General features: G+C 47.4%; 3 protein-coding genes, 1 long non-coding RNA gene and 1 other non-coding gene across 6 annotated transcripts in view; 2 read left to right on the top strand and 3 right to left on the bottom strand.

Annotated features, from left to right (window-relative positions):
* Positions 1–7,480: 7,480 nt before the first annotated feature.
* LOC129383206 (phospholipid-transporting ATPase ABCA3-like) lies at positions 7,481–33,068 on the top strand. Of its 2 annotated transcripts, none has more exons than XM_072287301.1 (5): positions 7,481–7,812; positions 21,879–22,087; positions 22,596–22,769; positions 25,529–25,745; positions 30,549–33,068. In XM_072287301.1, the coding sequence occupies exons 1-5, from the start codon at positions 7,735–7,737 to the stop codon at positions 30,906–30,908; spliced, it is 1,038 nt and encodes a 345-aa protein (XP_072143402.1). In that variant the 5' UTR covers positions 7,481–7,734; the 3' UTR covers positions 30,909–33,068. The 2 variants fall into 2 exon arrangements, with proteins under 2 accessions (XP_072143402.1, XP_054923544.1); XM_055067569.2 differs by having other exon boundaries at positions 7,482–7,812; positions 21,879–22,066.
* A 366-nt stretch (positions 33,069–33,434) lies between these two features.
* Positions 33,435–69,613, bottom strand: LOC129383118 (uncharacterized). The gene is made up of 9 exons (XM_072286916.1): positions 69,492–69,613; positions 67,776–67,837; positions 67,096–67,159; positions 51,447–51,514; positions 48,661–48,770; positions 46,892–46,960; positions 40,537–40,656; positions 36,833–36,909; positions 33,435–33,608 (listed from the first exon to the last, which is right to left on the bottom strand). Exons 1-9 carry the CDS (start codon positions 69,611–69,613, stop codon positions 33,503–33,505), a joined length of 798 nt encoding a protein of 265 aa, XP_072143017.1. The 3' UTR covers positions 33,435–33,502.
* A 3,809-nt stretch (positions 69,614–73,422) lies between these two features.
* LOC140216428 (uncharacterized) lies at positions 73,423–100,855 on the bottom strand. The gene is made up of 3 exons (XR_011893094.1): positions 99,810–100,855; positions 80,418–80,510; positions 73,423–73,656 (listed from the first exon to the last, which is right to left on the bottom strand). It is a non-coding gene; the product is annotated as an uncharacterized lncRNA (long non-coding RNA).
* A 12,183-nt stretch (positions 100,856–113,038) lies between these two features.
* Positions 113,039–144,179, bottom strand: part of LOC129383117 (uncharacterized) — a 46,801-nt gene continuing 15,660 nt past the window's right edge. The window contains exons 2-6 of the mRNA XM_055067435.2: positions 140,972–141,135; positions 140,747–140,914; positions 130,453–130,509; positions 128,201–128,325; positions 113,039–113,324 (exon numbers count right to left, since the gene is read on the bottom strand). Of these exons, the coding sequence (XP_054923410.2) occupies positions 113,039–113,324; positions 128,201–128,325; positions 130,453–130,509; positions 140,747–140,914; positions 140,972–141,028 (693 nt within the window). The 5' untranslated portion in view covers positions 141,029–141,135. The remainder of the gene's footprint in view (positions 113,325–128,200; positions 128,326–130,452; positions 130,510–140,746; positions 140,915–140,971; positions 141,136–144,179) is intronic.
* On the top strand, positions 121,996–122,069 carry TRNAS-GGA (transfer RNA serine (anticodon GGA)). Its single transcript has one exon. It is a non-coding gene; the product is annotated as a tRNA-Ser (tRNA).

Raw genomic sequence — 144,179 nt, forward strand, 5'->3', positions numbered from 1 at the left:
AGAAGTCAACGCTGTGGACGCTAGAGTCTTTTTTTTTTTTCTTGAGTGGCTTCGTTCGCAGTGGGATAGTTCGATGATTTTTGACCGCACTTGTGCTCTTTATACAGGCTCAGTAATCGAATAAAACAAGTTCCAACCCTTAGAAACAATACTAATACGTTGTTATAGATCATTCTTTTTTAATTTTTATTGCTCTTTTCGGGTTTTTCGTTTTTTTATTTGCAAACCGTCGCGAGGAGCCCCCCCGTGCGTGCTCGCGCGAGCGAACGCTGTCGGGCGTGCAGCGAAGCGTGGACGGAACGCGCGGAGTGATAACTTGACCGAACTTCTTGCGTAGCTTCCACAGCGTTGACTGCTACGTATGGAACGGAGTGTGCGAAGGTTTGTCCTGGCGAATCCATGACGTAGTGAGGGAAGCCCTTGCCTCCAGTGGTAATCACCAAGCCGAAATAATAAAGATGGTGCGTCTGACGTGGCGCAAACCGAGGCACGTCAGAAGACGGCAACAGCTGCCGTTTCTCATACACGTGGTTTTTCTTCGCTTCTCAAATACTGTTTCAGTTTCCCAGCGGAAAAGCTAGGAGCTGTCTTGTGGTACAGAGCTTTGGAAAAGAACTTCCTGCGCGACTTGAAAGTCGTATAAGATCGCCTCCTCAGTAGCTACAAATGTTAAAGTGTCAGTAACCTGGTAACAGCGGTAATGAAGTATATTGTTACGTGTATTTAACAAATTAGCGAGAAAATTGCAACACTTTACCTGTTTTCTGATGTCCGCCGTTCCCGAGAATGCAGATTGTAAAAATCACATTCTTATCTTGAGTGCTCTCTATTTAGGAATTTTCGGCAGTCTTCGCAGAAACATGCCGTATACATGTTATCTACCAATAAAATCTTCAATTGAGAGTCTGCGCTCGTTCTGTGTTTCTGGTCTATACGCATGTGTCTTCGCGTGCTGCAACAAGTATCTATCTGCGAAGATTTCTGCCACAAATGTTACAAATGTAGCAAGATTTGCACTGTGTATTCTATACACCCTATTGTTCAAGCATCACGCGTGCTTAATCATAAATAAAGAACGGGTGAAGCACTGGCAGGGATAGCACTGTTGAGGGCTGAGCTTGAACTGCTCGGACGGTGTTCTAAATATATGCGAGTGCGACTGAATCAGGATACGTGGGTGCGCCAATGTTTGCGGCACCTCGGAAAGTTCGAACGCGACGCGTAAGGTTTGTAATGGCAGCTCACATGCCTCACTGCGGTGCCCGTCTAGAGCGGCGCCAGAGAAATTACATCGCTTTCGTATTGCGAGCGCTAACATTATTTTGCCCATTTTAACGGTCTCGGAAAGTTTAAGATAAAAGACATACGTCGTGATTGACATGATAATGACTTTTGTTAGCGCGCTGCAGTCCTCAAAAATTCTTAGAGATAATTCACTCAAGAAATATACGAGCCCTAGTTTGAGCAACTTTCAGGGCTGAACAGTGTAGCATTTTTCTTGCATATATGGAGTAGGTAAACACATCGCATACATATACCAACATCAACAATTCTCCTCGAGTGCGGATATAATTGCTATCACAATAATAGTTACTTAATGATTCATTATTGTTTCGGAGACAACAGGTTCGCTGTGCATGGAGGCGTGCCTGTTCTTGGCGACGACGGTCGGCAGCGAGGACGCGTGGCCGCTGTGCACCGCTCTGCCGCCGTGCGCGGTGCCCGTGGCGGTCCTCAAGGTGATCGTGCTCGAGTGGGTGCGCCTCACCTGCGAGCACATGGCCGCCACGCCGGTCGAGAACACCACGGCGCTGCGCGCGCTGTGCATAGACGCCCACGACTACCGCATCACGTACCGCGAGGAGTTCTTCGCCGGGCTCCTCAAGCTGCCCGTGGACATGTGCTGCGCCGGTACGGAGGAGCTATAGCTGTCGCGGCGTGCGTTTGCCGCTCGCGCGCGCGCGCCCTGCCCACGTTCTATGCGGCTCGCGTTTGCTGACACGCGGACAGTTTCACCGCGCGTAGCTCAGCTAAGCAGGGAGAAGTGCACACGTGACGAAATGATAGGTGCGCCTTTCAGCAGCATCAGTATTTTCACGTTGCTCGCTCGTCGAGCGCTACGATGGGATGTCCGTCGCTTCAGAGAGTAAGCAACGGTAAGTAACGGCTTACCGAGCCTTGCATCATGAGTGTGCGAAAGGCTACGCGTACGAAAATCGGGGCCCGCGACGTTTTGCTTCGTGCAAGATCGATGTGGTGTTGTATGAGATGCCTGTGGTTTGTCGTACGTTGGCTAAACAGGAATTTATATTATGGATCGCCAGCGTGAACCTACTAACTTGCCGACGTCGAGAACAGGCAGCCATTTGGAAGTTTATCGTATCAAATATGGATGTCAGCCCTTTCGTTGCGCGTATGCAAGATATCAAACGAGATCAGCAGGCACGGGAGATCAGAGACACATTGGAGATTACAGAGGGCCGTCATGGCGTGAGCACTTCCGCACTCGTACTTATTGAAAAACAAGTTCCGTATGCGATGTAGGAGTTGAGGAGGACTTCGGGATGAAACACTTGGGAGGTTTATTTTCATTATTTACAGTGAGAGTCAATTAACAGTCTTACAGTCATTACGGGCCGGCAGCAACTCGGGTGCTGCGGCACGTCGCAAGAAGTTCGAAAGAGACGAATCAAGGAATGCTCTGGAATGCTCTAGGAATGCGTCTTTTAAGCCCTTCGGTGTCAATAAGACACGTCACGTTCGGCCAATGGGAGAGCCCGCTCAGGTGACGCCATTTTCAGCCAATGGTAGGCGCCCGTGCGATGGTGTCATACCCGGCGAAGAGAGTCGCCGCTTGGTCCCCCTGCGGTCTTGCCTTGCTGACTTACAACTCGCCGGCACAATGGGCGTATGGGGGCTACGCTGCCAGGCCTTCCCGGTACATCACAGCCGTCTTGCTTCGGGACCCACTTTACTTGCAACAGTGTCGGGCTATCCCCTCGCTTTCTGGAAGAGTCAAGCATTGAATAGCTCCACCGGTGGCGTACGAAGTGGGGGCCTTAAACTTGTTTGCACGTGCGCGCCTCTGGAATGTGGCATCCGTGTTTCTGCGCTCCTTACTTAGCTGTGGTGCGATTCGATGTGGTCTGGGGAACTCGAAGTAGGCTCAGGAAACGGCCCCATATCTAACAGCGAACGATAGACAACAGATGCACGCGTTCATAGACAGTTACGTTCTCTGTGTGTGTTTCCGGTTGTTTTCTTGCTCCTTTTATCTAGTGTTGACAGGTGTATATATTGTGGTTGTTGAAATAAATCGCCAAGGAAGTGTTGAGCCAAGTGCCATTAAATGAACACTAAAGAAAAATAGTAAGCCGAGTTAGATTGACAGATTATTCGTATAGGATAGAAGTCTATCGTCGTTTTCTTTATGCCACTATATGACGTTGCTGCGTAAAAGAATTACAGCCGAAACTCCTGCGGCGATTCCCTCAATTCGAATCACCCTCGCCAAAAAAAAAAAAAAGTGAGTTGACGTAATGTCCCTGTGACCTCCCTCTCTGCCACTCTCGGTGAATCGGCTAGTGCTGAAGTAGCATGAGAGGTACCATGGCCGTAAACAGGTGGCCCCAATTTTTTTCCCCTTTCTCGATTACAAAACTTCTGCAGTAGTTACGAATGACGAATTTGTTATTACAGAAGCCAGTTCTCTCATTCTTTCTCGACTTAATATTTCCTTCTGGCGTCTATTTAAGCTGTTGCCCCGTCATCGCGGCATTTGTCCGCCATAACGCTATGGCGCTACAGAAGGGTGTATTATTTATTCAACACCCGCCGCGGTTGCTCAGTGGTTATGGTGTTGGGCTGCTGAGCACGAGGTCGCGGGATTGAATCCCGGCCACGGCGGCCTAATTTCGATGGGGGCAAGATGCGAACACGCCGGTGTGCTTAGGTTTAGGTGCACGTTAAAGAACCCCTGGTGGTCGAAATTTCCGGAGTCCTCCACTACGGCGTGCCTCATAATTAGAAAAGAGTTTTGGTACTTAAACGCCATAATTTTATTTATTGAACGGTTTTCCAAACCTGCGAACTGTGCGCTGCGCAATGCGCCTTGATTTTACTTGAGTAAGCGGAACCGAGACGCTAACGTTACAAATATTTTTCATTTTTTTTAGTGGCAAGCTAGGGCAAGATCTAAACTACGTACACAAAACTCCCCGAGAAGTGGACGAGGGGACAACCATCACTGTAGCTAGATCAGCAGAGCATCGCAAGCGTAATGGCGAATATATGGGATCGTCTTCCAAAGGCGGAAAGTTGTGTTTTTGTGTGATTTGTGATTCAGGTGCATTTCTGATTTATTAGTAGCTTCAAAACGCCTACACCCACCGCCCTTCTCAAGTCGACATGTCGAGAAATTGTAACGGCTACGCCTTGTCGACAGCGTTGCAAAAAGCCGTCTCCCTTTTCTGGTCGGTGCGCACACTTCGTTTATCGACGGCCAGTGTAGATACGCAAGCCTTCTAACTCTCCCGATTGATTCGGGAAACTCTCGAATTCCAATCATTGCTCCGAGTTTTACGGACAATATCATAAGTCGCCCCAACAAGTGCTTTCAGTCCACTGAGAAAAAAAAAATTATAAAAGAAGAAGTAGTTTGCGCCACGCTGTACAGCCGCATCGTAATTGTCATTATGCGCTAAGAAGCTAGCAGAAGTCAGATTGAAATCCAAGCCATTTGGGTATAGACAATGTAGGTCTAACGCATGTCGCTTCAGATCGATACATGCGTTCTTACTCAATAGTTGCACAATCGCGCGTTATTTCACGTTTATTGCGCCGTTATACCACTGTGTCATGTGATGAAGCGTATTGTTATGTGTGGAGGGACACAGACAAAAGAGACTACTGACGATGTACGGTATATACAGGTACAGCGCAGCCAGCGAGGAAGATGAAAACCAGCTCGCCTCCAAAGCGCAAATGTCCCACTTCGTCTTCCTTTCCGCAGGTATCTTGCTCGGCCGGTCTCTGAGAGTTCGTTGTATCGTAACAATATTAAGCGTTGAATGGGGCAACTGACACGGGACGTAGTACACTATGCGTTCGTTAATTTACATGTACGTAGCGCACTCTACTCGGTCACAGCTAGTGCTAGCACCGGGGAGTCTAAAAACTACTGGCAGTCATTTAAGGGGCTGTTGTTGAGGTTTCCGTGACCCCTACCTCCCCCACCCCACCCCCCAAAAAAAGAAAACAGCTATCTTGTTTTGTAATTCTTCCAAAAGGGCCAGTCCTTCCCACGACTATTGTCGATTTCGTTGGCGCCAACATACAGGGCGGAAACATCGCTACATAACACGTAAAAAAAAAAAAAAGACGCTGGATGTGTGGCACACGCTACGCGTCCAGAAGAACTGGAGTTTCTTCACAGAAGACGGGTGTTGCGAGAAAATCAAATCCTGGCGTTTCATCAAAAAAAAAAAATTTTTTTTAGACCCTGATTATGTAGTTCGACTTGTAGGATATCTTATCTTATATTGTTTCAATATAAAACCAACCAATCAAGGGCATGTTGTTCAGTTTAACCGGAATTTCCGTTTAAACGATTTTCGTTTACCGAGCTTCAACTTGCTTAAGTACAATAAAATCAGCAACCGTGCATGTACATCGCAAGAACAGTCGATCGATTCGTGACCTTGCCGTCCACGCCTTTGAAGCCAGGTGTACTTTTATAAAATGAATTGATTATCTATTTTATAGTATTTTCCTTAGTGTATACTACGAATACGAATGCATATATAAGTAATCTTGACAGTAAACTTTACTGCAGGGAAGCGCGATATAAAAACACCTGTAATTACGCGTTTGTAGCAGAATGCTAAAGCCCGAAGTTCCTCGAAAATCAAACTTGGTAGTCAAATAGAAAATTGTGCTCCCAGAGTAGTTTGGTCTGGGCCACCTGACCACCTCTAGAGCGGAGACGCTGCTGAACCATTTGAATTAATCGGGTGTCTAGCTGATGGCGCGACACCTGATTGAGTGGAAACTCGAAGTAGTGAAGTCGGCCACGGCGTATTAACCTAGAAAATCGTTCTCCTGCAAGCAAGTTGGCGACCAACTCTCGTTTCCACGAGAATCGTTTTAATCGCTATTGCGGCGCGCCTTCCCATCTCCGTACATCTCCCGCGCTGTACCGTCGCGACGAGCTCTCAACCGGCGTATATACAACCTGCGGTTCGGTGCTTCGCAGCGCTCACGGAGGGGGCTCCGTCCGTGTCGTGGAGCCCGCTCGAGCTGAACCCGGCCGCGGTGGGCACGGAGCTGTGCCTGCTGGCTGCATACGTGCTGCTGCTCTTCGCTTACATCAGCTGCCGCGACTCGGGACGACTCTTCTGCACCGAGTCGGCAGGGACGCCAGACCACCGAAAGCTGCCAAGGAAGGACGTCCCGGAAGTAGAAGCGCAGGTCGGAGGAAGTCAGTCACCACGTGTAGCGATGGCTGAAACGCGAGATTTATCCATTTCACTGATAACGACGCAGTATGTGGATTCAGCTTAGTATTTATTTATTTATTTATTTATTTATTTATATAGAAACATGTCTTATGTAAAGCTTTGTAGCGAGTGTTTCGGTATCCTTCTTGTTGTGTATTGTTGTTGTTTTTTCTTCTGCTGAGTAAGCGTGTTTTGTCCTGCCAGCGCCCACAGTGTCTTTTAAACAAGTTTTGATTTATTGCTTATTCACACTGTTTTCTTTGTCTGCTGCGCAGTATGTGCAATGAAATTTTCCACCATTTTGTGAGTTACGCTTAGCAATCTCTTATGCACGTTTCTTCCCATGTAGATAACAAACTTACTGTTACTTGATGCTTGCCTCGATTATTTAAAGGTATGGGCTCGTCATGCTTTTTTTCTCAACTTCATTTAAAGCTACTTATCTAAACTAAAAAGAATACACAGCGTTGTGCTGGCGATGGATTGCACATTACACGCTCAATGACATCGCAGTGCGTTTGAGTCTTCATTCACGTTACAGGCACTGAGCGCCTGCTGTACTTGAAGAACAAGTACTGACAGTACGTACACTACGTGCTGTGCAGTACAGTACGATGCGTAGAGTGTAGGTTACAGGTACGGCTCGCTGTTGAAGACTGCACCAGTTTAGTATTTTGTGACTGATTACAGCTCAATTCTAACACAAAGACGTCCGAAGCGTAATAATAATAATATTAATATTATTATTATTATTATTATTATTATTATTATTATTATTATTATTATTATTATTATTATTATTATTATTATTATTATTATTAGCGGTCTACCTAGCGCCTCACATTGAGCACTCTTTCTGTGAATTTGATGATTCGCCTAAGTTATTTTGGTATGAAGACTAATTATGGCATTCCCTTTAAGAGTGGGCCGTACTGTTCACTTTAGCCTGCAGCAACACACAGCTCCTACTTGTGGGAGCGTCGTTTAAAGCGCCAGTTATTGCTCTAAACGACGCCTGTTCCGCTCGCCGCAGCGTTTCCCCTCGGTCTGATCTCGCTCCTTGCAGGCGAAAGAGGCGATCGGTCAGGGTGCGTCGAAGCACGCACTGGTGGCCCGCGACCTGCACAAGTGGTACGACGACGGATACGTGGTGTGCGGCCTGTCGCTGGAGCTCAAGCAAGACGAGTGCCTGGGCCTGTTGGGCGTAAACGGTTGCGGCAAGAGCACCGTGGCGCGCATGCTTTGCGGCCTCACCAGCATGAGCATTGGCGAGTGCCGCATGCCAGGCGTCCAGCTGTCCGACTCGGTCAGAGAGGTGGGTCAGCACCAGCGAGCGCACTCCCACAGTCTTGCGGATACAATCACCTTCGCGAAATTTCGAGTGATCAGCATTGGACACGTGGGCGTGTACGGGTGACAGCGTTTCTGGCACTCTGTTAAGAGAGCGTGCTTCGTGCCGTGTCAGGAATTATGTCACCAATAGACGCCGACGCGTCCGATGTTGGTCACGCGAACACTCGCGAAAGCTATGGCCTCTCCGTAACTGAAGGATGGACGGCCTTGCAAGCTACGCTGAAACGACGGCAACGACGCTGAAAAACTTGGAGGACGTTTAAGCTTCGCCTTCAAGAGCGGAACGCGATAGCGTTACCGCACCCCGTTCGCACCGCCCACTCATTTGCTCAGCATGCTCTTGAGTCAGACAAAGAGGAAACGTGCGCCTGAGCAAGCGGAATGAACCAAAGAACTCGGTGTCTCGGAGGGAGAAACGATCTACGCGAGCCAACCGCCGTGATCGGCACGGACAGCCGGGCCGCGACGCGCCATGAAGGCGGACGCGATCATGGTGCTGACGCATCGACGGGATCGTCCTCTATCTCGCTTGGGAGCACCACGCAGCCGTTGTAGTGATTTTAAGATGAAAGGAAGAGAAAAGTGCAGTGCCGTAACTGTCTCTCAAGGGAGGGCACCTCAACAGCACTGCACGGGGTAAGGGGAGTGGAGAGAAAAAGATGAGAGAGAGAATGAAAGAGAGCGGAAAAAAAACAAGAAGGTTAAAGAAGAAGCAAAGCGGGGCTTACAGCCGCGCTCTCAGCTGAGTCTCGTCACAAAAGCCAAGGAGGGCAGCAAGCGCTCTCTTGGCGATGGAGGCGGGGGCTGCGGGAAATAGGAGATCACCCTCCGTGCTGCACGGTAGTCCGACTCGGCGATGTGAAGCACAGAGCGCGGTGCGCTCAACGTCGAAGGGTGGGCAACGCAGAAGAAGGTGTTCCAGAGTCTCATCCTCGCCGCATTCCGTACACGCGGGGCTGCCTGTTCCGTGCAGTCTGTGCAATCGGGCGGCCGTGCTGTAGCAGCCGACGCGCAGCCGCAGGAGAAAGGAGCGATCCCAGCGGGAGAGGCCGGCGCGGGGGACCACGCAGCCGCATGACTCCTCGCCAGCAGCACGGCACACATCGCAGGGGACGCTTTCCCAACAGACGCGCTACGGCGCAGCGATCACGTCAGAGGCGTCCCGCATCGGACGCTGCGCCTAGGAGTCGCGCTGTGAGCGGGAAAGAGGAGCCGCGTCGCCTAAACATGAGGGTTGGAGTGACGCACGATGGAAGTTGGGAGGGGAGAGAGCGAGAAAACTTATTAAACGCAACGGTATTGGGGCATCCTCGCACCGGTCCCCGCACGGCCCCAATGCGCTCAAACGAGACGAAGGGGAGACGCGGGCGAGTGGCGCGCCACTTGTCGGGGCAGCGCCGTACATTGCCAGGAGAGGGTCTTCTGTTTTTGCCGCAATATGGCTCTGCGTGTGCGGCAAGCGCAGAAGAAATGTAGCGGAAACGTACTTCGCTACGCGTTTAACTACGACTTCTGTAATTTACATGCTCATAATTACCGATATACACCGCAGTATAACTTCCTACGGCACGTTTCTAAGGCAACACTGCATTCACTAGAGGCACTTTTGTCCCACTTTGAACCATCGAAGTCATAGCTGAGGGAGTCTACTTCCGGCCACCGAGCGTGAAGAACGTACGATGAAGGGCTCCGTCGGAGCGGCTACAGCGGCCATGCCTGGTCGCGGAAACAGGGCTATTGCATCGGACAACGAATACCAGGTCATACTGCCTACTTTGCCTACAGGTTATTTTGACTTAAACTCCGTTTTCCTGCACGCCCATACCGGGTGGAAGATTTTCGTGATGCGCTCGCTCCACTTTCGCTCCTGCCGGAAGTTATTGCCTTAGGCGCGTATCGCATGAGTCATGTGTGGGCGTTTACGTTCAAGGATGCTGACGCCGCGAAGATTCTCAACATCGGCGAATTGAAAGTGAAAAGTGCGAGATGTCTTGTGATCGACCCTGCAAACTAGGATGTTCGAATGAGACTGCACTGGCTCCATCACACCGTACCAGATGAGGACGTGCGTCTTGCCTTCTCGCCATTTGGGAAGGTGACAGACGTCTCAAGAGAGCTGTGGCGCGCTCACGGCGTGCCTGATAAGGGGTCAACTACGAGGATGGTAACATTGAAGTTGAACGGTCGCGTGAAGCTCGATGACCTGCCGCACCAGGTGAACGTAGCTGGAGAGCTGGCGCTTGTTGTATCGGGCAGGCCACCCCTGTGCCTTCGCTGCCGTGGCACAGGTCATATTCGGCGTGACTGTCAAATTTCACGGTGTGGTTCGTGCCGTCACTATGGACACGACGAGGGCCAGTGCGCACGGACGTACGCCAGCGTCACCGGGCCAGTGAGCAGCGACGAGACGTCAATACTTATGGATGAGGCCGATACGGACGAGGCATCGAAAGAAGCTAGCGGACCAGCGGTGCAGGAGACCACGTCGGCTGCTCCCCGGGCGCATCAGTTGGACGCGCAACCCAAGACCCGCTCATCTCCTGGACAGACGCTTCTACCACCGGCACAGGACGCCGAGGCGGCGTCAAAGAACGCAGCGGAAACGCCTGACGCGACTTCGGAGAACGCCACCCAACCGCTGGCGGAGCCCATGAACTTTCCCCTGAAGGGTCCAGCCACATGGCCGGAAAACGGTCGCACGATGATGCTGTGAGCAAGGCGTCGCAACCGGATGAAATAGGCGGTGATGAGCTTCCTTCTAAAGCAGCAGGTATGAGGCGAGCGTCCTGGAAACTGCGGTCGAATATTCCGGCCGAATCACGGCAGGCGGGAAAACCGCCTCCGTGGTCTCGTGCTGTAGATACCGAAATGGGGTATGGGGGCTTGCGATGTTGTCGTGAGGGTAGACACCATAAGATAGGGTTTCTTTTCTCTCGATATGGCGATCCACCTTCCTGAAGCGTTACGTGTAGCGACACTGAATGTACGAGGTCTTGGAGCAAGAAGGCGACAGTGTCAACTTAGTCGCCTTCTCTTAGAAAACAATCTACACGTGGTGGCAATGCAAGAATCCAAAATTGATAGCCAGGAAGCGACTGATCGAATGGTGTCCACTTTCCGTCAGCATTACGATGTTTGTGTCTGTCATTCTGTCGGTGCCTCTGGTGGTTGTGCCCTTTTCATCCGCAATAGTGTCGGTATAACTGTACAATCGCTCTTTTCGTGCCAAAGTGGACGCCTCCTGGTTGTCAATTTTTTGCAATATCGTCTGAATTTCAGTGTCATTTGTGCTTATGCTCCAAATGTAGAGGCAGAGAGAAAACAGTTTTTTGAGCATTTTCAGACGTATCTTGATCGTAAAAGAGTACTAGTTTTGTTGGGTGACTTCAATTCTCTGTGTCGTTCGGTAGACCGTGTAAAAGGTTTGCCAGTGCGAGATAAGAGGGCGGAGGTCTTGAATGTTGTAGTTCACGACCACAATCTAGAAGATATCGGAAGTGTTGTCACAAATAGTACGCGTCCGCAATTAACACATTTTCAAGGCGATAGTCCTGCACGATTGGACAGGCTGTACGTGTCGCTTGAACTTGTGCCACTATGCACATCGTACGAGGTTAAGCCAGTGTCTTTCAGTGACCACTGTCTAGTTATTGCAACCTTTGGTAAAAAAGAAAGCAAGAAGTACTTCAAGTGGGAGCTTTGGAAACTTAATGCGAAATTGATAGAGTATCAGGGTTTCGTTAAGGATGTAGATGAGAAGCTAAAGAAGCTACTCGCAGTGCAATCTTTAAGTATCTGTGTAGAGTGGGAGGAGTTTAAGCGATTAGTAAAAATGAAAGCCATCGAAAGAAGTAGCACATTGCGTTATTAAGACAAACGAAACGAAACACTGCTTCGTGTGCAACTTGAATTTCTTACGGGTATAGAATGCTCCCAACCAGGTACCTACACCAACGAATTAAGGAACATAAAAATTCAGTTGGAGAGAATTGATGCAGAAAAGTACAGAGCGGCGGTTATTCGTGCACGGCCCGAGAGGCTGTGGGCCGGTGAAACGCCCACAAAACGTGCGTTAACGGACTAAAAACGATACGCTTGCAATAAGGAAATACGGCAAATAAGAAGCGGGAATGACGTTTCGGAGGACCGCAATGTAATCAAACGCGTCGTCGCTGATCGTTTCAAAGAATTGCTCGGTCAACCGCGCAACATTATAGGGGGCTTTAAAGCGGAATTTCTGTCGTTAGTGCCAAAGCTGGATGAAGAAGAAAGAACGCGTCTGGAACAGCCAATTTCCATGAAAGAAATAGAGAATGCAATGATGCACTACCTGTTGGCAAAGCACCCGGCGCTGACGGCCTAGGAGTAGCATTTTATAAAACATTCAAAACAATTATAGCCCAGATTCTAGTCAAAGTTATTGCTGAATCGTATCAGCAAAAACATATACCACTGTCCTTCACAACTTCGCACATCGTTCTCATCCCAAAAACAGGCACCTGAAAAACGTCAGTTGGTGGGGTCTTATCGCCCGATAAGCCTTACCAACGTCGACTGTAAGATATTTATGAAGGTGTTGGCCAAACGATTGCAGGGTGTGATAACAAAGCTGGTTGGCACGCATCAGACCTGTGGTATAAAGGGTAGAAGCATCGCCACGAACATACACGTAGCTCGAAGTGTGCTAGAATGTTGCGATGTATTTGGCGATCGAGTGGCTATGATGGAACTAGGCCTTGCTAAAGCCTAAGACCGTGTTTCCCACGGTGTTCTCTTCGCCATATTAGAGCACTCCAACGTAGGAAGCGTAATAACAGACGGTGTCAGGATGGCGTATGCTAACTGCTCAACTCGGGTCATTGTAGACGGGGACCTGACAGACAGCGTGCAAGTGCTCTCTTCTGTGAGGCAGGGATGTCCGCTGTCGCCCCTGTTATTCGCGGCTTACCTTGAGTCTTTGTGCAAGGCCATTCAAAACAATGAACGGATAACAGGCTTCAGGTTACAGTCAACACAGGTGAAAATATTGGCGTATGCCGATGACATCGCTATATTCTGTTCCAATAGAAATAGTACTTGTGAGGCCGTGGCGGTAGTTGAATCCTTCTGCAAGTGCATCGGGGCGCAAATAAACTGGGAGAAGAGTTATGGGTTTTGGCATGGTGAATGGGAAGAAACGCCAGACTACTTCGCTCGACTTCGGTGGTCAACCACTGCAATAACCTACCTAGGCATGCCTCTCGACTCTTATCGCGACCCTGAGTCGTACTGGAATGAACAAGTGGCGAGAATAAAGGGAAAGGCTAACGCGTGGCAGGGGCGACAGCTGTCAATGTTCTCGCGCGCCACAGTCTGTAACCTATTTCTTACGTCCAAGATATCGTATGTCATGAATGTGCTGTGTGCTTCGCGGATCAACATAAAAAAAAATCCACCGTATCTTCGCCGTTTTCATATGGACATCGACTTGGGAAAGGACCAGCCGCACAAACTTGTTCTGGCCAGTAAAGAAAGGGGACCTTGGGTTGGCACATTTATTTGTGCGACAAGTTGTGTCGCGCTTTTTGTACCTTCGCGATCAGAATGGTGTGTTCCTTCTCACAGTCAGGCAAGTGCTTTTATGTCGTCACCTTCCAGGATGTGTTGTATGCTCGTGTGAAGCAATGCATGGTGCTGTTAAGGGTTACCTGCGAAAAGTCGTGCTTGCGTACAGAATGTTGCATGTGCAGTTTTCAGTGCAGTATCTCGCCAATATTACTAGAGAAAAACTGTATAAGGACCTAATTGACACTATGCTCCCTGTACCGATCTACCGTATGTCAAACCGTGGAGGCCCAGGAGATGTCCTCATAAGGGTTAAAAGAATGCCAGTACACCCTTCGGTAAAAACTTTTTTCTTTAAACTGCACACTAACACATTATCAGTTAAAACATGGATGCATAACAAGGGTATTTTTGTCCCGTGGTCCATTAACTGCTTCTTATGCAAGAAACCTGAAACAATAGAGCATGCGTTTCTGGATTACTGGGATCCCATATTTTTCTGGGATGTGCTACAAAGGACTTTAAAGAAAGAGTTACCTTTAGATCCACATGGAATAAGATTCTTACCGATAGAAACGCAGTCTTTTCCGTATGACGCTTTAATGCTCCTGGGCCTCCACAATCTGTGGAAAGCTAGAACGCAGTTCAACAATGCTGATGTCAATTCGCGACCTACATGGGATCACTTCATCGAATCTGTAGTACGGTTCAGGGATGTCCATCGGGCACTCCCTGAACAGCCAACATGGATTTTCATGCTAAATAAACTTGCAGCATTGAAAAAATTTTAATATGTCGTGCCAGCAAAATCCTTGCTGACATGTGTTTATTTTTTGTGTATTTTTGTGTATGTCGGAGCCGGCAATAAAGAAAGAAAAGTCATAGCTGAGTGGTAGCATCTCCGTCTCACACTCCGGAGACCCTGGTTCGATTCCCACCCTGCCCATCTTGCAAGTTGTTTTTAGTTATGAATTGCCTTCCGTCATTTTTCGCTCACGGCCAACGTCGCGGACGCCGACGACACTGGCTTTTCTGCGACACGAGCTCCTTAACGCTGTCGCGTTAAAAGGAGGCCACCGCGGGTGTATTTCCGCACGTGCATTGCCTTACTCTTAGCCAGTGATCCCTTTCGTGGAGTTGTCACAGTTATCGAGCTATTTCTCACGCGCAACGCGTGCTTGCTGTCCTAGTATGTTTACAGATGTTGTCGTCGTTATATACGATAGCGAGATTACCCATCGCAATCTGACTGTATGGACGTCTCGCGGACACTGCAATACATTCCCGAACTAATAGAAGCACTGTCGGCTGCTCTCGAATGTTCGATGACAATAGCGGGCGTATTAATGGCGGCCAGAATGAACAAATGAGATCAACTCCCGTATTACGGTACTCCCACCTACTCAACGCTCCACCTCGACTCAACAAAAGGAGTAATCCTATATGCGCCCCAAGGGTAGCAGCATATTGCCACATCCAGTACGCGGCACGTAGAGGAAGACGAAGACTTCGCGCACTGCGGAAGAGAAGAGGAGGTCCCTGCGCGATCATTTTTCAGTTGGCCTGCAAGTAAAGTGTTCCTGCCATTTTTTTTATCTGTTCCTGGTGCTTGTGAATCGTGACACTGGTGGGGGCGCTGGGTAAATGTTTGGGACGCCTGCCACATCAAGCCTAGGACGCTTTCCGCGTGTCGAAACACCTGTTCATCGTGCCAGCCGTCGCCTACTAGGCCTAAGCCCAGAATTTGGTCCCCTACCAGGAAGTCTGCCTGTTATCACGAGCGCCCAAGCCACGGCAGAACACGGCCCTGCACAGGTGACTCTGACTCCTCGATCTTCCGTGGGCTTTCATGGCAATGCCTACGAAGATGCAGAAAACTGGCTCAAGGAACACGAGCGCGTAGCCAAGTATAATGAGTGGCATGCTGGACAGAAGCTATCCCATGTGTATTTCTCTCTTGAAGACGGCGCCCGCATGTGGTTCGTAAATCGCGAGGGAATCTGGCCAAGCCGGGATGAGTTCCGCCGCCAGTTCCTCCATACGTTCGGGAGCACCGAAATGCGAGACCACGCGCAGCGTCTTCTCGAATCCCGGATTCAAAAGCCGAATGAAACTGTTGCTATGTTCGCTGAAGACATGGCTCGTCTTTGTCGTCATCCAGACCCCGATATGCCCGAGGCAAAAAAAATCAACCACCTCATCTGCGGCGTAAAGAGCAGCTGTTTGCCAGTCTTGTGCGGAACCTGCCGATGAGCGTGGATGAATTTATTAAAGAATCGACGGCCATAGAACGCGCGTTACACCTACGCAGCCGCCAGTATGATCACCTGAACAGCACTGGACCGGCAAGCGCCGCTGCAGTAACGGTCACAGACGAGGGTTCCTTGCGCCAGCTGATACGCGACATTGTTCAGGAAGAGATTAAGAAGCTCACTGCCAAGCTCGGTGAATGTACAGCTGCGTCGGCGGCTGAAGTTGTGCGCCAAGAAATAAAGCAAGCGTTTGCGGCTCCCGAGCCAAATCCCTAGATGTGGCAGCCCATCTACGAAGATGTTGTCCGTCAGTCGCCACTTCCGATGCCGATACTGCAGTCACATTCCCAGACGTGGTAGCCCAGCTACGCAGATGTCTGTCAACCGGCACCTCCGATGCCGACGCCGTGGTATCACCAGCAGTCAGCACCGGCACACCTTGGTACCATAGGGAACAACCGACGTTACCACCGCTTCGTAGAACGGACTTTTGGCGCACAGCTGACTACAGGCCCTTGTGCTTTCACTGTGGTGAAGCGGGCCACATCTGTCGTCGTTGCCTTTATCGTGTCGAAGGGTATCAAGCGCTTCCATTCACTGCTTCTTGTCGTGCTTTTGACGGCAGCCGAGCGAACATCGACGCGAATTCGACGAGCTGGCAAGCCGATTCCCCCGGTTACCGGCCACGCTCCGCTTCTCCGGGACATAGTTTTCCAGCTGCAAAACGCAGTTCCACCGACGTGGCCCGAGGGCAATCTCCCAGCCCACGCCGGGAAAACTGAAGGCCGCGACCTCAGGGGGGAAGGTTGCCACACGTCGAAGTGCCGAAAATCCCCCATTGCCGTCGAACAAGAAGCCGACACAGCCGGATGATTTGACGACAAACGAGATTGTTAGCGCCGATGTTACTGTATCAATTGACGGCCACGACCTGACGGAGCTAATAGACACTGGCTCACAGTTTTCTATCGTAAGTGAAAAACTGGAGGACAGACGTCGCAAAGTGAAAATGGAATGGTCAGGGCCGCACATTAGAAGTACTGGAGGCCAGGTACTGACACCGACTGGCAAGTGTACTGCAAGGATCAGCATAGGGTATTCATCATTCGCCGCAAACTTTGTTATTCTCCCCGACTGCTGCAAAGATGTAATTAGGTATGGACTTCTTACGCGAGTTCGACGCAGTCATCAACAAACCATAAAGGTATATTAGCCTTTACTGGGGACGAAAGTGCAGAACTACAACGCAAGTCTTTGCGCATCATAGACGACGTGATCGTACCACCGTTATCTTGCCGTCTTGTTTCCGTCAGGTGCGACACAGAGTACCATGGTGAAGGTATTGCCGAGCAGATAATTACGATTTTGTTCACTCAAGATATTACCACGCCCAGAAGTCTTGTCAAAGTAATGCATGGGCAAACAGAACTACTGCTGACAAACTTCAGCAAGCAACGACGACACATAGCAAAAGGTGCAGCAGTTGCTTACCTCGACGAGATTGCGGAATTCGACGAATGTTTTGCATTACAACAAGGAGAGCAAGACGCTTCGGCATCTTACCTGTTCTTGATGTGAGCGCGAGCTTATCACCATCGGAAAGGCAGCGCTTTGTGAACCTACTTCACTAGTTTCGCGATTGCTTTTTGTCGACATCCAGAGTTGATCAGACGCCACTGACGAAGCACCGGATTATCACGGAGGAGACAGCGAGACCATTCCGACAAAACCCGTACCGTGTAACACCAAAAGAACGCGAAGCGATCCGAAAGCAAGTGAAGAAAATGACCAACGACGACGTTATCCAACCATCAAAAAGCATGTGGGCATCGCCGGTAGTGATGGTCAAAAAGAAAGACGGCAGTCTGCGTTTTTGTGTCGACTACCGTAAGCTGAACCGGGTGACAAAGAAAGACGTATACCCATTACGGCATACCGACGATTCTCTCGACAGGCTGTGGCATGCCCGCTACTTCTCGTCGATGGACCTCAAAAGTGGCTATTGGCAAATCGAGGTTGAAGAGAGAGACAGAGAAAAGACTGCTTTCGTAACGCCTGAAGTGCTTTATGAATTCAAGGTCCTGCCTTTCGGTTTAAGCACAGCTCCAGCAACATTTCAGCGACTCATGGATATGGTTCTTACAGGCCTGAAGTGGCAGACATGACTAGTATACCTCGACGACGTCATAGTTCTTTAGGAAACGTTCGAGGGCCACCTGAGACGGCTGCTGGCGGTTCTACAAATGATCCGGTCCGCCGGCTTAACACTGAAAGCAGAAAAGTGTCACTTTGGTTTCGATGAACTCCAGTTCTTAGGCCATTTTGTGAGTCATTAAGGCGTCCGCCCTGACCCCGACAAGATCACAGCCATCGCAATGTTTCCAACGCCAACGGATAAGAACGCAGTGAGGCGTTTCCTAGGTCTCTGCTCGTATTACCGAATATTTATAGCCAATTTTTCACACAGCTTCACCGTTAACGCGCCTTACAAGAGAAGACGTTGCCTTCGTATGGGGCGAAGAAGAACAAGCAGCGTTTAGTGATCTCCGACAGCTCCTGCAAACACCTCCTATACTGGCTCACTTTGACGAGGACGCTCCTACCATGATTCATACGGACGCTAGCAACGTAGGTCTAGCCGCTGTGCTCGTGCAGTGGCAAGAGTCAGCCGAGAGAGTCATTGCATACGCAAGCAGGACGCACTCACGTAATGAGTCTAATTACTCAACCACAGAAAAGGAATGCCTTGCGGTACGTGGTATGGGCAGTTATGAAGTTTCACCCGTATCTCTATGGCCGCTCCTTCAGTGTTGTCAGCGATCATCACTCACTTTGCTGGCTGACGAACTTGGAGGATCCGTCCGGTCGACTAGCGCGTTGGAGCTTAAGCCTTCAAGAATTTGACATGAAAGTGGTGTACAAGGCCGGACGAGAGCACTCCGCCACCGACTGTGTTTCAAGATCACCGAATGAGCAGGAAGTCAAAGAAGATGACGAAGACATGGCTTTTATAGGTGTTCTAGACACGGCCACGATTGCTCGTCAGCAGCGAGAAGACAGCGAACTGATTCCGCTTATTGAATTTTTAGAAGGCGGTATTACAAGCGCGCCCAAAACATTTGCAAGAAGCTTGCCACCATTCTGCTTCCGTAGTGATGTTCTTTACAAGAAGAACTTCTCTGCAAGCGGAAGCAGCCGCCTACTTGTCGTCCCAACGTGCCTCCGTCATGAGGTCTCGCAAGTCTGCCACGATGAACCGACATCTGGCCACCTCGGATACACGCGAACACTGGCCCGAGTCAAAGAGAAATATTACTTGCCAAGGATTGCCACCTTCGTGAAATATTAGGTGCGCACGTGCCTCGATTGTCAGCGACGCAAACCACTATCTATGAAACCAGCTGGAACCATATATGAAACCAGTCCAACTGCCCACGACGCCATTTGCCGAAATCGGGATGGACCTTCTGGGAGCATTCCCGACTTCCAGTACAGGCAATAAGTGGGTAATAGTTGCCACCGATTACCTGACACGCTATAAACAAACCAAGGCCCTTCCATGTGGCACCGCACTCGAAGCAGCGCGATTCTTTATTGAAAACGTGGTTCTGAGGCACGGTGCACCAGCGGTGATAATAACGGACAGAGGGACTGTCGCCCGGACTGTCCACTGCCTTTACGGCTACACTTCTAAAGACAGTGCTTAGCCTCAACGGCACGGCTCACCGAAAGACCACAGCCTATCACCCGCAAATGCACGGCCCAACAGAACGCTTGAACAAAACTATCGCCGACATGCTGAGTATGTACGTAGAGGTGGAGTACAAGAATTGGGATGACGTTCTACCGTACATCACATTCGCTTACAACACTGCTCAACAGGAAACAACGCGAAATACACCGTTTAGCCTTCTTCATGGCCGCGAAGTGACGACGATGCTCGAAGCGATGTTGTCACATGAATGCGGGGATACAGCCACGGACGCGGAAGCTTTCGCTCAACGTGCTGAAGAAGCGAGACAACTCGGCCGCGTCAGTATCGCCCAACAGCAGGACTACGACGCTCGACGCTACAATCTACGGCGCCGCTCCATCACATATCAGCCAGGCGACAAAGTGTGGGTTTGCAGTCCCATCCGTCAGCGAGGGCTTTCAGAAAAGCTACTCAGGCGGTACTTTGGTCCGTACAAGGCTTTACGGCGCCTCAGCGACCTGAACCATGAGGTTATCCCTGACAGTCCTGCTTCCTCCAGGGCGAGGCAACGTGCACCAGAAGTTGTGCACAATGTGTGAATGAAGCCCTATTGCTCGGAATAAAGTGCCCACACCTCGTCTGACACATCTTCCTGCGTCTAGGTGAGCATCGGGACGATGCTCTCTTTGGAGGGAGGCAAATGCCCTATCCAGTACGCGGCACGTAGAGGAAGACGAAGATCTCGCGCATTGCGGAAGAGAAGAGGAGGTCCCTGCGCAATCGTTTTTCAGTGGGCCTGCAATTAAAATGTTCCTGCCCTTTTTCTATCAGTTCCTGGTGCTTGTGAATCATTACAATATACAGGATTTATAAAAAAAAAGTACAGCGTCCCCGTATATGTTCCTTTTTGGGAGCATTAACCGGGACACTACAATAAAGTAGATGGCAGCGACCCTCCTCATGAGAGGTGGTCACTACGCATCAATGACGCTTCACAGAATTTCTTGGAGAGCGTAGCATCTTACCAGGTGCGGCGCTGTACTCAACTCGGTGAAGGGGACGAGGAGCTTCGGGTCGAGCATCGTTTAAGAATACGGGCATGTATATATTCTGCGATCTCCAACTGTGCTCTCCTCTATCGCTGCCACTGAAGAGCTGATTTCCTTCCTAGGTGCAAAGCGTGCCTAGTAAACACTTCTATCCGCTCTATCTTCCCCATTATTCGAATTTCGGCTAGTGCTTGTGTACTTCATGAGAGTACCATGTGACAGTAATATAGTTAGCTGAATTGGAGTGGCGGCCTGTCGTGGTTGGTTACTGCTGCCCGAATCTTCCAAGAACAATGTGTGGAAAAATAAAGACAATCGTAAAACAGTTTTTATGCCGACACTTCCATTTTTTATTACTCTTGCACTCCTATTTCATGAAAGAACTGGCAGTACAACAGCCCCCTTCATACACCCCTGTCCGCTGGATATCAGAACTGAAGACTTTTTGAACGTTTCAACCTTCCTCCTCCTTCTTCACTCACCTCCTTAATCTTCTCATACGTGGCACAGTAAGCTATATCGAATGTCCCACGTAACTAGACCTAAGCTTTAAAAATATTGACACGTGTACTTATTTATCCTTTCCTGGGGTGCTGCATTTCACCCAGTCACAACTTAAAATTATCGCTCAGCATGAGGCGCGCCTGCATGATTGGAACTTACTGGAATGTTATCGATGGTTCTTAGCATTGTCTTTTGTCACAGAAGCCTCTGTTATCTGATTGTACGCGCGACAGACACGAACTGTGTAGTACTCTCTGGAGGACACGTCGGCACCAGCGGTTACTATGGAAATTTCGATGACTCATGTGTAAAAGCCGACGCGCTTGACCGCTTCAGATTTTCGACGATGGCCGACTGCGTTCGCCGCTATCGTTGTGCTTTCAGCGTAACTTGCTTTTGTGGGCACAGGTCCGCCCAACAAAAAGTTAGCCAAGCTTTACACAGTTTTGCTACTGTGTTTCTTACCGTCAATACCACGTGACAATATGCAGATGCCACGTACCTGGGCAGAACCAAGGTAATGCTGTTTGCCTTCGCTTGGAAATACTCAGATCACTTCTTGCATTCCACTTAATTACATTGTAATTCTTAATTAACTTCTAAAATATTATAATTAGATGAAAAGCTTCAAGGAGAAAATTGTAGAGCAACATGAAAAACTCCCGATACAGCTTTCTGTTGCACGATACACCGTACGTAAAATTGTTTCTCCAAGCATGAGGGAACCCCACGAGTACACGTCAAGTGCTTCGAGCGGCTAGCCACGCGGAAAATTTCCGCGTATTCGCGGGCTCGGTCGTGCTTGTACAAACACTTTTATGTTGCACGTATTAATTGAGCAACAGAAACCCCCTTTATGCACGCTACAAAGAAAAGCAGTCTTTTGATCTGGCATAAATCTTGCCTGAACTCCAACCTGAGACGACCCTTGTTTGACCAACCTTGACCACTACTTCATCCTGCTACCTTTCTTGCGTTGCTCCAGTGGCAGTCCCACCTTGGTTACTGCCCTCAGGACGACGCCCTGATGGACGCCTTCACAGGCAACGAGATCCTCGGGTTCTTCGCCCGACTGCGCGGAGTGCCCGAAGACAAGGTCCGTGTCCTCGTCGACAGCGCCGCCTTCGTCGCCTACGTAGGCGACGACGGGCTCCAGCTGTGCGAGACGTACAGGTGCGGCGTGGCGGTGGTCATGTGAGCCGTCTTCGCTTGAAATATTGGCATCTGGGTCTCACTTTGGTACATCGTGAAACCTAGCATGATATAAAAGAGAAGTGAATTGAACTGGCGACCGTGAGCAGAAGCCCAAAGGTTTACTGGGTCAGTGGTTCGCTTTCAGAGTGGCCCAAGGTACTCATAGCCTCCTGCGGCTCACCTCTGCAATACTACCATGGCAACATAGGCCTCGAAAGCAGCAATCAAAACATTAATTAACATGTTCTAGGTAATTAGTAGTTAGACCACGACGGCTGCTCATCGATCTAGTGTTGGCCTCACCGAAAGGCCAAGTAGCGAGGAGCGCATCCTCGCCTGCGTTAAAATTAAGCGCATTTTGTTATATGTTTCCGTTAGAAGGGACTTCCTTGTTGCTTATTTTTCTGCCAGTTCCTTAGCCTCTCATGTCATTTTCACTATCGCTTTTGCCATATAAATCACACAAGTTTCCTTGGTACAGTTCGCTTATAGACATATTCCTTCTCAGCTCAGGCACCAGGCGCAAGCTATCGACTGCAGTGGCGGTCATCGGCTGTCCGCGGGTCGTCATCCTCGATGACGCTACCGGCGGCGTCGACCTGGTTGGCCGAGAAATGATTTACGAAACGCTCCAGGACATCACCCGCGTGGGCGCCAGCGGAGTCCTCTTCACCTCGCGCAGGTACGGAAATTTGTTTTTCTCCGCGCTGTGGTAACAGCGTGTGTATATGTGTGTCTGCGCGCGCGTGCGTGCGTGTGTGTGCGCGTGTGTGTGCGCGTGTGCGTGTGTGTGCGTGTGTGCTTGTGTGCGGGTGTGTACGTGTGTGTGCGTGTGTGCGTGTGTGCGCGTGTGTGTGGGTGTGTTTGTGTGTTTGTGTGTGTGTGTGTGCGCGTGTGTGTGTGTGTGACCACGGTAAACTTCCGGTAGCGTGTTTTCGGCAGCCAATTTTGTCCCACGAAAACGCAAGTCATTTTTCTCCGCTATAGTAGACCATAGTCCTGATGTGTTCGCCTATAAGAAACACGCCCAGTGCATCGAGCTTCTGCGTCTTGCGCGTTTCTGCCCCCGTGAATGAGTTAAATTCATTTATCAATCTACATTTTAACTGTGTACCAAAAGTGGCGCCTGATGTTATTTCCACTAAATTTAGTGGGCTGTTCCACAGGGCGACACCGAAAGGCTCTTGTAACGTCATGGTTTAAACACTAAATGGGATAACACAGGCACTCAGAGAGAGAAGAAATGGCCATTTTGATGAGAGCCCCCGCCACTTAAACTTAAATAGGGTGGGCAAATAATTTAATGTTAATTCATCCGAATGCACGAAATCACATTTTTTTTTTTGCGCTCACGTCGTCTTGGAGAATGCGAAAATCTTTTCCGTGAGAGACGCAGTGGATGGCATGTGCGGGTGAATGCCGCAAAATAATGGACCACTGTGCAGCAGCGTCTATTCGAATCATCAGCACGTTGTTTTACATTACTATTAATTTGGAGCCACCACGGTTTCCTCACGCGCACCGTTTTTCGCCAGCATTGTTCCCCACTTGAGTCACTTGCTCGCTCATACGGCTTTGATCAGGCGCTCTTTGTATCAATGAAAAAAAAAAGAAGCTGATTTGCTGTTATTGTTATCGGCTTCGACGTTCAGGCGTTGTCGCACAAACTGACAAGCTTGCCGACTTTGAACTTGGGCTGAAAACAGACATCGTTTGTTAAACCAATGCAGGAAAAAACATGCCGTCGGCCGCTAAAGCATAGTTTATGTAGTCAAGGGTTCGACAAAAATTCTTCTGGCTAGGTAGCATAAAGAATCAATGGGCGGTCACTGACCAAGTCAAGGTGAAGAAGCAGAGGCGTTTCAGAGCCCGCCCGCACTTTGCTTTAAGAGAGGCAACCGTATTGCAACAAATGCTGTGTGGTGCACGTCTCACCGACTATCGATATAATTAATCACAGATTCACCTAATCCACAGTCTAGCGTGTTGCTTCCTCAGAAAAAAAAATGCCCTATATCACGGAAATACTTTGGATTGGACGACTGGAGCCAAGAAAAGCTGTGTGTTCTGGCTGTTATGTTGGTATTTTGCTGCCGCACACCACTGATCTTTAACTGTTTGCGCACCTTCACCCAGTATACACGTTGCTTCAAATAAAACTTGCCGTTACTTGAGCTCTCTGTTGTCCATTCTTGTCCAGACGTATCGCGCTGTTCCCAACTATTCTCGTAATGTACCACCAAGTTTATTTTCAACCTTTGTGATCTATATACCGTACAGCAAGCAGGGCTGTAATACCATGTTTTGTGGTGAAGCTGTAGTCTTCTAAGTATAAACGTCACGACGTTCCATGTTCTAAAGATGTTAGACCCCAATAATTTTTTAAGGACTGGATGGCATATATAAGAAACTTCCGAATAGTTACTATACTCTCAATTTACGGTGACATACATTACTTCAGCGTTCCATAGCGATAGCTTCCATGTGTGAGCTTTCGTTAAAAAACACTCGGTGGTCGAAATATCGATTTCCAATTCCTCCAATTTCTTCCAATTTCCTCCAATTTCCTCCAATTCGGTATTTCTCATAGTTACATTGTTGCTTTGGTGCGCCATACCCAATCAATCAATCAATCAATCAATCAATCAATCAATCAATCAATCAATCAATCAATCAATCAATCAATCAATCAGCCAGCCCGCCAGCCGTCCGGCCCGTCGGTCGGTCGGTCGGTCGGTCGGTCGGTCGGTCGGTCGGTCGGTCGGTCGATCGGTCGGATTACAATCGGTTAAAGAAGCCCTGGATATGCAGTTTAGCGTGCAATTTTCTGACCCAAGTGCTTTGAAAGAGGCTAATCGAATTCGTAAGACTCGCACACCTACGTCACCAGCGCTCGCTGTACGCAGCAGCCAGCGGTTTTCGAGTGCGCAGCATCTCAGCCGGGATCACGGAAGGCAATTATTATACGTGCCGACTTCGCAACCATTTGGCGCTGCAGTACTCCCCTGACAAGCGACAGGTCTTACAGCAGCTCAGAAGTTGATATCATCCAACACGGCAGAGAGTCTCACTCATCTCGAAAAAGCCATTTAGAGTTGAAGATAACACCAGAAAGATAAGAAACATGAGCCTGGTAGCATGTTCCACCACGCCGCTTCAAGAACGTGATCATACCATAATAATCATCAATAACAACAACACGGGAACAACAGCAATTATGACGGCAACGACTACAAGGAAGACAACAGCAAAACTAGTAGCACTTTAGCCAGGAATTTTTTGAAAGTTCACGTCACCCGGAATTTCAGATCAACCATGATCATAACGAGATCCGGCTGTCACCGTATAATGGCGACTGTTCGCACTAAATCTTAATGCTAGTGTTTAAGTATTCTCGTTGCAGCAGCTCTGCAACTGTAGGGATGTGTGCTGTCATCGCAGCACGGAAGAGTGCAAGATGGCGTGCCATCGCGTGGGCATCATGGCGGGCGGCGAGCTGAAGGCACTCGGCACTATGGAGCAGCTGAAGGACACGTTCGCCAGGGGCTGCACCATCAGCTTCCGCATCTTCGAGAAGTTCACCGGCTACGTTGGCACCGCGGTCGACAAGGGCGTGCAACAACTCTTCCCGGGTGCCAGGCAAGCCGAATGCCGGGAGGTATATGTGCTCCTTTGTTCACGTGCATGGCTTGGCTGTGCGGATGTTGTGGCGCACAACTCCTCTACTCCCTTGTGACTCATTGAAGTGTTTGCTGTTGTAGGAACATCCCAGTTGCAAGTATATAGGACAGGCTTCTTGGCTAGCTTGGTGCAGTTCACACTTGATTCAACAGCGCGCAACAACAAGAGAAACAAGTAAAGACAAGATGGGAGAACGGTAGCATGTTAACTGAAAGATTTATTGCACAGAAGCAAGTACAGTGATGTAATCACACAGGGTCAACATGCCCTCGAAATGAGGAACTGTGTCGTCACTCTCATCATCTGTTTGCCACTGGCCGTGAGGAGACAGAGTCATGTGTGTACGGGGATTAAGCTCCCGACCTAAAGTTTGGCGGGCATTCATTTGTTCGCTGTTTTCTGTTGTGTTCTGTTTGCTTGAATGGTGCTCGTGGTATACCTTGCTACGATGCGGGCGCCCTAGCCCTAACAATTCTTCCTCCACTGAGAGATAATTAGCCTTCTTAATCTGCGTAGGGATTAACATTGCGGCGAGAACACAAATCTCCTCTTTTTCTTTTTTGCGAACTGCTCTTGAGGTACGCTTGTTTGGGTAGTGCTGGTCTTAGCGCTAGTTTAAGCGTTGTATTGGGGCTCACCGGCTTCAAGTTTAGTTTGCTTGCCTCTTTTGCGACCATCCACACATTATTCTCCAGCGGTATACCCGATCACAGCGAGCGCGCGCGTCCACACCGGCTGTGAGCCGGTATTCGAAGGGCACTCACAGAACTCGCATGGTTTCAGGACTCTGCAGAAGAGATGGTGCTCTTGTGCTCTGCGCATTGAATTTCGCCTCATACGACATTATGTAAGGGCCAAAAAAGGATTCTGCATGGTTACCCATAAGGAATGTTTACCCGAAGGGTTCGACCAGTGTCCAATGTCCTTCCTCAATATACCCGCAGTCCCGTTTGTGCCATTTACAACTTGGACAGCGATAGCTGATGCCCCTTTTTTACTGAAGATGAAGGCCTCCCAAATAGGGATGGGCGTTCATTGAAAAGCGTAGTAACCACGCTGTGCCGCGCGAAGGACTTGGCCTTCTGATTAATCGACGCATAGCGGCTGCTCGACGTATGCGTCTTTCATCATACGCGTTGAAGTGTAGCACGGACCCTAGAGCGTGCATGCTATGACTCTAAATGCATTTTGGTAAACACAGTTCAGGTAGTCAGAAATAAACCACGACTATCCAATATAGCTTTCCTTGTAACCTTTTGCTTTCAGACGTTGGCAGACACTAAATAGAAACACTAAATTAAGCTGTATTGGTAAATTACGCTTCTGAAACAAAAAAAGATCGCTGTTACTGTGAAACTGGGCTTTATAAACCAGAAAAAGACCCAGTAATGAAAGACGGTTGGCGACGCCACATGGAAGTTAAAGCACGAGCTCGTGAAGGCGTCATACATTTTGACAGCGTCGACTCGCATGTAACCATGGCAAAGGTATAATGTAACGCGAAATGTAAGGTGCCTTAAGCGAATTGAATAAAGCATTCCAGCAGAACCCACCTAACGATGAATGTCGACGTTAATGCGAATGCATTGAAGCAATGGAACGACCCGCCGCATTGCCAACGCGAACCGCGTTATGCGTGAGGCGTGTATATTGTCACGTGGTAGTGACGATAAAGAGCACAGTAGCAATACTGTGAAAGACGAAACTAACATTTATTGGGCGAACCTGTGCCCACAAAAACAGGCTACACTTAAAGCACGACAATAGCGGCGAACACAGTCGGCGATCGTCGAAAATCTCATCAGCGGGTCAAGCGCGTCGGCTTTTATACATCATTCGTCGAATGCTCCAGAGTGATCGCTGGGACCCACGTGTCTTCCACAACGTTCTACGCTACTCGCGTCGCGCATACATGCAATCAGATTACACAAGGTTCGGTGACAGACTGCGAATGGAACCATCGATGACATTTCAGAAACTTCCGATACATGCGGGCGCGTCCTGCACTCTGCAATAACATTTGTTATCGGGTGAGGTAGTCGGTCGCCACGATGATCCAATTATTTCCGGTTGTTGAAGTCGGAAAGGGTCCCGACAGGTCCATTCCGATCTGCTAAAAGGGTCGGCAAGGAGGCTCGATCAGCTGTAGTAATCACGCTGGTCTTGTCGGTGGCGTCTTGCGTCGCTGACAGTCTCGGCATCTCTTGGCATAACGGGCAACGTCGGCGATAATGCGCGGCCAGTAATACCTCTCCTGTATTCTCGATAGCGTCCGGGAGAATCCGAGGTGCCCAGTGGTCGGATCGTCATGCAGGGCGTACAGTACTTCTGGACGCAGCGCTGAGGCAACAACAAGAAGGTAGTTGGCGTGGACTGGTGAGAAGTTCTGTTTTCCTAGTAGGTTGTTTTGAAGCGAGAGCGAAGACAACCTCGCTCAAATGCCCTAGGGACAACGTCGGTGTTCCTTTCCCAATACTCAACGAGGCCTTTAAGCTGCAGGTCTGCTCGTTGCTCTTCAGCGAAGTCTTCCGCGCTTATTATTCCAAGGAAAGCGTCGTCATCCTCGTCATCTAGCGGCGGCGGGTCAATGGGAGCGGGTGACACGCAATCGGCATCAGAGTGTTTTCGTCCGGACTTGTAGATTACAGTGATATCATATTCTTTTAGTATGAAGCTCCACCGCGCCAGCCGTCCTGAAGGATCCTTTAAATTCGCTTGCCAACACAACGCGTGATGGTCGCTGACAACTTTGAATGGCCTGCCACACAGGTAAGGGCGAAATTTTGCTGTCGCCCAAACGATTGCGAGACATTCCTCGCACATCCCAACGGACACGCTATGCTGTCTAGCGGCGACGCCGGGCAGTCCACAGCTTGTGCGTGTGTGACCACAAATTCAGACAAGAATTCCTAAATTTATGAGATTCTTACGATCATCGAACGGCGCCGCATACTCAGCGGCGCAAACCCAGTGACCAAAGCCGGCGCGACACAGGTCCCCTGAAGGGCGGCACATACCTGGATACATACCTGCAGTGTCATGTACCCAGTGACCCAAATTGGTACGACTGTTAGATTTAAGCCCTGTTCACCGCCTGCTCATTCCTAATTGGTATGGCGGACAGTGACAATTGCAACACGTGTGGTGTAGGAGAAACAATCAAACACCTACTGTGTGTCGGCCCAACATACGAAGATCAGCGAATTCCCTTCGGACAGCTTGAGGGCACCAGGCCGTTCAGAGATCTTGGGACCGTGGCCCTGTGAACCTGCTAGTACAAAGCCACAAAAGCGCTGCAGCATTTCCTCAAGTGCACCAGCCAATAAGACCTGTTGTGATTGACTGAGCGATGACCTTTGATTGTGTGAGTACTAGTGCAAAGTGTGAACTTCTCATCTTTCAATCCCTTTTCCCCAGTGGCGGGTAGTCTACAGGGCTCAGTTTAGATAACCTCCCTGGCTTTCCCTTATTACTTCTTCCTCTCTCTCTCTCTCTCACCTAGTAGACCATAGACTACCCAGTGACCCAAGTTAGCAGGAAATCGGTTAGAGACAAAGATAGATGGATAGCCCACGGAAAGTCAAAGAAGAATCCTAAGAGTGTTACTCACATTATTAGACATTGAGGCACAACTCTGACGCCGTTCGACTGGTCCCCTTACAAGAAAACAAGTGTTGTCATCTTTAACGTATTACATACTCAAATTCGTAGTCTGAACATGTCGTCTCGAATTTAGACCTCCAGCTAACTGTGCCGTATTAACACGAAAGCGGAAAAAGAACAAAATGCCCTCCGCGGGAAAAGGCCTTTTATAGCTCTTGCTTACAGGCGCCAGCGAGAGCGCAGGACGTTTTTGCCACCGTACGAGAGACTGCATAAAGAGAAAATCAGTAGGCGACGTTCTGCATAATGGAACGCGAGCCTCGGAATCAGTCAAGCTGTAGCGTATTTTCGATAACCTGGTGGAGCCGTCATGACACAGGTTCCGACCTATACCACATTTGTGACAATAATTGAAAAGTTGGGCTTCTTGATGATTAATGGCCATATAGGCCCAGCGCGAGGACGAAAAGACGGACAGGAGTAGACACGGCAGTGACTTTCAACAAATTTTTTTTGCAAAACGGCGCCCAGCATATTGTCACGTAGTAGTGACTGTGAATATTACAGTGGCTAAGCTGTGAATGACGAATATAACTTCTTATTCGGCGAATTTGTACCCACAAAAGCAAGTTGCACTCAAAGCACAGCAATACTGGCGAACACGGTCGGCGATCAACGAAATCTGACCTGCCGGTCAAGCGCGCCGGCTTTTATACATGAGTCATCGAAGGTTCCAGAGTAATCGCTGGTTCCTGCATGTCTTCCGGACAGTTCTACACAGTTCGCGTCGCAGATTACGCAAGCTTCGGTGACAACAGACAGCAGATGGAACCATCGATAACATTCGAGAAACTTCCGATATGCGGGCGCCTCCCCCGCATAGCGATAACATTTGTTGGACGGAGAAAAGTGGTCTCACGAAAAACATAAACGAGTACACGTGTCAATATACACATAATCACACCAATTATAGGCATTTGGTTTGCCCTATATATCAGCGCCGCTCGCACTCGCCCCTATTCTCATTCGAGCATGAATCACAGAGAACTGATATTAGCAAAGTACTTTAATGTAGGGAGTCGGTTTTCGCAAAGCCAACGCATCGAATGGATCTGTTCACGGAGACACTGCTGGAGTAATCCACCAATTCTGCCCCTCGCTCTTGTCACTTTCTCAGGGCGTGTTTCTCTACTACATCGACTACCGCCTTCCCTGGAGTCGCGTCTTCTCGCGTATCAACAAACTGCGCCGCTGGTTCGTGGTCGAGTCTGTGCTCGTCTCGGAGAGCTCGCTCGACGAGGTCCTGCTGGGCATGGCGCGAGCCGAGCAGGCCGAGGACTCGGCCGAAGCCCAGCTGGCAGCCAAGGATGCATCGCGCGACCTCTACGCGGGTGACCCCTGGGGTCGCGAGGAGCAGCACAAGCATGAGCGCCGCCAAAGGCTGCGCGAGAAACGCCGCCGAAGAGACTCTCCGACGCAAGCCAGCGAGTATGAAACGCACAGTCGCCATGGCACCGGCACCGGAGTCGAAGTTTAGGCCTCGTGCTTCCCAATCTTGGGACACATTCGAGTCACGCGAAGCGAAGCGTCGTTGCGCATTTCCTAGATCAAGTATAATAATTATTGCCGTTTACTCGTTGCCAGACTGCGAACATGTCCCATATATGTTTTAGCTGGAAAACCGTTTCTTTCTTGTGTAAGCTCGTATGGGCGGTATGTTCCGTTTGTCGTTATCCATGGAATTGTTCAAAATGCTTGTATAAAGTTATATTCCCGATTGGCGCCGGCCTACTACTACATGTGATCAGTCGGTGCACTGGTCATGCGCAACACGGTAAGTGTGCTGCTTTAACACACGGTGCAAGAGATTGAACGAGAAGAAAGGGGGTTAATAACCGAGGGGCCCGATTTTTATTGGTCATATCGTAAGAAGCCAACAAACACTGACACCAAGGACAACATAGGGGAAATTACTTGTACCTAATAAATGAAAATAAAGAAACGATAAAGTAATGGAAATGAAAGTGGATGAATAAACAACTTGCCGCAGGTGGAGAACGATCCCACTACCTTCGCATTACGCGGTAGCTCAATTGGTAGACCGTCGCGCGCTCGTCATTCGCGCTCGAATGCGTCAACGAGATACGAACCCAGTTCCTCTCGCATACGATGTAGAAAGTACTGTGGTGATATAGTAGAGCATCCGCTTCGTATGCAGGAAGTACCTAGGTTCGAAACATGCCACGGAAGCCCATCGGTCCTTTTCTAGTGACTAGAGATGAACCACGGCCTTGCACTCGGTTGTTATGAGTTCTCATCCAGAAGGGAGGTCCTGTGCAGATTTGCGAGGGTATCTGGGCACCAGTTGTTCCCACCACAACTTTGGTAAGATAGTCGAGCTTCCGCTGCTGCTGAAGGAGGCAGACAAGTGCTGCCACCGGGTACTTACCGGCAAAATAGGTAAAAGCACGCCCCCGGTCAGATGCTTGGCAACTACGGATTTCAGACGCTTGGAAAGACACCCACCTATTGGGAAGTTGGTGGCATGGGACCGCAAGACTCCTTTTTTAAGTGGGGGTGCTTTTCGTTGGTTCTTAAACACCAAGCATAACGTCACGAGCAGTGCACCCCTGGAAAGCCGGACACCTGGCCGCAAGGGTTCTTGTACTCGTCTTATAAAACGGTGGATGTCCGGCGAAGTTGATCGAACAAAGCACCTTCCGAACTGGATGACGTACTCATTAGGCAAAGCTGCGGCAACGGGCACGCGTAACGGGTGCCCTCGACACGTTGTATTTTTTTCAGATCTTGTGTGCTTTCTGTTCAGCTTGGAAAAATTAGAACAGATGTTTCCATGGAAACGAATTTACATATTATTCAATATGGTATTCACCTTCCCCACCGAAGGTTCCACACATGACTGGGCATGGTCACGCTCACGATCAGAAGCACGAACATTCCCAAACTTGGAGGTCGTAGCGTAACGCCAGAGCGTGCGATGAAGCGTGGGTGCTTTTCTTGTCGTTTGGTGTGTAGTTTCATTTGACGGGGAGTTCGAGCTCAGTGTAAAATGTACGAAAATGGAACATTGCATTGCACCGGCTTTCATGGGATTTACGCTGTTTCCGGTAGACTGTATGGCTATGCATGCGTGTACGGGAATATACTATGTTGTACGGATCTATCGCGTGAATATATCGATGTTTAGGTGCATACATTTATAAGTCTGAAGTATGTGGGTATACTATATACATACATATTTCATACATATAGATGTATACACCTAAAAATATTATTAAACATATGTGACTTATATTTCCTCTATTATGTATGGATTGGGTCGTTGCATTGCGTTACGACCTCCAAAATTTGTAGCAAAGTGTGGGTGTTTTATGCTGCTGATAGGTCTTCCTTTTTGTTTTGCACTTTTTATTCAGGTTTTCCTGTAATCTTCTACAGGCTTTATGGTTCGTAAAATGCAATAGTTTCGCCATCTCATGGATTTATTCAGCATTTCTGTAGACCATTATTCTACATAAGGCATGATTCACTTTCTCGCTTGCTTCATTTTTTCTTCCTTCTTGGCACTTGACTTTATGTTCATTCTCTAAATTTCATCTTTGTTCCACTTTTGTCGGAGAATTATTGGTGTCGCGTGGTATGCCTTGCTTCTGATGACCCGCGGCAGAAAATGTACAATTACTTTCAATAAAATATTACTTTTATAGAACAGAGTACAGTTCTGCTTGCAACGAAGGCCACCAGCAAAACCCAAGCAGACTTCGGGTTCTTCGCACCACGGTTGGTGGCAGCTGCTGGGCCTGCGACCAGCCGTTCACTGTCTGCGATGTGCACTGAGGGAAACTGCGCTAAACGCTGTCATTTTGTTTCGGTGAAACACACACACAGACACATTCGAATGCGCTCATTTTCTTGAACCACGTGGTGACTAAACACAAGTGAATGCCACCAAGCTGGTATGGTACATGCACCTGACGAAAAGAACAGTGAGTCGTGTGGTTCCCTGCACCAGAATGTCAAACCGTACTATCGAAGCCATCTGGCAACCGAAACACAGTTTTATTGAAGATGTTCAAGGTGACACGACTTGTCTTCTGGTCCATCACTGGACTAGTAAGGGTAACACGGTTTGTGACCATCAGCCACGTACTTGTCGGTCCCTGTACAGTTGAAAACATCGCGGAACTTCAGCCAGGTAAGTATTAAGTACAGCAACCTGCATTCACCGGAAAATAATAGAGGCAGTGCCCATAATAAGAAAATGCAGAGTGAGAGAGAGAGGGAGAGAGAGAGATGCGCACACAGTACAGGCACACGATCACAGCCAGTCATGATCTCCACACGGGAAAGTATGCACTGCAACTCTCGGGAGAACGTGCCAGCTACGATGATTTTCTTTTTTTTTTTTTTTGCACAGTGATGTAGCTTGTGCGATAAGAAGTGCTCGAAAGCGTTATCCGCAAGTTTTACCGGTGTCCTGGGAGAACGAAATGTTGCAAGTTTCGATAGAATGAAACCGCACTTCAGGCATACCTACGTGTGAGTTAATAAGGGCTCTGGGAAATATTACCAAGTAGTCGTATCCTTTAAAGTCGTCATTGACGACGCGCGTAAACAGTTATTATGCTGTCCCGGAATAAATAACTATAGCAGCGAGTTTCAATTCGCAAGGAAAGGAGGGGCTTCTCTTGGGGGATACGCGGGCAAAGGTTATTATGTGTGTGTCAATTACGGTATGCAGAAAAAAAAACTTCTATACGGATGTTCTCCCAATATCCTGGGGAACAATAACAAATGTCGCACCGAATTGTAATGCTGGGCACGTTATTGGTAATGCACGAGCAAAGTTAAAGTGCGTGGATGAATTAGATTTACTGGCGTTCGAAGGAACTACTATCACAAACACTCGAAAACAACTATAGCTTTGCAAGAAAATTAGGATGAAGACTGCAAGTTCCCACAAGGGTGCCGCTTTCTTTTTCCCTCCAGACTTTGCGTTCCCCATACCTTTCAGCTTTAGTGTGTACGTGTTTAGATTTCCAGAGATAACTTGCACAACGCATTCATGATACACACTTGTTTGCGTTATTTACGTGACCTGACACCACCACAACCTCCAAATTGGCTTGGTCAGGGCAACATTACAGCGGTACATCTAGCACGCACGGCGAAAGCCACAGCTATCGTGCTGCTTTCCTTTGAAAATGAGTTCATTTGTGCGAAGTCATCATCATCAGAGGCCGCAGCGACAGCCCACGCGCAATGCAAGGCGAAGGTCTTCCCCGGTTTTGTTTTGCTAGCATTGCATCAGCTGGCACAATCCTCCAGCGTCCTAAGCTGCGTTTTTGTCCCTCAGCAAGCTACCGTAGCTGTCGGCATCAAGCATTATGTGGCGTGCTCAACTCCACTTTGACCAACTGCTTGCGTTTGCTCTCCAATCCACATTGCCTTGTCATCTTGCATCCGTAGCTGTCGGCATCAAGCATTATGTGGCGTGCTGAACTCCACTTTGACCAACTGCTTGCGTTTGCTCTCCAATCCACATTGCCTTGTCTTCTTGCATCTCCTAACGTTATATCTGTCCCTTAGGCTTAATCCTTCTCATGCCTTTTTTTTTTTCTTTTCTTCTGTGTTATTATCCTACTTTCAACACCTGTGGTTAGTACGGGTAGAGTGCACCGCCAATACAGAATGTCTGCTGACTTTACAATGTGACATCAATTTCTTCCTAACCGAGATTAGTTCAATGAACTATTTATTGGTTCCGTCGGATAACCGCTGTAAATATATTGGGCCATATTTCCTTACAACAGCGAGTCAGGAAATGCGCGCAGTTCATACCTTCTCGCTGTGTCGCTTTGCCAGCCGTTATGCCTCCCGCTCACCCTTTGAAAAGACTGAACGACGCTCTCGCGCGGCACGCCGGCCTTTTCCACTACCTTCCACGGATCGAATTCTCGTTTTTTGGAGCTCAACGCTTAGGCGCCCGTTCTTGCGGCGAGCGTCGGCGTAAGGTGAAGGCAAGCCCAGCGGAAGATGAAAGCGAAAGCGGATCGCAGTGGGGAAAGAAAGACGCAAGGAGAAAGGCGGAGGAGGAGGGTATGGCGAAAGGGTGAGAAGAAAAGCTTATAGTGCGGCGACGACGGCTACGAGATGGCGCCAGAGTGGCGCGCGTCGTCGGGAGGTCTGTTGGCGGTGGCTGCTGTGAATCACGCTCCCGCATCACCCACGCGCTGGCTCTTGCGATCTACAGATTATGCGAGGCACTCGCGCCGCACTTCCCTCCGTTTGCAACTTCGTCCGCGCCAGCCAATATATCACGAAATGAAAACACGTACAAAGCTGCGCTCAAGTTTCGCATTAGGGAGTATCGTAATCGTCGGTTAACCCCTTTTTTTTTTCAGGACTGCCACATCACTCGGCAACGTCGCCGAGTGCCGCAACGTCGGTTTCCGCAAATCTCAATCATGTCTTACAGTAGGATTGCATGCAACTGTCGAACATAATAGACCGGAGGTATACTTGGTTGGGCCATTATCGTTTTAAAGGCAGCGCAGAAAACACAAGCGCTCGTGTTTGCGTGGTTTAGTGGTTGTCTACGTCTCAACAAGTGCGCGCACTGCCTCTAAAATGACAACGGTCAAACAAGTAGCCCACCGATACCTTCTGAGCAAGTTCATTTCCGATTATTTGGGGCTCCCTCCCACCATCAGCGCTCGTCTTTGTGTGCTGTGTCTCAACAAGTGACGCTGCTCTTGAAACAATAATAAACAGCGTGGTTTAGGTACAAGGCTACAATACCACTGACAAAAATGGTCGTTGTAGTCCGCCGTCGTACTTGGTCCTATTGGCCGGCGCGTATTGCGGAGACAGCCCCAGGGCCTACATTATTTGCGATTTCGCTATTTTCTATAACCGAGAGGGATCCTTCACTGCAGTCCACACGCTCCATTATCTTCACAAAAGTAAACACAAAACAATGTTCACAAAGCTGTTAGTGTTACTCATTATGGACATATTTCGATGCGGGAGAGGTATTTAACAATGGGTTGCTTCATCTTTAAGCAAGCTGAAACATCATAACTAAACAAGGAGAAAATTGTGAACACGAACCACAGGACAAGTACTCTCCTATAGTGCGTCCTAGAACTGCTGTCGCCTAGTTGTTCTGTTTCAGCTTACACTGAAGGCAAGTATCTTTCATTCACAGAAAGCGGCAGTACCGTAGGTGCTGTAGGACGCTCGGCTCGAAACCAAATGACGTCGCTTTATTCTTAAGTATGAAATATTTGTGCCGATATGTGCCATGCCTATGAAAAGAGCCCAAGCACCTACGAATACGATTGCCCCATATCGTCTACCTCATAACTTCTGTGCATGGTAAAACAATTTAGCCACCACTGTCGATCACGTGACCCCTTGATCCGCGCATAGGCTCACCTTTGCTTATAGTTAATGTTTGGAGGCTTTGCCTGGTAGAATTTCTCTATGTCGCTGTCTTCTTTTCGGCAGAAGTTCTTGAAAACAACAGAGAAAGAAGAAGTTCTGGTTAAATGCCTATAAGACATCAAAGAATGCACTGTCTTCTAACGTTCAATTGAGCTATGAAAGTTGTGATAACTGGAGATTATCACGACTCTGAGGAAAAGGAAGGCTCAACCAATTGGAGCCACTTATGTAGCTGCAAACTCTGTCTTCCTAGCTTCGTAATGATGCCGGAATCGGGAACAGAAAATACAGTGTAAAAATGCACCGGTTAAGAAAGGGGTTCCGAAGAACTTTTCTACCGCGGATACCATAACTACCTCACTCAAGATGGACGTGTTAAGTGTGGAAAACCAGTGGTCGCCAGAAAGCGCCAAGACTCTTTCAGTTAACGTCAAGGGGAAAGGGCTGAGATAATCTCATGGATGGCGGAAATGAAAAGGAAATCTGCTGTGAGTAACTACTTAAGAGGAAAACACGAAATCAGGAAAGTACCAATTTATAATAACTCAGAAGGAAGCTCACAACTTTTCCAAGCGAGCTCAGGATTCAGCAAAATTTTAAACTGCCCAAAGAAGACAGCACATGAACAGAAACATAGACGCACACACAAAGCGCAGACTTCTAACTGGCTTTATTTCGTCAAGGCAGGTAATTTATACGGTTCTACAAAATAGAAAAACTAGGAACAATGGAACAATCATGATAAAATTGTGCATGAGGCAGTGCCTAAGTCAGGATGCCTTAGAACACGCACTTTTAAAACGAGATACAACAAGGAAGAAGAAGCATGTGCTTGCTGCGGTAAAGGTAGGGAAACGATGAGGCATGTTTTATTAGAATGCGAAGTTATCTGTCCAGCGGTCGATTTAGGCACTTCTGGCCTCCTTGAAGCGCTTGGGTTCAGCGAAAGTAAACATGTCCGCAGTAGAGGTTAGTAAGCGGTGATTGGGAGATCGGTGGAAGTAGGCAAACGACAAACAGCGGAGCCGTGCGAAAGCAAAGTTTCCAATAGGTGTTCGGAAAGTTTGGTGATCGGAATTTCTAGCGGGTTTTTTTTTTCTTCTCTTTACATTATTTATATACGTAGGACATTAAGCAATTTAATAAGAAGATTCTAGTGGCGCAACCCACCGGGGACGCTCGTAGCATCCGTCCATCCATCCGTGTGGCTCTACGACTCTATCAAAATTAGTTCTGAAGAAAGTCTCGGGAACATGGATCAAAATTAACGGATGGCCAAAGTGCACAAGTATCTGTAATTGAAAAGCGTGGACCCAGAATGGAGGCAAATTGGATAAAAAGAATGGAAAGAAAAAATACCATGGAGATTTACAAGAATGGGAAGAAGGAAATTAGAAGTGTGTTTGTGACTTTGTTTACAACCTCATTCAGGTGCAACTTGCATTTCACTTTTATATTGTTATGTTGATGAGTGTATAGGACTGTATGCTGTGGATTTCAGACCCTATGACGTGGTTCCTTCTCATTTTCTTACAAATATATATTTATATTGTTATTTGTGTTATGCGAAAGGGAGTAGACATCATCATTATAAGGCGACTACGTCTTTCTTTTATTCTGATTTCAACAAAGAAAAAAGAAGGAAACATCTGTACGATAACACAAAGCGCAGTGACTTGCTATTTTAGGCTCAAGCTGGTTACCTGAGGACGAAACATACCGCAGCAAATATTCACAACAAAATGAGGCATGTGTATGCTGCAACCAAAATCCGGGGACCACTCAGCACGTCCTAATGGAATGGGAAGGGAATCACCCCCTGAGACCCGCAGGTGACGTACACCTTCCCGGAGCGCTTGGATTTAAAGTGGACGGAAGCATCAACCGGCAGGAGACGTTTAGAGTATTAGTCAAAAAAAAAAAAAAACGCAGGAAGGAGGTTGATACAACCGGATCCGCTTAATCATAGGTGACGGTACAAAGTAAATAGAGAAGTTTTGAGGGGAAAAAAAGAAGGAGAGATATACAAAAATGCTAGAAAGAAAAGCATGTATAGCATACCTGGGAATAACCCAAGCAGGCTAGGTGACCATCTGTGACTAACCCGTTTAAAAGGGGACTCCAATATGGCATCATCGTTAATCATCATTATCATCATGTGCCACTAAATGCTGCTGATTTCATCCGCTCGGAATGCCTAAATATTGGCGCGATATTTTAAGAGATAATGGAAGCACACCGGCACAAAGCCCCGCGCGCACAGGCGGCGCGATTCTGAACACGTTCCAGCATTCGGCACTTGCTGTTAAATTGGCGATCCCAGACCGTACTGAAACGTACAGCACTTAATTTCCCTAGTGAGATGTGATGAGAAATATACGCCAAGGTACTTCAGTTCTGTCAAGGGGCACACTCTCTAAAAATATATCGAGTTAGGATAGGCGCAGGTTTGTGAGTAAATTACGTTTGCTGACATTTAGCAGTGTTTAGCAACATATTCAAATTTTTCAACAACCATTACTGTATACAATTCAAGTCTCTTTGAAGACACGACGCATCGCTTATGTTATTAATGCTACGATGCACTACAGTCTTCAGCATACGAACGTACGCTGGTCAATCATTCAACTATATTGTTACGCCTGCCGTTACTCATTTACAGTTACAAAAGCGCATTTATAAAAATGAGAGAAAGTAAGGGTCCAAGAACTGACCCTTGCGGAACACCAGAAGTGATGCCTGTGCCATCGGAACTACTCAAAACACGCTATCTCCATTCAGGAAGATAATTTTTAATCCAATCAAATATGGCGTCATCAGAACCAAGTAAAGATAGCTTGTGTAGCAATAGTGCATGCGACACCGCATCAAAGGCTTCCTTAAAGTCCAGGCACACACCATCCACTCGTTCGCCATCGATAAAAAAGTAGAGATGAGGTCATGGCTGAATTCTAGAAGCTGCGCTGTGCAAGACACATCAAATCGGAACCCGCGCTGACAAATTGTCAGATATTCATTATATTTGAGATTTTGACAGCGTCATAGATGATTGCTTTCATGAACTTGCAGCAAACGCTCGTCAGGCGTATAAGTCTCTTTTTCAGATGGGAATTCATGGGACCACTTTTCTTAATAGAGGTTACATTGGCTATAGTTCCAGCCTTGGAGCAGGGAACGCCACAGATAAGCGATTTAGCACCGCGGGGTGTCAAAGCTAAAGGTTTTCAGGTTTGGCTTGGGTTACGTTTCAGGCTTCTACATATTTTTCGGTTCGGCACAGGTTCAACTCCGCAGCAACACCATAACGGTTCAAACCGGTTATAGCCGGTTCATGAGGGTGCATAGAGGTTAGAAATTAAGGAGAACTAAAAGTCTTCGAAAACAACGCTTTCCAGCCTCAACCGCGAACATATCTGAGCGAGATTTAGTTCATTTCTACCCTTACGTGACGCGGACCGATGTCCCTTTGGTGTCTTTAATATTACGCAAGAAATTGAATGCAGTGTGATTCGAGGCGTGCAGGCGTAATGTGATTTGTTTTTTAAAACCCCAATAGTGCTCATTGCGCTGAAAACACATTTAATTCAATTTAGTGGCACACACACACGCGCGTGCGCGAATGTACACATGAATGCGGATGAGCGCCCTCGCATGCGCACATGTAAAGTGGCATGTCAGTCTGAGTCTCCACTTACACTTCCCAAACCGATGGCGAAAAGCTTGTCCAAGGTGATCTCCGGGTTGTCATGCAGGAATACTTTATCCGCGCCCGGCTTGCTTCTCTTTCTCCAACTATCAACCTTGGATATGAAGTGCTGCAGTGAATGAGAGCATTTTACAAGACTTTTACACGATTTTGAAGAAAGAGAAATCAAAAACACATTTCAAAAAATTCCTAAGCCCAACCCCTCCACCTTTAACGACGTTTTCTAGAAAAAAAAACTCCAATTTTTGTAACGCTATAAAAATATATTCCAGCATACCTACCGATATTTATTTAGTTCGCGGTGCAACGGGTACAGTGGTCAATTGCTCAGTTAGTTGTTTGCATGCACGCACACTATTCTTCGAGAACTCAAAGTTCTAAGAGGCGGCAAATGCGTCAGTGCATGAAATCTCAGAAGCTGTTTTTTTATAGGAAAAGCCGGTGACAAAGGTGCTGCTAGTGCACTATCGCTCGCATTGTCCAATAAAGAGATGTCGCCCCTGAATAAGCACATTTGAAAAAGTGTTGTGTACAATGCATGGCGATCTTTTTAATATGAAGAAAGTTTTTTTAGGCTGATTCTTAAAGTACAACGTATGTTGCTTGTCAGCACTCTTTCCTCCTTTTCTGAATACGTTTCTCGCACGGCTTCAGTTTACAAACTTCTACATTAATCAGTTGGCCTACATTAAGACGTCGCTATACCAAACATCTATCTGGCACAGTCCCTCCAACGACGAACAGCCGACTTGTATGCCCTTCGCACCAGCCAGCGGCGGCAGCAGTAAAGGTGCATGAAAACGTTCGCCGACGATTACGATACACTCCCCTAATGTGAAATTTGAGCGCAGCTCTATACCTGTTTTCCTTTTGCGATAGTCTGGCTGGAGCGGACAATCTGTCTGTTGCGGCACGTTGCAAGCGGCGCGAAGCGTGGCGCGAGTGCCTCGCTAATCGGGGGACGACGAGAAGCAGCGCGTGGATAACGCGTGGGCGCGATTCACAGCAGCCGCCGCAGACAGACCTCCGCTCATGCAGCGCTTTGTTTCCATACGGACGACGCGCGCTACTCTTGCGCCATCTTGTAGCCATCTTCGCCGCAAAGCCCGTCTTGCGCGGCACTTCGCTTTTCTTCTCGCCCTTTCGCCATACTCTCCTCCGCTGTCCGCCTCATGCTTTCACTGTAGCCTCTTTCCTCCTCCCGCTTTCCTCCTCGCGTTCTCTTCCCTATTGTCGGCTTTCATCTCCCACTGTGCTACGCGTTCGGTTCTTTCGCTGTGCTCGTTCGCTCGGCTATGAGGAACAATGCCGACGCCGACGCTCACCGCATGAATGGGCGCCTAACAGCTGTGCTCTAGAAGTAGTACATCGTCTTGTGAGATGGCACAAGAGTAATGTGTATTAAGGTTGCTCTATAAGCATATACATTAGCTCTGATGTACACAGTGGTTTCAATGCACGATTGCGCAATCTCAGATCGAGCCGCTGCGATAAGGAGTAGATAGGGTCGCTGAACGCACGCATGTGCAATGGTCATCGTCCCACCGTATATGCGTAGAAGACCGTGCCGGTGTCTGCTATCGAGCGCGCTGCAAAGACATACGCTCACACAGATGCGGACAAAAATTTTTTGTCCGCAACCGAAATTTTTTCGTGCTGTCCATGCACCGCCGACCAAAGCAACCCCCGACGCCGGAAATCATTCTGGATTTTGTCTAGAATGTCTTTTTCACGCTCGAAAAGACATTTCACTGCGAACATTGCGAACTCGGGCTGGATTTCGCGGTAACATCCATGCACCTGGAGTCGCCTAATACAAGGAGCCCCCTCCGAGCACAAAGGGCGTTTCGATGGCGAGCGGGCTCGTCGCGGCATATCGCGGAGGCCGCGGAATCTACGGAGCGCATGGATGTCAATTCTGAAACTTCATGGGTATAAAGTTCTCATAAACTTTTGATGCGAAAGGTGCATTGACATTTCCAAAGTTGGGCTTTAGATTTTCAATTGCGGAACTTCGTGGGTTTGATGTTATAAACATTTGGCACCAAAGGTTCATTGACTTTTCTAAAATGCTACATCGGAACATACAACGACACAAGCCAAATCAACACACTATCAGACAAGTTGACAAAGCACGCAGCGTAGTCCGATGAGACGAAACGTTGTGGTGGTTCATTTGTGCCGTCATGTCATTAAAAAAATCAACATTTTTTTTCACCTACGCCAAAGCATCCATGTCAAGATACTAAAGCCAGCCAAGGTAACTATGTCCTTATTTATTTTTTCTACTTTGACTTTTCTTTGCAAGGACACATTGAGCCTCTTCAATTTATTTATGTATCTTTTTTTTTTTGTTCTCGCTACCCTACCCGCGGGCTGCCAGAGCCAGCGAGAGCGCATGCCTTTTTCTGGTGTTGCCCCTACCACCGCGCGGCGCACTTCGGTGCGCGTTCGGTTTTCTTTGGCCGAGTGGATTTTCGCCTTCGAGAGTTTTGGACGCTTTCTAGCTAGTAGACTAGAAAAAGAAACAATGGTTGCTCGCCGCTCACCGCCATCACTGTGGGGACTCGACGGATTGCAACGCGTTCGCCTGAGCACAACCTCTCCGGAATATTTTGTCTCGGCGGTGTAGGATACAGAGCAGCATGCGTACGGTTCTTTGTGGGCCAAGCGTGTCACGTTTTCTTCGATATTCTTTCGGTAGCCACATTAGGTGCCCAAAGTAGGCATTCGATTGTGGCCAACATTCTTTCCTTTGCGTTTGTTCATTTCGGTGGCCCCGCCTCTCAAAAGAAAGAAAAAAATACATTGTTGCGACGCAGCCAATTTCTGCATGGTAAAAGTTCGATCTTATTACTTTTACGGTAAGTAATGGGCCACGGGACGCTTGAGTTGCCCGATACTCTTATGATATTATTGCGATAGCAATTATATGGACACTCCAAGCGCATTCCTGCCATCGCCGTCGCCCTTGTGTTTCGTATTAAGTCCAAGGGTGATAACACCGTGACCGCGCGCCGCATGGTGTATGTACGAGGGAAAGCGCGTGGTGTATGTGCGAGGAGAAAAGCGGGGAGCAAGCGCGCCGCCTTCCGGCGCGCGCTATACATCGGGGGAAGTGGAAGGACGGTGGCCGGGCCTTAGGATTCTGTAATCTGTGAATCTGTGATTGCGCAACGTGTTTATTTGCCTTCTTTGACACATTAAAACAGTGCCTTTTTCTTAGATGCATAGATTTATTGGACACCTATATGTATATTTAAATATCTTGTTGCGTGGTTTTGTGTATACGTGCAAGAGCTTTGTTTCCAGTGACACTTTGTTGCCCTTTATCAAGCTGTATCTTCGCATTTGTATATTCCATTATATCTTCACATTTATAATGTACGAGGGCGAGTCAAATGAGAGTGAGCCAACCCACCCCGCGCAATAATGGTTCGGTTCATTATCTGCGAGGCATGCGTGTAGCACACAAGCGTCTCCCATTTACAAAAATGGCATGCAGGTGTGAGGATAAATGTTCTTTAATACTCTCATACACTGGTTTGAACATGGTTGCGTGACGTAATGGACGCTCCAGAAGTTGAGCAGCGTGGTGTTGAGGTTTTTGACTGCTGAAGGTATTTCATAAAAAGAAATTAGTTGCCGTAGGGCTGCCGTGTACGTTGAACATCGGATTTCATTGGCCACTGTGAAGCGTTTGAGCGAACGGTTCAAAGAAGGAGGTGAAAGTTGCAAAGATGATCCTAGACCGGGCCAAAGTCACCATGCAGTCACCCCAAACACAATTGCAAAGGTTGATGAGCTGATTAGACAAGAACGGAGGATAAGCATTGATGAACTGGCAGAGCGTGCGAACATCAGCCACGCTTTTGTTCCCACCATAATTCATGAACATCTCGGTTATCGGTTCTTGGGTGCGCAATGGATGCACAAGATGTTGAACCCCCGCCAGAAGACGGAGAATTTCGGCACTACCTTGACTCATCTGATCTGGTGACAATGAGGATGACGACTTCTTGTCTGCAATATTGATCGGGGGCGAACCATGGTGCCACTACTACGAGCCTGAAACACGACAGCAAAGCTTACAGTGGAAACATTCGAATTCACCACCCCCATAGAAAGCAAAGGCCGTCATTTCCGCCGGAAAGGTGCTGTTGACTTTCTTAGATCGTCAGGGACCATTACTGATAGAATTTGTCAAATATTTAAAGAGTATCACTTGTTTCCGATATTGTGAAACGCCGGATCGGTTGCGTCTCGTAATCAAGAACAAACGACGTGGAAAATTTACCAACGGGGTCATCTTGTTCCGCGACATTTCCCGTCCCCGTGTCGCTGATGTGGTTAATACAAAACTGGCAAAGTTCAAGTGGGAAACGCTTCAACATCCGCCATACAGCTCAGACCTGTCGCCTTGCCGCTTCCAGATTTTGGGGTAATTGAAAAAAAAAAACAGCTCAAGGGAACCAGATTCGCGTCGGACGATGACGTGCAAGAGTCAATTGCAGACTTTTTGAAGCAGCAACCCAAGAAGTTTTATGACACGGGAATGACGCGACTCGTTAGTCAATAGGACAAATGTCTAATTGTTCATGCAGACTAATCTTAAATAAAGTACCCCGTCTGTCATATGTTCGCATTGGCTCACTTTCATTTGACTGGCCCCATATTTTGCAAAAGTTCTGGTTTTTATACGTGCTCTCTGTTGCGACTATAATTTCGTTTCAATTACTCACGATACACGACCGGTGACACCTGCTCCTGCGTAATATATTGGAGCAAAGGACAGCGTTATTGAGATATTTCATTGGCCGTTGCATATGTACAAGAATGTAAACAAGGTTCTTGAATGACAAAGTTTCATTATTAACATATTTGTCCTCAACTTGTTCATTTCATGGCCTTTACATTTTTCTAATCAGCGGCATGCACTGCTTTGCTGGTTTCGAACTGATATAGTTCTAAAGTTCGTGTGATATTTTCTTTACTTATTAAATGGACAAACAAATATCTCAAAAATATATCAGCATCTTTGGCAATGACAATGCAGTATGTATTTGATCCATAAATTCATGTATTTGATCCCTCGACAAATTGTTCAAGAGGAAGCTTTGGCTCGGGCCCAGTTCCGACGCGATCTATTCAAATACATGTAAAATGCAGAAACGCTTTTCTGAGATAACCCCTGGATCGCTTTTAATGACATTTGTTTCATTTGAGAGAGAAAGTTAAATTCTAGCGTCTGTTGGAAACGAAATTTCAATTTAGGGTCTGAATTTTGTTTAAAATATTTTGAAAATTTTCAAATTTCGAAAAAAGCTGAAGCACGACGTTTACAAATTAATTGCTCTGCATCAAGAACAGATATTGCGGTTCTGTAAACGGCATCTGGTAAAACACTCAAAGCGGACAAATTTGATACCTCAATTGGTATCTTACGTGAATTTGTTGCGTTGTGTACAAGGATTCTGGAAAAACCATATTTCCATCATATCAATTTTTTTTAGAATAATGTATAACAAAAGAATTTTGCCTGCTATAATTATACTATTAGATGCAGTTCACAGAATTTCGATATCATTTTTCGTTATTGAGTTACAGTTTTAAACTTCATAGCTTAGCTTTCTGAAAATTTACGATTCATGCCAATTTTTAATAAAGAAGTGACTGCCTAAATAAAGTATCCATAACAAAAACATCACTAGAATTTAAGTTTTTCTTATAATTGCAAGAAACCTCGTCAAATTTGGTGCAGTGGTTGCCGAGAAAAACGAATTCTCCTTCGACATGTATTTACATACGAACACCCGAGCTAAAGCTTCCTCTCAAGGAGGAGGCCGAGCTGCAAAGTGAGCCCCCCCCCCCCCCCCCCCAACGAAATTTCTGGCTACGCCACCGGGGTAGGATAGCGAGTCTAGACACCAGGTCTCAAAAAAAAAAAAGAACTGTCTGTAGCGTCAAAGCAAACAAGAAAGACCACAGTACATGCGCTAACTATCAACTGATAGTTGATGGCGCAAGTCCTGTCGTCTTTCTCGTGTCTGTGACCAGCGCTATGACTTCAGTTACTTAAATACCCCAGAGTGTCCTTGAGAAACTTCATTGCTCGCAATATAATTTCCGATCGAAGTGAGCAGCCGCCACTCATGCGGACAGCAGCAGAGGATTGAGGGACTGATAATCGCCCCGCGCAGCACGTGCATGGGTTACTCGTTCCTGCGCTACTGTCGGCGCTTTTCCTTCGCAACCGAGACGCGCAAATCACGGCACGTACGCCACACGCATCTACCCTCGTCGACATAGCCAACACACGAAGTTGGGGAGAAGGCAGCGCTCACCTCGTAGAGGAAATTGACGAGGTATGGCTCCCCCGGTAAGTAATCGTACTCCTCATCCATACCCCTGGCCTGCGTGAGAGAGACGACCAAACCGAGTCAAGCAGCGTGAACGACCTGTGAATGCATGGTAAATCAAACTGACTAGCCAGATAAATTATTCCGTCTATGCACACCCGCCAGACCCGCCCTTAGCTTCAATCTGTTGGTGCTCCGCCTCAAGTTCACCGCCGCGCTTTGCGAAACCATGGCGACCGACACAATAGACACGTACGAACGGAACACTGTGAGTTTATTTATTTTTTTCAATTCAGTACGTTCGCAATGCTCTAGCGGTGACAACCTTGCTCGAACCATTCGATGCATACCTGCTGATCCCCGAGGCAACAAATACGTGTAGATTTTCCCCACAGCCATTGCATTCGCGGAGGAAAGCAACCATGTATGGCGGCGGGCTCGGCGTTAAGCCAATAACGCACGCCTGCGTTGTAATCCCAAATTTATTTCAAACGTAATTATTAATTATTATTAAATAAAATGTTACATCGCGTATACGTCACTCGAATTTGCTTTCATGTAGTCAAGCCTTAAGCTCCTAAAAGTATTCACGTGGTAGTATGCCCCAACGTTTGTTGTTGTTGTTGTTGTTGTTTTCTTGCACGGTGTAGCGCGTTTTCGAAAGGAGGGGAAACCAGAAAGTTCAACGCCATGCTTTTCTCGCGATTGTTGTCGTATACCTTCTGGTGTGATGTTCTTTGTCCTCTGACAACCCGTACATAAAAAGAGCACATCGCATTGCCCGCACCGGTCACTAACACAGTATATCCCCCACAAGCCCATATACCGTTATTTTTCAGCAATCAGCTTTTTTCTGCGCACAGCACGAGACTGGAAGGGCCTGCCCACCGAAGTTGCCACAATCATCGACCCACTTGCATTCAAGCGGCTCACCGAAAACATCCCATGGTAACTTGTAGTAACTTCGTTTGCCATTAACCACCCACTCCCTCATGTAATGTCCCAGGAAGAGGCATTTGAGGGAATAAATAAATAAATAAATAAATAAATAAATAAATAAATAAATAAATAAATATGCCTTCTGGTGTGATGTTCTGCGTGCCCATATAAGTTATCGGCAAAAACACATTTGACTTGCGAACCAGCCATGTGTATTATGCAGCCTGACGGCAGAGCAGCGCGTCTATGCGACTCTGGTGGCGCTTTATATAAAGGAGTCAGCAGCATCGCTCAGCGCTTCTCATAATAAACCTCTCCTACAGGCGCTGCAATTGCTACCGATCGTGCCGACGAGAGCTGTGTGGACACGCCTAGCTGTGAGAAAGTTCCGAGTGCGCATTTTCACCTCATGAAAGGCCCCGTGCGTAACTTCCGAAACGAAGCATTGTCGCGCGCACGCTTCGGTGGCACGCATTTCTCGCCCCGTGCGGTGGTTGGCGACGAAAAATCATACGCTGCGCCACGACAGAAGAGGATCTGCCAGAGGCCACAATTACCTCGAAGACAGCGGGCATGCACTGTCGAGATTCCCAATAGGGAACTGCAAGCAGACATAGCTGCTGCAGATATATATACCCGTGCCAACAATGTGAGGATATGTTCTTCTTGTGCGGCATGAACTTCCTTTTGTAGCCGCTGGTTTAAAAGGTACCAGTGTAAACGGAGAAGGAGTGAGAAATACTGAAGGAGCTCGGGTGATAAGACACCGTAGTTAAGCGCATGCCAGGACCAGTGCAAAAAGCAAGCCTGTTTACCCCGATAGATCTGAGCATGGACTCTATGCAGGGACGACCGTTACTCCAAAGTTTGTCGGTGGCGAAGCCAAGGGTCTGTCGGTGATGACCGTTCTTTTCGTACAACACACCTGCGAAGAAAGCACATCGTGCATGTGAGTCGCGTGGTGTAGTCCGAACCAGGGCACCTTCTCAGCTCATATGGAGTCACAGGTGTAGCGAAAGCCGTAGTTCAATGACCCTTAATGCGAATAGCTTTCTTGGCATTGTCAGACCTGCTTCATATTTCCAACTATATAGCTATCCCACCGCGACTGCGGGCCGATGGCGATAAAACTATGGGCCGTTCACGTGGGCATGTGCCACTGGGTAAGTGCCGCTGTTCAATGAACCTCTTTGGCGCACACTTGTGTCACAGTGTATGTTCCACTGAGTATGCGTGGACTTGACGGCACCGCCACCAGAAGGCACAGCGTGCCCAGAGGGAAGCGCGAGAGGTGGGCCTCACGCCTCATACATAACGCGTTTCGGCTATTCACGTACTTGGACACTTATCGTAGGCGAGTTATCTTTTTCCGTAGGGCCTTGCTATGGGTACGCTGGGTGGTTGCCAAATAAATCTTCATCGTGCTGCTTTTTAGAACCGGCGAAACGTGCTTGCACACGCACGCGCATGAGGTGGCTCAGTGCACGGCGATGCCGTTGTGCGCTGCTTTGGTGGACTAATTTCGAAGGATTGGGTGGAACCAGGCGCCCAAAATTAATCCGGAGCCCTCCACAACGGCGCCACACATAAACCACCACTGTGCGATTTCGCGAAGTTAAAGGACTCCTCACCATGGTTTGGATATTGCCAACAGAGAAGCGCGGTGGTTGCTGTCGCGAGTTCATTTGATTTCGGTGTTTTCTTTTTTTTCATGACAACCTTGAAATTCTAGAAAAATAAAGAAAAAAAGTATACCAAATTGAAAATATTGAATACAGAAAGCGAACAAACTTTTGACATCAGAACGTGTTCGATAGGAACATTAATTTATAATTTATCTATTTATTTCTAATATATGTTTATTAAACACAACAGAAGATATACCGCACTTGTCAAGATGAGTGCAAACAGCACCGTTGGTCCCTTCCTACCTCGTATGTGTCTTTTTTTTTTCGTTTTTTTATAGATAGCTTGGCTCATGCATGCTGGGACTGCCTGCTTATAGCATACATGGGGCAAAACCTTCCGAGGCTTCAGCTACAAGGCCATGAACATTTACTTCAAACAAGCCCTGCAGCTGACCTAGTTAGCGGTTTGAGCTTTTGCTTCGGTGCTCTTCAGACGTCAGCTGAAGGTCGTTCTGAAGCACTTCGCTTACGAACGCTTTCACTTCTGCAGTGATGTATATTCGCTCACCACCACCATATTGTACTACGTGCCGCGATCGGTCAATAGGATGATCCTCCGCCATGGTCATAAGTGGCGTTGGCTAGCAATCCCGGGTGGTTCGATCTCGTACAAATAAATAACCAAGAATGAGGACGTGGGAACAGCCGCCGCCGAAGCAGAATTGGTAATGCAACGCGTACATTTAATGCGGATGTTGTGGTTCACTCCCACCGATGGCAAGTTTTTCTTTCGTCTACTTTCATTTCCGTTTAGCTTAGCATTCCTACACTTCAGTTCCCACTACGAATAACTTTCTCTATTCTTTCCTTGGCTTCATTATCTGTTGGCTTCATATGTTTGTGCCCACCGATAATCGGGCCCCTCGGTTCCCCGTCTCGTTCATGTCGTATTACAGAGGGCAAAAAATAAAAACGAATAAGAGGGATAACGAAGGTCGCGATTGTGAAGTGGTTAGCCCTGGGTGCAGAACAGTAGCACTGATAGGAACTGTTTGCTGAAATCTGTGATTTCAATAGAGCTGTAATCCTCCGCCGCGATTGCTCGTCGTATCACGTACCTGCACGAACGTGCAACTCAGCTGCAGCATTGTACGCTTGCTTTGCTGCACGCCGTCGTGAGCGCATCCGAACCGGGATGCGTCTGCCATAAATACGCGTCTCTCGCGGGGAGTCGCGTGTACTTTTTGCACCCTTTGGGGAGCATCTCCTCTCCGAACGATGACAGTCTGTCTCGCGCGTACTTTCATTAATGCTGATATCCCGGTACTTTCTGGTCTTGATTGGCATACGCATATCCACGTGACATATATCGTTCCTGACAGGGTAGTATCGACAGTTCCTGACAGGAATTTCCGATGGTTTTCTGTCCTGGATACAAAACCTTTTCTTTTTCAGAGTGCAGGCGACGGGAATATCTCTGCAATCGATATATATTGACGCACGTGCCTCGGCGGCACCATTTCTCACATCTCGCACATTTCCCACCTTAGAGGGTGCCGTCTCCTTAAATGGCGCTTAATGCTACCAGGATAAATATCTCATTCGAGCTTGCACCCTTGGTTAGTGTGCTGCGTAAAACCCGATGGTTGAGCATAATAAGATTTGTAGCCTGAGTCATTTGATGCAGGACAGGGACCACAATGAGATAAAAAAAAAATTCTGCTGCTTTGTTTCCCGGTGGACTTATTTAGGCTAAGTATGACCATAATCTTAATGACGATGGCAGCTTTGAAACCGAATCGTTGCGCAGCATTTATTGAATATTTATTGACAGTTCCCGTTGTTTACACAGGTGCACATGCATAGGGGTATACCGAAGCATGGTCGTCAATGCTGTAGCTTTCACACTGCCGACAAGCGAAAGCTCACATTGAATATTGCTCATGCAGAAGAACGTAAGTCCATATACTTACCCCGTCGCGACATCATTGACATAACTTGTCGGAGCACGCCAAACCAGAATATGGGCAAATCCAGCGGACTGCAGTGAAAAAAAGACTCCGTGAGCTATTTGATATCGTGGACGCGATAGGCATTGCTTCTGGAGATACGGCACATTGCATGTGCGGTAGGTTTTTATAAAAGAAGCTCCAAAAAGTTATAAAGGGCAACCAAAGCGGAATCCATACGTCGCCGCTCGGTCTTACCGTCCTTGATTTTAAAGTGAAGCTTTCTTTGCCTTTTTCGCCAACTTTTGCGCTGCTTCTGTTGCTGTTTCCTTGCTAGCCGCGTCGAGGGGGCGGTAGGATGGGGTCATGACGTTTATATAGGTGGCAGGTGCGTGGCAGAGTGGATAGGCGCCGAGAGAAACTCGTTTGGAGCTTTCCACCGCGTCGAATGTGCACAATGCCTTCTGTAGCTGCCTGGGCGTCGCCACAATACCCTCTTGACGGCTGTAATTATCCGTGACCCTTCGCAAAAGCATTGCAGAAACTGCAGTGCTTAACTTTATACTAACGCGCAACCGTCCATAGGGGCAGTATATAGAATGGTAGAGAGGAGGCAGATAATGGGTACAACCGACGCAGCCATAAAACTCTTGGCGCTCTTCGCTCGTAACTCGCATACATGGCGGAAGTGCGGGAGAGGGAAAAGGCAACGTCGGATGGTGAAGAAACGCTACTACTGCTACTGCTACTGCGTGCCTCGATGCGCGCGCCTCCGGGGCACCCTAGCTACTCGTACTGCTGGACAAGACAGCGGTCGCGTACAAACGGGATAAATTTAAGTTCAAGCGGTTCAAGGTACGGTACGGTACGTTTCTGCTATTTCAGAAAAACAAACACCATGCAAATTTGTCCAGCGGACAACTGACGCACGGCGTGCAGACTCAAAGCCGCATTAAAGGACCTCAGCGCCTCGGTGACATCGTAGCACCGTAGAGTCTAGGCGACGCACATGAATTCAACACTTATGTGCCCGCCGTCATAGCTATGCGGCTGTGGCTTTACTCGAGGTTGCGGGTTCGATCCCGACCGCGGCAGCCACATTTGGACGGGAGCGAAATAGAAAAATGCTCGTGTGCGTGGGTTTAGGTGTTCGTTAAAGAAACCCAAGGGGTTAAAATTAATCCGTGTCTGCCACTACGGCATAACCCAAAACCCGATCATGACTTTGGCACATACAGCCCCATAATTAATGTAAAGTCTAACACTTCTGCCCCATGTTATGTGTCGTGTAAGGCAATGACGATACTAAGCTTCCTGGAGGATATGAACAATGGCCCACAGCAACGCCTCAAGCGATCACGGCTCGCTACGCGTTCTGTGACAGTAACAGTACCAGTGCACGCAAGGTAACATTTACCATCTGCTCACCATTGTCGTATTGTACTAAACGCTGAAGAAACGATACATTTCCCATTAATGTCACCACTGATTATCGTCAATGAATCCCACAGTGCATGGGATCCGCACCATTTCTTTAACTTCATTCTATAGCTGAGTTCTGTCTTTTTATCATGGCAGTAGTGTGCGTGGCTCGAAATCACGCGGAGAAATAGCTTCTGCTGTTAAAGTAACACCGAAAACAATATTGTAGTTGACTTATCTGCTTCCGAAAATTTCATTGCATACTTGTTACCCAAGACGATTTTGCGGGTTCGACGGTGCAACGTCTTGTCGTGTAGTGTGCGTCAAAGCCATTATTTCGCAAAAAAAAGGGGGGGATACGTCCGTGCCATGCATGCTGCCATAGGCGAAGAGTTCTCATTTTTCCAAAGGGAGCTGGGGCCCGACCAGCTTTCCGAACAATATATTGTTGCAATCGGGTCGCAAGCCCCAAGGGTAGCGTTGGCCTGGCGGCCTGGGGCACAACTGGAAGCATCCGAAGGTCCTGGCAAAGCATGAGTCGACTGCTAACAGAACAACTTTTTTATTCTAGCATCGCAAAAGAGCGGCCGGTCAGGTCGACCGAAGTGGAGAGACGGGAGATCACGTTACTCAACGGAAGAAATCGGAGCCTCTCTGTTGGCGTCCGGGAGCAGCTGCTTTTATACTCTCGGAGTCGAGGGCAAGAAGGAACGTCTCTCGATGAGGCCACGTGACGGCGGCGCTTGCGCACGTTGAGACTAGAAGGTGACGCATCCGCCGGGCCGGCGCCGGTCAGACCTCCTCGCTTCACACTTGGGGAGCTCCTTGGGGTCACACTTGGGGTCTGCAGCCATTGGAGAGGGCAGTAATCCGTCTCAATGATAAACCTCGAGCCGGCTAGGTAGCATGACAATTTCTGAACCGCCCACACGAGACACGCACACTCTTTCTTGGTGGCGCTGTACGCCTGCTCACGACTTGTCAGCTTACGACTAGCATACAGGACGGGGTGTTCCACTTCTCCATTTTCCCGTTGGCACAGTACAACGCCCATGCCTCGCTCACTAGCATCGCACTGAACAACGAACCCTTTTGTATAGTCTGGCGATCGTAGCACAGGCTGGCTTGTTAGGGCGCTCTTTAGGGCGCTAAAAGCTCTTTCCTTTGTCTCGTCCGAGACGACTGTTTGGGGCTCTGTTTTTCCTAGAGCATCCGTCAGGGGAGCCGCGATATCAGAGTACCTGGGGATGTACCTCTGATAGTAGCCGGCGACACCTAAGAACGACCGAATATCGGTCTTCGTGCGCGGTTGCGGGAAGTCTCGCACAGCGGCCACCTTTATTTCAGAGGGGCGGCGACGACCCCGACCAATCACGTGAGCGAGGTAGACAACCTCGGCCTGTGCTAACTGGCACTTGGGAGCCTTGACTGTCAAGCCCGCTTCGCGCAGGCGGGTTAGCACTGCCCGCAAGTGTGCCATATGCTCAGACCAGGATGCGGAGAATATCGCTACGTCGTCTAAATACGGTAAAGCGAATTCTTGCTGTCCCCGCAACACTTTATCCATGAGGCTTGAAAAACAGTATGGCGCGTTCTTCAAACCAAAACTCAACACTTTAGGACGGAATGTTCCCATTGGTGAAATGAACGCCGCATACCTACTAGCGTCTTCTGTAAGTGGAACCTGCCAATAACCCCTCACAAGATCTAGGGTGGAAATAAACTGAGCGCTACTAACTTTCTCAAGGCGCTCCTCGATGTTAGGGATCGGATAAATTTGATACTTAGTGATGGAATTAAGCCTGCGGTAGTCGACGCAAGGACGAGGTTCCTTGCCCGGTACCTCAACTAAAATCAAAGGGGAGGTATAATCACTAACCCGCCTCAATAACACCGAGCTGTAGCATTTTCTTTACCTCAGCCTCCATAATATCGTGCTGGCGGGGTGACACCCGGTACGCCTTGGGTCGTACTGGCTCTGGGGAGGTAAGTTCTATGTCATGAGTAAGGACAGAAGTCCTACCAGGCCTCTCAGAGAATTGACCTTGAAACTCTTGTAAGAGCTGGTGTAGTTCGGTTTTCTGCTCAGGCGACAGCGGTGCTTTACCGATTAGGTCACTAATGACTTCATCGGTGTCTTCCCTGTTCGTCACTGAGCCTAGTCCCGGAAGCTCGACCAGAAGCTCTTCGGGAACGTTTACCATCATACACACCACTGCTTCCCGTTGCTTATAGGGTTTGAGCAGATTACAGTGGTAAACTTGCGGTGCTTTCCGTTTTCCTGGCAGACTCACCACGTAGTTGACGTCCGACAGTTTTTGAACGATCCGTGCTGGGCCCTCCCACTGCACGTCGAGTTTGTTTTTTAGCGATGTGCGCAATATCATTACCCCTGCCTTCCCACGATTCTCGCAGCATGCGAAGCGGAGACCAAAGCGAGCGACCGTACACCAGCTCAGCTGGCGAAAACCCCGTAGCAGCATGCGGCGCGGTCCTTAATGCAAACATCACCCCAGGCAGACACAGCTCCCAGTCAGTTTGTTGTTCAAAACACAATGCTCTCAACACGCGCTTCATGACGGAGTGGAGCTTCTCAACGGAATTCGACTGTGGGTGGTACACTGAGCTGTGTAACAGCTTTACCCCACACCTTTCGAGAAAAGTTGTCGTCAAAGCGCTAGTAAACACTGTGCCCTGATCAGATTGAATTTCCGCAGGAAAACCAACTCGCGCAAATATGGACAGTACTGCATTCACTATCTCAACTGAGCTGAGTTCTTTAAGCGGCACTGCTTCAGAGAACTTTGTTGCTGGGCAGATCACAGTCAAAATGTGTCTGTACCCCGTGGTTGTTACCGGCAGAGGTCCCACTGTATCAATAACGAGCCGTCTAAAAGGCTCCGTAATGATAGGTACCAACTTCAACGGCGCCCTCGATTTGTCCCTTGGTTTGCCCACCTGCTGACAGGTGTCACATGTCCTCACAAAGTGTTCTGCGTCCCGAAAACACCCTGGCCAATAGTACTATTGCAAGAGACGGTCCTTAGTTTTCTTAACTCCTAGGTGTCCGGACCACGAACCCCCATGCGACAAGCGCAACAGATCCTGACGGTAGCACTGAGGCACGATCAGCTGACCGAACTCCACTCCCCTGCGGTCTAGATACTTCCGGTACAGGACCCCACCTCTTTCCACAAAACGAGCATTTTTCTTGGCGATACCTTCCTTGACATTGCAGCGTATGTTTTCTAGGCTGCCATCCTTTTTTTGCTCGGCTATCAAAGCCGACCGGCTGACTTTTAGCAACCTATTAAGTCCGTCTGACGTAGGCGCGATGAGCAAATCTGCAGATAGCTCTTCTAACTTTCCCGTGTCGGGCATTTCCTCTCCAGTATCTGGTGCCTTCAACGCTACAGGCTCAATTTTATTCAGTTCGGACGTGCTCTGAATATCAGCTTGCTGCGCCTCTGACCCTTTCTCATTGTTCGACAACGTCGGCCCCGCAACTACCGCCTTTGCAGCGAGCTCCCGAACCTTCGATCTGGTTAACGCCTGAACGCTAGCCTCACCAAACAAAAGCCCCTTCTCGCGCAGGAGGTGATCGGACCTGTTCGAAAATAGGTACGGGTACTGGGGGGCAGCATAGATGACACTGCGGCCTCCGTCTCAAGCGCTCCGAAAGGTCCTTCAATAAGCACTTTTGCTACGGGCAGACAGACGCTATAAACTTCCACGGCTTGCTTGATCCATGCGCACTCGCCCGTGAACATATCGGTTTCCACGTAAGAGGGGTGAACTACATCCATTGTAGCTGCGGAATCGCGAAGCACTCGGCACTCTTTCCCGTTCACAAGGAGGTCTCGCATGTAAGGCTCGAGAAGCTTCATGTTCTCGTCAGTGCTGCATAATGACAAAAGCACGACTTTTGTTTTTGTTTCCGGAGACTGCGCCGAAAAGTGACCGGGCTTCTGGCACGTATAACACACGCGCGCTTGCCTCGTCTCGAACCGCTTTCTGCGTTCGGCATCGGCTGCCGCCGTCTCTTTACGTTCGGTCGGACTGCTTTCACTCACATCCGCACTACGTGTGTCCCCCCTTGCTCTCATGGGTGTGAACTTCGGCCTCTCAAACTTGGAGCCAAATTCACCCTTTTGACCGTCCTTAGCTCCGCGAGCCCGACGCGTCACAAACTCCTCGGCTAGCTCGGCGGCTTTCTGGCCTATCCAAGACCCAGTACCGCACGTTCTCAGGTAACCGACTATAAAACTGTTCCAGCCCGAAACACTGCAGAACTTTCTGGTGGTCACCAAACGCTTTCTCTTCTTTGAGCCACTCGTGCATGTTTGACATAAGCCTGTAGGCAAACTCTGTATATGACTCACTTTTGCCTTTCTCATTTTCCCGAAACTTCCGACGGAACGCCTCCGCTGACAGCCTGTACTTTTTTAGCAGACTCGATTTCACTTTGTCGAAATCCTCTGCCTCCTCTCTCTTCAAGCGAGCGCCTACGTCGACCGCCTCGCCGGGTAACAAAGTGAGCAAGCGCTGTGGCCACGTTTCCCGAGAGAACCCCTGCTTCTCGCACGTTCGCTCAAAGTTAACCAGGAACAAACCAATGTCCTCTCCAAGCTTAAACGGCCGCATCAGGTCAGTCATTTTGAACAATACTCGTTCTCCTGCACCGTGTGCCTGACTTCCATTACGAGCACGTTCCATCTCTATCTCGAGACGCTTCATTTCCAAAGCGTGTTGACGGTCGCGCTCTTTTTCTTGTTGCTCTCGCTCTTTCTGTTCTTTAAGTTCGCGCTCCTCTTTCTCTTTCTGTTCTTTAAGTTCGCGCTCCTGTTTCTCTTTTTGCTCTTTAACTTCGCGCTCCTAACTTTTTGCCCTCTCCTCAATGGTCTCAAGGCATTCCGACAGCTCGTCATCCTCAGCTTCTAACTCAAGAATAGCCCTTAGCAGTTCTGGTTTTCTGAGTTTCTCTGAGACATCCAGACCCAACTCTCTTGCAAGCTCCAGCAATTTCGGTTTGCTCAACGACTTCAAATCCATGGCTGCTCTGAATGCTGCTTTCTCTACTGCCTACTATCGTCTTGCCGCAAACTAACCCGGCAGCAACGACAACCACAATTACCAGCTCTGTTTCTGACGCTAACAAAAGCCTGGCAAAACTCAGACGAAGAAAGTCCCGCACTCACCAAACCTCGCAGCCAAGAATTCAGCGCAGTCGTTCCGCTGCAGGCAACCAGTCATCACACAGGGCTCGTTGCACTACTCCCGGATGGTCGTTGTGCTGCTCAGCATACAGTCAACCGCGTATCTTCGCTGCTGGCCTCCGTTATCGCGATCTCACCGCTGGCAGACAGTTGTTGCAATCGGGTCGCAAGCCCCAAGGGTAGCGTTGGCCTGGCGGCCTGGGGCACAACTGGAAGCATCCGAAGGTCCTGGCAAAGCATGAGTCGACTGCTAACAGAACAACTTGTTTATTCTAGCATCGCAAAAGAGCGGCCGGTCAGGTCGACCGAAGTGGAGAGACGGGAGAGCACGTTACTCAACGGAAGAAATCGGAGCCTCTCTGTTGGCGTCCGGGAGCAGCTGCTTTTATACTCTCGGAGTCGAGGGCAAGTAGGAACGTCTCTCGATGAGGCCACGTGACGGCGGCGCTTGGGCATGTTGAGACTAGAAGGTGACGCATCCGCCGGGCCGGCGCCGGTCAGACCTCCTCGCTTCACACTTGGGGAGCTCCTCTCCCCGGCTGCCGCACCTTGACAAGCGTGGGCACCAACATGCACACACACACACACGCACACACGAATACACGTGGCATTGAAATATGCCTGGACGCGCTTGGCGGGGAGGCGTTGCGGCAGCGCTGAACGGGCCAAAATGTCCGCCGCTTTCAAAGAAGCCCCAGCATCCGTTGCATCCGCGCCGGCTATACCGCGCGTCGTAGGCGAAACGTAACAATATATATATATATATATATATATATATATATATATATATATATATATATATATATATATATATATATTATGAACAACAATCTTATGGGCATCATTAAGGAATCTGCAATAGAAGTCGGTGGTCACTTCGTAAGACAGGATGCCAGTAATCTATCGCAGGAGACGAAAGATCTTATCAAGAAACGCCAATGTATGAAAGCCTTTAACCCTACAGCTAGAATGGAACTGGCCGAACTTTCAAGTTAATCAACAAGCGTAAGACAGCTGACATAAGGAAGTATAATATGGATAGAATTGAACATGCTTTGAGGAACGGAGGAAGCCTAACAGCAGTGAAGACGAAACTAGGAATAGGCAAGAATCAGATGTATGCGTTAAGAGCCAAAGCCGGCAATATCATTACTAATATGGATGAGATAGTTCAAGAGGCTGGGGAGTTCTATAGAGATCTATACAGTACCAGTGGCACCCACCACGATCATGGAAGAGGGAATAGTCTTGAGGAATTTGAAATCCCAGAAGTAATGCCGGAAGAAGTAAAGAAAGCCTTTGGAGCTATGCAAAGGGGGAAGGCAGCTGGGGAGGATCAGGTAACAGCAGATTTGTTGAAGGATGGTGGGAACACTGTCCTAGAAAGATTGGCCGCCCTATATACACAATGCCTCATGACCTCGAGTGTACCGAAATCTTGGAAGAACACCAACATAATCTTAATCCATAAGAAAAGGGACGCCAAAGACCTGAAAAATTATAGGCCGATCAGCTTACTGTCCGTTGCCTACAACGTATTTATTAAGGTAATCGCAAATAGAATCAGGAACACCTTAGACTTCTGTCAACCAAAGGACCAGGCAGGATTTCGTAAAGGCTACTCAACAATAGACCATATTCACACTATCAATCAGGTGATAGAGAAATGTGCGGAATATAACCAACCCGTATATACAGCTTTCATTGATTACCAGAAAGCGTTTGATTCAGTCAAGACCTCAGCAGTCATGCAGGCATTACGGAATCAGGGAGTAGACGAGCCGTATGTAAAAATACTGAAAGATATGTATAGCGGCTCCACAGCCACCGTAGTACTCCATAAAGAAAGCAATAAAATCCCAATAAAGAAGGGCGTCAGGCAGGGAGATACGATGTCTCCAGTGCTATTCACAGCGTGTTTACAGGAGATATTCAGAGACCTGGATTGGGAAGAATTGGGGATAAGAGTTAATGGGGTGTAACTTGCGATTCGCTGATGATATTTGCTTTGCTTAGTAACTCAGGGGACCAATTGCAATGCATGCTCACTAACCTGGACAGGCAAAGCAGAAGGGTGGGTCTAAAAATTAATCAGCAGAAAACTAAAGTAATGTTTTACAGTCTCAGAAGAGAACAGCAGTTTACGATAGGTACTGAGGCACTGGAAGTGGTAAGGGAATACATCTATACTTATGGAAGGTAGTGACCGCGGATCCGGATCATGAGACGGAAATAGTCAGAATAAGAATACGCTGGGGTGCCTTTGGCAGGAATTCTCAGATCATGAACAGCAGGCTGCTATTATCCCTCAAGAAAAAAGTGCATAACAGCTGTGTTTTACCAGTACTCACCTACGGGGCAGAAACCTGGAGGCTTACGAAAAGGGTTCTACTTAAGTTGAGGACGACGCAACGAGCTATGGAAAGAAGAATGATGGGTGTAACGTTAAGGGGGGGATAAGAGAGCAGATTGGGTGAAGGAACAAACGCGAGTTAATGACATCTTAGTTGAAATCAAGAAAAAGAAATTGGCATGGGCAGGGCATGTAATGAGGAGGGAAGATAGCCGATGGTCATTAACGGTTACGGACTGCATTCCAAGAGAAGGGAAGCGTAGCTGGGGTCGGCAGAAAGTTAGGTGGGCGGATGAGATTAAGAGGTTTGCAGGGACAATACGGACACAATTAGCACATTGCCGGGTTAGTTGGAGAAGTATGGGTCAGGCCTTTGCCCTGCAGTGGGCCTAGCGCTAATATATATATTGCACTTGAAGAAACTTCGTGTGATCTCAAAGAATTGAGCCCTGAAGTGACGCTGTTATATAAATATATACAAGACCTCATAGTAGGAGACAGTTCAATTTCATAGCCTGGGTCCTTTCGGTGCTGTAATCTTCCTTCGCGTAAATGCCGCATAGTTGGCTATCACTAATACTGCTCCGTCTTTCCGGCGAAGCTAGTCTCTCTCTCTCTCTCTAGGTCTCGCTTGCGAGCCCGAGTATAAGCGCTGCTTCGCATGACTGTTGTTGATTCTGATTTCAAGTGAATCCGGCTTGGCCTCATTTCCGTTACTGAGCGAATTATACAGTGTTCCCCAATTATCATGCACCAAGACTTTGAAAAAGAGCAGTTGCATTAATCGAAGGAAACCTAGTGGTTATTGTTTCCGGTACATTGGAGTAGCCGCAAGTAATTATTTCGGTACTGAGATTTAATTCAGAAATTGCAATTAATTGTCTAACTCGAGAAGTACTGTCCTAATTTTCGAAGTGTCAATGAGGCATTTCTAAGCAACCCAAAAAGACATCTAAATGCGGTGCTTTCAACGACGTACTAATTGCGTACAATTTTTTACGACTGGCAAAAAAACCTCACGAAGTATGAAAAATGCCCCGTGAGTGCGCTCCCACCCGCAGCAAACTGATTGAAAGCTGATGCATTGCTTGTCGCAAACCCGAAGGGTCAGCGCACCACCTTCGTAATGGTACTGAAGGAGCACCAACAGCAGGTCTTGCGGCTTCGCAGCTATTCCATCCTCTAGTTTCTACGTCACACTTATTGTCCGTTTCTCAAGGCCGACTGATCCCATTGATAACAAAAAACTTGATAACGCGGCCGAAGTGCTGCTTTGACACGCAAGAAATGCGAAAAGCAATGTAATAGGTATAGAATGTTTCAAAATCCCGGCAATGCTCGCACCGCATCGAAATAATGCGCCCGAAGCTATATTTTGTGCCGGAAACTTGCTTCGGACCAAAGCCAGATTAAAGTATTTTTCATGAAAGTGTATATGTGCTGCAAAAACAGGTTCGTGTGAAAAAATAAAAGCGAAATAAACAGGCCGGGAAGCGACCAACGTGTAGAGAAAAGGCACAACCGATGCGTTCAAGTGAAGATACCCCTTTTCAATTAGCCGGATTGACAATCAAGGTGTCTGCACAAAGAAAGAAAGAAGAGAAGAAACAAAACAAAAAAAACCATCAGCTTGCAGTGTGCCCTTATTATGTATAGATTCGTAAGCTCCGCTGAACACCAGCCTAGAGGACGTGTTCGAATAGGTCTCCTTCTGCAGCTACGCCAGTACTGTGTCCGCTTTATCACATCATCAGTGGCTTTCTCGATGACCGACGCCAGAATTCTATGGCAGCCATCCGGTGTCCTTGCCTCGAACTAATCTGATGTCCGTCTCGATCACGTAAGCACGATCTTTCACATAACCCCAAGGAAATAAATCGAGCGGAAAGAGTTCAGGTGACCTGGTAGGCCAATTTACAGGCCCGTGCCTTCCAATCTATAGCTTATGAAAAGTCGCATCCAGCCAGTTTCGTGCTCGGCTGCTGCTGTGTGTTGGCGCCCCATCTTGCTGATACCACAGAAATGGAAGACGTGACAGCGGGACTTCGCTGAGAAATTCATCCACCACTCCTTCAAGGATTTCGTTCACGTAACGCTGTCCAGTCAGTGTGTAATGGATGGAGATGGGACCGGTTACAGCACCGCCGTAAATTGAGCGACCACTGGTACTATTGTCGATTGCGCTTTACCCAGTGTAGATTGGAGTCCCTCCGATAGTGTGCATTATGGAAATTTACCTAGGCGTTTCTGCTAAAATTGGCTTCATCTGGGCACATGATGGTGCTGCAAAAATCCGGTGACTCATGGGCTTTTGTGAGGACCCAATTCGAGAGATCTAGACGATTCTATCTTCTAAGCATTGGTGCTGGTTAAGGTGAAACGGGTGAAAGGCTGAAACGGGTGAAAGGCTGTCATTTTGAATCCTCCCAATCAATGACTTGGAAATATTTACCGGGGCAGCCACGTCCCGCACGCTAGCATGAGGGTTTCAGGCCACAAATGCTAGAACATCCACGCGTAGGTTATGACTGAAAAATGGGTCCTGGGCCACTCTCTCTTGAAGCTGCCGGTTTGTCTCAGGTTTTCATAATTTCTGATGACAGTCGATGCGTTTGGTCTATAGCCACACTTCCATGACTGATATGTGTATTTGCGGCCTTCCTCTTGTTGAGATTTGCAGATCCCAAGGCAAGGATCATGTTTACTTCTGCTCGTTAGAGAAACACATGGCGACTGGGACGAAACAAAACGCACCTTTAAACCTTTGCACTGGCGCTGTCAATACTTTTTCTTGGTGATCGGTGTTGTGATCGGCGCTTCGGCATCGCCCAGGAGGGGTGGGGGGGAGGGCTCAGCCCCTCCCCGGAAAACTTCGGAGGGGGCTCGGGCCCCGGAGGCCCCCCCCCCTCCCCCCGTAGACGGTGCCTATGCATGCTCCCGAATGTGGCATTCAAGTTGAGAACTATAAGCGATGTGCCATATTTAATACAGTCGACAATACCAAAGTCGCGGTATGTTTACTACTTGGCTCGGACTTCATTACAACGGCAGAGAACAAATCTTTACGTCAGCTTTATTTGCTTGTAAATAGACGCGTTAATCGATAATTGCTATTGTTCACGCCTGGGCTCATGTATACGGGTATATAGATACATGATCGTCGAGGCTATAACTGTCACATCGACGACAGGATAAAGCTACAAAAAATTTGGCAGGGTCACTTAGGATTGATTACGTGTGGGAATGCGAAAGCATTATATCGTTTGTAGACCTCGGAACGTCATGAACGCGCTCATTATACGCTCATGACGTGGCGCCACCTCCTCCCCATTGGCTGCGCCGTCATATGCCCAATGACGCACGCGCTGGGCCACACCTTTAATCAGCCAGATCGCAACGACATGACGTGTGCAATGACGCAAGGAAGAGGCCCACCTGAACCATGCAGCCGCCGCGGAGTCGGGGAAGCGTGACCCCGGAGGTTCGGGTTTGATTCCCACACAGACCAAAACGCACCAAATCTGCTTTTCAAGTCCGTTAATTTACTTTGTTTACAGGGACCCCTCCAAGAAATTTGACGTCAATCCCGGCATTTTTTGACGGATTTTACTTTTTGCGCCGTCAGCCGTTTTCGGTACGATCTTTTCGTCACGCCAACGCCGACGGATTTTCACGTAAAATGTTTCGCATTAAAAGCTGCGTGACCGGTAGAGAGCCTTATGGGCGGGAACACATCCCGTAAATCTTCATTTCCACGTGTTGCGCTTCCATCGAGCATTTCCGGTCGGGCTCAGATGATGGAAAACGTTTCCGAAAGTTCACTTCTAAATCAGTTTATATAATACACTCGGGGGTAAAGGTTAAAGTATCGCTGAAAGTGGTTCTAGCAAATTTATGCACAGGCTCCGTAGGGTATCGTGAGCGTCAGCCTAATTTGCATGAACTGAAGCACGCAGAATTCTTGCGACGATCTTCAATTAAACCCTTTCTTGCGGCATCAGCTTACCCTATCATATTACTTGCATATCATATGACCCTATCGTATGCCTGCAAGTTTACTAATTTCACCACACACCCTAGTGTTGTGCTGTTATCGACTGCGCTTCCTTTCTGTTGGCGCCCATTCTGTAACTCTAATAGTGCACAGGTTATTTGCTCTATTGCATGGTCTGCACAACCACATTTCTTGATAAACTGAAAGCTTGGCCGAGTTGGTGATTCAATATCGACATGACTGCACAGCATAAAAGACGAGGACAGAAGAAAGGACACACCACAGCTCCTGTGTTGTGTCCTTCGTTCTGCATTCGTCTTTTGCGCTGTGCAGTCATGTCCATTTCTTGCTGTTAATCTCATCTTCAATGTCGGCTACTCCTGCTTGGTCCCTAATCAACGACGCTGTTTTCCTGTCTCTTAACATTACGACTAAGATTTTTCGTTCCAGCACTCATTGCGTGGTCCTTGGTTGCTTCTCAAACTTTTGGGACGGGAGACGTCTTTCAATTTGGTAACACAGGGTCGCGTGCTCAAACCGCATGTGAGGGAGAGAGAGAGAAAGAGAAGGGAAGAAGTAAAGGCAGGGAGGTTAACCAGACTGAGTCCAGTTTGCTACCCTACACATGGGGAGGGGAATGCGGAGTGAAAGAGAGAGAGAGAGAAAACTTGAGTCTATACCGCACTTTCACATGCACTAAGTTAGGTGTAGGATGTCAATAGTCGGGCATTCAAGTCTGTTGCCTTCAGGTAGTGAAGAAGCGCTCGAACTGCTTTCTGGGCATGCGAGGAAAACGTATCATGGCATTATACCTTATATCTTTGCAACCGTGCTAGCCACGCACCTTACTTTGATACCGTTGTGTGGAGGAAAGGAGCCATTAGTCGGTCATGCATGTGCCGCGTGCATAAATTGCGTCACTGTTGCGTCACGCACGATGCAATTAGAGCTAAAGTTAGCCTCTCGCTCGGCGTTCAGAGAGGCACAGCTCGCCAGTACGTTTATCGATTGAAGCGGAAGTGGTCGCGTTTGAGACAGCTCGCTCGGCAGGTTCTAGGTGTAATCCGTCAAACTCAAGCCAGCGCTCATCAAGAGCTATAAGGCCCACAAATGTGCAACTTGTGCAGAAATTTAACGCTTCCCCTGTTATGGCGACCCGCGTTCGACACGCATGCGCGCAGGGTCCAGAAATGGCATGAATTGAGACTCTGGCAGCAAGACAAAGGAATACCCAACAATTTTGACCGCGACAGAACGTGCCCGTTTAAACAGGGAGCGCTGCAAGCGCAGGAGCCCGGACCCAACCATCTAAACGAGTGCGGTGGGCTCGAGCGGCGCAGGCGCGTCTCGGGAGCCACACCATGGGGGTCATTTCCTTGCCCCAACATCCTGCGCAAACCGAACGGGCCCACTACAAATAAGGAGGGAGTGCGATTGAGAAATCACACCTTGAGACACCCACATAAGATAGACATGTAGGTACTCGTGCTTGAATAAATGTAGCTACTGTATCTGGTAACGTCTTTTCTCTGCCTTATAGTGTCCATGTAATGCATAGTCTGCAGCACGCACAAGAGTTTTCACGTACCCCACTGCGTCTGCGTCCCTGATACGGCCTATCTGGCTTTTTTTTAACCACCGATGTTCTGCACCGCACGCTGTTACGATCGGCCTGCAGGGGTACCGAATACAAAATTTTCCCAGCCCGCCGCAGATACGGGGTAGGCGATATTCGGCGAAGCGACCTTGGAACCCTCGCAGCCCACTGCGGCGACTCGCTTTGTATGGACGACAATGAGCCTCGTCAACAGCACGTTGGCGCCGGCATGTCTAGACGCGGTCGGCGCACCAAGTATTGTTAGTCATCGATTGTTAGTGGATTCGTCGTCGCCTTCACGGTTTGATTGGAGCGGGGGAATTCCTGGAAGGGGATTTTTTGCGGTGCGGTCTCACGGGCCCCAGAAGTCGTCGCAGTCAATGTACAGACGCGGCGGCCACTGATTGCGAGGTCAACTCTGGGATCAAGAGGCGCCTGCTCGGGGCAAGATTCCCGTCTGCGAGAGCCCTCTCACCTCGGTGTGTTCAGTGAAACCTGTGCGGAAATGAATGTGTAAACCCTCCCCCTCAAAGGCGGGTCAGCTACGATGCCTTTAGACGCTCCCATTCGTTGAAAGTTGAACGGCCGCTTTCTCTCACCTAGGGATCTAGGGAGGACAAACTGTTTTTAAGGAGCCGTTGCGCGGCTGCTCGGTGTGCATTCTCTTTCAGTAATGCTAGACTGATTAACTGTAACGTTCTCCACCCTTCTTGTAGATATTGTAAATAAATCCCATATTCCTCGTTCTCGATGAGAGCAAGTCCCTCCCTTCAACAACGTCCTCAGCGTGGATGAGTTGGACGACGACATGGGCCAGCTACCATCTATTTCATGTCCGACCCAAATCCTTACAACGCTATATATATAGCGTACGGTGCATACTTCTGAGGTTCTTCACCATACGCTATATATATATATATATATATATATATATATATATATATATATATATATAACGTATGGTGAAGAACCTGGGGTACATGGTGAAGAACCTGTAATGCCTGCCGCATGCGCTCCAACACATTTTTTTTACTATAGTGCTGCGCGTACGTTGCGTGAATGCGGACACGCGCGTGAAAGTGCAGCCTTACATGCCCTCATCTTCCTTGGAGTCTATCATGGTCGATATCCTCTGGTAGTAGAGCGGCGGTATATCTGCAGAAACAAGAATAAGCGCATTAACATGTATGCGCGTCAGCACCCGTTTGCCGCTGCGGTCATGGGCCTATGGCGAACACTAATTACACTATTGAAAGGAAATTTTTTCATCTACCTGGAAGTAGATCGAAGCTATACAAACTAACCCCGCATTATCAAAACTACATCAATGTCCCGCACTGCTCTCGCAGCCCTGGCTCGGGTTTGGGGGCGTACGATCCCGTGGCCACGTTGTAACGTGACTGCCAACGTAACTCAAACAAACGCCGCTAAGTGGTTATTGCGCACATAAGCTCCCGAAAACATAAGCGCAGCCGAGTAAGCGTTAGGAGCTGCCCCCTCAGAAGTTTCCTGTAGTACATTCTAGGACTTTCTCATTAACAGTTTTGCCCTAAATTTAAGACTTGCGAAGTTGACTGATTAGGCAAGTAGGGAAAATAAAAATAATCGTGCGACTTGCTCCCGAATGCGAGGAAGAAACTGTGTGGGGAGGGGGCAGGAGGGAGGCGCGCGTGCTCCTCTGGGGCACGGGTGCTCGTTTAAACCTCGACTAACGTTCGCTGGGACGCCCAGCGTAGCCTTTCCGTGCGCGTTAAAGTACTCCGAAACTCACACACTGATCCAGTGTGCCAAGCAAAGTAGGGCTCATATTCCAAGGGGCTGAAGTGAATCCATCTGAAAAACAAAAAGAATGAAGGGAGAACGAGCGCCCGGCTGTATTCAGTCCTTTTTCACCACTCGCTGGTGCAGTGAATCTGGAACATTTTACAGCTCCAAATTTTCATGTTTTAGACACAGAGTCTCGCCAGAAAGTTCACATCAATTACTTGATACCGAGGCCAGTCACCATTTCGAATCAGCGTCGTCATAAATGGGGAAAAGCATTTATTTCAATTAGGCGTGTTCTAGATCATCCACTTGCATCCTTAGTATTCTGCAGCAACCGAAGAAGTAGTAGTGATACCAAACGAGAATCCCAACTGTTAGATGCTGTTACAGCACAAGTTCCTACACCTACTTTACTCTCTCTCTCTCTCGGCGACTACCAAAACATGTAATATCATGACTGGTTGTGAAAACTATCGCATAAATGTCCGTGAGCCTAATATATTGAAGCGCACTGAAAAACATTGTTAAATTCATTTATACCGGCAAAATATTCTTCAAAAACGCAGTCTTAATTCACTTATCATAAAACAGGCGAATAATAGTAAATGAAAATACAGTTTCTTCGTTAAATTTGGTACCAAAATACGTCAAATACGTCAGGTGCGGCTTCAGCATATCGAAGGTATCACAGTGGATTTTAATTTTCATTTCTTTTGTTTCCATATTTCTTACGCTTCGGTCAAGGTAAATTTCTCTAAACTGACCAGGTTTAGTCTTCCATTTCTGCAGACTGCAATAAAATAGCGTTTTGTTTTCACTGGGGAAATATTTCACGAGACCCGACGAGATACTGCCATAGATCATGACGTCACGGGTAGCAAGTGCGGCAACTTAAATGTAGCGTCAGCTTACCCGTCTTCAGCTTTGGCGTATTTATTGGCTTACCACTAAGCTTCCACCCTAGATTATACAAGCCTTTTTGGTTTTCAGTAAGTGTAATTTATCAGTATTCCTCGGTAGTGTACACCTCCTCAGAGGCATGGACAACTCAGGGACATAACATTCAAGTATGTTCTTATTATCGGTAAATATGTTACGAATGCCAAAAAATACAACTACAACGGTTAAATGCCGAAAGCAGCAGCATAGAAAGTAACCAAAAGCATGCTTTTTGCTGCAAAACATTTTTTTTTTTTTTTGCATAAGCACAGCAACGAAGAGGTAACGTGGAAAACTGGGTCCACATGCTATAGTGCTAAGTTCCAAAGAACTGCGCAAGTGCTTCTCGTCATCTCTAATCACCTAGTGGTGTAGACCGAATTAGTATCACTTTTCTTGAAATCCAACGGAGCAATCTGGTAAAACCATTTCCATACACTTCCACGTGCATGTGACTTCATATCCGAGATGAACGTTTTTACCTGACGAACGCCGACTTTCTTGAAGGGGGTTGAAAGGGATGTGCAATACCTATATAACTTACAAGGGGACTCTGGATGCTGAACCTAAAGCGGCACCGCTCTTTGGCACGAATGACGGTTTAGATGCATGAGTGGAGCTGTAAATGTTCATGGCACATCGTTAAAGGACAAGTAAGCTCAAAACGCAGGTGTTTCAACCACGACAATCACGACCACACTGTTACTTGTACATGACGACCAAGATATACGCCTCGGATGGGCCAATGTTCGCTACCCTTCTCCATCCTCGATGCACTCACGAGAGGTTGTAGTTGTTGAAGTCGTCGCGCATGCCGACATCAAAGATGGCCTCCTTGACCAAGCGAAGGTGCTCCCAGAACGAAGCATTCGGTGGCACGTTCACCGGCTGCAAATCAGCCATCCACTCATTCAAACATTATTGATCACCAACTATAGTTCACCCACGCAAATAACCTCTATTAGTTTGTTCCGGGTGGATCCGCTTTGGAAACTCCACGGCTAGAATTTGTAAATTGCAATATGGGCCATAAAGTAATTACCTAAAACTTACTTAATATATATTTTTAATTAGTCGATCATGCCTTACATTTTTTTTTCTGCAAGTAATGTCCGCCTCTTCGAGTAGACCAGCTCATGAACTACAATTGTGCTATCTGCCACAGGCAACCTTTAAAAAGTTTTTTGAAAGTGTTAGCTGAAACACCCTGTATGCACATAGCCTGCAGATTCAAGTTCAAGTTAGTTTCTCACTTTCATTACTAGTTCATTGCTTTGGGAAGCAATTGCTTAAGGAGTTACTGGTTGCAAACTGCTTCAGGCGTTTCTAACCGAACAACGTACAGGAGCATCTGCGGTCCCGAGCACTTGATGCACATTGACCGCTACGGGAGTAATTCATATCTAGGATAATTCACATCAAATAAATATCTGTTCGCGGGTTGACCTGTTAATTCCTTTACTTTTATTTATAGCCTCAGAATCAACGCAGCCTCACCCCTCCCCCTCTCCCGGAGCATTTGGAAAGAAGCGTAAGAGCCAACAAATTCATTAAGTGACGATTTGAAATCGCGGTGGCCGCGACTACAAAATATGCTGCGTCCATTGCCTTCTCGGGCGTGTAAGGACAGTAAGCGATTCTGTGTGAGTTCGTTCTCCCGAAGGCGCACATTATACTGCACTTTCAAAGCGCAGCCGTTCCATTACAGAAATGAGAAAGCGGAATAGACTTACATTGGGCAGCTGCAAAAATTGGGAGTTTCGCACATTTTAAGTAAAAGCACTCTGCAGTTGAGGTACGCAAGCATATATGAGTAACAGCAAACAAAGAGCGTGCGATGGTAGAAGAGGCGCAGTCATGACAGCGCGCAGCGGTTGCCCAATCATGACACAGTGACCTGCTGCAGAACACAATGTCGCAGGCTCGTTTCCAATAGCGCATAAGGGCCCCGCGTCTTAGAACATTCGGCGTCGGACGTCGTTTCAGCAAATAGATTTTCAAACCACCCACACTCAGGCCCTCCATGTGGTGCAAGGAAGTTTGTGAACTAATTGATTTTCTCAAGCTAAAATACACAGAAAGATCGTAAAGTGCGACTTACACACAACCTACAGACACGATAGCGTCGTATTGTAATTTCACTATGCAAGAAAACATCATTCTGTTACGCGAAAACTCAAAGAAACCCCTTTTCCAGCATTTCTGCCATTCATAGGCTGGCCATGGCGCCCGCCATTTGCGCGCGCCGGCTCGCCAGTATCTTGGGGGCCACGGAGCGGCGTGCCCGGTGCCTTGCAATACCTCAAGCCACGGCGCTTGCCTCCACCGCATGGTAGCCCGCGCAAGAGGTCGCGTTTCTATCAGGCAGCCCGCCTACGTGCGTAGCGTTCGCGGCCAGCGTTTCCCGGTAAACATTGCGGTTACATCCGCTCCAGCTTCCGGGAAGCGTCAGAACCAGTGAGGAACCTTTGAATGCTATCGCGTTCCATTCCTAAAGGCGAAGCTTAAGTGTCCTCCAATTTTTTTTAACTGGGCGGCATAGTGCAGAATGCTTCGTGTTGTAGGACGGAGCTTTAGCTCGGCAGCTGCCGTATAAACACATGGTGCCGGAGGAATCGCTTTTCGCGGCAGCCTCTGCACCTGCTCAATGAGGTTTGTTGTATTTAAAACAAAAGGTTAAAGTGCAGTGAAGTAGGTAGCAATCTTTTTTATGAAGGCCATCATTCTGTTTTACAGAAATTCTTGCAAATTATAAAATATAAGAACTTCAGTATGAAGTTTAAGACTCTGGAACTCAACATGAAATAAAGACGGCGTAACAAAGTTGTAACTGCATCTGATAATACTTCTTAAGCGGACAGAACTGATGTAGTATACAGTGATGCGAAATATACTGCGAATCTGACAGTAGACATTTCGCAGAACTTTCGTCATCACAGTAACGACTTCAGTTAAGCTATAAGCTTGTATGGCAAATCTGCCCGCCCACTAGAGTAATTTTAACGACAAGCCCTATTCGACGCTCTATGGAGCTCAATGTCTTGCGTCGGTCCCGGGCTTCGTCGCAGAGTATGCCATGCGCCTAGATGCCGTAAGGTTTCTTGCAGCAGCACATACTATGGGATGAAGAGTGCAGGCGAATGTTGTAGCGGCTTCATTCACCAAGTGTCTCTTGAAATATTGTAAAGAAATGTTTTCATTTGCTGAACGTGTTTAGCCTTCTCTCTCGCGAGCGGTAAGGTTCGGTTTTTGCATCGAAGTGACTTCTTATCTTGGGATTCTGGAGGTCCCAGGTACTTCATTCTAGTATAGGCGTTTGACTGTATAATCGATTCATTATTCAATATCTTGATTTATCTGCTACTAAGTCCCTGCACCCGCAGAGCTGGTTAGTATATGTCCCTGCGCGTAATAAATTGTTATTATAAAATTTATTATAAGAAATATTATGGGAAAGAAATTTACGACTAACTATATTAATGCACGTTTCTCCCAAGATAATAATATTTTACTGCCTAGGGCTCCCACTAATTACAATTACAGACAAAATACCGTAAGCTTCGCTGCCATCAAAGTGTGGAATAGCCTGCTCTTGGAGGCTAAACCTCGTCCTCATTAATTATTGTCACACGTTCAGCTGGCCTGTTCATGAGCAGTTGATCTATATGACGATCACTGCTGTTAATTATTTCTCCTCTCCAGTGCATTTCGTGTATTCTCATTTATGTTCATGCCGTTATTTCATGTCATGTGCTTTATTAGTGTTCAAGATCTACTGATTGCATCTGTGACACTTCGTTATGCCTTCGCTTATTTACTCATTTATTTACATGTGTCCTTCAGTTTTGATTAGTTCTTCTATTCGTTACTTTCTATTCTTGCCAACTCCCTGTATTTGTATTTACTGTTTGCTTATATTCCACAATACATCCTGTTTGCTTGTATTGCATGCCTGCATTTCGCTATTGCTTCTGTTATTCTTTTAATATTTTCATGCGTATTTTAACAAGAGGTCCCATTGCAGTGTTCACACTAAGAGACCTCTTTCTGTATACTTGTCTGTATGTGTAACCCTCCCCCCCCCCATGTAACGTTCAATAAACTCAAACTGCGGCGATATCTTTGTTTCCCAGATGAGACAGCATCGATGCATTGTCCAGCTACATGATATCGAGTTCTTGCCGACACAAAATGTCAGCGCGATTAGGAGTGCTGCAGACCAGCATTCGATCAGTGTGGTCAAAGCGGTACATCATCAAGTGCAGTACAGCGATGTAAAGGAAGTCCCCAAAGGCGCCCGGTAGCGGCAGCAGTTGATTGCCAACAACTCTGTTGATTTAAAACTCACTTACAAGATCCTTTGAAAAATGAATGCAGTGATATGCTTCAATAGCAGAAAGAAAACGACACATTTCACAGAAGAGGCAGCATGAAAAGCAGCGGAAGAATGTTTTTTTAAAAAAAGCGGTATGTAAGCAAGCCGCATGCAATATGCCTGCTGTTTATCAGAATCATAGCCTCCTAGATAAGTTATCTAGGACGCTATGTCAGAAAATAGCGTTGCGAGACTCGAGCAATTACATCTCCTGTCGTTTCATTTTTCTATCTCTTTTTTTTTGTTTAATGTTCTGCGCCAAAAGCCGAAGAGTCACTTTTACACAAATAAGTATGCTGTGTTTATTTGCCTTGATTAAAGTCCACAGCTTTTTTCTGGAAACTACCGAGACTCCAGCAAGTAAATAAAGCGCGCCAGGGTGCGCAACTGCGGCTCGGCACCAGCTAAGCTGGCCGTTTTGCTTGTTCCACACAACTATGCACTGCAACGCGCCCTGTTTTGCTAGCCAGATGCTCACCGTGTACACCAGTCTGGTGAGGGGATACTGGCCGACCTCGTCATCGGTGTAGTCGCTGAACGGGTACATGAATAGCGGCACAATTGAGCCGACCTGCAAGGATGGATGTGTTGACAAGAGAACACGACGACGTCACGGCATCCCTACTTTATTTATTTATTAACAATTTGCTGCAGCGCCGAGAGGCATTAGTGCATGAAAGAAAGGTGTACATGTTCCAAGTGACTGCAAAAAAGAAACGGAAGGCAAACTAAAGCAAACAGAATAAAAATTTGTGAACAGCAGTGTTGTACTCGGAAAGCTATGCACGTAACACGCCCTCAAAATTGCAATCAGTAACCGTTTAATGTGGATTACTCCACGTAAAGAATAACGTGTTGGAAGAACGAGCATTTAAAACATTGGTGTTGCACTGTAAAACAGGACGACCTTCAAAGTAGACACGGTAAATTACCACATGTGCCCATACCCAAAGTGCAAGTTTGAAATGGTCACTCTCCTCAGAATGCCGCAATGGAACACATCAAGTACAAACTATTGAATCGTGCAGCCGTGAATGGGTGAGAGAGCGGAAGTGAAGTGTAAACAGTCGACGTCGCAATTTTTGTAGGCATTTACCATGGTGAGGAAAATGAGGTACAAGTAAATAAGTCGTATCAATACTTATCCAGCGAAGAGTAAAACGGGCCGGTTTAGAAGAAAGCAATGAGCTAGTACATCGGCAGCACACTAGCGCTGGGCCAAATGTGGCCCAGTTCTGAAGAAATCGGCACCAGCCATTGCCCAAAGCTGACACATTGGCAAAGCGCAACTCAGTTGAATGTTGGCCCAGAGTTAGAGCCAAGCCTGCGCGAACATCGGGCAAATGCAGCAGCAATTGCGTTGCTAGCGTAGGACCAGCGCTGGGCCATATTGTTGCCATTGCCGGTGCCAGATTTTGGCCAATGCCCTCTGCATGACGAATACTGTAAACATTCGTGGTATACAGTACGCAGTAAAAGGCGTATTTGTATATAAATCCCTCTTTTATTGAATGTTGAGTGAAGAAAGAAAGAAAGAAAGAAAGAAAGAAAGGAAGAAAGAAAGAAATGTACATTGTGAAACTGCAAAATTAACATCAAATAAAGATAAGACTGTAAATTTTAATGAAGCATGATAATAACTTAAAGGAGAAAAATAATCTTTGCGCAAGTCCTACATGTTTTCTGAGAAATTAAGCCCACCCGACTCACAACCCCTGTTTACACGCCCTGGTTCTTTACTATTGCCTCTCTCTCTCTCTCTCTGTACCATATATATATATATATATTGTAAGGAAGATAACGAAGGTGCGCACACAGTCAGCAGCATCAAGCGCTCAGCAGAGCCTCGAGCTCGGGAACTGCTCGGTGCATCCTAGAACCGGCGGTCCCTACGAATCCCAACAAATCTTCTTTAGAGGTGGTGGAGGTGCTGGGTAACGTTCCATTCTACCATCCTGGAACTCGGACGCTATCCGACGAGCTCGGACGCATCGGACGCTATCCTCCGCCATGCCAGACGCCGACCAGCAGACTCTTCCATCGCCACCCGTCCCTTGCGCTGGCACCGTTCGCTAGCGGGAGCCTCCTATCTTCAGCGGAACCGACGACAACGACGTTGAAGAGTGGCTGTCGTCCTACGAACGGGTGAGCGTTGTTACGTTTCGCGTCCGACGTGCGGTATAGCCGGCGCGGATGCAACGGACGCCGGGGCTTCGTTCAAAGCGGCGGACATTTTGGCCAGTTCAGCGCTGCCGCAACGCCTCCTGCCAAGCGCGTCCAGGCATGTTTCAATGCCACGTGTCTTCGTGTGTGCGTGTGTGTGTGTGTGTGTGTGCGTGCGTGCGTGCGTGTGTGTGTGTGTGTGTGTGTGTGTGTGTGTGTGTGTGTGTGTGTGTGTGTGTGTGTGTGTGTGTGTGTGTGTGTGTGTGTGTGTGTGTGTGTGTGTGTGTGTGTGTGTGTGTGTGTGTGTGTGTGTGTGTGTGTGTGTGTGTGTGTGTGTGTGTGTGTGTGTGTGTGTGTGTGTGTGTGTGTGTGTGTGTGCATGTTGGTGCCCACGCTTGTCAAAGCGCGGCAGCCGGGGAGAGGAGCTCCCCAATGGTGACGCGAGGAGGTCTGACCGGCGCCGGCTCGGCGGATACGTCACTTCTTGTCACCGTGTCCGTGCGCCGCCGTCACGTGCGCCTCATCCGAGCCGTTCCTACTTGCCCTCGACTCCGAGAGTATAAAAGCAGCTGCCCCCGGACGCCAAGAGAGAAGCTTCGATTTATTCAGTCGAGTAACGTGGTCTCCCGTTTCTCCACTTCGGTCGACCTGACCGGCCGCTCTTTTGCGATGCTAGAATAAACAACTTGTTCTGTTAGTAGTCGACTCATCCTTTGCCAGGACCTTCGGATGCTTCCAGCTGTGCCCCAGGCCGCCAGGCCAACGCTACCCTTGGGGCTTGCGACCCATTTGCAACAGCGTGCACAACAAATGGGATGACTCGGACAAAGTGGCTTACGTACGTATCATTCTACCTCGCCGGCGTGGCCAGTCTCGGGTTTAGAAATAACGGGAGGGATATCCGAACGTGGTCGGCGTTCAAGACTTCGATTACAGAATTATTTGACCGACCCGCCGTCAGGAAACACCGAGCCGAGCAGCGTTTGCGTATACGCGCACAGGACATTCACCAGCTATAAAGAAGACGTTCTAGACATGTGCAGCCGCGTGAACGCTGCCATGACGGAAGCGGAAAAGATCAAGCACGTCATGAAGGGAATCGATGATGAAGCGTTCCAGATGCTTCTGGCCAAGGAACGGCGCACTGTTCGCGACGTCATCAGCTTGTGCCAGAGCTATGATGAATTACGCAAGCAGCGAGCTCTGACAAGGCGACATCTAACACCAAATGCGGCGTCACTCTGCAGCCTGACCACCAGCCTAGAACTAGCCTCTCTGATAACCCAAATCAAGGATTTCGTGTGCGAAGAAGTCGCACGACAGCTATCTCTGGTGTCCGTCACTCAGGAGTCTGCCAGCACTTTGCCGTCTCATCTCCGTAACGTGGTCCATGAAGAGGTCGCGGAAGCGCTGCCGGCTGTTCACCAGCAGAATGTCGTGACTACACCAGTCACTTATGCTACGGTTGCTACAATGTCACTGGCGGTGTCAGCACGATGCCCATTTACAATCATCTTTCATCGCCGCTGTCACTGCTCCGCCGCGAATGCCTTGGTTACGTCGAGTCGGTCGATTCAACACGAATTGTCTCCGTCCTCGACGAAGTGCCTTCTACTGCTGTCCATGAACTGAGTGTCCTCTCCGTACCCGACTCAACATGGACTGGTGTGTTCAGCCCATTCATCGCCGAAGATCTGACGCATTCGCAGCGATCTCAACTTCTCGCAACCCTTCAGCACTTCCGCCGTTCTTTCGACGTTGCGCAAACATCTCTTGGCCGTGCATCGGCGGTTGGGCATTACATCGACACTGGCTCTCACTCACCGCTGCGACAAAGACCATATCGCGTGCCCGCTACGGAACGTCGCGTCATTGCAGACCAGGTCGATGACATCCTCCGTCGAGGCGTCATTCAACCTTCCCAAAGCCCAAGGGCCTCTCCCGTGGTCCTCGTCACAAAAAAAGACGGTTCCATCCGCTTCTGTGTTGATTTTCGACGGTTGAACAAGATCACGCTGAAGGACGTCTACCCATTACCATGAGTCGATGATGCTCTGGACTGTTTGCAGGGAGCCAAGTTCTTTTCGTCGCTGGATTTGCGGTCAGGCTACTGGCAGGTTTCGATGGCAGAGGCCGATCGCCCGAAAACTGCCTTTGTTACACCAGCCCACTTGTATGAATTCACCGTCATGCCTTTCGGACTTTGCAGCGCACCTGCTACGTTCGAAAGAATTTAGAAGAACTTATTGTTGGGCGAGTTGGTACATATTAGCGAACATTCTTTAACTGCGCGAACAAACGCACCACAGAGTCCTTGTCCCATGCTGTCTCTGTGGTCCGTTTGTTCGCGCAGTTAAACAATGTTCGCAAGTTCGAAAGAATGATGGATAATGTTCTGCGTGGCGTTAAATGGAAAATCTGTCTTTGCTATCTTGACGACATTGTGGTGTTCGCCCCTGATTTCGCAACGCAGCTGCTCCGCCTTCAGCACGTACTCACTTGCTTGACCAACGCCGGGTTGCAACTTAACCTGAGGAAGTGTCGATTTGCTGTTCGTCAGCTCCCAATATTAGGCCATGTCGTGTCAAAGGAGGGCATTCGCCCGGATCCCGAAAAGCTACATGCGGTTACTGCGTTCCCAAAACCTACCACTATGAAAGAGCTGCGCAGTTTTATCGGCCTCTGCTCTTACTTCCGGCGATTCGTTCGAAACTTTGCGTCAATTATATCGCCTCTCACGCAGCTCCTTGGTGACGCTAGAGATATCTCATCATGGTCTCCAGCGTGTGACGACGCCTTCACAACCTTGCGCCGTCTTCTCACGACGCCACCAATTCTTCGTCATTTCGACCCTCAAGCGACCCTCAAGCCCATACTCATTCAAGCGGTATGGGCCTTGGCGCTGTGTTGGCACAGCGTCAACCTGGCCACACAGAATACGTCGTCGCATATGCGAGTCGCACGTTAACCAAGGCGGAGACCAATTACAGCGTTACAGAAAAGGAGTGTTTAGCCATTGTGTGGGTGCTTGGCAAGTTTCGCCCATATTTATGCGGCCGATCGTTTGACGTAGTGACCGACCACCACGCGCTATGTTGGCTGTCGACGCACAAAAGACCATCGGGTCGCCTTGCCCGCTGGGCATTGCGAATCCAAGAATATGACATCCGCGTGGTTTACCGTTCCGGGCGAAAGCACTCCGACGCTGACGCGCTATCCCGATCGCCGCTTCCCCCGAAGGCCAGACATGACTCCTCCTGCGAGTGTACATTATCCTCTCTGTACGTTGACACTATCGCTGCTGCACAGCGTAATGATCCCTGGACTGCAGCTCTGCTCGGCCTTCTCTCGGAAACGTCGAAAGTTCCAGCGCCACGTACGCTTCGGCGCCAAGTTCCTCATTTTGCGATTCGAGACCAGCTACTATATCGACGCAACTGTGCCCCAGAGGGACGCACCTGGTTACTCGTCATTCCGAGAATCTTGCGGTCGGAGCTCTACTCCTCGTTCCACGTCGACCCTCAGTGTGACCACACGGGAGTCTTCAAGACCTACGAAAGACTTCGACACCGCTATCAATGGCGGGGAATGTACAATTTCGTTAGAAAGTTCGTCCGCTCTTGTCTCTTGTCATGAGTGCCAACGCCGCAAAGCGCCACCGCACAACTCCGCCGGTGAACTCCAGCCTTTACAATGCCCATCCCGACCCTTTGATCGCGTGGGCATAGATCTCTACGGGCCACTTCCGTTGACTCCTACCGGCAACAGGTGGATAATCGTTGCGGTAGACCACTTAACCCGTTATGCGGAGACTGCTGCTCTACCAAATGCTACAGCGCAGGAGGTCGCCAATTTCATACTTCGCCGTTTTCTTCTTCGTCATGGAGGTCCACATGAACTTTTAAGCGACAGTAGCCGCGCCTTCTTATCTGAAGTCATCGAACAACTGCTAGCTGAATGCGCTATTGTTAATCGTAAATGCACTGCTTATCACCCATAGACTAACGGTTCCACGGAACGCTTTAATCGAACTCTTGGTGACATGCTCGCCATGTATGTCTCGCCTGATCACTCTAACTGGAACCTAGTTCTTCCGTTTGTCACCTGCGCCTAAAAAACCGTAACTCAGGCCACTACCGGATTCTCACCCTTTTACCTTCTTTACGGCCGTCATCCTTCGCACACAATCGACACCATTCTGCCCTACCGGCCGGACCCATCCGAATGCCTGCCGATCTCGGAAGCCACCAGACACGCCGATTCACCTCGGACGACCAGAACCGTCAAAAAACCGTTCATGATGCCCAGAACTCGACTCCCACTTTTCTCCCGGGCGCTCTCGTCTGGTTGTTAGTGCCACACCGCACGTGTGGGCTCGCTTCAAAACTCCTACCGAAGTACGACGGGCCATACCGCATTCTCGAGAGAACATCACCCGTTAATGACCTGGTTGAGCCGCTAACGCCGCCGTCCGACATGCGACATCGTAACCGCGAAGTCGTTCACGTTCAGCGTCTCAAGCCGTATCACCATTCTACCATCCTTCCAGAAAACTAAGTCGCCAGGATGGCTCCTGTATTTCCGCGGGGCCATTGTAAGGAAGATAACGAACGTGCGCACACAGTCAGCAGCATCGGCAGCATCAAGTGCGCCGCAGAGGCTCGAGCTCGGGTACTGCTCGGTGCATCCTAGAACCGGCGGCCGCTACGAACCCCAATCTCCTTTATAATATATATATATATATATATATATATATATATATATATATACATGCCGCTCTTCTTCTACCTCTACTATTCTGATCCCTTGCTTTTAGCACCCACTCAAATCGCCCTCACTTGAGTCCATCAGTGTCACCACCCTCACCGCCACGCTGACACAAACAACCCATCAGGAAATTACGCATGGTTACCGCTTACAACGCTTCATTCGTGCTTCTGTTGTTCGCTCGCCTCCTTTACCCATTTGTTTGTTTGCCCACACACCCGCCCACGCGGCCAACAAACTAATTCTGTCCAGGCGATGGTCAGGGCACGTTCATAAATACTACGACGTGTTGCCTTTTTTCTTAACCAGTGACCACTACATCCGTGCCCTGTTTGGGCACAGATGCAATCATGCTGCTATACGACACCTACTATAACCGCGCTATAAACACGCTATACAGACCATGCTGGTGACACGCTCGTGCACAACGTCGCCTACGAAGGTTGCGTTGACGAACAATTGGTGGGCGTATTCTCGGAACTGGACTTGCAGCTTCTGCAAACGGGAAAAGTAAAAGAATCAGAGGATGATGAAATGTATTGTCTGTTCTTGGATATAGGAAACAGATAGACCGGAGGGGGAGAGTGTTAGGTGGCCGCATCACTTGTAACCACGACGGCAACGCAGATACTCCCGTTTTGCTTTGGAACGTCAAGACCAATCAGTTGATCAATCAATCCACAAAGTTATCTTATGCACCAGAATTCAAATACGCGAATCCTATCTTTCGCCTAATCGTATTTAAAGCTTCCTTTTTTTTTTCTTTGCCATAATCTGTTTATTCGAATCAATATCAGGCACAAAAATTCTTTCAGAATAGGTTAGCGGTAATGAAACGCCTTGCAAGTTACTTCGTGTCTGTTTTTTTATTACAACATGCAGTTTTATTAGACAATTTTTAATTACTATACAGTTCTTTTTTTACCCGAACTCACCAGAACACTGAACCCTTTCGTGTCTGACTCGGTGAAGTTATGTCCTCACTGAGGCGATTGCTTCCGGAAGAAGAAAACATTTACTTGCAGGTAATTTCGCTTTCGCAATATTTCAAGAAATTAGCGCAGGACGCCTTCGGCTTCTTTGCTCCACAGCGTTCGGGCACTGTGCCAACTGTGCTAAGACAGGGAACCAACTGCTAGCAAGCTGTCGCTCGAAGACGCCGAGGCGTCCGGCGCTAGCTGGTTTAGGCTGGTTAAGTCTTGGTTTCACTTGGTTAACCTTTGATTCAGCAGTAATGATTATACTTAAGTATACAATCATCTTTAATCCAGGTATGACGGCTGTGCCTCGGTCGGTGGCTAGCCATGACTGTGATTAGGATTGGGTAGACACGCATCGTTCGACAGTGCGACACCTGTTGTGTTACAGGGAAAGCGCAAGTGCTAGACGTGCAAAGAGACGCCGCGAGCATGCGCAGCGTCGAAGCACAAACGGACAGGGTGCAAACACAGTCGCTACACAGATCTCGACGGTGCGACGCCTGTTGCATTCCGGACCCTCTCCAGTGAAGCAGCTCGCCGTGGGATACTCGCGGGGTGTCAGACACCGCTTGGCGACGACAGCCTCCCTCTACTGCGCAACGCTCAGAGAAGACGGCCCAGCCTCGCTCTCATCCATGGCCAAGCCCGCAGCATAGAATAAAGAACCAACTTAGAGAAGGGAAACTGTACCTTACGCCGTGTTTCGAAAATAAGCAGCGGCAGCGCATGGAACTTACTTAGGCGGACGCCAGATGACGTTGCTCAATCCGGAAGCGGAAGTGCAAATTTTTTTTTTAGAGCAAATTCAATATGGCCGTTTTTTGCCGGTCGCGTACGCTGGTACGCGCCGTGCTTGCCCTGCAGGCTATGCGGCATGCCTCAATGCCTTCGCTGCCGCGTAGCTGGTGCGTTCTAATTACCAAGAGCCTCGATCTACTGACGCCGATACAAACAAGCCACAAGTGAGTGAACAGAACGCGCGACTTTATTGGCAGAAGACAAGCAGTGTACATTCTCGTGCAATAGCAGAAATAAAATTTGCATGTCGAGATACGCAGGAGTCATTGACGCGAGCTCGTAAACGGCTCACCGTCGTCGTCGCACGTGGTGGTCAGGTTAACGAGCAACAATCAGCAGCGGAAACATATTGGACAGAGTGTGCCACTTGTTTGCAGCGACAGTCGCCGTTAAAAATGCCCAAATTGCATTGCGAAGCAGTCAGCAGACGCAGGCATCTGCTGCCGCAGCCTACACAGCGACATGGGCTACCCCAGATTTTAGCCGTTCACTCCTTTCCAACCTTCACGTTTCTTTTCTTTCGGGGGCCGCTAATGTGTGGCTCACACTTGGTGTCTCACATTGTCTCACTATGGACAAGTCGCTTTCGTGGGCATCGCCTCCATCAGCTACTTTTGCGGGCCTTTCCAACCATCTGGCTATCAACTTCATACACGTCCGACCATGTAAGCAGGTATGCTGGTCTCCGTTCATGCCTAATCACGGCCGAGAAAGGCCAGAGGCACAATTTGCCCATGGCTGCAGCAGGAAAAGGTGAACGGGGAGCAGAAATCACGGTGTGCGGAAATTGGGAGTCTATGTCGCTGTGCAGACTGCAGGATCAAATTCTTACTTCGAGAGGCTGCTTCCCAGTGCAACCGACCAGGCCGCAATATTCGAAAAACATAACCCTGCGACCATAACCAAGTGACATAACAGCAAAATTAAACAGCAATCAGTCACCGCATGAGGTTCAGACAATACATCACACATTGGCGACGAACCATATGGCAACAGTGAGCATTCACATACACGGGTCTCTTAGGGTACATTGAGCTGCCTACCTACAGGCGCAGTGCCTGCCTTCGTCGCACGTTGTGGTCTATTAACGAGCAACAACCAGCAGCAGAAACAGATTGGGCAGAGCGTCCCACCTGTTTGCGGCGACAGTCACTGTTAAAGATGAGCAACTTGCAGTGCAAAGCAATCGGGTGACGCAGGCATCTGCTGCCGCAGCCTACACAGCGACGTGGACTACCCATCATTTTAGCATTGACTCCTTTCCAGCCTGCATGTTTCTTTTCTTTTGGAGGCCGCTAATGTGTGGCTCACACTTGGTGTCCCACATTGCCTCAATATGGACAAGTCACTTTCGTGGGCATCACCTTCATCAGCCACTTTTGCGGGCCTTTCCACCCAACTTCATACATGTCCGACCATGTAAGCACTTATGCTGGTCTCCGTTCATGCCTAATCGCGGCCGAGAAAGGCCAGAGGCACAATTTGCCCATGGCTGCAGCAGGAAAGGGTGAGCGGGGAGCACGAATCATGGTGTGCGTAAATTGGGAGTCTATGTCGCTGTGCAGACTGCAGGATCAAATGCTTACTACGAGAGGCTGCTTCCCAGTGCAACCGACCAGGCCGCAATATTCGAAAAACATAAAACTGCGACCGTAACCAAGTGACATAACAGCAAAATTAAACAGCAATCAGTCACCGCATGAGGTTCAGACAATACATTATAAATTGGCTACGAACCATCTTACAGGCATAATGCTTGCCTTTGTCGCATGTGGTGGTCTGGTAACGAGCGACAACCTGCGGTACAAACAGATTGGACAGAGCCTCGCGCCTGTTTGAACCAACAGTTGCCGTTGAAGATGAGCAACTTCCATTGCGAAGCAATCAGGTGACGCAGGCATCTGCTGCCGCAACCAACACAGCGACATGGACTACCCGGCATTTTAGCGTTAACTCCTTTCCAACCTGCACATTTATTTTCTTTCGGGGGCCGCTATGTGTGGCTCACACTTTGTGTCCCACTTTGTCGCAATGTGGACAAGTCGCTTTTGTGGGCATCACCTTCGGCAGCCATTCTTGCGGGCCTTTCCACCCATACGGCTATCAACTTCATACACTTCGAACCATGTAAGCACATATGCTGGTCTCCATTTTGAGCAAATCATGGCCGAGGTAGGCCACAAGCACAATTTGCCCATGGCTGCAGCATGCCGGAACAAACGGGGCGCACCAGTTACGGTGTGTGTATACTGGGAGTCTATGTCGCTTTGCGGACTGCAGGAGCAAATGCTTACCTCGAGGGACTGCTTACCAATGCAACTGACCAGGCCCCCACATCTGAGAAACGTAACACAGTTAGCACAACCAAGTGTGGCAGCAAAACCAGATTCCGCAATCAATCACTTCAGTGTAGCTTGCACAAAGACCCAGGCTATCAAGGAAGAGGAGCAATCATCAACGAGACTAGGAATATGGAAAATGAGAAAGCTTGCATTCAAGAGAGAAGCCACTCTGCTCTGCAAGCATTGAAGGCTAAAAACATCAAGAAAAGTAAAATGGTGCATAGCACATGTGCATAGGTTAATGCACGACGCATGCCGATGCTGCATCAGCTATTTCAGGAGAGGAATTGTGCATGACAACATACACTATAAGATACCGCTACAGATATGTTAGGCTGCTAGACAGTGACTGGTATTAAGTATCAGCGAAGAATCGGTTGACCTTTATATTTGGATGAGGATGAATGATCTGTAACAAAAATGGGCAATGAGAAAGCTTGCATTTATAGAAGAAAAATTACACTTGGCGCAAACGGAATTAACATGGCTAGGAAGCTGATTAAGGGCAAACTGATGGAACTCGATCTTTTCGCCAGCGTCGTCCGTGCTTGGTCAGATGTTGCAGGTGCATCTGAAGACGAAGAATTTCTAGAAAGTCCTTTTTGAGTTACCTGGATGACTCAGCCAAATGTCCGTGCTGGTGGAATGGTGGCTGAAGCTCTTTTCAGTCTTGACACAGTCCTCTGCAGACTTGATATCTCATTCATATTCTTCTGCATGTGCTTCTTTGTTCTTGGTGTAAAAGCCTTGCAAATTCGGCTCCAGCCCCTTCCTGTTGGCGCAGATAGGAGCTCCTGTGATGACCAAGATGTGCTTGGCATAGACTCTGTTGGGGCAAAACGGTGACACATGAGATACAGCACAGATTAGCCAAATTTATGTGTGTTTTATATGTTCGAACCAATTATACTGAACCATAAATATGAACAAAGATTCATATCTGCTGCAAACAGCAAGCCAATACAGCATATATCAAACATATTTATTTCTGAGCCATGTGTTGTTTACCTTGTAGTAGTAGCCAATGTCCACACAATGACCTTGTTGTAGCAGGCAGCAGCTTCTGTTTAGTGCGTGGAGTGTGTTGCTTTATACTGGTGCCGTCCTCATTACTGCATGTCTGGAACAGAAATTTTGACTGAATCAGAAATTGAAAAAGCAAAGTTTTGCAATATGAAATGCAAAAAGGTGTGACATATATGTTGTAATGATTTGCGACTACAGAACCCATGCAAATGTGCACTGTCTGTTCTAGCGTGCTTAAGCAGCATGTTAAATAAATATTGCTATTGTCCATAAAATTGATGTCTGCCTAACTACAATGCATGTCAACAGCGCAAGTACTATTAAGATCACAAATGAGAACATTTGTGGGTTCATTTATACACTAGAAGTGCTCACACCGCTAGTTCCACAAGCAAATGCATGAAAGTCATGAAGCTATTAGAACTGATGCATTATTTTTCTGCACGAACGTGATGCACCGCTTCACTACTGCAAAAATAAATGCCCCTCGGTAAACCAATCTGAACAGCAAGAACATTTGAAATCAACAAGTACGAAATATGGGTGAATCATCATGCTTGCAACTGTTTAATACATTAAATTCTGTACTTTCACTTCATTTTACCAAAGGATTATTCGGTTTTGTGGACGAAAGACGTTGCCGGCGGACTCGAAAAAAAAGTTTAATATGTATATTGATAAGGCTACTCAGTCACCTACAACCACGGCTACAATAACATGAAAAATGAGACGCGCGTTCCGATATCGCTCTTTCTTTCTTGATTGTGTGTGTAAACCAAACGACAGCCTCGCAAGTAAAGGTTTATTTAGGAAACAGCAACTGAGATCCTCACTGCCCATATGTAATGCAGGATCTAGTTCGTTAACTTGTGCCCGCCCGGAACGTAATGAGACGGATATTTTATAACGATTCAAGCAGCGGTGTTAAACGACTCACCGTTATTGCCGTTGTCAGCGGCAGCAAAATCCAGCTCCCGTTTCGATGCAGACCTGTTCCGAATGGCTCACGACCGAAACCCAACTGCCGGGCTTACATGTCCGCTTGCAAACACGTAACTTCCCCCCAAGTTAAATAACACGAGACATCGAAGCGCAAGAAACTAGCTTTAGAAACAAAGAAGCAACCAGTCTTGAGTGTACGAACGAATGAATCCGTGCCGCCGTGCACTCCTAAATACCGGTAAAAATTTTAAATCCAGGCCAGAGGTCACGTGAAAGATCGATGATGCTGAACGCTATTTGCGTTTATAATGGCAAGGAAACAATAAACTTACTAACAAAGAGTACAATATCTAATTAGCAATGATAATTTTGCCCTGTTCTTATGTAAAAGAAGATGCTTCAGTAATTGTAAAAAAGTTTGTAAGATAAAATTGCGCTTACTACGGCGCCTCTACCGGGAAATGTTGGAACTAACGAAAGCATCCCGAAGTGATTCTACTGCGCTGGTTTTGTTAGCAGCGGCGCGCGGTCGATTTTTTCGCCCTCTGTGGCCATTTGTTGAACTTGAGAGTGTGCTACCCCTGCCCGCAGTGACTAGGTGAGCGTGGCGCTCCTTTTAGCCAGGCGCGCGGTGAGTCACGTGGTCAGGCGGCGAACCAGCTGCGGAGAGCGCATGCGCCAAGCTGGCGGCGGCGGCGGATCTCGCCGCGGCGACTTACGTGATGCGTTGCCAAGGCTACGGCGCAGCTGCGATCAAATGAAGGTCAAATTGCTGGCTACCGCGAAACTCGGCTCGACGCGGTTAGTAAAGCTTTCGCTTTAAAAATGACCGACCCTTCCCCTACCGGAAAATGGGAGTAAGCGAAGCTTGTCCTGCGTTCACCTGACCTTCGTCATGGTTGATTGCTTCGACTTCCCGCTCCCTCAGCTCGGGATCTTCTTCTCGTTGCTGTCGGTTTCCCTGGGCTCGGGCGGCTGCAACGGCTAGATCGGCGCGCCGACGGCGAGCCCTTTTAGGGGCGGGTTCTCGCGGCCGTTCGTCGAACGCTGCCCGTTCCTCACGGGTAACGCACAACGCTTGGTCGCCCCATCCGTTTTCCGGGACTGAACTGAACGGAAACGTGGCTGTCGCAGCGCACGCGATACCCTCTCCTGCCCTTTTCCTCCCCGGCGGAAGCGAAACGACTCTGATTGGTTGCGCGCTGGGCATGATAGCGTGCCTATGCCGCTGGAATCTTTGCTAATAGAGAGTTTTAGCCCAGCGGGTTTACGGCCAGCGGAGCGGAGCGGGCGAGCGGAAACGCGACTGCGCATGCGCACAACGCTCAGGCGGCCAGCGGTTTTACGGAGCAGCGTTTACGCCCGCTGGAAAGCACTCCCCAACGGAGGGTATACGCAGCGCGCGAGCGTGCGTAAGCGCGCGCGGGCGTGTATGGGAAATGCAAGATGGCAGCCGCGAACATGAACGCCGGCAGTTCTACATCGACGACGGCGACTGCGGCGCTGACCCGTACATTAGTACTCAGTACATTATTAACAAATAATGTACTGAGAACATGTAATATATCTTTATTTAACATTTCTTGCATTATAAAAGCAAGCGTAATTCAAATTCATTTCTCAGTAACTCCTATTCGGACCACTAGGTGGGGCAGCAGAGCGCCCCGCTCTTTACCCCGCTCGAGCGGGTGAGTGAAGCCTGTTTCACATGATGCGATTTTCGTCGCACCGGAAGTGCGATTTCCGTCGTTTGCGATGAAAATCGCAGTCGCAGTGCCGACCCCCCGATTTTCGGCTGCGACCAACCGGTTGGTCGCACCGTCGCACCGATCGCTGCGATTTTCCGGCGAAATTGCGCGGAGAGCTGTCAACGGAGCTATTTCGCCGGTTTGTTTTGGAAAATGGCGTCTCGCACGACAAGTGCAATGCGCGGAGACGTGGATTGTCGAATTCGGTACGTACGCGAAGGGAGAATAAAAAACTTGTACCGCATATTCGATTCTCCCATTTATGTACATTTGTCGACACGGTACGCAGCAAATAAAGTGCATTTTCACGTTTGCTTCGTACGCCTTTGTGAGTTGTCAGTGCTAGGAGGTGTTCGATCCCCAGCAGACGACGAGGTCGTCACAATTTTCTTTTGTTGAGTAGCATGCAAAAATCGCGCTTACGGAGCAGCTTGAATTATTTCAACCTCGGCAAGGGCAAATGACAAGACAGCAAAGTACCCGAAGTTTCAACGTTGCGCTGAACGCGGTACCGTTCAGTTGCATTTTCTTGTCGGTTTTCAAGCATGAATTTCCCGATGCATCTTGAAAGCTTATCTTGCCTCTTATAAATTTGACAGAGCAAAAGTGTAAACTATCGTAATGAATTTGCTACGGTAGCATTAAATCCGTGGCTTGCATAAAATATTACATGCGCGTTAAGTTGCACCTCTTCTCTGGTGAATTTTTTTTTTCTTGCACACAAACCAATAAACATTGACTATGTTGCGAACTTTGTATCCTTACTGCATCTGTATAAACACTTGCTCTGCAACGTAGTTACCTGTACAGCTAGTAGATTAAGTAAATAGTGGCACAGTGACAACGTACCCTCCTGCACAATCATGTAGAACTCGCGCAACAATGCGAAAACCAGGCAAACGGCCTGTTCTTGTGGGGATAAAACAGTATAAAACGACACGCTGAAGAAAAGTAAATCAAAACTGTGCAGTAAAGTCAGCCAGTAGAAGCAGTTCTTGCACGTTCACAGGTGATCAAGTGTGCAGAAACATTCATGCCTTACATGTTTCTAGTAAGTTTCTAATAAGTTTGTGATCACATATATTAGTGTGTAAACCCATGTAACGATATCCGCTGCGATTACTATCTTTATAAGTAATGAAATACAATGCTACTTGCAAGAACATATATCACCCGAGGATTTTAGAACAAATTTCTGCATTTCAACTATACACAATATGTGGTTTATTCAATAAAAGACCACAAACTGGGCTTTTTTGCAATGACAAACTTATTCCAAACTTTACTTACATACAGGCAAGAAAAAAAATTATAGACAGACATATCGTTCTTCAATTCGTTCACCTGCCACTGTGGCTATAGCATTCTGCTGCTAACACAAGGCGATGGGTTGATTTGCCAGCCATGGAAGTCGCATTTCGATGGGAGTCATAGGTGAAAAAAAAAGCTCTTGCACTTAGATTTAGTTCATCACCTTTTATTGAACCCTTACACTTCAACATACTATTGCATAGGGGGGCATGCTTATGCACCAATAGAAAGCAAAGGGCAGAATTGTAAAACAACCATCTTTCATGATAATTCGAGTGTGTAAATATTCATTGGATCAATATGTATTGTTCAACAGCACTGCACAAATAAGCATGATCAGGTATAGCAAGTACTCTTGCACTTATATTTAGTTCATCGCCTTTTATTGAACCCTTACACTTCAAAATACTATTGCATAGGGGGCATGCTTATGCACCAATAGAAAGCGAAGGGCAGAATTGTAAAACAACCATCTTTCGTGATAATTCGAGTGTGTAAATATTCATTGGATCAATATGTATTGTTCAGCAGCACTGCACAAATAGGCATGATCAGGTATAGCAAGTAGGAAGCTGGTTCTACAGATGTATAAATGTCAAGGCATGAATGCTCATACTACGTCGCACACATAGCACAAAGAAAACCTTTTTCGAGAGTTGTCCCTCTGGCAGATATGAGTGGGCCATAAGCAGCAGAAACTTTATTGCAGGAAATTGTGTAATACCGCTTATGAAGGAATGAAGAGAGTGAAGAGGCTTTTAACAGCAGTACCTCATGCTACTCTAATAAGAAGAACGATGAGCAAAAACATTTCTGGTAGAGCACTTAAACAGTAACTTTCTGAAAGACAGAAAATTCCAGGTGAGAGTTGGAGGTACATTTGGCCCACACACACCAACAACACGGGCATACTACAAGAAACACTACAGCCTATGGTGTATTACAGTCTATGGGAAAGCTATCTTATACAGAAATCAAGAATGATGCAACAAGCCCTCGACAACGCTGCAGACTTTCTTGGCCAGTCTGGCCTCTCGCTTTCTGATAAGTCAGCTCATATCGACGTCGAAAAAAAAAAGAAAGACTAGAATCCAGAACTACCCCCGATTGCACATTGTGATCCACATAGCTGGACAAATATGCCCGCAAGTCAACATCCACAAATCCTCAGCTAGTGTAAGCCCATGACGGCAGAGCCAGTACGTGGGTGAAACAATTATGCAATGCCTGGACGCAACTTCCACACCTGCTGAAAAGAATAATCTCGAAATAATGGGGGTGTACGAGTGGATACTATGGAAAATCACAGATGCTGTGCTTGTGTCCAAGGTATAGTACAGTATGAATTACCAGCAGCACACAAAAAAGACAACTCATCGAATACAGGCATCAGGTAGTAATAATAGGTCTTTCCAACTTTACCATGCTTGAAGACCTCTATGAGAAAGAGCTAACGAACAAGCACCTGGACAGGGTAGAGTTGCAGCCTGCAGCAAAATTCTTTGTTTCAAGAGCTCAGAACCTCGTCCCAACATACTATGCCAACTAGCATATGAGATGCAAAGATGACTACCCCTCCCTTCAGAAACACAACCTCGGGAGTACCTGAACTTGAAACACAACAGGCCCATGCCGTGAAATATGGGGGCAAAAAATTAGGCCAGGAGACTATATGCAACTGCCAAACACACAGAGGAGGTTGCTAATCATGAAGATGCAAGCAAACATAAGGCACATATAGTACACTGATCTGGCAATAGCAGTGTAACAGTAGTATGACACTACATAAAACTAAACCACATATAACTGAGTACCATTCCAGGTGATCGTACACCTAGAAAAGCTGAACTAAAAGCAATCAAAGCAGCACTTGTAGTGCAGATTACACCCTGCACAACACCCCGCATGGATTCACCAGAAACTGTCTGGGCCTGCACATCACACAAGATTGTCAGGAAAATCAGGAGATTGACACGCGACTTGCAAGCACATGGCCAGAAATTAAATTACAGGATACATAGCCATGCAGATATTCCAGTACACAAGCGGGCTTATAAGCCCGACATGATAACTGAAAACTAGATGAGTTTGTGTGTATTCATTATTAACTAAAGTTCAACAGATTTCCCCGGAAAAAGAAATACATCTTTGAAGGATAGATAAAAATTGGTGCTTGATGCAGCCAAACATAAATAAAAATGCTACAGAAAGAATAGAGAAAAATTCCAAGTGCAGGAATAAATCATTACAATTGCCAATCCTGCATGCCAGCACCTTTCAAGATACACTGTTGTTATTCCAATAGACATACTGACAGCTTGCTGATGCAAGCACATTCTTCCAGTTCCATGCCATTTGGAAAAAAATGAGTTTCCTGGAAGGTAGCCACATGCACACTTGGTGATCACAATGTTTTTTTTTCCCTGGACTTGTATATCTATATGTATTTTCTCCCTTTCCTGCTTTTATGTTTGGTTTCATCAAGCACTAGTCTTTATCAGGTTTTATTGCTGTACTACTTTGTGGTAACCTTTATAGATCACTGCATTTTCACAATAAACCTTTTAATTAGAAGTTAACGTACCCTGTTCTTACTGCTTCACACTGTACAGTCTTGCTACATTGGCCAAATAAAATATTTTATAAGGTATCATGAGGGCCATTAAAGTGACTTGTTGCAGTCTAAAAAGATATGAATAGCCTGGCTGCAAATGGTACCAGAGAACACATAGGACGAACAAGAAAACCGAGATGATCTAACAACCAAAAGTTTAATGTACACACCGAGTAAATGCTCGCTGAGAAGCAATAGACTGAACGTACACAAAAAGAAGCAAAAATTCATGTGCGCTTCCTGACAGGAAATGCATCCATTTCTAACGGAGGCCGTGCTGACAAGATTAACCCAGCATTTTTAGATCTACAGCTTCCGTAATTTCTCTAGGCAGCCGATCTGCACAGAATGCTAGCTTCTTCCTCTACAATGCACGCTCAGATGTGGAGAGTGCATTGTAAAGGAAGAAGCTAGCATTCTGTGGAGATCGGCTGCCCAGAGAAATCATGGAAGCTGTAGATGCAAAGACACTGGGAGAATCTTGTGTCAGCATGGCCGCTGTTACACTTTCAGAGATGGATGCGTTTCCTGTTGGGATCTGTATGGACACACTTCAGGTCTTGCTTCTGCTTTTTGTGTAAATTCGATCTATTGCTTGTCGACCAGCATTTACTCGGCATGTTCAATAAACTTTCATTTGTTAATACACCTCATGATTGTCTTGGTCTCTAGCAGAAAGGTGTTCATTCTTTTTACAGTGAAGCTGTATATGCCTAGGCGAAACACTCATTGTCCGATCCCAAAAACCCTACTGTAGGGGTATGAGCCATTGTTTAAGGGGGTGTGAGCCATTGCATTCGCCTTGCATGATGGACGGAGAAATTTCTTGTTGGGTAGACATAGAAATGCTTATGTATTTAAAACATACATTTATCTGCGTATTATTGCAGGGAAGGGACACAGAGGGGGATGGGGTTAAGACAAGATCATGATGTCATTATTATCTCGCAGCAAAGGTGTGGTGGGCCATTGGCTAGACCGATAGTGACGTCGTTTCTCTCTAGCAGCAGAGCGCGCGTGCAGCAGTCTTTCTCCGACTTCCCAATAGGTTCGAAAATGTGTCCCTGTATTTAATTATAAGAAATGTGCAGCCCCGGTGTGTCACTTGGTAACTACAGTGCATAACTGAGTCATAAACATTATGATTAACTCATTACAAAACACAAGTGCGTAACATAATTCAGAAAGACTTTGATGGGCCCGCTGGATTAACACAATGAACCACTCATTGCACTTTCCATGATGGTGATCTTGCAAAGTGCAATGTGTGGCATTCCAAATAAACAATGTGATAAACCCAAGCCAAACATGTGCATAACCTCATTAAGAAACACAGACATAACCAATGATATAGAAAGACCTGAATAAACCATTGGAATTAACCCAGTGATAAACACCGGGGCCGCACAGTTCAGCTTCGCTGGTTTACCGTCTGTACAGGGTGCATGGGTAGTAACTCTTTCTGTTATTGGTTGTTAAGTATTGTATAATGTTGTGCCAGTAAAACACGTTGGGCTAGTTGGTGCAATGTATTGGTACTGCTTTTATTGCTGTTTTTTTTTGTCTTAATGTTGTGCCCTTCTTCCTTTTGTAACAACTTTTTTATTCCCCCTTGCATAATACTCCAACCTTGCAGCCTGCGAGGTATATAAATAAATAAGTACATAAGCACGTCATTCATTCATCTGCATACACCTCGCACCATTCCTTGCTCAACAAATGTCACTGTGTTGATGTCTCGCAGCGTGCATGTACATTAACTGCCGTTTGCATTTCGGTATGGTTTGTGAACAGTGTAATGCATAAATATTACATGACATTAAGGTTGTGACCTATGCGGTGCATAAGCAAACCTTGCAAAAGATGACATGTTGGATGTTGAAAATAAGACAAATTGTATATATTGCAGTTACTTTAACAGCATTTAATTGACCCCTTGACAAAAACTTCACTTCGCATAGATTCCAACACGTACACTGCATCTGCAGTTTTCTTTTTTCTTTTTTTTTGCTTATTAATGTGGTCGTTACTGCATGGCCACATTGAAGATTTGAAAACAAAGTTAAATAAATGTGTTTGTTGCAATATAACAATTAACAATATGTGTAGATCACTGCTATTGTAACGCCAGAACTTTATACAAACATGCACACTATAGGATGCGGACAAATGCACAGGACAAACTCCAGAATGTTTGCATCCTGATACTTATGAAAGTGAACGGTTTCATTCCATGGCTGTCAATGAGAGGGAGAGAGAAAACTTAATTGTGTTCGTGGAACAAAAACGCATTGATAAGCTTAGAGATATAGTAATTGCTTAACACTCTCGAAATGAATAATTATAGCTTGCTATCGACATTGAATCAGCCTTTCGACAGCAAGAAAAGGAATCAGTTTTTCCAGCTCTGAACATTGAATTGCAGGAAGTGCAAGCAGGCATAAAATTCTGCCACTATAATCTGTTTAGGAATATCAAATTGGAATAAACATTGAGACTTGCATTTGTACTTTCTCTGGCTGAGCAACCTAGCTTGAAATGACTCCCATAAGCATGTCGTAACAATGTTGATCTAATACATGTTAAATGCATGACTAGCTTAAGAAATCTGGATGATTGCTATAAATTACAGCGAAGGAACTATAATGTTTTATAACATTAATAATATAATAATAATATTTATTTCCACAAAACAGGCTAACCGTGAGCGGCGTGCGAGGCTGAGCAGAAAGCCGAAATATTCTACGGCAAGTGCGCTGCCGTCGGCCTACGATCCTGCATTATGAATAGCGCGTATTGATATGGTCTTCTTGTTAGAAGTTCCGAGTATACTACCAGCGCGAGACACAAAGTGGACGAGAAGCGTGTCTTTTATAATGCTGTGTTACAACGTACAGGTTTCTACAAAAGTGACGGTAACTGCTCGAAACATTTGATGCGTCGGCTTTTGCGCCTTTAGAAATGTTTAGAGAGGGCTCCCATACATATATTCGCAGCGCAAGCACGGCGATGGATGAATCAGGCTAGCGCTAAGGTTGAATTTCCCAACACAATTTTCATTCCACGTCCAGTAATCACACAGATCATTTGAGCCTTCGTTCAGGGGCACACGCGGGCTTTCGGGTTGGTGCTTTTTGTTGCTTTTGACGCAAGAATATGGCTAGGAGCAGGCACCACATAAGCGCAATTACGGGCAATATACACGCATCATTTCTCCAGGAGCTGACGCCGAGCACGGGTAGCGCGAGGATCTTGTTGGGCTGACACGAGAACTTCGTGGCAGCCGAATTCCGAATACTGCATAAGCGGTGAGGGTAGCTATATGAACTTGTCGATAGGTCATCTTGTAGATTGTTGTAGCGCAGGCAGAACGAAACGGTCATAGAAGGTAGATAAGACAACACACAGCGCTGAACCATAAAGAATCGCTGAACCACCTGCGAACAGCTGTTTACGTGCGTGATGTCGCACTGAACTACAGAAACCGCCGTCGCGCATTCCAAGACAAATCTTAACTAACGTTTTTAAATTAGTAAACGTACATATTATTTGCTTCTTATCAAGAGAAGTCAATAATATTATAGTATAAGCGTTTTATTCACTACAATAAAAGAGTTATGCAGCGTGTGCCACGAAACCTGGCAGGCAGCAACACTGGGCGTCGCACCAGTCGCATTGTTGAAATCGCAATCATGTGAAATAAGCCCTCTAAAAATTGCATTGCGACGCGTGCGACAGCACCGATTTTCGTCGTTGCAGTCGCAGCATGTGAAACAGCCTTGATCCGCCGGGATAAAATTCTTTTTTCGCGAGCCGCTCCGCTGGCGCAACGGTGGAGACCTCGAGCGGAGCGAAACGTAAACCCGCTGAGCTAAAAATCCCTATTGACTCACGCTCTGGCGCCGGCGCAGCTGTCAACTCATCAAACCACCCTTTCCCGCAGCTACTCTGCTCTGGGAGCTAAAGCCTCTCAATCTCCCAAAGTAGCGCCATTCACTTCCCTCCTCCTCCGCTCGGCGCGGCCTCGACGGTGGCGCCGCCGGTGGTGGGCCTGCCGTAGCAGACGACGGCTAACACGCTACGGGAGGAAATCCGCAGAAAAGTTCGTTCGAGCCCTGCGGAGCAGTTTTTTCAATCGAGATCTGTCTTCGTCAGTCGGTAACTGGCCTTTAGAATTTCGTGTTGGAATTGCGGAAGAAATAGAGAAAAGGACCATTATTCAAGGCGTATTTAAGGCGTAAAGCGCGCGACGTTGAGAGTTCGTGTTGCTGAAACACGACGAAAGCACGCGGTGTACTCAAACACAGGCGTAATTACCGAAGTTTCAGGTGTTGACAGCGTGATAGTATATGTACGTGGTTTCGTAGGTTCATTTACGTACCTGCAGGATACTTTTGTTCGGCCAGCGCGTGAGAGATTGCTGACCGCACACAGCCATTCCGGCTGTGTGCGGTCAGCAATGTCAGCAAAGTCTGGCAACAGGGCCGTTTTTTTCATTGCGGATGCTTTGGTAATCGTGACGACAGATTGTTTTTTTTTTTTACAAGTACTGCTCCAGGAGGGCACATGTAATGGCTAACGGAGGCCTCTGAAGAGCGCGTGACATTACAATAATGCAGGCGTCGCAGGGAGTGTTCGCATACAAAATTGGCTGTCCGCGATCTTATACCCCCTTGGCATGCACAGGCTTCGGCGAGCCCCATCGAGCCCTGGTTCTAGCTTTGGTGTTCCCGTTGCTGCTTTGGTGCCCTGGAGGCGCCGTCAATAATACGAAATAATGGCAAGTTGTTACAACTAGTAAATAAAATTTCTTGAAGAAATACAATTGCGCCGAGGCGCCAACTTCTAAAGCAGCGCTAGCGCGCCCGCGCGAATATTATGAAACGCCAACGAGGAATTTACCGGCCCACGTACGACTCTACGATCAAAGTGCACGTTAAACATCCCCAGGCGAGCTAGATAAAGTTATCCGGAGCCATCCACTACGACCTGCATCCTAGCGTTAGCAAAACGTGAACAAGGTGAATGCAGGAGCCAAGGTTTCGACAAGTAGACTTGTCTTCTTCAAGGCCTTGTCTTGAAGAAGACAAGTCCACTTGTCGAAACGTTGGCAACTACATTCACCTTGTTCACGTTGTGCTCGTCGTCTTGAATTTACATCTCCCGCATTCCCCGTCTTTATCCTAGCTTTAGTCACTTCGGAACGTTAAAAACGTTGATCAGCACAAACCAAATCAATACATGCGGGCGTACATTCGAAGCTAAAAGACTGCATCGTAAGTCATATTGAGCCTTGCAAAAGCGTCGAGAATTTGGTAACTTCTGGTGGAGCTCAAAACACACCCGGAATAAAGTCGCTTTTATGTCACAGGCCAGCTGCAGATGCGTGCATTTCACCGCAAGACGAAACTACATGAAACAAAGAGAGCACATTCGAAAAAAAAAAGTCAAACAACGCGCTAAAAACCAGGCAGAGCATCAGCACACACTTTTTCGAAGCGGAAGGCGTGAACTAGGCTCGAAATAAGAGGTTGTGAGAAGCCGTGGCCCTTACTTCACTAAGCCGTGCGTTCTTTGCCACTTCCTCGAAGTCAGCCCGCCCGATCCTGTGAATCCACACTTCTTTTTGCGTTGCTCCCGCCGGACGGCAAAGCAAAGAGCTTTTTGTCCTCGCTGTGTCTATTGCGGTAACCGAAGGCGCAGCAGCATGGCACCGAAATTACGTTCTCGGCCCTAGACATTCTATTACGCTAACGCACTCCGTCAGTCCGCCTGCCGTACTTTCGTCGCGCAGGCCCAGCAATGGAGGTCGGCGCGCGCTGGAAAGAAACAAATATACAAAAGCGCGGCGCCTGCTCTGCGCTGGAAAGAAAAAATATACAAAAGCACGGCGCCTGCTTCCACGTGACACAGGTTGGCCAATGGGGGAGCGGAGGAGGCTGGGGCGACAGGAGGCGTGGAGGAGGACGCGCCAGGGTGAGCGGGGTGGCGGAAAGATCTAAGAATGGCGCTACTTTTGAAAAATTGAGGGGTTTTACTGGGAGCAACTGGTTTTTTTTTTTCGCGACCACGACAACGCCACTTGTGAGCCAATACAAGCTTCGCTTGAAAAGTTAGGAGAGGGCATTACGTCACGCAGCCAGCTTTGGCAAGCGAACGCTCCGTGACGTCAGTCCCTTTGCACAGCGTCCGCCAAACATGTGACCTCTTGCGTCGAGATCACGGAGGAAGGATCGAGATTTGCCTGGACGTTTAGTTCCCAGTCATGTTCCCAGCAGTTTCAATTCGATGAGCTCTTGTTCTGCTCCCATGCCGTGGCTCTGCCTGCAGAGCATGAGCACAAAAACCAACCGCGCACTTTGACGTAACGATCAGGTGTTGGGCCGACGGGTGTGGCTTCAATCGCGTTGCGCAATGCTCCCTTCTACATTTTTCCGTCCTTCATGGGCGATAGTCTCGCGAAATCTCGCTAAATTGAAAGTATCTCGGAAGGTGATCGCCAGAGAATACCACCCCTGGTACGCGCATCAGCATCATATCACAAATTCAGCAATACCTCACGCCATATAGATTATGAAGAGCATGAATTAAGGCTCACCGACAACCACTCAAGTCATAAGCTGGCTGTGTGGCCCTATGAAACCGCTAGATTAACTCTGTCATACATAACGGATGTAAAGTCATGTCGTCGTGACGAGCGTTTACTCAGCCTGGTCCTAAGCAGTGGATTTATAATGCCTTTCTCGGGGTGACCAGTTCAACTCATTATTTTTAATGCGTAAGCATTCTTTGGCGAGTATACCCAGCAATGTCTGTCTGTCACGCGAAAAGGGTAATGCCTTGACCTGCACAAGAATGTGTAGTTTGCGAAGTTAGGAGATTTAATATCCATAGAAGGCATACATAGGGCTACTTCGAAAACGCATGGGGAAGCTTACAGTTGGTGTGGGCCAACTTTAAACTTGGGGTTGGGTCAACTTGAAATTTGTGGTGGGCCAACTTGAAATTTGGGGTTGGGTCAACTTCAAATTTGGGGTAGGGCCAACTTGAAATTTAAGAGTGGGCCAACTTGATATTTAGGGCTGGGCTATCTGAAATTAGGAGGTGGGCCAACTTGAAATTTAGGGGCGAGCTAGCTGAACTTGTGGGTTGGGCCAACATTAAATTTGGGATGGGCCAACTTCAAGTTTAAGGATCGGCCAATTTGAAATTCGTGGGTTGGCCAAGTGAAATTTGGGAATATGCTTACACACACTTAGACAACTGCAGCGGAGTTTCTGCATACTTTTTAGAGCGTACCTGGGGTCGTTGCTGCATACTTTCGAAGATTCCTCAGTTGCGCAGTCTTGAGGTTTGTTTGCACCGCAATATTTTTATTTTCTCTTCGAAAATTGTAATAGGATGTATTTAACATCGTTTTTGGGCGTTAAAGAGTCTTTTCGTGTTGACAAATCTTCTTGTAGCCAGGACCGTATCTTTTGTTTAAATTTGTTAACCAGAAGGATGACCCTAAAAGTTACACGAATTTGTTATTTTACAATCTGGGCAGATCCCTAAGGCGGTAAGACGGTGTGACACACACCGTCTGAAAGCGCTGGAACTAGGAAAGCACTTCAGAAATTGGTTGGAACCCATTTGTAAAGCGAAGCTTTCTTGCCGGGTTCCAGGCACATTTCCGTACGTATCTGGTCTCTAACACCGAACGCCACGCAAGAACGCCCTTTCTCGCGGCCAAGCCATGGTGTGTTGAGACGCTTGGCGCGTTTCAGTCGGCAGTTGCACGCAATGAAACCCGCGCATCAGAAACACCCCGAATGCAACACGACACTGTAGATATACCACAGATAACTTAAACAGGTTATATATACGTCCAGCGTGTCTATAATTTACTGCAATTAAAATAATTTTTTCGTATAAGACGGCGTTCTTTAATACTAGTGTTAATACCTTGAAAAAAAAAAAACATTTCGCTTCACACACGCATGCTTCATGAGCCAATTACATCAAGAATGCTTCGCTTTGTCCTGACTCACGTGTTGCTGCGGGGACGCCCCCTCGCCTGCTCCCCCGCACCGGCCTCTCCCGCTGGGATCGCTCCTTTCTCCTGCGGCTGCGCGTCGGCTGCTACAGCACGGCCGCCCGATTGCACAGACTGCACGGAACAGGCAGCCCCGCGTGTACGGAATGCGGCGAGGATGAGACACTGGAACACCTTCTCCTGCGTTGCCCATCCTTCGACGTTGAGCGCACCGCGCTCTGTGCTTCATATCGCCGAGTCGGACTACCGTGCAGCACGGAGGGTGATCTCCTATTTCCCGCAGCCCCCGCCTCCATCGCCAAGAGAGCGCTTGCTGCCCTCCTTGGCTTTGTGACGAGACTCAGCTGAGAGCGCGGCTGTAAGCGCCGCTTTGCTTCTTCTTTAACCTTCTTGTTTCTTTTTGTTTTTTTTTTTCGCTCTCTTTCGTTCTCTCTCTAATCTTTTTTTCCCCACTCCCCTTACTCCGTGCAGTGCTGTTGAGGTGCCCTCCCTTGAGAGACAGTTACGGCGCTGCACTTTTCTCTTCCTTTCATCTTAAAATCACTACTATTACTACTATGCTTCGCTTTGGGTAGGTGTCAATTGGAGTTCAGTCTGCCTGTTTCGTTCTTTCGTCTTTCTTTTTGTCTTTCCCTACATATACAGAAATCGAAGCAAAATAAAAAGGCTCAGCAGCCTATAATATATAATAGTGGAGGCTTTTCCTCTGAAATACAGTCCAAGACTCCCACTCCCTCCATATTTTTTTAGAGCGCAGCTCTTAAGTCCAGATCACACGTACGCTTGCGGAAGCGCGCAAGCTCACGTTCACGCGCCCACGCATGCGGAGACGGTGCGGCATGGCTCGTACGCGTCGAAAGGCGGCGTGATCTCGGGGAACAGCTCCTCCCTGTTATCGCGCGCTTGGGTGGCCTCGCGTCAGCGCGCCTGGCTACCCAGCTACGGCGCGGAACGTTCAACTCTCAGTGAAGCAGATTTATATTGTCACGTTCGCCTACAATTCCACGCGCCACGACACCGCTGGATATTCACCCTTCTATCTCCTCTTCGGCCGTGAGCCCACTTTGCCTTTCGAGACTCTCCTTTCGACCACACTCGACTCGCCGACAGAGTGCACTCGGGATGTCATAGCCACAGCGACCCAAGCACGCCAGATTGCGCGCATTCGTCTTTCTGCTTCACAGACGCGCCAGTAGTGCCGTTACGACCAGCGCCATCACGACGTGCACTACGAACCAGGTGCTCTTGTGCTAGTTTGGTATCCAACTCGGCGTGTTGGTCTTTCGGAGAAATTCCTTTCGCGGTACTATGTCCCTTACCGCATCCATCGCCAGGTGACCCCTGTCACACATGAAGTGTCTCCGCTGGATGCCACGGTACCTTCACCTCTCTCTGACATCATCCACGTCAGCCGCCTCAAACCCTACCTTTCTCAGACCGATGAGCCGCACCACTAAGGTGCTTTTTCCGACGGGGGTGATGTCACAGTGGGTAATGTGGGAAAAGGAGGACGATGATGGTGGCCTCGGAGACGACGAAGAAGAGTGTAGCATTATCGCTGCTCTACGCTTGCTGGCTCAGCCATTAAAAGCCATCTGTAAATAGATGCACGCTTCTTCCTTCCCGTAACAATATCATGCAAGAAAGTGCTTCTTTCCTTTTTTGAGCTGATCTAAGAGCTATAAAAATATAAAAATTACGTTTATAGATCTCGAAGCATTTTGAAACACTGTCAATAACAAAGTGAATACAAACCGCCACTACTCGCGAGGCGCAGCAGGCTCTAGGCGCGCGGGCGCACGCTTTCGCGCGTCTGCTAGAGCACGTGTGGTCGGCTTTCAGGCCCAACCACACGCAGCATGGGATACGCGTCTCGCTACGCGTACACGTAAGCGTACGCGCCTGCGAGAGCGTACGCAGGTGACGAAGGGAAGGGCGTCCAACCACACGATACGCGCACACGTGCGCGCTTCGCTGCGCGTAGCACAGGGCTGTCAGACCAGCGGCTGAGCGATGGCGGAAAAGTTCGCCTTTGGCTTTGAGAAAAGCTTATCCTTAATTTCATTATGGCCTGTCTTTTCTATTTAATTTATCAATGTTAGAGCTAGTATATTGTTTTTAAGTTCAGAAATGTGCGCCGTTTGTATCTACCCATCCTTATGGCAAGCAAAGCTACATCAATTATCACCATCACGCGCGATAGCGTCTGCTTAGTTGACAACTACGCGCGACCTCGCACGACACTGCGGTCGAACTTTTGCTTAGCCGTTTGCTTCGCCGGCTATAGCGTTCTCTGCCCGTAATGGACCACACGAGAAAGAGGCTTTCGCTGCTGCTGCCCTTGCAAAGACGGCGGGAGCGCAGAAAGCGTCTGCAGCGAGTTTGGTGGGTCCGGCCCGTCTTTCAACGGCGTAAAGAAGTACATTACGGCGGGGAGTAACTTCTTTCCTTTCGATGATCTCTACAGTGGTAGAACTAGGAGCCAGTGTTTGCACATGGGGACTTATCTTCGCCGGGACAGCAATTACTTATCAGCGCTTTTAAGTGCGCACATATACGAGACATAAGTGAAATGGTTAAAATAGCAATGCGGGGATCGTACTCGCAGCGCGCGAACGCCACATTTCGCAGAACGGCACCGCGTCGTCGGTACAAGGTCCGTTCAGGTTGACAGCACCGGTCGAAACGATAACGTGACGTATGCCAACAGAGGGAACGACGAGAGCAGGGTGTACTTCGGAAAGCGCGAAAGCATAGGCGAAGATCGGGAGGCACGCAGATCGTATATTGGATACGCGGTGACGATACTTTACGCCGTTTCAACAAGCGTCTGTCTAACCCGTGTATGCAGTACAACATACCGTCACTAATTCTTCAGTTTCAGAGGGGAATAAGTACTCCATTCTATTCAACTGACAATCTGTTAATAAAAGAAGTATTTTCCAGACGTTCATATACTAGAACAGAGGTGTAACAACTGCTGGAATACTAATTTGGAGCTCCCTTCACTATTAACAGTAGACCATACTGTTTATACAGAGCTTGTCTTGCACAAAGTTTGTAAGGATTATGTTTTGTAATACATTTTCTGCTATATTTAATATTTTATTAGATATCCAGCTTATTCTTTGTTCGTTTGATTCGATATTCGATTCTAAATCCGCTATTCGGTATTAGCACACCCCTACGAAAAAAGTTAAGGGCTGCTGGTTATGTTAGTGCCATTAGTATAACACATGAATTCAAGAACACCTTTTTATATGTGTTGGTTGTCATATATGAAGCTTGTGGACGAGATATGCGTTCCTATATTTTCTGTCTCTCAGAAATGTGAATGTAGAATATGAAGTGCAATGTAATTAAATTGTGACCTGGCAGGTTAAAATGCTGTGCGACTGCTTTCGTAAGTTTCTTGGCAGTGGCCGCACAGTTTTTGCTTAATATAACGTTGACTGGCTCTCCTGTTTTACTGACACTGTGTTTGTATTCAAGAATATAAACAAAGCAGGGGGTAAAGTTAATCATGGCTAGTGGCTATGCGTGTGTGTCGGTGAAAAGTGTGCAGCTCCTGATACCCGAGCGTGTTTGTGGTTAGGGCTCGGGCCTTTTGTCAAGTAATAATGCACCATCTTTTACAGATGCAACGGATGCGTTAGGATGACCAAGGATTTTTCTACAAGTTCTTTCGCATGACGCCGCAGCTCTTTGACAAGCTATTGAGCTTTGTCATAGAGAACCTCACACCGCAGCACCACATTCAAGAAATCCATGCAGCCTGGAGAACGACTTGCTATAGCATTGAGGTTTGTAAAAGAGAGTTGCCCCTACAGTAATAATGTGCGATTGGAGGAATACAAAAGAACACAGTTTCTTTGTCAGTTGATGCATCATTTATTTTATTTATTTACATAACACTGCCCGCCGCCTTTTGGCAGCCAAAGCAGGGAGGGGTCACGAAACACTGAAGCAAAAGAAAAAAAGGAAGCAACTGACAATGAGCATGCATAATAAATAGTAATACATAATCTAGTTCATTATACACAAGTAAATATTTATTAACTCATAAAAACATAAAGGATGGGACACAAAACACTGATAAAGAACAAGTGAAATAGTAATGAAGCTACTGACAATGTGCGTGAAAAAAGATACCTGAAAAAAATCACATGATCACAGAGACTGAAAGTTTGCACTTAGTGCATCACTAGTGTAGCTGTTCTGGCTAAATTAATCGAAAAACTTTGCCATCGAGTGGCATTGCACAAAAGCTACTTCAGCGCTTTTGACCTTGCGCAACTTGTAAAACATGCACTCAGGAATGCTTGCACATGTAGCATTAAATAAAGGTGGTAGCTAACCTACACAAAAGCATTTGATCGTATGTCACCCAAAAAGTGCCCCCACAGCCATGGAAATCATTGTGAAGAAAAGTCATGTCATCAAAAATTAATGTGCAAACAACAATTGAGACATGCGTACTAATATTTTTCCAACTTGCATTCCAGCTACTTGGCATCCGGGCAAGACATAAAAGACGTGGCCTTTGCTTACCGTGTGGGGATTGAGACGGCTAGACTCTGCAATACTATGTAAGTCGTATTGTGATGAGTGTGTCTGCAAAGTATTGAACTGCTGCACAGCATGACAGCAGCAGAAATTTCTAACATTTTTTTTTTACGCTGAATAATTTTTTTTAAAGCTCACATGCTCTTCACAGCTCCTGTCAGGTAGCCCTGCTTCCTGCCAAAGAAGCAGGGTCATATGTACAAATGCCTCATTTACACATTGCGTTCAATGTCACTGATTCCGTACAAAGACTTTGGCCAAACATCCAACGCAGGACATGCTAAACCAACTCTGGAAGTCAGCCATGCAACAGCAAAAAAAAAAAAAAGAACAAGAAATGTATCTTGTGGTTGTCTGTGTTGGCAGTAAACCTCACCTCCTGGCTAGGCGGTGATAAGACTTTTCACTTTCTACTATCTCTTCTAATAATAAAACAATTTGAAAAATGCTTGCGGTGCTAGAACGCCCCAAGATAATGCTTTACAACTTGCAGCATATAACCGAAATTTCTGATGGGGATTGGTTGAAGGTCCGTTACATTTTTTTTTCCTTACAGGCACGTACATACACCCGTAAATGCATGCACAAACTCTACATGCGCAGGTGGCGAACTCAAAAAGGTTCATTGCTGCAGGACAGGTTCGATGAGTAAGGACAGATGAAGGCGATGAACACCTGTCTTGTAACAACAAACCTTTAGTTGCAGGTCAGTGCTTGTTTCTCTCTTACAGGTGTGTTGCTAAAACATGCTCACACATCTCTACAGCAGCAATGGTCAACCAACCAGGCCCACATATATCAACTTTATGAAATTCTTAAATAATTACGCACAAAAATACGAATACAACACAATGTAAGATGAACAAAAAAAGAAGAACTGAGGGGCTTTGAAATGACACCAACAGACAACGAAACGTAGTAAAGCATAGATGAAAGTAACTGTAGTCTTATTTCTAATGTCGAGGTCACAAGGAGGAGGGAAATGGAAGTGGACAAAATATAACTTGCCACTGGTGGGAGCTAAACCCAAAACAAGTTGACCTACAGGGGAGGCCACTCTGCCATCAATTTCCTAGAATATTTACGTGTACAAGATTAGGCTCTGGGAGTGTTGTTGCACGAGTAGAACTGGCTAACACTACCAGAATGAGATCTAGTACATGCACATACATGCTCAAGAAAGTTGGCAGAGGGATAGCCATTGTTGCAGCTCTATTGGTAAAGCAATGCAAGCATAATTCGTAGGTTGTGGGTTCGTCTCCCATTAATGGGAAGTTATATTTTCATCCAATTTCATTTTCCTCCTTATTTCTCCATTTCAATATAAATTAATTAAATTCATCAATGATTTCATTTATTATACAAAATGTATACATTAAAAAACATTAATCTTTGAATTACTTTACTACTTGCATCAATTAATTTTTTATAGCGAGATGCTTATTCTCACTGACCTCTACTCTCATGTGTTGGAGCAGAGAGACTGCAAAAGTTTGAGGTTGTCCTGTGGTTTGCATTTTTTGATTGCACTTGAAACATTGCCTAATTCCTCTAATATTAACTGACTCTCATCTTTCTTTTTCCTTTTCCTCCCTCTTGACGTCGCTTCAGAAGCAATGCTTCCCAACGCATCCAGTTTGTGACTGCCTGCTGAAACCAGCGATGCTTGTGACTGCGGCCTGCTGTGGTGTGCCTCAGAAGCCTCAGGAACCAGAACTTCTTGAAACATCGGTGATTCAAGAGATTCTAAAATGTCCTGAGACTCCACAGACTCGTGCGACGCCGAAGACAGAGTCGATGCTGGCGCTTGATGGTGATGGCACTTCAAGTGTTGCCAGATCGAAAAACTGGCACATTTTTCGTTAAGATGTCTGCAGCACTTCCCTCCTCACTCAATGGGGGCACTGGTGGAAGGTTGGCGGACATCCCGCATGTGAGCATAATAAGGTTTGCACATATTGTCAATGTGTAAATAATGTGCCAATCTGAATGCAAAAATATATGAAGGCTCAAATTCGTCCACATTTGTTTTAATTCATGATTTTATTAGAGAACACCGAAGCTCTGAGTCAGTTTTGTAGGGACAAAAGTAGCTTGCCTACACAACCAGAATGAACAGTTTCTGCATGCACTTAAGTGTAGCTTTTGTAACTTTTTCTGCTTTTGCTTGTGATGCATTTAAACAGTTCTTATGAGATCTGCATGCCTAAAGCCTAGTGATAACTTCTACTCAAAACAGTGCATGATATTTGGAATGTTACAGTTTTGAAATAATTAGCAGCGAGCATTCCACTACATTTAATCAGTAAAACCACTTAATAAATTTCATGTTGAAAGACCTACACTTGCACTTTCTAAACATAGAGTAGTAGTATTGTTAGGTCTTGCTTTAGCATAATGCTCTCTCCTGTTCTAGTTTTTCCACTTGAAACGTTCTTGGCTTGTAACTTTGTTTTCCTTTCATTTGTTTGTAAACTTCATCTCACTCTAAACTGTTTTTCTTAACTGAATGTACGTCTAAACACAGTGTGAAGCTCTGTACGTAGTAGTCAGTGCATTTGTTGTTTGTATTTAGGAAGTTACGTATAATAACGTCTGTCATCTTGCCACCTGCCTTGTAAGGGGTGTTTTGGCCCAGTAAAGCTGATCTTAGCGAGCAAACCCTTCCAGGTGGTTTCTTAAAGCTAAGCTTTTTTTGCCTCTTCTCTGGACTTTCCCGCCGCTGCTCCTACTGTCTTTCCAAATAGCTCTTACTGAATGCCTCATACTGATGTTAATGTAGTCGTTGAACCACTGTCATCCCAGCTGACTACTGGCTACTGTCTTGCACGAGTGATCAGTACCGGACGTAGTGCAAATACCAATTATAATAATGTAACTAGACTGTGGTTTTGGCATGTAAAATTTCCATAATCATTTTTTACACAGTGCGAATGTGTTTAACTGGATCATGTCTTTCCTTGGAAATTTTGCTAAGCAGGAACAGCGTTCTCCATATATTTGTGCGATGCCGCACAAATATTTTACCGCTAATTAGACAAAGCTGAATATAATGCATACTGCGCATAGATTTACTTCTGTAAGCACAATTTTGAGTCGATTCCCATAAGTGCGGTGCATTGCCAGCTATAATACAAACATACGGTATCGCCGGTAAACGTGGTAAAGGGAAAGCACTAGAATCCCGTGTTTCATTTTTAACACGCCGGCTAAGATGGAAAGTTCAAGATCAGTTACGGTCTACACTCCATTGTGTAGCGCAGGAACATCATCTGGTCGAAAAACAGCCAGATGACGTCGTCCTGAACGTCGTATGGCACGGTGCGGCTTTTTTTCTTTCTGAAGCATATTCCCAGGCGCCGAAATTTATTCCCCAAGGACTTCCATCGCCTCTGCAGCGCTGTGATAACGTCATCTGCACAGATTAAACGCGTTTCCGACATCTGCGTGTCCGCTGATGAGAGAGGCAGCTTATACCGGTGCCACACAGGCTTTCGAGCGCGATCACGATCGGTTCTACGCAGATTGGGCAGTACAGGCAATCGTGATCACAAAATCCGATCCCGATCGGGCTCGGTCGCGATTGAAACTGCTCCGGTATGACGCCCGTATAAAATTCCGAGCACTCACCTGTTCGGCAGCGTTGGGCTTGACAATCCACGACCACATCGTCATGTGCTTGTTCTTGTGGCGCTTGTGTTTCGCCGGCTACCAAAGCGCAGGTCGAGCCTCAACGCAGGCAATCAGCGCTTCGTTGTTGATCCCCTCCATAGCCTCTGTGCTCTATCGACACGAAACCAGCAGCGATTCCCGGCGTCTCCGCACGATTCTGAAACTTCTACAGAACTTTTCCGAACCGCCGGAAGTGTACATGCGGCCCACGTGACGTCGGGGCACAAGCTTCCACTTCCGTCGCGTACGCTCAAAATGATGCCCAAGATCAAGACCTCCTTGACGCGCGCGATTCCTGCGCGTCTGCCCTCTCTAGACGCGTAGGACAGGCGCGTACGGCCTCGCAGACGCGTGACGCGTAGCCAGGCGCGCACGATTCACCGCGTGTGGTTGGGCCTTTAGGCGCCCGTTCCGGCGCCGAGCGTCGGCGTCACTGGTAATCGAGCGAACGAGCACAGTGAAAGTTGAGAGCCAATGCAGCGCGCAGCGGGGAGTGAAAAAAAGCGGCGAGAGCAGCAGGCGCGAGGAGGTAAGCGGGAAGGAGGGTGCAGTGGAAACCTGATGTTGAAAGCGGAGTATGAATGCGGATTGCCGGCGGCGACCAGGCCAGCGACATGCGACCAGCGTGAAAACAAATCGCTGGCGTGGACTTCAAACCTACTGCGCATGCCCTACTTAAAGCCCCTTGATAATTTGAAAGTAGCGACACTCTCCTCCTCACGGCGCTTTCCTCCTCGATTCTCCTCGCCCGCCGGCTGCGCACGGCACGCTATTCCTCCTCGGTTCCCGCGGACGGGCCGCAGGATTCTATGGAGGTGCGTTATTTTGGACCAGTTGCGCGCCCCAGTGGGGTTGAAAATTTTGAGAAATGCTAATAACAGCATCGATAATGCTGGAGGCAACGTTTATGAGGAGGTTGGTTTTTTGCTTAAAGCCGTATGAGCGGGGTATACTGGTTTAAAGGGAGTTTTGAGGCGAGTTCTATACTCCAGACAATTTTTCTGCCACACGATCAGACGCTTTACTTCGTGCGTCTGATCTAGTATTGCTTGTTACACATCCGTTTGTGTGTGGCTTATTAAGCGAAAGCCTTAGACCTCTGTTTCAAGGTCCCGTTGTGCTACATAAAATATCACGTAACCGAAGGAAGGCGGGAAGCGAACCAAAGCATATGCAGCCGCGTATAAGATGATTAATGATTAGCAAAGTAATGATTGATTAGTGATTGGATTAGAGTGGATTAAAGTCGAAGGTGCATTAGGGTGAATGAAGGTGGATTGAGGTGCATAAAGGAGGACTAGGTTGGATCAAGGTCGATGAGGTTAATTAGGGTGGATGAAGGTGCGTTGATGTTCATTGAGGACGATCATAGTGGATTATGGTGGATTAAAGTGCATAAAGAAGGATACGGGTGGATTAAGAGGAATTAAGGTGTATTAACGAGGATTATGGTGGGCTAGGGTGTATCAAAGTTAATGAGGAAGCATTACGGTTGATCAAGGAGAATTAAAGTGCATTAAGGAGGGTTAGAGTAGATTAAGGCCGATGAAGGTGGATTAGGGTGCATTAAGGAGGGCTTTCATGGATTACGGGGGATTAAAGTGAATGAAGGAGGATTGAGGTCGATGAATGTGCATGAGGAGGATTGTGGTAGACTAAGCGGTCTTAATACTCAATGAACCCCAGTTCACCTTAGTCCACCCTAATCCACCTTAATGCTCCTTCATCCACCTTAATACTCCCAATCAACCTACATCGCCCCCAATGCAACTTAGCCAACCCTATGCGGTCTTAATCCTCCTTTGTCAACCGTTATCCACCTTAATCCTTATTCACGCACTTTAATCCCACTCATTCCTGCTTAATGGTCCCAATCTACCATAATACACCCTAATCCGCCTCTATCAAGCCTAATCCAGCTCCATGGTTCCTAATCCACATTAATCTACCCTAGTCCATCGAAATCGGTCTTAATCCTCCTTTATCAACCCCAATTCACTTTAATCGACCGTAATCTTCCTTATCCACCTTAATCCCCCTAATCCTTGCTCATGCACCCTAATCCACCCCAATCGGTCTTAATACCCTTTCATCAACACTTCACCTTAATCCACCATTATCCGACCTAATCCTCCTCCACGCACCTTAACCTTTATTCATGCATCTTAATCCTTCGTAATGCACTCTAATCCACCTCAATCTTCTTTAATACACTCTAATCAACCTTAATCCTCCCTAATCCACCTTATGTCAACCACTATATATAATGATTCATTCATTAACTTGGGTAATCATTCTCTTATACAGGGGTGGACATGCTTTGGGTCCCCTCTGGCCTTCCTTGGGTCACCTGATACTTCGCTTACAACGCGACCTTGAAACATAAAGATCTAAAGGCTTTCGCCTTAAAACTTAAAGCTCCATTTTGAGAGAGAGAGAATCAACTTTTGAACTGAGCGCTTAGTGACGGTTGGTGCTCGCTGGCACCAGATGGGGTGGAACCTTATTCTCAGGTCCCATATGCGTCCAGCAGTTCCTGGCCCCTAGCCGCCAGCGCGAGCTGGGTCAGTAGGTCGGGGCTGGACAACAAGGTCTCCCATCGCTCGGGGGGGTTGGGGCTGGGGAGGGTGGGGGGGTAGGGATGGTGGGGGGTTTTTGAGCTTAGTGCACTCTGCAATGATGTGTGCTAGAGTGCCTTTTGACGTTAACGCTCATCACCTGCAATACTACGGGAATACTTGCCACTAATGTTTTCAGGGCGCAAAGCAGAATCAATAATACTGCACTTCCGACTGCATAACAACAGTTAGCGACGTGCGAAGTGATGGAGCCGCCCCAGAATATTAAGCATACTGAGGACAACCGCAACAAAAACGCTGGTGAGCAGGCCGGAAGAATGAAAAAATAATACCGCATTACGGGATGCTCTGCTACGAGCTATAAGGAAGACTCATCAGCTCGCAAACAACGCTGTTCTTTGTCGGAATAAAGTTCTTTCGGCCAATGTCATGCAGCCACTGCTTCCTACGCAAGCCGTCACGCTTTCATTGTGGTATCATAAAAACGGCCTAACCATCTTCAGGCTTCTTGCTGCACTTATATGCGCAACAGCCCGGCATAGCGCTAGCACATGGACCAGAAACACAGCGTACAACGTTCGCTACGCCGAGCTAAAGCGCCGAGCCAGCCGTGCTCAGGAGGAAAATGGCGCGAACGAAAAAGAAAAACACAAGCAAAACTCAAGATCCACGCGTTTCCAAGGGCAACGGCAGGGAGACCAATCGTCGTGCAGAAAAACGGGGGGAAAACTGGTTGCCGCGGGGGAACGCGCAAGGGGCGAGGAGGAGGCGAGGAGGTCGCGCGGCGGCGGCAGAGTTCAAAGAGTGTCGCTACTTTAAAATCATTAAGGGATTTTAGCCCTACTTCGCCTGCGGCGCCACCGCCGCAAATGCGCGCGGCGCGAGCCACGCGTCTCCGTGTTAACGCTTTCTGTCCGAACAGTGAGCGGCGCAACCGGTGGAAAGGCTTCGTCTGCCGCTGCTGCTAAACGCCCGAGCAGACGCTCACCGCCGCCGCCGAGCAGCACCCTATCGCTCGAAATCAAATTCTTTGCCACAATATATCCTAAATTCAAAACGCCTAAACAGCTGCGGTCAAAATTCGCATTGGGGGTATCGTAATCGTCGGTGGAATTTGCTACGTGTGTGTCTGAATAAACAATCAATCAGTCAAGGCAAAACAGTGTCACGTATTGTCTCAATAGTTAGCTGCCACGGTAACGGATGGAGGAAACTGGCGCACTGTAGCTTTCATAAGCAAGTTGTTGCTATACAACGACAGCCGCAATAATCTCCCCAAAGCGCTTGTCGGCTTTGACACGAAATACGTATGCCTGTGTCTGTGTACTAACGGGCAGAGCATCGGGTTCTTGTGCTGCGGGACCCAGGTTTATTCGCTCCATCAGTCGCTTAATTTATTTTTAATGCAAAGCATTCTTTGCTTCATTCCGGGAACCTTGCGGCAGGTCGGCAAGTCAGTAGACGGGGAGGAATTTCTTCTCTCGCCACACTTCCCTACTCTCTAATAAAAAGTAATGACCGACAGTGAAATCGAATCTCTACGACCAAGCATAGCAGCCCGCTGCTCTAATCACTGGACCACGATCGCACATTTCCTGATACGAATAATTCTTTGCCTCACTCCAGGCACTGTGCTGTGGGCATGTAGGCTCCTTCTCCGCCGCGTTTCGGGCCTCTTCCATAAAAAAAAATGAAGCACATCCTATGCACTGTGGGAATCGATGTTATGCGAAGCATTTTGCTAGTAGCTGACTACCCAGCATCATTCGGGAATACGCAAAGCATTACCAGGTGGCCCAACGTGTTTACGGAAAACGAACACCTACGCGTGTGACGACAGCAGCCAGAAGAAGGTGACAGTGATCGTGTAACGCCGACTGCCTGATTTCTACTCCGGCCGTTCGACGCGAGCTTACGACACGCCGATTGCTGAGCTCTGCATAAGTACTGGACGAATGTGAGAGAAGCGCGGAGTGTGACGTCATCAGCAACTACGTGTTATACAACCGCACATACCTATATGTGGCTATGTCATGCGGTGGATGTTAAAACGACGATGGCACTTACACTCTGGCGACGAAACGTTAAAACGTGTTCGACCTGAACAGTGATAAAAGGTGGTATAGCCGGTACAGCGTCGCACAGTTTCGACGTTGCGTTATGTGCTACGAGGAGAGTATAGGAGGATGTCCTTCAGGCGACGTCACGAAAACTACGAGAACTCTCCATCTCATACGACGTGTGCAGATTGATTACGCATAATTACGTCAAACAAAAGACAAAAAAAGGTCTTTCCGATTCTTTCGCCTTTTCGCTATTGGTCACACTTTTTTTCGGAGCTTCGCCCAACTTTCGCGCGATGTCACAAAACCTTGAAATCTCACCGCGTCCATGTGACGCGCACGCACTAAAGAGGCCTGCCAGTGAAATGTTTTCGGAACAGCCTGGGATGTACCTTCACCATGGCGGCCGTCTCGTCGGTGTGAAGCATCGCCCGCACGCGGTCGAAGGCGAACGGCCGGGCCTCGGTGTCGAAGAGCGTCAGGCAGCGGCGCTCGCTGTGCGCCTCGCCCAACACGCCGGTCATCAGGGTCACCGCGGCGCTGGCCGCCGGCTCGATGCCCGTCGCCAGCGCGAGCCGAGCTGCCACGTGCAGCCACTCAATCAGGCGGGCATATCGGCCTGTGGGCTGTCTGTTGGAAATCGGGCGAGGGTAAATCGCCATACGCTGGTCGTCAGGTGTTTCTTTTTAAGGATACGTGCGCTCCCTGGCCGCGCGACCGGCCGCGGGAGGCACTTTGCGAGTTATTCGTGGGCGTCTTTAACGCTCGGTGTTAAGAACGGCCAGCTGCAGTGCAAGTTTGCCACCCAGTTGCTACTGTGGAAGCAACATCTCGGGAGCATCGCCGCCAACCTCTAGCCACAGCGTGACTAAATCGACTTTGTGTCGGGGAACAAGACGCGCATCCCCCACTTTCCGTCGCTTCAGCTAGGATGCGTTCGGTGAAGCAGGCTTTGTGCTGAAACCGCCGCCAACATCTAGCCTCATCGACGTTGTGACGGAATGAGTTCGGCGGGCCAACTATTGTTCCCAAACTCCCCAACGCGGACCTGATCTGCTACGGTTGCGCGAGTTGCCGCGGAAACGCCGTTTGGCGCTGCTTCCCATGCACCGACCAAGACGCAAGACAACGCGCTACCCGGAACGGCTCCCGAGTTCTACAGTGCCCCTCTGACGTCGGTTCCGGACCTTCGCACGTGTGTGCATTTGTTTGTGTAGACCGTCCTGCGGGGAGGCGGCTAGTTTGCGATGACGAAACGAACGTTCGCATCACCTTGTATCGGGAGAGGACCGAGTGTTTGAAAACCGCTGTTGTGCGGCTGCTCAGGACATTCTCTCTCACGCAGTCATGTTAGACTGATGTACTTTCTTAGTCATGTTAGACTGATATAAATACTGTAAGTAAACTCATATTCCTCGTTCTCGATGAGAAGCAGTCCTTCCCTTCATCAACGTCCTCAGCGTGAATAAGTTGGACGTCGGCATGGGCCAGCTACCTTCTAATTCATGCCCGACTCCAATCTTGACAACGGATCACGAGCGATGGGATTGAGCCCCCAATCCTGACATCGGAAAGAAACTTTTCTGTAGCAGGTATTGAGCAACAGAAAGCTGTATCGGGAGTTTTTCACCTTGCGCTACAATGTTCTACTTGACACTTTTCATCTAATTATGATATTTGGGAAGTTGATTAATTATTTGAGATTGATTCGGTAATTAGGCGGTGAAAAAATATAATCTGAGTGTCTCCAAGCGACGCAAAACGACAATAGCTTGAGTCTGTCCAGCTACGTGGCATCCGCATTTTTTTTTAATATTGGTGCATGATGGTTGGGACACCCTGTGTAGGCGACATATGAGCATTCTGCGTAGAGCAGGAGAAAGACAAACGCGCACACAGACGAGGCGCGAGGTCACGTGCGTGTCAATACGCTGGATACTATATGCTGCAGCATGGGTAAGCGGCTGAAGCAACGTTATGGCTCATGTGAGCTCTCGGGGCCACGCTACAACTCCCAAAATGAAGGATCCTATTCCAAGATGTTCACAGGGTCTCGGGATATTTTGCGTGATTCCTCCTCTTGTAATCGGTTTCATTACTCCTATATTGCGTTCTTGGAGAGGAACTCTCCCCTCTGGCCGGCGGACTTTTGGAAACGTGATACGCAAGCGAACGAGCAAACGTGGAGACTGTTTTCGCCTGTGTGACTTTAGCGGTGTACGAGTCCAAACGGTGGCAGACTCTTTTGCTGCGCATTTCTCTTCATTTCATAAAGCTTCAAGATTCAACGCAGGTATCTGTCAGAGCAACACGTCGTTTCTTACACCTAGTTCTGTGCTAATCTTTAGATGAAGAGCTGATCAGCGAATGCCTTAAGCATTTGAACCTGTCCCCAAACTGCGGTCCAGATGGCATCACCTACGCCATTCTCAAACATTTCAGCTGTACTTGCCCCATTATTCTAACTGTTTAATAACTGCTTGAAAACTCCCATTTTCCATGGCATCTGAAATCTGCTAGTGCTTCTCACGTATTCCAGTGTGGCTGTAAAATTCGCGTCACTAATGCTCACCAGATTTTCCTTCTCTGTGCCACATCGAAGATTCCTTATTTCGCTCTTCACAACATATTGAAAAAGAAAACTTCCCTCATTGAGCATTTCGAATGAACAGTCGAGTCGAGGACCCTATGTGAATACAGCGGACTACCTTTTAGTGCGAGCAGCTACTAGGTTTTGAATCAGCATGAATTTCTCTCTGGTTGCTTAACTATCCCAAACCTCGCAAGTGTCATGACGCCAATATCCGCACCGGTAGATGAGCGGTAGCAAGTTGACAGCATTTACTGCAACCTCAGCATAGCTTTTGACGTCGTAAGCTAACACACTATGGTGATGACTCTCCAGTTGTCAATCTCTTGTACGGCATGCATCCTCTTGATAGGTCCTGTTACTTAAATGTCAGTGGTCAAACGTCTTATTATGAGGCAACTAACTAGCAGGGTACCTCAAGGCTCATTATGACCACTCTTGTTCTAAATTTTTATTAAAAGACTTCCTTCCCCTATTCGGAATTTCTATTCCCTTGTATATGCCGATGACCTCGATATTCTTAAGCAACTTTTGGTGACTCATATTTTGCAGTACTACCTGTTTTCTCTTTCTGAATACTGTAAAGTCATAGACCTGGCCTTGAATACTGCTAGCAGCAATGTTATGACTTTCACTCGCAATACAGCACGTATTTCGTTTTCTTATTCTCTAGGTTCCGTTCCGTTGTGCAAGGTCTCTGGGATCAAAGATCTTGCTGTGCTGTTTAATTCAACCTTGCACTGTTCTGCTCACACTAAACACGTTGTAATGCGGGACCTCCGCTCTCTGATCTGTGCAGATTATCAAGGTGAGTCAATCCTCCAGCACGTTTCCTCAATTTTTACGCAAGAATGCGTCTTTATCCATTTGTATGCATGTCGGTGGTCTCAAATAGCACCTCTAAATCCAGCAGTGATACCACAGAATGGTTTCAAAAAAAAAAACGTTTCTACGCATTTACCATGACCGCTTAATTAACACCGGTGGTGCTGGGGATAAATTTTATTTCTATATTGCCGCGACGCCATCTGTGCCCAACCACGCTGACGATGAAGACGACGACCTCGTGTGTGCAAGCGAAGTGCTATAGAGAAGAAGAAGCCTGAACTGAGCGCTTGTCCTGATTCTCTCGATTAAATACCGCCCTCCACTATTGTCTCCAGTGAGCCGCGACACTGGTGGAGGTGCTGGGTATCGCATCATCGCCTAAAGATAGGGACGACTCCTGCGAGTAGCCCTGCATCCAGCCCTTCATGACATCATCCACGCGTCGAGACACCTGTGCACCGCGCAAGCCGCCGCCTGCAAGGTCTCTACCCGGAATTCGTCCTCTTGTAAGGAACTTTGTCAGTGACATCACCAACTCAGGAAATGGTGCTTGCAATGCAACACAGGTCACTGTTCAAAACAATCTAGTCCCCACTAGCTCCCATGGGCCCTTATATTCGAAATGCCGGGGGCCAGATAACGACACCTACAGGAGGAGAAACATTTATTTAAAAAGCAAAAGAAAGAACAAGCAGATGTCTTTCTGCTAGTGCGGGAGGCGCCCTTACTCCAGGGCTCCTGCGGCTCTTGCTGTCTCCCGGGCCCGCCGCACCAGTGGCTGCTGGTTACGAGGGTCCGAACTATTCTGCACGGCCTCCCACTGCTCGGGTGTGGAGTTGGGTATTTGCGTGGCCGCCTTCACGTTGAGGCACGCCCATGTGGTGTGATATAGGGAGGCGTAATCGTTACAAAGGGGACAATTGTATGGATATAGTGTATGCATATAGTATGGATATAGTGTAGCTTGTATTGCGTGTAGTCTGCTTAAATGGGGGTATGTATTGGTTTGTAATTGTTGCCATGTTACGGCGTCTTCACGTGAGAGGGTCTTGTGTGGAGGTGGGCATTGTCGTCTGTTCATTCTGTGGTGTTGTAGTATGGCGTTGTATTGTAAAGGTACGGGCTCCATAGATGTGGCCGTATCCCTCTCTTGCGGCGCCCGAGAAGCATGAGCTCGGGCTACAGCGGGCGCATGCTGATTTCCACGGAGGGACTCGTGTCCTGGAGTACACACTATTTCAACGTCCGGAAATCGGGAGGGTTGTTTGAGGAGTCGGTGAGCGATTGAAGATATTCTGCATCTCGCGTAGCTACGGCAAGCTGCCTGGGAGTCAGTAATAATTGCGGCGTACTCGTTGGTCAGACTAGAGGTGATGGCCAAGACGATATCTGTGTCCTCCGCTACGAGGGCGCTGGCAGTACGAACCGTCATCGATACCACCTCTTGAAAGTTATAGTCGACAACGCTGGCCGTCATGGCTGCTTTTTGTGGGTACTGCGCGGCATCTGTGTATAGTGTGGGGGGGGAGACTGCCATATTTTGTCTGTAGCATATTTGCGCGAGCTTGGTGACCATAGGCATGATGTTCCGGGTGCATGCTTCTGGGGATAGGGGCTGCCTTCATGTGCTCCCGGAACTTGGGGGCCAGATGGATTGCTTGTTCGTGGCCTTTGCCATGTGTGGGGTAGCCAAGGCGGGCTAGGACTGTTCTTCCTGTTGGTGTGAGGGCTAGGCGTTCTCGTTGGCTTGTGAGGTGGGCGCCTATAATTTCTCTTATAGTATTGTTACGTCCAAGCGCGTAAAAGGGACGCGGGGATCAAAAAGAGAAGGGAAGAGGAGAACGAAGACTGTGCAGCGGCCATTCCTGTTGTTCTTAGACTGCCATTCCTGCTCTCACACGCCTAAATAAACCCCTTTTACCCGTGCTTGTAACAAATTGGTGGAGGTGCGGGGTACACCTCGTAACCACGGAGCCTACCCTGCTACAACTTCGCCGAAGCCGTCGACTTGCCGGACTTCCGTTACCCTCACCAGATATGCCTGAATACGCCTGCCAGATTCCCGAAGGTTCTGACGCGGCTTCAAGGCCAGCACCTGGCAGTCCGTGGCAATACTACCGGGTGCCACTCACTTTCGGGGGAAAAGCCGGAGAAGATGTCGACGAGTGGCTCACGAACTACCGAAGGGTGAGCCGATCTAACGGTTGGAACTCGACCGCACAGTTGACCAATGTTGTGTTTTCCCTTACCGACACAGCGCTCGTCTGGTATGAGAATCACGAAGGCACGCTCACTTCATGGGAGCTTTTCGTAGAGGAGCTCAGATCGTGTTTTGGAGACTCCATAGCGCAAGAAAGAGACGCGCTGAACAGACGCTTTCGCAAAGAGCTCAGATTCCCGGCGAGACCTGTACGACTTATATCGAAGAAGTTCTGAAACTGTGTAAAATAGTCAACTCTCAAATGTCTGAAGATGACAAAGTTGGACATTTGTTGAAAGGAATAGCCGAAGACGTCCACAATTTTTTGATCAGCAAGGAAAGCTTGGATTCCGTGTCTGACGTCATTCGCCACTGCAGGACCTTTGAGACGCTGAAGATGCGACGGATAATACCGAAGCTTGGTCGCCTGGCTAATGTCACAACGGTGGCAAGTGTAGACTCGAGTTCGTGTGTTGACCTTCCATCAACAATACGGCAGATTGTTCGCGAAGAGTTGCTCCATCGGGAAGAGATGTACCGTTGCACACCCGGCATCGCTGGTGCGTACTTACCACACGAGATGAGCAACACGGCCGTTTCGACCGCATGGCAACCCACGGTTCACTCAGCGACCGTCGAGTATAGGTCTACCCCACAAACGAGAGGGACCATAAGCTATCAAGATCATGACTACGACCAACGCCCTCGCCGCACGCACGCCTCCCGGCGGCCGATGCCTAGCCATGATGAATGGGACCCACCTGCTGGCTATGCAGTCGACAGCAACATGCGTGACTACATGGAAGAACATCGAAATTTGCGGCATCTGTCGGTGTGTTTCCAATGCGGTGTCGCGGGCCACATAGCGAAATTTTGCAATCGTCGCCCAACAACGTGGAATCGTCGATCGGGGTCTTCGGCAAGGACCACACCTCCTACGCGGACAACTCAACAGCCATACACCACCTCTTGGTCAGCTGGCGTCCCTCCTGGCAACGATTACTGGCAGAGAAGCTTCCGGAGCCGCTCGCCGGCATCTGACAGGAGTTTGACGCCACCGCCAACTTCTCGTGCACCGCGTTTACGTCAATCTCCATCGCCAGTGCACCGCTCTGCCTCGCCTTCACAACCGGAAAACTAGCTAGCGCGGCCGATGGGGGTGAGGTCGCTCGACACGTGCTATCGACAGAAATGCCCCCTGCAGTTGCTATGATTAAGAACAAAGTGCATGTACTTGTTGATGGTGTTTCTACAATGGCTTTAGTGGATACCGGAGCAACTGTATCCGTAATGAGTCTCGGTTTTAAAGGTCGGTTGGGGCGCAAAGTTGTATTTGCGTGGGACCAGGCTGCAGCGTTTTGTGGAGTCAGCGGCGAGTCGTTGCGCCTTGTTTGTGTGTGCACTGCTGAAGTATCCTTGGCTGGTGGAGTTTTCGCGACGGAGTTTGTAGTTATTCCCCGATCGACGCACGAAGTGATTTTGGCATCGAGTTTGTGCGGCAGTGTGGTGCGACCGTTGATTGTCACACGGGGGAAGTTTGCGTCGATGGCCATGTTTCGTCCGGGCTCTTAGAGGAGACTTGCAGTCAAGGTGAACTTTGTGTGTCTGCAGATACTGTTGTGCCTGCGTCCACCTCTGTGTGCGTGCCGGTTGTATCTCACGGTGAAGTTCCAGACAGTTTCGATGCCTCCGTAGAGCCAATGCATCTAAATCGTGTGAAGAAGAACGTTTTTGTCCCTCATTGTGTGGTATCCATCGGCAACGGGCGTGCTGGCTTGTGGACGGCCAACTGCTCGACAGAACCCGTCCTGCTTCCAGACGGCTTGAAACTCGCCTACTTTACAGAATAAACGTCTTCGTCCGTAGCCGTACTAACAGACCCGCCGTGTGAACCTGCTGACCTTCGCCACGTCTCATACAAAAAGCTTCTGTCTATGATGAACAAGTCGCTCAGCACAAGGGAGCGCCATACCTTGGTGGATACGCTTTCTAAGCATCTGTCAGTCTTTGACTTCGCGTAGCCGGACAAAGCGTTCTCGATTCCAGAGTCACGAACGTGCCATGCTATCGATACGGGATCTGCGCGCCCGATCAGGCAAAAGCCTTATCGCGTGTCGCCTAACGAGCGCAAGATAATCGGGGAACAAGTGAGTGACATGATGAAAAAGGGGATAATACAAGAGTCCTCGAGTCCTTGGGCAGCTCCGGTCATACTCGTCAGAAAGAAAGACGGTAACTGGAGATTTTGCGTCGACTATCGAAGATTAAACGCGGTGACTAAGAAAGAAGGATGTCTACCCGCTGCCCCGGATTGATGATGCAATTGATTGCCTTCATTCGGCCTCTTATTTTTCTTCAGTGGACCTGCGCTCAGGATATTGGCAAATCCCGATACACCCGGCAGACAAGGAGAAAACAGCCTTCATAACCCCGGATGGATTATTCGAATTCAATGTGATGCCATTTGGGTTGTGCAACGCTCCAGCAACCTTTGAAAGGTTCATGGACACCATTCTGCGTGGGTTAAAATGGAACATCTGTATGTGCTATCTTGACGACGTTGTTATATTCGGGCGCACATTCAATGAGCACAATGCGCGCCTGGATATTGTCCTCGACTGCATCAAAAACGCCGGCCTGGTTCTGAACTCCAAGAAATGTAACTTTGGTGACCGTCAAACCCTTGTGCTGGGTCATCTTGTTGACAAAGACGGTATCCGGCCTGATCCCCTCAAGAAGGCAGCTGCTGAGGCATTCAGTGCACCGCAGTCAGTGAAGCAACTTCGTAGTTTTCTAGGTCTTTGCTCTTACTTTCGTCGATTTATTCCTGGTTTTGCTGACGTCGCTTATCCTCTGACAAATCTGCTACATAAAGAAGCATGATTTGAGTGGACACCCGAGTGCGAGTCTGCATTTCGTCAGTTGAAGTTCCTGCTGACCTCCCGACCTATCCTTCGCCACTTCAATCCTACTGCGCCGACAGAAATCCACACAGATGCTAGTGGCGTCGGTCTGGGTGCCGTCTTGGTCCAACGTTATGACGACCGTCAGCACGTGATTGCTTATGCAAGCCGCTCATTAAGCAAACCTGAACGAAATTACACGGTGACAGAGCAAGAATGCCTCACTGTAATCTTTGCAGTTCAGCGATTTCGCTCGTACTTGTACGGACGCCCATTCCTAGTCGTCACAGACCACCATTCCCTGTGCTGGCTCGTGGATCTTCGCGACCCTTGTGGTCGCCTTGCGCGCTGGGCTTTGAGGTTGCAGGAATATAACTTCGCTGTTGCCTACAAGAGTGGCCGAAAGCACGCTGACGCAGAGTGCCTTTCCCGTATGCCGCTTACCACGACGGACTGCGACGCAGACGATTTTGATCACCTCGTCGCTTCTGTGACATCCGCTTTTCCAGATATCGATGCGTTCAAAGCAGAACAGCGGACAGACACCAAATTTGAGCCACTCTTCACTTGAACAAATTTTTCTTCAACTATGAGGCGTTTCTTTCAAGGAAGCCGTGTGGGTTTCCTTTGTAGCAATTGCTACGAACGGGTGGATGTCTGATTCTCCCTTTATTCATTACTTCTCTCCACCTTGCGGATTTCCGCAGAACTACTACGTCAAATACTTGCCTTTGCTTCGTGTTGTCGACAAATTCGACTTCGCCCTGCCATCTGCTAGCCTCCTGGTTAGCTCAGATGGTAGAGCGGCTGCCCCGGAAAGGCGGTGGTCCCGGGTTCGAATCCCGGACCAGGACAAATTTTTCTTCAACTATAAGGCGTTTCTTTCGAGGAACCCGTATGAGTTTCCTTTGTAGCAATTGCTACGAACGGGTTCGTGTCTTATTTTCCCTTTATTCGGAAAAGTAAATAAGAACAGTTCAGTTTAATGCACACTTTAACGGGACGCAACATATTGTGGGAGCGGTATATTCTTCAGACTACAAAAGCTTTTTCCGTCAGTTAAAGAAGTTTCGACGCTCACGTAAGCACACTGTAATTGAAAAATGTGGAAAATTATCTATCGTTCACCGCGATATAGTGACAGCTATTTCTTACAGAGACTGGTTGTGGAAAAGTTGCAAACGCGCACCGAAATGTCAAGATTTGGGAACTGAATACAAAATGGCGAAAAATAATGTCGTTCCCCTTCAAAGATCAACGAAACGGCGATATTTCTTGCACAATTTTCGACCAACCACACAAACATTCAGCGAAGACTTGGTCGTTAATAAACAATCTCCGAGGAAAGCGTGTCACTGCTTACACTTTTTTTCCTTTTCTGAAAGGCCAGCGACAGTGGTTCACAACTTCAACCGCTTCTTCACACGTGCGTCTAATAATATGCCTTCCCAGCGACACAATTGCTCGCTCAAGCAATCTGTGCCGGCTTCTGCTTTTCAGCCTGCCATATTAAAAGACCTGGGGAAGATATTTTTTTTTATTTTCTACTAACTTAGTAGCCAGGAATATATAGATTATCTCTTTGTACGCTATGGAGAAATTTTAATGCACTAGCTGACATACTGCGTAGTGTATAAGCATTTATTATTCTTATGATTGTTGTTGCTGTCAATATTATTTTTGACTTTCTTTGTTTTCTTCTGTCTTATTATTATTGTTGTTGTTGTTGTTGTTGTTGTTGTTGTTGTTGTTGTTGTTGTTTGAGGAGCTCTTATCTAAATACATGGAAACGACGGAATCGTTTTCGTCAGCACTCACTCCCCCTAATCTGATTAGTTCTGGGGTATTTAAAAGAAAAAATAATAATAATCTGGTTACTGTACGAATCAGATATTTTATTTACTTTGTCAATTTCCTTCACAAATTTCTTAAAATTGCTAACTCTTACAAATCCCGGCCGCGGCGGTCGCATTTCGATGGTGGTGAAATGCAAAAACGCCTGTGGGTTCCATGCATTGGGGGCACGTTAAAGATCCCCAGGTGTTCGAAATTTCCCGAGCCCCCCCACTACGGCGTGCCTCATAATCATATCGCGGTTTTAGCACGTAAAACTCTAGGATTAAATTTTTTTTTTCTTCAAGAAACGCAAGTATCGGGTTTACCGCTGTTTAATGCAGGAATATATATATATATATATATATATATATATATATATATATATATATATATATATATATATACCAGAAAAAATACAGTTCTGGGTCCGGGTAAATATTCACAGTGAAGCAGACGCGCGTATAAAGCGGTTTATTGACGTTTCGGCCGGGGTCCGGCCTTCATGAGAATACATTGCATGGTGTCAGTAGAGTTAATATACATGTGCCTATCAACCAAATTAAGATACGCTTACATGAAAAACAAATAAAACGGGCGAACAAAATGCATCCGAATCGTTCAAAGCATAGTTGACACGTGTATAGACCGATGCCGATTGCAAACATATCATCTAAAATACAAAGCATAAAAACGCACCGAAATGAATTGTAAAAAACCAATCGCCACGTGACAACAAAACGTCAATATGTTCTCAATATGTGCTGTGTTATCAAGGAAACACAGAGGCAGAAAAAGGGGAATAGCGACGTACTAGTAGAAGAATGGACAAGTGACGGGCTACAAAGACAGGCAACTCAATTTTCCTACACATTCATTCATACTACACGCGACGGTATCAAACTTATAAATAAGGAAGGATTCGCGGGCTTCTCTATCATAACTTGAATGAAATCCAGATTCAAGCAACGTGACTCTCAGTTTATCAAATTAGTGGTCAGGAAGATGCACGTGTCTTGAGATGGGCAGGTTGGGCAACGTGTTAGCGTGGGATTTAAGATTGTTAAAGCGGAATCTGAAAGGCCCTCCTGTTTGTCCGATGTACCGTTTTTTGCAGAGTGTACATTCAAGCATGTATATTACGTTTTTTGTGTCGCAGTCGAAATCGCCTTTGATTTTTAAACAAAAGCTTGAAGACGTACTAGTAACCTGTTGCGATGTGACCATGTAGGGGCATACTTTACATCGCGGTTTTCGACAAGGATGGCATCCGATGGCATCAGGGCAGTCAGTCTTAGATGATGATGCTAGTATATCTCGAATATTTCTAGCTTTACGGTATACTGCTTTAGGCGGATCAGAGAATATGTTTTTGAGGCGTTCACTTTGCATTAGAATATTGTGGTGTTTCTTTAATACATGCGGAACACTTGAGACTGACGCAGTGTGGGTTAGGACAAGATTTGTCTGGGGTGAGGGAGTCGGTTTCTTCTTAATGCAAAGAAGCGTCCTTCAGTCATGCACGTCTGCGCGTTTTATTGCATCGTCAATTAATTGTGGTGGGTAATTTTGGTTCGCTAAAGCGGTTTTTAGGGTACCGCAATTCTTTTGCAACTCTGATTGCTCAGAACAAATTCTTTTAAAACGTAAGGCTTGGCTATAAGGAATGCTAGTCTTGCAATGTTTAACGTGGCTGCTATCGAAGTGCAAATATTGACATCTATCTGTCAGCTTTTTGTATAGGGTAGTAGACAGTTCATCATTTAGCACTGAAACGCTGACGTCAAGGAAGTTAATAGTATACATGCAGAATACGTGTGAGAAAATGATATGGATGGATGGGCGTTCTTAAAGTCAGATATGAAAGAAAGCAGTTCCTGCTCCCCATGAGGCCAAATCAGAAAAACATCGTCAATGTAACGTTTGTAATAAAAAGGATTTTCGCTAACCAGTACGTTAAAACCTTTTTATTACAAACGTTACATTGACGATGTTTTTCTGATTTGGCCTCATGGGGAACAGGAACTGCTTTCTTTCATATCTGACTTTAAGAATGCCCATCCATCCATATCATTTTCTCACACGTATTCTGCATGTATACTATTAACTTCCTTGACGTCCGCGTTTCAGTGCTAAATGATGAACTGTCTACTACCCTATACAAAAAGCTGACAGATAGATGTCAATATTTGCACTTCGATAGCAGCCACGTTAAACATTGCAAGACTAGCATTCCTTATAGCCAAGCCTTACGTTTTAAAAGAATTTGTTCTGAGCAATCAGAGGTTCAAAAGAATTGCGGTACCCTAAAAAACGCTTTAGCCAAACAAAATTACCCACCACAATTAATTGACGATGCAATAAAACGCGCAGACGTGCATGACTGAAGAACGCTTCTTTGCATTAAGAACAAACCGACTCCCTCACCCCAGACAAATCTTGTCCTAACCCACACTGCGTCAGTCTCAAGTGTTCCGCATGTATTAAAGAAACACCACAATATTCTAATGCAAAGTGAACGCCTCAAAAACATATTCTCTGATCCGCCTAAAGCAGTATACCGTAAAGGTAGAAATATTCGAGATATACTAGCATCATCATCTAAGACTGACTGCTCTGATGCCATCGGATGCCATCCTTGTCGAAAACCGCGATGTAAAGTACGCCTCTACATGGTCACATCGCAACAGGTTACTAGTACGTCTTCAAACTTTTGTTTAAAAATCAAAGGCGATTTCGACTGCGACACAAAAAACGTAATATACATGCTTGAATGTACACTCTGCAAAAAACGGTACATCGGACAAACAGAAGGGCCTTTCAGATTCCGCTTTAACAATCATAAATCCCACGCTAACACGTTGCCCAACCTGCCCATCTCAAGACAAGTGCATCTTCCTGACCACTAATTTGATAAACTGAGAGTCACGTTGCTTGAATCTGGATTTCGTTCAAATTATGATAGAGAAGCCCGCGAATCCTTCCTTATTTACAAGTTTGATACCGTCGCGTGTGGTATGAATGAATGTGTAGGAAAATTGAGTTGCCTGTCTTTGTAGCCTGTCACTTGCCCCTTCTTCTACTAGTACGTCGCTATTCCCCTTTTTCTGTCTCTGTGTTTCCTTGATAACACAGCACATATTGAGGACATATTGACGTTTGTTGTCACGTGGCGATTGGTTTTTTACAATTCATTTCGGTGCGTTTTTATGCTTTGTATTTTAGATGATATGTTTGCAATCGGCATCGGTCTATACACGTGTCAGCTGTCCTTTGAACGATTCGGATGCATTTTGTTCGCCCGTTTTATTCGTTTTTCATGTAAGCGTGTCTTCATTCGGTTGATAGGCACATGTATATTAACTGTACTGACACCATGTAATGTACGAGGTGTGACACAAAAAAAACGAAACTGGTCAAATAACTTATTGTACTAACTGAATCAGCTCTCTGTGACATTATCACCTTCAAAGCAGTCCCCTTCAGCATTCACACACTTCGTCATTCGGTGCTGCCATTGCTGGTAACCGGTCTGGAAGGAGGTTTTTGGAAGGCCCTTCAGGAGATTCTCCGTTTTTGCCTGAACCTCTTCAACTGAGGTGAAATGAGTTCCCTTTAAGAAGATTTAACTTTAGGAAGTAAAACAATGTCGCATGGAGCCAAATCAGCTGAATAAGGAGGATGCCCCATCACAGTAATGTTTTTGCTGGTCAGAAACTGCTTGACAGATAGGGCCGTGTGAGCGGGTGCATTGCCCTGGTGCAACAGCCATTCATCACTCCACAACTGTGACCTTTCTTTCCTAATTTTTTCACGAAGTCTTTTTAGTACTTCATTGTAGTAGTGTTGATTAACAGTCTGACCCCTGGGAACCCACTCAATCATTACAATTCCATTAATGTCGAAGAAGACAATTAACACTGCCTCGAATTTCGCTTTTGACATGCGTGCTTTTTTGGGTCTTGGGGATCCTGGAGACCTCAACTGCATTTACTGTCACTTACTTTCTGGGTCATAGGTAAGAATACATGTCTCATCACATGTTACAACAGATTTCAAAAAATTTGGCTCGTTTGCAATGAGTTCTAACATGTCCACACACACGTCTTTACGGCACTGCTTTTGGTCAACGGACAGAACTTTTGGAACAACTTTCGCACAAATCTTCCTCATATGTAATTCGTCCGTTAAAATGCGTCGAACAGCTTTCCTATCCAAGTGAACCAACTCCGGCACTGCACGAACACTTAATCTTCGGTCACCACTGATCACATCACGAACTTTGGCAATGTTTTGGAGTGTAATCGCTGACCTTGGGCGCCCAGCATGTTCATCATCTTCCACGCTGTCCCTTCCCCCTGAAAACCGCTTATGCCATTCAAACACACGTGGACTAGACAAAGTTACACCTCCATAAGCCTTGGTTATTATTTGAAATGTTTCCGTGGCTGATTTTTGAATGACGCAGCACTCCCAACTGGCGTGATCGATTGCGTCAAAACTGGACGCATCAATAGAGGTGGTGTGTGGGATTACATCAGCAAAACAGTTGTTGCCAACTCCACTCTTTTTTCAAGCTGCACACTTAGTCTTGTTTCTTTTGTGTCACACCTCGTATTCTGATGAAGGCCGGACCCAGGCCGAAAGGTCAATAAACCGCTTCATACGCGCGTCTGCTTCACTGTATATATATATATATATATATATATATATACATATATATATATCGTTCTGTAAGCTGCATCTTTCGATACAGCTAAAGTGAATATAGATCTATTACATACCACTCTGAAATATCTAATTAATTTATAAGGTTGACATTAGCAAAATCCCCGCAAGCACCGTAACAATGTCATATAAGTTGTAAACCCACACATAAGATTCTCAGCTTTAAATACTCGTACAGGTGCAGCTTACGGAACTGCGATATCTATTTTTGGTGCAGGGTTGCGAATCTCTGAATTTCGTGCTTCAATTTTTTTTATATATGCTTGCCAATTTATGGCATTTCTTTTTCAAAATAATGTGGTACCAAATGAGCATTCCGCTTGCTGCAATTTCTGCAATTTAATTTTTTTGTCTCAAATAAAAAAAAAATGCATTTCAGTCAGTCCAGCTGTTGTGTCACGAGAGGATTTCTGCGTTCACTTACGTGTGCGATTGGTTGAGGGGTTTTAATGCTCCCAGACCAGCGGGGAACATGACGCGTACTCGTCCTTGAAAGGTGTAGCGCTCGTAGTTACGAACATAGGCGGCGATTTCCTCTTCCACCGGATCCTGAGCGCAGAAGAGAACACAAATTACGGGCCTTGTCGCGGCCGCTGCTGTTCACACGGACCACCAAAACACGAATCCACTATCTATTATCTCGGCGTCAGACCCGTTTTCGCGCTAAGGCAAGACCAATTTCTACTGATTGGACCGGATCAGTGGAATCTGCTGCGCGGGCATCCGTGAAGTTTACCTACGCTCACAAACTATGAAGAGCGCAGCGATAAGGAATGGCGAGGACACTTTTGTCCGTATCCGGTGTTCCACTTCCGTGTCGCTTCCTTGCGTGGCTTTTTAATGCAGAAGGTAAAGAAACATTTCCCACCAGCATCCGATAATGGTGCGTGGTCACACCTAAGCGTTGGCCAAAGCAAATCACCGCATACCTTCGAATAAGCATTGCAGCCGGGGTCATACTGTAGACCAGACGTTGCAGCGAGTACATCCCCAAAGTAATTATTGTGTGGTCGACCATATTAAACTTTAATTGAATTCTGGACCAGTAACACGCTATGGCTGGTTGGTGCAAGCGATGACGTCACCATACCACGGCGGCAGTGTGGACACGAAAGCTTCGTTTACACCGATTCCCATAGTGCATGGCATCTGCACGGTTGTTTCTATACCATACTTTTATTTTCAAGTTCAGATGCACTGGACGCAGAATTGTTAGGAGGAAACTGACACTTGCACACTCCAATAATAATAAAAAGATCAGTTGACTGGCTCTTGACTATGTCCAAAAGCTGGACATTCTAAAGGGGCCCAGCAATGCTTTCTGAACGAAGTAGGAAAACGCTCATGAACACGTGAGCTAAATATTATTTCGCTGCGTGCAGCACGGAACCCGCAATTATCGCTGTCTTCTGCGCTCTGTATCGAAGCTATTATGCTCCACCTGTGACGTCACAGACCCGTGCTTTAGCTCACAGTCATTCGGCGACTGTTCCTCGTGATGAGTCACTCCCAAGCAAATGTTCGCCCATGAGGACAGGCGCGTCCATTCTTTTGGTAAACGGAAAAGCTGCGGTCATTGGGAGGAAGCCTTCACTCGGCGGCTCCTACATCGATTCGCGGGAACGGGGAAATCGGTTGTCCCGGAAGCCACGGCATTTTAATTTGATGGGGTTTGTTACATTTAAAAGCAAAAGACTGTAGGAAGCACATGTTTCATTTCGGCCGTCGATAAATTTGCCAACGTTCCTGAAAAGTTGAAAAGAAACAATACTATAAAGTATTTAATTATTTAACTTAGCAATAAGAAATAGCACCAAAATTCTGTAAACTGCACCTACTATTACATCTGAAGCGTACAAAAGTGATGTGTTATACACCGCTCCGAAATATAGCGAGAATCTTTGAGTAGCACTTACGCAAATACCTCGTAAATATTTTAATAAATTTAGGCCAGCTGTAAATTTATATGTCAAATTTGTCCGCTTTAATTCTCTAACGGATGTAGTTTAAAAATCCGAGATATCTGTCTTTGGCGCAGAGTTACGAATGTGTGGATTTCATTATTCCTTTTCTTTCTTCCTTGCCCATTTTTTGACTATTTCTGGGAGACGGCCCAGCTTCTAAATTGAAATTCTACTTCTAGAGTCACTATAACTGAACTTTCTCGCTAAAATGTAACAAATTTCATTGAATTTCGTCCGGGCGTTATCTTGGAAAAGCCTTTTGCGATTTATGTGTTTCAATAGGCGGCATCTGAGTTGGGCCCGGGCTAAAGCTCTTTGCAAGAGCGGGAGGCAAATTCCCTGGAGAAAGAAGAAAACGGATTGTTAATCGACGCTTCCCCAGCTGAGGGAAACGTTCCATGCCGAGGAGCTGAATGGGGAATCGCGCTCTTTGTATCCCCGCTGCCATTAGGTCCTTCTCAGAAATTGCTTTGGGAATGTACTCGTTGGGATGCATCGCACTCAGTCCAGAGTTTTGAAGAGAGGGTGCATGATCTGCCGGTTTAATGTAAGATGTGCGAGGCTCCGGAATAAGTATGGTCGCGCTTTCCGCCTCCGTAGAAATGTGCAGGTGAACAAGAATTAAAATGTTCTAGGGTGGGCACATTGTAACAATTACCGATCGTAGCACCGTCTAACCTAATAAGTCGTGTGAAAATAAGAACGCACTTACCCCACCCGTTACTTCTTGAAGGCTTATGGGTATCTTATGCATCACGACTGGTACCCTCTGTGCAAAGAGAAAGAGAAAAGGCAGGGTATACGTGAATTCAAGGAAGGGTCAGGCCCTATACTTCATTTGAAAAGACTGTGGAAAATCTATGCTGTGTCCATAGATATTTGTTGCCTGCGCCCTACAGACATTGTCTAGCCAGTTTGAAAGTCTGTGTGCAGTCAAACGCCTTTACACCGAAGTGCTCGGAACCTCCAAAATCATTCGTCGTACAGGTCACCCTGCTGTATATAAAGGTCGCGCACCGTACTGTTCAAAACAGAGCAGGCTAAGCACGTCCAACAAACGAAAACATTTATTTAACATGACTTCAAGAGAGGCTTAGTGAAGTAGGTCGCAAATTTATTTGTTTTTTTTTATGTTTCTTTTTCATTTTGTGCACACTTTGTCTGACGGTACGTGCCGACCGCAGCCAACCTTATTTCACCGAGGTTCACATCGCGCACCGCGGCGAAACAGAGGAGCTATACACAAAGTAAAGCTGCAGACCGTCGAACGCCGCTACTGCCTCCCTCGCCGTCAAAACTTGCGGTTCGTTTGCGCGGTTTTTATCATCGTTGCCTTCGTCGACGTTCGCGTGCTTTCTGCCTTAGATTCGCGTCCTTAGATTGCTCTGAAGGCGTCGTCAGTTGTCAGTCATGCTTACATCACCAAAGTCGTCATCGACTGCGATGTATTCGCCAGCCATCGCACCCGCTGATGCGCGAAAAGAAGCAGCGTGCAAGATTAGCGATTCCTGGAGCACTGCAGCATGGCTATACTTTGAGGTCGGCACGCTCGTGAAGCGCGTCGCATTGCGCTGGCGCAGAGCCTACCTTGACGACGATCTGCGGAGGCCAGTGGCGCACCGGTACGACGGGTTCGTTGTAAAGCAATAATTCAGCCGTAAGTCCCTTACGGCTGAATTATTGCTGAGGTCTATGTTCCTTCGTTATACAGAGGAATCACCCTTAGTGGTCTTCGTTGTAGAGGTGTCCACAACTCACATAGAAGATAGGAATTCGACTGAGACGTGATCAATCCACAGTTATACGGGTCGTGTCAATGTAGAGGCGTTGGACTTATCACAATGCGCAAAGGGAGACACCGGATCATTACAATGTGGACAGTTTGTGTACATACTGTAAACAAGGGTACAACTGTACAAGAAAGAAAGGTGTTGAACATGTGACCTATGCGCAAGAGATGGGCAGCCTAAAATAAGTTCTAAGAAAGTCATTATCCAGACCGATCACATATTCTATAATGACTGTATTTGTCAATTTTGCTATGCATATAGTGTTTTTATGTACTGATTTCTTTTATAAAAAGGCTATGAGCGTAGCGAGCGTGGCTTTCTTGCAAAGGAATTTCGAGGCGACGCGAACATAAATAAAGCGAATAACGTAAACTTCAGAATACTAATTAACAGAAATTCAACAACTAATTTGTTAATTACCTAAAGTGTTACTAGAATCTTGGGGACGGTTGGTTATCTATGGCAAACCTGGGGGCGGCCAAACTTTCTTACACCCCATTTCTTTTAATCTTGAAAATTGCACACAAGTCGAGACAGTGAACTTTCAACGCTACATCAAGGCAATATCGAAACCGAGCATGCTGGGAGTGCGGGGAAGGCAGCCCTGGTATTTCATTAGACGGAAACGTCCCGCGTCGAAAAATGCCATAAAGTTTGACACTGAAGTCGAGGGCATTGATGGCTGTAGTGACATCGACGGGGGCAATGACTTCGACAGGGCGGTCGGATGGAGGACCTACGGCATGAGGCTTAAACGGCCGGGGCACGCAGCGCCGCCGGAAAAAGAGCCGGACTGCTCAAGTCGGGGACCAGGTAAAGAATGGCGTTATTCCAGCGAGGGGAAACGCAGCCGTTGTACATACAGTGTTTGGCGCTGAGTGGCGCCCTGGCGTAACCGATTCGAAACCCAAACTGGAAGCCGACACAGGATATCACATCACTTCTCCCCTGAGAGAAAAATGCACCACCCGCTCTCCTCGCAACAAAGCAAGTCTTAAGTTACAGAATAACGCAGAAGTGTAAGGGTTACACAATGAAGATTTTCCAATGTAAGTTTTGGACATGTTATTTATCATTATACAATGAATAGTATTTTGTCGTAGTATGCGCAATGGACATGTATCACTCAGTTGGCGTTGGCCAAATTGAAAAATAATCAGTGGAAATGCTGCTTCACTACATGTCGTTATTGAATTGAACCGAGTTGACTAAAGAGCACATGTTAGCACTGTAACACGCGTTTTTGGTGATGACATCTTTGTACAATAAAAAAATTCACGTACATGTATCTATCACACCTTCTTTTTCTAAGCGGACATCTTTGGCTTCCCCATTTTAAGAGAAACACCCAACATGAAGACTAAAGATAAACATAATTGCACTACAGTTCTGAAGAGTTTCAGAACCCGTCTTGGGAAGACGACGAGATGCACGCACATAGATCACACATGAAAGAGTTCACAGAGTACAAAAGGTAGACAGTGCCCCTTAAGACAGCACTGCTGGGTGGCTCATTCGCCCTGAGCCTGACTCGAGACAGCTCTGTGGCTGTCGTGGAATGAAGACTGTGCGTATAAAGCACTTTACACTCCCAAGAAGTTGGCACAGTCCCCCGTAAGGATGCTACAGGCCTAAGTAATGTCCAAAAACTTTTTGGCATGAAAGACAAATTCGTATGACGGTCAGCACCGTAGTGATGATGTGCCTACTGCACGTTTACGCTACAAGAAACGTAAGGTATCCCCTATACCAGTAGTAACTAGAATAAAATGTGGAAGACCACCAAGGGATGGGTAGTCACTGGAGTGACTTTTCAGTGAAGTTTTCAAGAAAATCCTGTCGTGCAGGGCATTTCACAAGTTTGGATGCATTCTTAACGTTTGCCATTCTCAAGTTTGAAAAAAAAATTATGGGGTTTTACGTGCCAAAACCACTTTCTGATCATGAGGCACGCCGTAGTGGAGGACTCCGGAAATTTCGACCACCTGGCGTTCTTTAACGTGCCAAGTTTGAGAGTATTGCGACCTACCTTGCGGTAAATCTTAAACCGACCCGATTATGTAGGACCGGACGTTCTCGAGTTACGTACTCGGACACGATTTCCTGGAAGAAATTGAGGGCATTTTGTTGCGCGCCGACGTTCCACGTAGGTCTTAACGCTATTGGCGTAAGATCTGAATTCGCATGCAACCACTCCCTTAATAGTCTGGAAGCTGTACTAAGTATCCTGATCCCAGACAAAAGGTTGTCCTTGCTTTAGCAGTTTCCTAGTGGTTCTACCAATTCAGCTTACTGCAGGATCAGTTTAGAGTACCATCGCGTGAGACCAAGAAACGAATGCAGATACTTCTTGTCATTTGGCTGCGGTGCATCAACAATTGACTTCACTTTGTTTGCCAGCGGCGAAATGCCGTTTGCACTGAACTTATGTCCAAGAAAAGTGAGCTCTGGGACACTGTATACAGAGTTTGCATTTAACTACATGCCAGCAGCTGAGATTCTGGAAAGCGCAGTTTGCAGATTTTTATCATGATCAGCTTGTGTGCGGCCCAAATCAAAACATCACTTAGGCAGCACAAGGTACATGGACAGTCTTTTAACACAGATGACATTATCTGCTGAACAGCGGAAGGCGCAGATGCCAATTCGAAAACCACAGGCTTAAAGCGAAAGAGACCGTCGTGAGTGATGAATGTAGCAAGCTCACAGCTTTTCTCGGACAATAAAACCTGATGATAAGCGGGCTGCAAGTCCCGCTTACTGAAGATAGTAGCACCAGCGAGTCGATGTAACAGTTCGTCAGCCCTCGGTAGTGGAAAGGCGTCGATGGCGATGGCCTTGTTGGGTTCTCTAAGATCGACGCAAAGCCGAATGAAATGGTCCTTCTTCCGAACAACGACGAGCGGAAAAATCCATTCGGACACTGTGACTCGTTCGATGATGTCAGCTGATTCCAGCCTTTGCAGCTCGGCGGAGATTTGCTCACGGAGAACCAGAGGTAGAGGATGCAATTTCGCTGAGACTGTTGCACTGAAGCTCGGAGACAAACGTCGTGGATGAAGCCGTTTACAAGTCCCACTTGTTCTGAGAACAGATGGACGACCTCTGTTGGAGCGTTGTGTGGAAGAGACGGAAGCTGAGCGGGGCTTGGGTCAGTTGGAACTCCTGATACTTGTGGACATGTGAGCGAAGATCCTTGAACGTCAATGCCCAAAGCTTGAATTGTAAGCACAGACGGGACTGTAGTGGCTGATTCTGTATCAGCGGTAGCGGAAACAAGCTGCGTTCGAGCAGCGGACTGTCGATGCGTTCGGTTCCTCGAACGGCAAATTGAAGCCTAATGTCCCGAAACGAAACGAAACGCAGAAACTAAATTGATGCTCACTGACGGCAGCACGTGGTATCACTTAGAGGACGAAAACTAGTGACTCGACGGCGATACTGCAGCACAACCTGAAGCCCGTGCATATTACAGCTGTTCGGACGAGTGGCGAGGTGCATCTGCTCGCCTTGGCTGAGCCGTGATGACGCTACCATAGTGGGATTTGATGCAGCGTGGTCGTACTCGGACACTATGTGTGCCATGAAAGAGCATGCCTCGATGTTTCATTAAGCAGCCTGGTGACGACGAGAAGGGTCGTGAAAGTCCGGTACAAGCTTTGGGAGAAACGAGGAGGCGGCACGTTACTGTCCGGCGCTAGGAAATCAACGCTCATAGGAAATTTGCCTTTCAACTGCTGTTTTAAAAAAAAAAATATGGGGTTTTTACATGCCAAAACCACTTTCTGATTATGAGGCGCGCCGTAGTGGAGGACTCCGGAAATTTCGACCACCTGGGGTTCTTTAACGTGCACCTAAATCTAAGTAGACGGGTGTTTTCGCATTTCGCCCCAATCTAAATGTGGCCGCCGTGGTCGGGTTGCAACCACCGCCATGTGTTCTGTTGCTGAGTCGGCGGGAAGCTCTTACGCATTCCCCCTGGCTCGAGCGCAGATGGCAGCAAGAATCAGAGGTGGGAGAGTGGGATTACGAAGCTTCTTGTGACGCCGGTTACTTGAAGCTCACTACTTGTTGCGACGCCTGTTTCTCGAACCTCGACCAGCGTTACTATTGGGTGGCGTGGCGTTGTCGGCGGGCTGCAGGCCATGGCGATCATGCAGGGACGAGACGATTTTTAGTGCGCACTGTTAATTCAATGGTTGGTGAAGGATATAAAAGAAGAGAATGAATGAATTGAAAAAGTACATTGCGGGGCCCCTTAAATTGGCCCGCTAAAATCGTACGCGGGATCTTGCTCACGTCAACGTCACGTGACATGCACTGAGTCTGGTCGGGGATGGGCGGCTGATCCCTTCTCCCAGGTGACGTGCCACGGGCTTGCATCCTCTGGCGGCAACCACTCGAAACAATCATAGCAAATTATGAATCCATCCTTCGTTTCGATTAGGCATGGTCATTGAGCATCCTTTTTGCCTGGGGTGTTACGCGCCAACCGTAACAAGCTTTAATGATGATGCAACAACCATCACGGAATCACGAACACGAGCATGGAGTCATCGACCCAAGTTAATAGGCAACTTGGTCCTCTCGGTCGGCACAGTTCTTGTCATGGTGATGTCATGCCATGCATGTTATGGATTTATCTCATTCTTGTCACGCTCGTTAAGATATTCCTGGGAATTATGTCATGGTTTGACATACAGAATATGGCATTCGTGCCAAGCATTTTGTGACGTGTCATTAATGTCACACGTGCATGTTATGGCACGCATATCCAGAATATATCCAGTTAAAGAAACGCTTATGGTGTCCTCCAATCCATTACAGTCATCTCATTTTGACATTCATGTCATGATATGATTGCCATTCATGTCAGTTCCATTTTCTTAGAAGTTATACATCAGGATATCCATATGCATGAAGGAAATGAGATGACATGCATCGCATTAATGACATGGCATGCGTGTCATACGTGATTGTCATGAATGGCATAATTGGCTTGGTATGATAGCGTTATGGTCATTTCTTTAACTGGATATGTATCAGGATATGTGTGGTGAGATATGCGTGCATGACATGACAAGAATTACATTCAATGGCATGCTCATGCATGTCTTGTCATTAATGTCATGTCATGCAATCCGTGGCATTTATGTCATGATATGCATGTGATGACATCATGCATGCATTTCATTTATATCCTGGTATATATATTGAGATAAACAAACAACCACGATGACATCATGTCATTCATACTATTGGGTTGGCCCGGAAGTCCTGGCATTTCTTTTTAAGAGAACATATTGCGTCCAAAGGAAAATGTGTTGGCAATGCTTTTTACTTTATTCGATAGACAAATATGTGATCTACAAGATAGTGTGCTTTCTTTTTCAATGTCCTATCCTATTTGTTCTTTTCAAGTCATTAAAATGGAGTGTCAAGTCGACAAAAAAACCATTTTCGACATCTTCTGCTTGTTGCGTTTAATAGAGGTGCCAAAGCCACAGACGCTGCTCGAGAAACTTATGAAGTGTATGGCGACGAAGCGATATGCCTCTTAGGACAGCTATAAATTGGTTTAGGAGCTTCACAGACAGCAATCTCGTTCCATGATGACGTCGAATTGCAGGCTTGGTTGGACGACTTCTTCGATTGGAAACTGGGTGATTTCTACCGTCGACGCATTGACCAGATTGTTCAACGTTGGGAAGAAGTTGTAAACGACAACGGAGAATACATTGATGATTGAGTTGTTTATTTATCTTTTATTTTGTTGAAACCTAAACTTAAAAAAGAATGCTAGGACTTATGGGCCAGCAAAATACTTATGCCATGACATACATGTCATGACATATATGCCATAACATGTAGCGCATCATGTTATGTATGCATGCATGTCATACCGCCCCATGTCTATTTTGATATTTATCCCGTTGAAGAAACGACTACGACGGCATCAACGACGTTGGGCGGACGGACGGACGGATGGATGGATTCAAAACGCGTGAAGTTCGCAAGGAATGCTTCGCATTACAAACTAGGACGAAACATTGAAGCCTAGTAATAAAGAATAAGGAGGAGGACTCATGCCAAACGTGAAAAATTATAACAAAAAAAAAACGGAAGACACTTTGCCGAGGCTAAAGTGTGAAACGGTGGAAGCCTGACACCATTGCCCATGGCGATTTGTTGCGTCGGAAACACCACGGCGGCACACAACTCGTACACTGTTATGTGAATGTTTGTTTGTTTATTAAATGCCTGCAACGTCGTTCTGGATGAAGTGTCTGTTAAAGTAGTTTGCGGCCACCTGGAACTGTTGCAGTGCCGTTTGTGGATCAGGAGGGGACGCGTCTTCCATGGCGGTGCCGGGGTGTAGTTGGCCATCCTCATTATCCACTTCGCTCGATTGACTTGTACTTGCTTGGCTTGCCGTGGCAAGATGGCGGTCACGGGGCTTCCGAGCTTCATTTGCCTTGGTACTTGGAGATGCAGCGAGTCGCTTCAAAGGCATTGCCTCTCTTGCGTTGGCCCGTCGCGTCCCTGGACTCTATGTGGTCGGACACGCCTCACCAGCCTGATGCATGCGACGCATACGCTCAGCCTCTCTTGAGCGCCGCTTGCGTTCAGCGGCTGCCGCACGTCGCGTGTTGGGACACACTGGTTTGGCGAGACGAAGCATCCTTCCTACACGATACCGCAAAGTAATCTGCCGTCACCGCCGCCGCCACACCACACCCAAGCAGACGGTCGCCACGCGCGCCTCGCGACAGTGACGTCAAGATACACAGCGCCCAATCGGGAGGCCGCCTCAAGCGCCTGACGACAGTGACGTGAGGGCGCACCGTCGAACACACGGCCGTCACGCGTGCCGATGTGATGAGTCATCCCGCGCGGCGCTGAACCACCCCGACAGCCGCACTTGACGACAGTGACGTCACGCATGCGAGCCAATCAGGAGGCACACACCTGTGCCTAGCGACAGTGACGTCATGACACAGAGGAGACCAATTAGGAGGCCGGAAAGCTGTGACAATTTCTACTAACGGCAGATGACATTGACAATGAGCCAATAAAGGCTTCCACCTTAGCTGAAACGAATAACCAGTCAGCGCTGGTCATGTGGTGCGCAGGCTTTATTTTGTACTAGTTCCAGTCGTTCGCTTTCAGGTTATACTGAAAGAGCAAATTTTAAATTTGTAAAGTGAAAATTTCTGCATTTTTAAAGCAAAGTGCTGCCAGAACACAATCTGAATGAATGCAGTTTTCATAGATAATGCGTCATTTTAGAATATATCTAAACGCAAAGAAATCCTAAGTAGTTAAGCTTCACACACATGGGCGTTTCTAGTGTACATTTGTTATTGTATTTGGAGAGTACACGCCGAGGTAAACCAAGAGAGCCCAGTGCGATCATCTGTAGTGTACTAGCTGGGCTGAATGGACATCCGTGCAGCTGCCTCAGCTATGACAGAAGACACTAGAATTTCGCTAAAGGCAGTGATCAAGTGTAGTGAATGCCGTCACCATTTCATGGAGAGTTCGGTCCGCAAAGGCACATCGAGAGGTTAGAACACAGCCAAAGGCATCCGATGTGAGCTGCCTGAAGAAGCGTGAACCTCACGTATAAAATGTAAGCAAAGGCAACTTTAGTCAATAAGCTGCCACAGATGTTAATATAAGAATACAGGGCAGCAACAGCCGCGGTGTAAGCAATGGGCCACGCCCGTGTACAGGCTTAACAAGCACGGAATTTGTGACAACTGAAACTGCTGATCCCCGAGACCCCCTATGGCTCGGCTTGCAGACAATGACTCTAAGCTGTATTGACAGATGAGGGAGTTCTGAACTGGTGTGCTTCGGCAACCCAGGCTGGCCATAGCAAATGGTGGAAAAGTTTATTTCAGTTCGTAAGCCCCCACCCTTCAATATCCCTTTCTCAGTTCTCAGTGGTGTTACTTCCGGTGTTTCCCAAAGTAGCGCTTTGGGTCACTTATATTCAATTTACGATAATGGCCTGTTATCTCGTATCTCCTCTCACATACCACTCTTCGCGGATGATCGCTCAGTCGTAAAATTTATTCGACAGCAGATCACCTTGCCTTTCAGCAGGGCCTCCATTTCATAACAAGTGCTCCCGCTGGTAAAGCACACATAATGCTGATAAATTTTGGCTAATGACATTCACCTCAAGTGATCCCTCTCTTTTTTTTTTTTTTTTGAACTACCCGCTTACTAACCAGACCGGCTTCAAATAGCTCGGCGTGCGTCTATTGCCCAAACGTTCATAGAACAACCATATAAAGCTACAGATCAAGCATCCCACAAACTCAGCTACGTAAAACGTAACCCTACGCCTTACGTAACCATCAAACGTAAACGTCTTTCTAGCAACCATCGTCATCTTCCTCGGCTGTCTTTTATATGTGGCGCGCTCCGGCACGCATGCCTCGTGCCTCGTGCTGTGAGCTGCGAGATTATAAAAAAAGAACTTCAAGAAGAATAAAGAGCATCTTCGGCTCCTGCCACCGGTCCGAACGGTTCTCAGGTCTTTCGCTCGCTGACTCATTGTTGTAGCGGACCTAACCTCGGTCCCTATCGAATTCATCAGCCCAGCTGTGCAAGGACCTGCCTGATAATGACGTCAACATTTGTGATCCTGGAAACTTTCGATGTGAATTAACTGCATCATTCTCATGAGCATTTGCTTTCATTAATTTTCTTATTTACTGATTTTCTTTTTCGATTTAATACTTCTGTTATGTTTACTGAAAACGGAGACAAAGCACGCACGATGTCGACGAGGAAAACGCGTGTCCTTCGAGCTTTCTTTGTCTTCATTTCCGGTCTGCTCATTCGAGGTTCGTAGTCCTCATATTCACTATGGCTTTGATGTGACCCTACTGGGCTAAGAGGCCTTCATGTGCTTGTCCCAATGGTGAGCACACTCTCAGCGTTAGGAGCCGCGTGAACGTGAGCAAGCGCGGACGAGAAACGAAGACCCGTATTCGCGAAGCAGTCCTCAACAAAATGGCGCCGGTCAGTCATGATACATACACTGTTAGCGAATGCAGTCGACCAGCGACACGCATTTCTTGCGACATGGTGTTTCGTGAATTCGACCCCCATGGCCGAATTCGCGGGTCTTCCTGAGAACCAAGTTCAGAGTAAGAAGTGCTTTGCGAACACGGGCTCAGATTCGGTGCACGTGCGTACCTCAGCGATGCGAGCTTCCGCCTGCGCCAAGATTCCCGCGTCCGCACTGAGGAGCCTATTGTTCGGAGTGACGCCGTTCCAGATGTCATAAATAAGGCGGGACATGTGTAGCTTCGCCGAATGCGCCGTGACGTACTCGGCATCCATGAGAGGCCTAACTCGAGCCATCTGCAAGCGAAAAACTCGTCGTCGTCACCAAGGCGAATCGGCGGAGAACGCGCTCACCTCTAGTGTCGGAACGCTGTAGTTTTGTCCTTCATACCAGGGGAACGCCGTGGTCATCACGAGGTTAACGAGGGGGATCAGCTTGTACGCCTCCACAAGGTCCTCCGAAAAATTGTATGCAAGTTCGCGAAAATAGAAGCCCAGTTCATGAGGCAAGGGGGCAGCTGAAAGAAAGCAGAACTTCAAGTTAGAGGCCGCGGGTCGCCAGGAGACCCACGGAGAAAGGAACTAAATGCGAACTACAGCTCGGGGGTTGAGGATTCGATTTGTGGCCACGCGCAGACTGCATTCAATGAAGAGTAACGAAAAAAAAGTCTTCGTGTACCTTCCATACACGAGGGACCGTACTTTATTTCTTTCGCGCTTCTGGTACTGGCAGTTCGAAATAGAAATTTCCGGTATCGCAGTGCGTGTAACAGTCGTACAGATTACGCAAGCTCCCAGTTTTGCGTATTTCGTCTTCAGAAAAAAGTCACCTTTGGATGGTTGTCTGCACTGTCAAAATTTACGTTCTATGTAGTTCCATGCGTACTGGAAATGTCAAAAAACGTCGAGAATAGCTCTGAAAAATAAACGACCAGCAGCTCACTCATAAAAGCATTCCTTGAGTGGTTCGTGGGTGGGAACGTTTACATTCCACAACTGCGCTATGCGTTAGGAGGCATGCCATAGTGGAAGGCTTTGGAATAACTTCGACCAATCGTGGGTCTTTTTAACGGGCGCCTGCAGTAACGTACGCAAGTGTTTCTTGCCTTCAACCCCCATCGCAATGTGGACGCCGGTAATCGAAGACGCTAATTCGTGCTCGGCAGCGCTACGTTTCAGCCACTGAGCCAACGTGCCATTTCATACTAATACTTAAGCGTTAGCGTTACGAGCTTGTCCAACTTGAAGTGAGCGCAATTTTTTATGCAATAAACTACACTACGCGCACGTGGTGGGCTATATTAGTCTCAATTTCTCTAAATCTCCCGTAAATCTCCTGTCTCCTCCTTAAAAGCTTCTCTTGTACGAGTTCCTTGTTATGGGTAATCTCGTACTAATCACCGTGAAAAAATTATCCTTTTTTTGCGTCGCATTAATTTGTTTCACTCATTCGTCCCAAAGACAGCCATTTGGTGTAACTGCTTGCACACCTCCGCTGTCGCCATTTTCAACAGTTCCGCATTTAAAGCTGCCACTACAGATTATTGTTTACACAAACCGCTTATGATATGTACTTCTTGGTTGTTTTACCACTCCATTCTGCAACGCCTTTTGGACATTGAAAGTATCGAAATAATACGAAAATAAATAAATAAATAAATAAATAAATAATATTCAGTCAGAACTACAAGCTTACGTGTCATTGTGGAATGCATATCGAGACCTAATTCACGCATAATAATTACCGCAAAACAATACATTTCGTTTTATCTTATAATAGAACAGCTTGCGCGGATCCAAGGGGGATGTCCGGGTGTCCTTACCCCTTCCCTCCTCTCCCTTTAAAAACTGTTTTCGCAGCGCCCGCGTAAGGCACGTGACCAACTCATTAAGTCCTTTTTCCCGGCTGTTGCAGTTCTTTTTCTCTGGAGAGACAAGAAATGTTAACTCACTATTGAAGAAAAGCCCCTGTAGCATAAAAAAAACTCGTTATCATCATTATCGATACCAGCCCCCTTCGCCCACTTGAAAAATGTAAATACGCTGTAACGGAGAAATTCTTTTGCTCGACATCCACTGCAGTCTACTCTCTGTATCACGCGGTTTTATTTAGGCCATCAATATTTTCTGTCTTCATTGTTGAATATTCCAAAATTAAAAAAAAAAATTAACTGGACAATCAATCTTAAAACTCTTACTCGGCAATAAGAAGGTTGTCACAATTTTGCGAAGGGCATCCACAGAGATTTAAAGACCATAAAATTAGCGTATTTTACACTACCATGGAAAAATGCCACTAATTTGTGAGTAGGACATTTGCGAAAGCACCGTAAACTGTGCAATGGTTTCTCGTAAGCTGTGAATTCGCAAATAAAGTTTGCCCTCTTCAGACTGTCTAACATATGCCGTTTACAGGACTGTAATATCTGTTTTTGGTGCAGAATTGTCCATTTGTAAACCTGGTGCTTCAACTTTTTTATTTGGCGATTTGCAAAACTTCCATTGAAAAATGTGACGCTTTAAATCATCGTTCTCCTTCAGACAAATCGTATGATTCAGATCTCTCTCTCTCTCTCTCACTCTTTCTCTCAAATGCGACAAAGTCTATTCAGTACGGTTGAGGTGTTCTCTAATCAGGGCATTCTTGCGTTTCACGTGTATTTGATTGGGGAAATGATAGTGGGGTGGTTCCAGCAGGCATAGACGCGAGTACATCGAAAAAAGAAACGCACAGGGCAACGCTACCAGCGTTGTCCTGCGCGTTTCTTTTTTGCATGTGCTCTCGGCTATACCTGCTGCAGACATCACACTAACATCATGCACCAACTGGCCCAATAAACTACCCTACTCAATAGCTTAGGAAAATCAACGTTGGACCCTAGGTTAGGCTTATTCTTAAATCTGCTATTCTTAGCATCTCGGCGCAGAATCCCACGTTTAAGCTTTTATATATATATATATATATATATATATATATATATATATATATATATATATATATATATATATATAAGCTGTGCTACCATGCTCACATACAGGACCAACTTATCATTCTACCCCAGTACATACACTCGTTCACGCATGTCAAATGAAAATTCGGTTCTGCCAAACCCGCATCTCCAACCGCAAATGTTTCGGGATCACGAACGAGAAGAAATTAAATTACATAGCAGGCAGTGCATCTAGCCTCAAGTCGTAAAGCTCACTGCACGCTTCTTCCTAGGACTGCCATATTTGTAACCTTATTTCCGTCTGAGCGGGTTAAGCCGCAAGGAAATTAGGATTTTTCGCGACTTTCGCAATTCGATGGATGTAGCGGTCACCTGACGTATACATCCTTCTTATCGGAAGCTACTAGAACATCGGAAAAGTGGAATTGTCTTCCCGACCAGACGACCGCCATTCCAAGTCGCCACACTGTTGCAAGTTTAACATTCTGTAAGCTCCCAGTTTATGGCTGATTAGTAACTTTCTTGACTTTTTGCCGCTAGTATCGTATACTTTTTTGCTTACTTCTTATTTCAGTTTAGTAGTAGGCAGATTTGTATAGGTTCGAATAATT

Source organism: Dermacentor andersoni, chromosome 3 (genome assembly GCF_023375885.2).
Source record: "Dermacentor andersoni chromosome 3, qqDerAnde1_hic_scaffold, whole genome shotgun sequence".
Classification (NCBI taxonomy): Eukaryota; Metazoa; Arthropoda; class Arachnida; order Ixodida; family Ixodidae; genus Dermacentor; species Dermacentor andersoni.

Bases quoted from the DNA above. Each gene is read 5' to 3' on its own strand.
- LOC129383206 (XM_072287301.1), top strand. From the start codon at position 7,735: ATGCTTTGCGGCCTCACCAGCATGAGCATTGGCGAGTGCCGCATGCCA. The intron at 22,088-22,595 runs GTGAGCCGTCTT...ATTCCTTCTCAG, and splicing joins TGCGGCGTGGCGGTGGTCAT to CTCAGGCACCAGGCGCAAGC. The intron at 25,746-30,548 runs GTATATGTGCTC...TCACTTTCTCAG, and splicing joins GGCAAGCCGAATGCCGGGAG to GGCGTGTTTCTCTACTACAT.
- LOC129383118 (XM_072286916.1), bottom strand. From the start codon at position 69,613: ATGGCTGATTTGCAGCCGGTGAACGTGCCACCGAATGCTTCGTTCTGG. The intron at 51,515-67,095 runs GTAAGGCTGCAC...TTTTCACTGCAG, and splicing joins TCCAAGGAAGATGAGGGCAT to TCCGCTGGATTTGCCCATAT. The intron at 40,657-46,891 runs GTGAGCGCTGCC...CATTCACTGCAG, and splicing joins TCGTCAATTTCCTCTACGAG to CACTTCATATCCAAGGTTGA.